Genomic DNA, 144,179 nt, shown 5'->3' with positions numbered 1-144,179 from the left:
CCCATTGTAACCACCTCACGCGGCTGGGAAATCCTCAGGCAGGAATGAGCTGTCATCGTGGAAAGTAAATCGCAACGACCGGAGAATTCCGGCCAAGTTTTCTAATTGCAACCATTTATTGCCTTTGAAAATGCGTCAAAAATTAAACTGATTCTTTTGAACACAAGAAGACTAATATGTTCATTTAAAACGTTTTTCTCTTTGTATTACCAAGAAATTGCCCACATACTCCAATACAACTAGGAAACAGGTTCTGTATGGACTTTAAAAGCTATTTCTGGTCATTTATATTAAGTTACTTATCAGGTTTGTTGCAATCGCAGTTAAGGTTTTGACTGGATGGGAAGATCCCAGAATGGAACCCTGGCTCAAAAGACTATCGAGGGGATTCTACAGCCACCCCCCCCCCCGCCCCCCCCCCCCCCCCCCCCCCCGCCCCCACTCAGACAGCGGGATTCTCCGTCCCAGCAGCCGGCCAATGGGGCTTCCCATTGTGGGCACCCCCGCGCCATTGGGAAATCTGCAGGCGTGAGTGTGTTGCTGGCGAAGCGGAGGACCCCGCCGACAGAGAATCCAGTCTCATAATTTTACTTTTGAATTATAAAACATGGAGGAACAGAGTTGTTAGACTGCTAATTAGTTTTAACAACAAGGAAAAAACATTTATTCAACATGAAAAAATTGGATTATAATACAATATTCCTTTACTCCCCTTATCTTAACAAATACAGATCTAAATATTTACTTGCATTACATAGTACATCTTAAACTTCAATGGTCTCATTGAAGGTGAGGTGTTGGCATAGTGGTATTGTCAGTGGACTAATAATCCAGAGGCCTATTGTATTGCTCTGGGGACCTGGGTTCAAATCCCATTATGGTAAAATTTGAATTCAATAAAAATCTGGAATCAAATGTCTAATGATGATCATGAAACCATTGATGGTTGTCTTAAAAATCCATCCGGTTCACTAATGTTCTTAGGGAAGGAAATCTGCTGTTCTTACCTGTCTGGCCTACATGTGACTCCAGACCCACAGCAATGTGATTGACTCTGGGATGCCCTCAGGGATGGGCTATAAATGCTGCCCCAGCGACGCTCATACCCCATGAACAAATAATTTAAAAACCCCACAAAAAGCCCTTTTTAAGCACACAAGATGATTGCGGTCAAATAACACACTATGTTCTGAATGATGTTAGTGTCTGTGGTTCTCACATGAGAGTTTCCAAACTCCACTCCCAAAAACATACCAAAAAAATCTTCTCACGTTGTAATGTTTTCCCTTGGCAGTTTGCATTCCTTTCACACCAACCCCATTAGGATTTCTTGGTCTTGACTGTTGTGCAAACTAATCACAATTGCTTTAACTTTCGATTCCCAGTCTGTACTAAAATTACATTAAATATCTAATCTACTTTAAAGTGTGCTAAGCACCAACTTAACTCTATTATTCTTCATGCCGTAGCCCTCTCTAAGCATAATAGAAACATAGCGGAACTTAGCCAACCCCACATAAACAAACACCTTGGTCCAACATGAGTCTAACTCTAGGTTTTACACTTCCGGGCACAGACACATTAAATTAAACACACCTAAAACTATATCTGTGGCAGGATTCTCCGCTATCCGGCAGGGTGGGCCGTACTGGCGCCGAGGAGTGGCGTGAACCGGAATCCTCTGCACCTTCAGGGGCTAGGCCGGCGCCGGAGTGGTTTGCGCCTACCGGCTGGCATGGAAGGGGCTTGGCACCACACCAACTGGCGCGGAAGGGCATCCGCCAACCAGCGCGAGTTGGCGCATGCGCGGAAACGCCAGCATGTGCTGGCGTCATCCCAGCACATGCGCAGTGGGGAAGGGGGGTTCATCTCCGCGGAGGTTTACTGCAGCTGACGCAGAAGAATAGAGTGCCCCCATGGCACAGGGCTGCCCATGGATAAGTGGGCCCTAATCGTGGGCCAGGCCACTGTGGGGCCCTCCCTCGGGCCAGATATCCCCGTGCCCCCCCCCAATGACTCCGCAGGCTGCCCGCAGAGCTAGGTCCCACCGGTATGGACCTGGTGTAATTTACGCCGGCGGGACTGGCCGAAAACGGGTGGCCACTAGGCCCATCGTGGGGCAGAGAAGCGCCGGGAGGCCGCTGCCAACTGCCCCCGACCAGCGCGGCATGATTCCCGCACCTGCCGAAAAACCGGCACCGGAGAATCCGCCAGCCAGCGTCGGGGCGTCGGGGCGGGATTCACGCCGCCCCCCATTGATTCTCCGGCCCGGTGGGGGGTCGGAGAATCCCACCCTTTATTTCTAAAATTTGCCAATACAAATATAAATCCCTTAAAACTATCTTTGATTTCCTAACAGGTTTCAGTGTGACTAAAAATGTTTATTTTTTGTGATAAACACATTTCTAACTGTATTAATTAAACAGCACCAATAACCAATTGTAAAAGTTTCAAGAAGTATTGAATCCAAAAATGTGTTTTCACCGTGCTGCCTGATTGCATGGAGCCATTGCTGATTTTATACTGAGGACAGGTAAAAAAGTTTGAGCAGAAACTTGAGAGAAAATGAACACTTCGCAAAATGAGAACAACTTTCGACTCAATTTGCCTTTGAAAAGCTGATTGGACTCAAAGCAGAAACTCTTGTTGGTCAAGGTTATTATTGGTTGCAAAACAGCTCATATAGAACAATGCCAACTATTCAAGGGTGCTCAAAAATTGATACAGCCTTTTTATAAATTCATTTTATGGGATGTGGGCATTCTGGCCGGCCAGCATTTATTGCCCATCCTGAATTGTCCTTGAGAAGGTGGTGATAAGATGCCTTCTTGAAACATGGTATTGCCTGTGGAGTAGGTACTCCCACAATGCTGTTAGGGAGGGACATATTTCCTAATGAAATATGCCTTTGATATAACTAACAGACTACACATTGCAAAATATTTTAAATTGATAGCCAGTCCTACAGTGGCAATGCTCATGGGTAGACAGGGGCCTAGAGCACAATTGTAAAATTAGCTTACTTCTGGTCTATTCCTTTAAGTGGAGTCCATCAATAGGTCCTTGGTTCGATTATAGGCTGCTTATTATTATTTGAAATCTTTCTAGATTGGTAGCTCTTTGTCATCTCTCCTTGTTGCTCCAGCTCATTCGTACAACTTCCCCAAGTTATTTCAAGGACAGGGAAAGAAATGGAAGGAGGTACTATTTTTTCTTTCTTTATTTCCTTGTGATTTGTTGGTATTTTAATATAAAATGTGATGGCTGAGTTGGGTGGTCTCTATTTGGCTATTATTGTGAGCCAAGGAACATTTAACTCCATTAAATGTCGGAGATGAATGCAAGTTGTTGGTATGGTAAAGGTTGTTTGCTGTTTCACTAAGATGTCTGGAGGCTTGAATAGTTGGCCAGAAATTATTTATTGGCAATCTATAACTATGTATATATTCAAGGCACCGCCATGCATGGGTGCTGTCTTCATACTGGCTCTTTCTGGATTTGTCTCCAAACAATTTACTGTCATGTGACTCACTACTCCATATCATGAGTGGTACTGTTCTCCACTCCTGCATTAACTCTTGCTCTACCTTGAGTTACAATAGTGTGCTGCTATCCCTTAAAGGCATATACAACAGTCAATATTGAGTCAAAATTGGGTGGCACAGTGACGCAATGGTTCGCACTGATGCCTCACAGCGCCAGGGACTCCGAGTTCAATTCCAACCTTGGGTGACTGTCTGTGTGGAGCTTTCACATGCTTCCCGTGTCTGTTTCGGTTTCCTCCAGGTGCCCTGGCTTTCTCCCACAGTTCAAAGATGTGCAGGTTAGGTGGATTGGGCATGCTAAAAAACTTGTCCCTCAGTGTCCAACAGTTAGGTGGGATTCTAGGGGAGTGGGCTTAGTTAGGTTGCTCTTTCAGAGAGTCGGTGCAGACTTGATGGGCCAAATGGCCTCCTCCTGCACTGCAGGGATTCTATCAATTTGTCTTTATCATTCAAAGGTAGCGGGGGAAGGGTGGAGGGTATTGGGGTGGGGGCTTTTGGGGAGGTGGACACAGAGAATGGTGGTGAGGTATAAAAGTTGGAAATACTGGGATGAAGAGATGAATGATGGCCATGAACGTACAGTGAAATAGCTGAGGCTGAGATTTGTAAGCAGTCTGCCTCGCAGCCGTGAAGCAAATTATTTTGATTGATTTCTGAAAATGCATTATTCGTTCGTTGAACTTTTGTCACTGGCTAAATAATAGACATCATTGCATGCACAATTACGTTTTGTGAACAATGGCTGCTTTGAAAGTTTCAATGAATAAATGAAAGCCGGCTATCATCTCTGTGACTCTATCTGTAACTGTAACAGCTACTCTTTCTCTCTCTCTCTCTGCCTCTCAAATGGAATATAAGCACTTGAAATGGTTTCCCTGTTAAACGTTCAATCAGAAAATATTTTAAAGATTGTGCTGAAATTTGGTTTGAAGTCATTTGGAAAAAAAAAACTATCTCGCGGTGAGAGTTATAACCTCAGGAATGACTCACTTCAAATGGTCACAATACTTGGTAAATTCACCCTCTGCATGGAAAGGTATTGTCCACGTTACTGCAAAAATCTGGGAATTACAGATTTCTGTACTATTTATCTCTCTCAGCTGACAGGTTAATAGGAATGAAGAAGCCAGGCCAGCATGTCAAAATGTAACTGATGGTACACCTTGACACGAAGCATCATTTTGTAGGTGGATTTAATCATTATCAATGAGAAATATATAGTTTTTCGAGCTTTTCGACCCTCCTGATAACTATGGCTCTATTTACTTTTTCGGATCTGTTTGGTTGCTTTGTATACATTTATAATTTAATATTATAGATTAGGGCAGCACGGTAGCACAAGTGGATAGCACTGTGGCTTCACAGCGCCAGGGTCCCAGGTTCGATTCCCTGCTGAGTCACTGTTTGTGTGGAGTCTGCACGTTCTCCCGTGTCTGCGTGGGTTTCCTCTCGGTGCTCCGGTTTCCTCCCACAGTCAAAAAACGTGCAGGTTGGGTGGACTGGCCATGCTAAATTGCCCTTAGTGTCCAAAAAGGTTAGAAGGGGTTATTGGGTTACAGGGATAGGGTGGAAGTGAGGGCTTAAGTGGGTCGGTGCAGACTCGATGGGCCGAATGGCCTCCTTCTGCACTGTATGTTCTATGTTCATATTTCCCGTATAGTTTTCAGGCGAGAAATATTAAGATTAAAGAGTACCCTTGCCTTATCCACTGAGAAATAGCTTCGTGAGAAGTGGTGGGTGAGGTGAGGATTATAAGACCAGAAGACATAGGAACAGAAGTAGGCCACTCGGCTCATCGATTCTGCTCTGCCATTCAATGAGGTCATGACTGATCTATGAGCAATAGTAACACAGCAAAATAGGGACAGCACGGTGGCGCAGTGGATAGCACTGCTGCATCACAGCACCAAGGGCCGGGGTTCTATCCCAGCCCCGGGTCACTGTCCATGTGGAGTTTGCAAATTCACCCCGTGTCTGCGTGGGTTTCAGCCCCACAACCCAAAGATGTACGGGGTAGGTGGATTGGCCATGCTAAATTGCCCCTTAATTGGAAATAAAGGATTGGGTACTCTAGATTTATTTATTTTTTAATAGGAAAATAGATGGTCAAATGCAAGTGAAGGCACAAATGCCCCAAAAATGGAAATGGGCCGGAAACCTGCTCTCTTTTGGCTTTTCCTCATGCTGGAAAGGGGACAACTAGTCAGCCACTTCCAAGAGATGAGTTGAGATTTTATATCTGTTGGTGAGACTAGAAGATTTAATCTTATTTGCAAGGCTAACCATGGCAGCTGTCAAGATTTTCCAGGTGCAGCTGCAACGATAGCCTCGGGAAGCATTCCCTGTGGGACAGCAGGAGGGCTTTATCCTAGTCTCCCAAGATCATCTTCCCAAACCTCTTTATGCAAAGCTCCTCCCAACCAGGGAATTAATCACACTTCGCTCCCTACCACCTGGGATTATAAAACTATTCCCACCCACTCTGGTAGTTGGACCTACCATTGTTCTTCAACATTCTCAGCTGAACTGGAAGCCAGGCCCGTTAATTGTGGTACAATTGGGTTAAAAGCTATTCTGCTAATACTGTATACATCGTGAGTGACCGGAGATCAGAAGCAGATTCTTCTGGAAGGATGCTTATTTATCCTTGTGCATGGTTGTATATCGTTAATAAATGTTTGAAAGTTCCTTGAGGATTTGTTTTCAGCAGGCTATGTTAAACACGGCCTGGCATTGTTTACGCTGATGTTTCATCTGTCAGTTTGACTTCTGGGCATGGAACATATCTTTGATGTTGGCACGTATATGTTGGTGTTAAAATTCCACGATGTACAAAGAAATCCAAACTTCTGGGTTTCACTTGCTCTACTAACAGCACCACCCTCTCATCATACCCGACTCCCAGCATCTCCTGGCGTTAAAGTTCATGCAAAGCAAGAAAGAGCATTTTCCATGAACAGCAAAGGGTAGGATTACGTTGCCCAGAACCCTTTAAGAACGTCTCTGGCACTGGCCATAGTGTCGGAGACTTGGGTTTGATGTCTGGAATTCAATCCAGACATTAACCCCGGATAGTCCTGCTGTCAATCACCGGCATAGGACCTGGATTGACAATGATTAACAATGGGTGCTGTATTGAAAGGGCTGAAAAACTGACTCGAAGCCAAACCTGAAGAATTAATAACCCCCCATATCCAGCATTGACATCCAGCAAGGAGACTGCACCAGCAACAGCTTGTGCAGGGTTATACACAAGCTGTTGTAGTGTAATGTCAGTGTGGGTGGAGCTGGGTTTTGGTCTGTGGCTTTTTACTTTCGCTTTGAGAAAAAAGCTGGTGTGTGTCTGTGTTTTAGTTTCGTTTTCAGAGTCGGCGCTGCATCCAGCCAAACAAGGTGTAATTTTGATCGCTTTCTTCATGAAAAAGAATGCCTTCAGAGCACTTGCTAATTTAAAAGTGATAACTGCTCTTAGTAGAGAATTTAAACCTGCTTTCTTTGTTAAAGAAAGGGCGGGATTCTCCGATCCCCCGCTGGGTTGGAGAATCGCCGGGGGGTGGCGTGAATCCCGCCCACGCCGTCCGCCAAATTCTCCGGCACCGGAGATTCGGCGGGGGCGGGAATCGCGCGGGTCAGCGGCCGCTAGCAGCTGCTCCCCCGGCGATTCACCGGCCCGCAATGGCCAAAGTCCCGCTGGTTCTTTGCCAGTCCTGCCGGCGAAGATTAGAGAAGGTCCCTTACCAGCGGGACCTGGCGGCATGGGCGGGCTCCAGGGTCCTATGGGAGGCGCGGGGCAATCTGGTCCCGGGGGGTGCTCCCAAGGTGGCCTGGCCCACGATCGGGACCCACCGATTCACGGGTGGGCCTGTGCAGTGGGGCTCTCTTTTCCTACGTGCCAGCTGTGTGGTCCTCTGCGATGGCCAACGCGTAGCTGAACCTCTCCTCCCCTCATGCGCGGGGAGGACATCAGCAGCCACTGACGCTCCTGCGCATGCGCCGACTCTCGCCGACCGACGTAGTCCCTTCGGCCCCGGCTGGCCAAAGGCCTTCCACGCCAGCCGGTGGGGCGCGAACACTCCGGCACCGGCCTAGTCCCTGAAGGTGCGGAGGATTCCGCACCTTTGGGGTGGGCCAACGCCGGAGTGGTTCACGCCACTCCTTCCCGCCGGGGCCCACCGCCACGCCGGGTACAGGAGAATCCCGCCCCAATTTTCACACAAATATTTCCACAAATTCTCATGGTCCATTAAGTGATTGAAGGAATTCTGTAGGATTTCTGAAAAAATTGCTCTGTAAAATAGAAAAATGGTGAGATAGTGGTTAAGTTGTGAGAATGTGACGCTGCTTTTAAAATCAAATAGGTTATTAAACGTAAAACAAATTCAGCGGTCATATTTAACAGACTAATCTTGTTTGGAGGGAATCACAATTCTATTTTAAATATTAAAAAGTTGCCTGTACATGATGTGTCCCTTACAGCACAGTGGGATTTCTTTCCAATGGCAAGTTGTTCTTTTGCAATGTCAGCTCCTTTTCTGAGGCTGTCCTTCAGGATTGAGGATGACTTGCTTCCAGTCCAGTTCAATGGGTTCTCCAATGGCTGGAAAGTCCAATGTGCGATCTGCAGAGATGTGGCAGCGGAAAAGGAGAGACAAACATTTATTCTTTTGTCGTCTCACTACAATCAAGGCAGGAAACGTTACTGGGTGTTTGTACAACCTGGTGGATTTAACTGAATGACAAACAGGGATGTACAAGGTGGTACACGGTACAAAAAATACACCAGTTTACTGAAGCCTTTGACTTTGATGCCTCAATTTTGTGTTACATTTATGGGAGAGTGGGTCCCTCGATGTTAAAAATATTATTATTGCTGTTATTGAACCAAACCTAACTTGAACAGAGAGTAATTTAAAAGACGGAAAAGATGAGATGACTTTCTTCATTTGAGATCAGTGGGGGTGGCTGGCGGTGTAATATAATCTGATTTGAATCATTGGGTCGGAACGGACAAGTGGCTGAAAACTAAACAATGTTCAGGTTCGACCAGGTGTGACAGAGACTGTGGGAAGATACGTCTGAGCATGAGCTTGGTATTAAAATCACAGAACGATTCCAGCACCGAAGGTGCCCATTCATCTGCACTCACCAAGTTCCACTCTCCCACTTCTAAATCCTGGGGGGTGATTTCATCCACCCCCAGGATATCTTATGCTCCAAACCATCCGCCAATTTATGGGACAACACTGCCCCAATCCCGTAGGAGATGCATCGCACATGAGGCAAATCAGTTTTCCAGCGTCGAAATGGATGAATAGGCTCAATGATTGTCTAGCTTGACCAAATTGAAGGTATATTCCTAATACACGGAATTCCTGTATTACCACCATTGATGCTTTTTCAGGAGAGGATGCAATGGAGCCAACCTTATGCCCAAATTCAGAGTGAACCTGCTGGAATAATATATCATGCCAGATTTTAGCTGGGTGGCGTTCTTGGGCACTGGAGTCTCACCGATAGCCTTGACCTTCTCCTCCAGGGGATGTAGACCGATTGTGTCTACTCAGAAAGATAGATCCGTTACTTCGGCAGATTGAAATGTGCAGTTTCCACTATGAAGACTGAGGTTCTCTCTTTAAGGTCCCTGACAGTAGAATTGAATTTATATTGCTGGATAATCATTGAGAGCCTTAGGTTACAGTGGGCGGGATTCTCTGGTGATTTCTGGTGGCACGCCCCCAGGATTCCCTGTCTCGCCAGCCGGCCAATGGGGTTTCCCATTGTGGGCAACCCCATGCCGTCAGGAAATCCCCGAGCTGCCGGTGCAATGGAGAATCCCGACAGTGGAGAATCTAGCCAGCGTTCATTCACCTGCTTGACTGGTTGGTTCAGGGTCTTGGAGCCAGGTGACTCAGGGACGTCATATTTCTTACTAAATTGTAGGTCTGAGGCCCATAAACTTTCAGAAGTATCACTCTCTGTTTCTCGCCACCTGTGATCTCATTCACATTGAAGAAATAACAAAGTCGTTTGATGTATTAACTGCTACCTTCAGCCCCCTGGTCAAACAATTCTAGTTTACCAATAGCAGGTATAATGGCTCACATTTGGGTGCCAAAATGGGTGACTATCAATTGTTCTTCGTCCTTACTGCGGGCTTTTTCTTCAATTGTCTCTTCCTCCCCCCTCGAACCTGCAGGATTACCGCCTACGACAGAGCTATTTCCCTTGATGCCAACGCGGTAGCTCGAGACAGACACGCTGGTGGCTTCTAGTGGTAACAAAAGAGTTTAAACAAAATGCTTGTACATTATAGCCACGGAACACTACGGAATAGATATTAGCTCTCCAACTTCAGGCTCCACGCAGCCCGGCCACTGCGCCCACTATGAAGACTGAAGTTCTCTCTTTAAGGTCCCTGACAGCAGAATCAAATTTATATTGCTGGAGAATCATTGAGAGCATCTATAGGCCGGGGTTTACACACACACCAAAGTCGGTCACTCTGGCCGCTCATACCGCCATCTTAAAGGGCCACGCTACCACACCAGCGATTGAAGCATGAGGCACAATCACTTCCGCCATGCCATCTCTCCGGTGCCGAGGTAACCCAGAATCTCGGCCCCGGCTTGAGGGAATGACACGGCCCATTCTGCCACCTCCAACCCCTCACAACAAGCATTGTTGAGCAGACCTCTTGCCAGGGACTGCGTTTCGGGGCACACCCCACCAGGCCCTCATCTCCCTAAACCGTCAAGATAACCGACACAACACACAGCAGTATCTCAACTAAATGAACGTCGCCCCAATGAATGAAAGTGTTCTTTCGAATGAAAGAATCTTCTTGTCCGCCTCCACCGGCCATCAAAATGTATCCCGCAATTCTTCAATGTGAGCTCTGATGACCTGCACTGCAGAGCTGAGATACTCACCCAAGACAGCATTTTCGATAGTGGTCATCATTCAGATGCTCACCATACAACTGGACCACTGCAAGCTGGGCCCCACGCCAGCCCACTCCAATCAACATGACTAAACAAAGGTTTTAGCATTTTATCTCAGCTCTTCCTCACAAATACACCAATCAGGAACTTCCAGGTAAATAGCACAAGCCACCTAGCCCAAGAAAAAGCAAATGTGAAATATGCACTTGGATGAAATGGCAGATTAAAAGGCAAGCAGAGTCGGAGTTCACAAAGATGCTCCTGAGAAATCTTTAGTCAGTTCAGTGGTCCGTAATTGCTGAATAATAACTCCATTGGTAAAACCAGATTCCCGAGTTGGCGCCTGAAAACGTAGTACCTAACTTCACTCTGAAAAAGAGAAGAAAAATTAATTCTTAATCAGATTTAAGACCAGCAGGAGCCAGGAATCGTTGCTTTTGTGACTCCAAAAGCAGAGCGCTCAAATTGAGAAGCCTGCAGCCAGTTGATCCAAACAACCGTTGTTTAAAATTCAATTCTTTCAAGGTTGGGTGTGATCGCTACTGCAGTGGGAGCCTGCCAAAACCAGCAAGAGCGAGAAAACCCTTTGTCTTCAAACAAACGCTGGCGTCATCTTGAATTTCAGCAACTTCTTAAAGTCGAACCAATACTTTAAACATTTTTAACCGTGGATCAGAAATTAATTTTTCCAGATCTCTTTGGTGTTATCAATCACATAATTGGGGGCTTCCAAGAAAAAGATTTCTAGGTACATGGGACAGGATTCTTCCTTATTGAGACGATGTACCCACGCCGGCGTCAAAACGGTGGAGTTTTACTCCTGAAAATCTTGGATTGAAAGGACCCGAATTCCCAGCCTGTAGGAGGCTAGCAGGGACCCGGAGTAAATCTCACAGCTTTTGCTGCAGATATGGGCCCCACACTTCAGGGTCAGAGGCCGTGGACGTGCATGACAGCGGCCTCCAGCAGCCACGCCCTGCTCCATGGCGGACTCGAACCGTGGAGCTGGACCCAAAAGAGAGACCCCCCAATCGGCCATGCACCCGACCCTCAAACCCCGCATAATCATTCTCCGGCCACCTATAAGGTCCCCCCCTGGCCTCTGATTGGCCCACCCCTGACCAGGGCGTTTGCGGACTGAGTCCGCAGCCGCCACACGGGTATCCCGACCGGCAATACCAGGTTAGTTCCACACCGTCGGGAACTTGGTCGGTCAGGGGCGGAGGACGTCAGAGCGGGCCTCTGCCAATGGCCCCTCACGGCGCGGTGTAGTCCCCGGTGACGGCGCATTTCGGTGCCCGGAGAATCGCCAAACCACCGCCGTTCCCGACTTCGGCGTCAAACTGAATTCTCTGCCCCTACGTCTGCCACGATTTTGCCGCAGGAGTGCGGAGAATCCAGCCCATGATAGTTTCCGGCCTGGATAAAAAGACAGAATCTGAATAAGTTAGGACACTGCTTTACTCGGTAGGTATGATAGCGGACGACCTTATGACTAGACAAGTAATCAATAAATCACCTGCTAAACTTGAAGAAGAACTAAAATTTGATGTTTATTTAACCTAAGTGGTAACAAAATCCTCAAAAGGGCTAAATTTATAAAAGTTTCAGTGACCAAGAGAACTTGTCTACTCATTCATTAATGATCTATACAGAATGGCTGAAGGATCTAAATACTAGGATTTAAAATTTGAACTTTTCAGGGACAGAATAGTTGCAGGAATAGTTGACAATATGCTCTTAGACATGTTGCAAGCAAAGGAAGAGCTAACCCACGAAAAAGCTATCTAGATTATGAGGCAGCCTGAACTCTGTCTGTAGTACATTTTAAGAGGCGAAAATATACCGTGGTACAGTGGTTAACACTCTGGCCTCACAGTGCCAGGGACCTCGGTTCAATTCCGGCCTTTGGTCACTGTCTGTGTGGGGTTTGCACTTTCTCCATGTGTCTGTGTGGGTTTCCTCTGGGTGCTCCAGTTTCCTCCCACAGTCCAAAGATGTGCAGGTTAGGTGAATTGGTCATGCTAAATTACCCCTTAGTGTCCAAAAAAGATGTATTGGTTAGGTTAAAGGCTAGGGCGAGGGAGTGAGCTTGGGTTGAGTACAATTTCAGACGGTCAGGCCAGACTCAATGGGCCGAATAGCCTTATTCCGCACTGTAGGGATTCTATGGATTCTATACAAAAGAAACCCCGCAGGCCAGTTATTTAAACAGCAAAGAAACAAGGACACTCCAGGCAAAAGGAAGCAATTTGCTAACTGACCAGCAGAGTGACCATGCCAGCGCTGTGGAGAAAAGTGGTCCTACAGGCAAGATCAATATATTGCTTAATGTAACAGAATTGGACACTTCAACACATTCAAGCGCACAGAAGATCTCAAGATGATTCATGAGGTGGAGACTGCACACCAAGTGGACACACAGCCATGCTTGTGGGTACGAACAAAGATCCTGGATGTGGACATTCTGGTCAACGGCCTTCTCATACATGCAACCCACGATACACCTATCTGGAGCAGAGGTATGAAACTCCCAGGAAAAGGCACCTTGCTGGCAATTCTGGCAAAAATGGATTAAGGAATCCAATAACTTTTTGTGGTCCACAGACAGGACTGTTCACTACTGAGCTGCAAAACCTGCATACAACTTAACCTCCGACAAACAATTTACAAGGTCAAGCAACAAGGGACTGCCTCCGAGTTTAAAAGTGAGTTCACAAAGCCCCTCACGTGACTGAGGCAACTAAAAAGCACAGACAAGATCACACTGAGGGAGGATGCTAACCTTCATGACATAAATGATTTCCCACCCACAGATGAATCAAGCTCAGCTGCAGCCCTAATGCTCTTGTTGGATGGCCTGATTTATATTATTTAGAAAACTAAAGCTTTCGCAATTTCCCAACCTCATCCTCAATTCCAAACCTCCAGTGATTCTTGGGGATGATGAAGCAGCTGGCAATTCTTTTTGTGCCAAATTTGCCACAGGCCACAGTACCTTTGAGGCATCTGCTTAAGAAAGACCACGCATGGAGCTGGGACTCACCTTGAAAGCAAGTATTTACTTGCATCAAAGCAATGCCACTCTCTGCTGACATTCTGGCCTACGAGGACCCATCCCTGTCCACCACCATAGCAATGGATGCTTCACCCACAGGCTTTGGACTGAACGCATTCCAGAAATGGCTGGATAGATGTCACCAACCAGCATGCTATACTTCCAGGGGATTTTCGACTTGGATACCGGAAGTGCCATGATAGAAATGAAAACCCTTGCAGTCATGTGGGCCCACAAGGAGTTTTCAGACTCTTTCATCAGCCTCAAGGTCACAATGGAAGCAGACCATAAGCCATTCAGCTCATTACTACATGAGAAAGAGTGAGCAAAAATGCCTCCCAGAATCCAACCGTTCCACCGACACCTCATGAGGTTTGCCTATGCGATGGTAGATGTCCAAGGTAAAAACAAAATAATGGCAGACACACTTTCCAGGGCCACAGTAGGCCTTCTGACAAAACAGCATGTCAATTTCACTGAAGGGCAGGAAGCCTAACCCCAATTGATGGTCCTCAGTGTTGCTAATCAAAAGATTGGGAAAACACATGAAAAAGCACATGTTAACTAAACACAACACCTGTTTTACATCATTGTATACATAGTTGTTAGACAGCAGGTACCAACTCTGTAAAGTAAGAGACATGGATCATTTTCGGGATGAATCTAATACAATTGGACTTCCGCAGGTATCTATAATAAATCAAAAGTTTATAACAGTTGGGCCGGAATTCTCCACCATTTGGTGGCGGCAGGATTTTCTGTTCCCGCCAGCAGTGCAACCCCACCTGTGCATTTCCCGGCGGTGTGGGGTGTCTTCAATGGGAAATCACATTGACAGCCATGGGATTAGAGAATCCCGCCACTAGCAGATGGCACGCCACCTCCCGCCTTCCAGAAACACGTGATTGAGGGGATGGAAAATCCAGCCCTTTTTGGTTTCTGAAACCAAAGAGAAAATGCTGGAAAATCTCAGCAGGTCTGGCAGCATCTGTCGGGAGAGAAAATAGCTGACGTTTCGATTCCAGGTGACCCTTTCAAAGCTAAAAGACATAGAAAGTAGGAAAGTGGGAGGAGAAGGGGAAAGCAAATGGGAGCAAGAGTAAGGAAAGGGGGGATAAGATGGTGGTGAGGGGAAATATATACAAAGAAAGACAAGAAAGAAAGAGATGTGAAAATGAAATGGGATGAATACATGCCCACGTGTCTGTCCTTGGTCTGCTGTGATGTTCCAGTGAAGCTCAACGCAAACTGGAGAAACAACATCTCATTTCCGGTTAGGGATGCTACAGCCTTCCGGTCTCAACATTGAATTCAACAACTTCAGATGATTAGCTCTACCCTACCTTAACCCTTTTGATTTCATTCTATTTCATTTTAACTGTCTTTTGCCATTTCTTTCTTTCTTGCTTTCTTATATATATTCCTCCCCCTATCTTATTCCCCTTTCCATACCTTTCCCTTTCCCCTCCCCCACATCTACATCTGTCACAGCTTACCCTCTGATGTTAGTTTCTCTGCGGTTTGGCTTTTCACACCTTTTGTTCTCTGTGGAATGCCATTAACACTCTTTTCCCTTGGTTTCTGTGGCTATGAGCAATCTGTTCCCTTGGTTTCTGTGTGTCTGACTCATCTTTCATTCTCTCACTCCACAGTATTAAAATTTCCCACTTTCTATGTCTTTTAGCTTTGACAAACGGCCATCTGGACTCAAAATGTTTGCTCTTTTCTCTCCCTACAGATGCTGCCATATCTGCTGAGAGTTTCCAGCATTTTCTCTTTGGTTTCCGATTCCAGCATCCACAGTAATTTGCTGTTGTCATTTTGGTTTCTGAGTAGTTTTGACATGCAACCCTGTACTATTGTGTTCTGGTGCTGTAATCCTCAATGGTATCCGTAATGACTGGCATATGGTACATCTTCTAGATTCTTGTTCTAAACTTCTTCAGTAAATTCTTCACGCAATCATCTGCACATTAAAACACTGCATAGTGTTGACTGGTCGCAAGGTATAGTCGCCCAGGTACATCTGAGAGAAACCACTCATAATCCCCCCCGCCAGTGCAGATCCTGCCTCAGGAGATTATGCATACCAATATGATGGCTCTTGTGCCCTCTTTCTGAAGATTAATTGGGCATGATTCTGTGCGATTTTGTAACTAAATCATAAGCCTGCTTCTGTTACAAATATTCCTCCAGCCGGGAACATTCCCATAAAATGCAAGGATTCTGTTCTGAATTTCTAGGCTACTCGACAAATGCACAAGAGACTTCCTGAATACGGGAATGGCTAATCTAATTGCCAATGATTTCTTGTGTCCAAATGAATTTGGAGGATTGATTTTCCCAAAGTAGGTTGTCGGCATGAGGGAAAATATCAGTCGGCTGGGTGGCTTGAGCATATACATGACACTGTTATGTAAGGTAAACATACTAATTCCACATGCCCCACACCTTTCATTTTTAATGGAATGTTAAACTCTATAAATCTTCAATAATTTTAAAATATTGATCTGAGGTACAAGGAGCACTGTGAATCAGCTTATTTTTAAACAGATCATTTTATTATGAATGTGGGCTTCGTTGTCTAGGCCTGTATTTGTTGCCTTCTTGAAACACTGCAATCTATGTCGTGTAGGTACACCCATAGTTCTATTAGGAAGGGAGTTCCAAGGTTTTAGAACATAGAACATACAATGCAGAAGGAGGCTATTCGGCCCATTGAGTCTATACCGACCCACTTTAGCTGTCACTTCCACCCTAGCCCCGTAACCCAATAACCCCTCCTAACATTTTTTGGACACTAAGGGCAATTTAGCATGGCCAATCCACCTAACCTGCACGTCTTTGGACTGTGGGAAGAAACTCGAGCACCTGGAGGAAACCCACGCAGACACGGGGAGAATGTGCAAACTCCGCACAGTGAGCCAACGAGAAATTGAACCTCGGACCCTGGTGCTGTGAAGCCACAATGCTAACCACTTGTGCTACCGTGCTGCTCCAACAACGTTTTGCCCCAATGTTTTGACCTAACAACAGTGAAGGAACGACAATATATTTCCAAGTCAGGATGGTGAGTGACTTGAAAGGGAACTTCCAGGCATTGGTGTTCCCATGTATCTGATGCCCTCGTTCTTCTATATGGCAGTGGTTGTGGATTTGGAAGGTGCTTACTGAGGAGCCTTCGTGAGCTCCTGCAATGCATCTTATAGATGGTACACATTGCTGCTGCTGTGTGATGGTGGTGAAGGGAGTCAATGTTTGTGGAAGGGGTGCCAGTCAATTGGGCTGCTTTGTCCTGGATGGTGTCAAGCTTCTTGATTGTTGTTGGAGCTGCGCTCATCCAGGCAAGTGGACAGCATTGACTTACACTGCTGACTTGTGCCTTGTAGGTGGTGGACAGGCTTTGGGGAGTCAGCAGGTGAGTTAGTCACCATATGATTACTAGCCTTTGACCTGCTTTTTTAGCCACAGTATTTATATGGCTAGTCCAGTTGAATTTGTGGTCAATGGTAATCCCCAAGATTTGATAGTGGGGTTTCAGTGATGGTAATGCTGTTTAATGTCAAGAGGCAATGATTTGATTCTCTGTTAATAGAGGCGGCCATTTCCTGGCACTTGTGTGACACCAATGTTACTTGCCACTTGTCAGCCCAAGCCTGGATATTGTCCAGGTATTGCTGTATTTGCCCATGGAATTCTTCAATGTCTAAGGAGTCAAGAATGGTGCTGAACATTGGGCAATCATCAGCGAACATCGCCGCATCTGACCTTATGTTGGAAGGAAGATCATTGATGAAGCAGCTGTAAATGGTTGGGCTAAGGACACTACCCTGAGGAAATCCTGCAGTGATGTCCCGAGACAGAGATGATTGACCTCCAACCACCACGACCATCTTCCTTTGTTCTAGGTATGACTCCAAGTAGTTTTCCCCCTCAATCCCATTTACTCCAGTTTTGCTCGGGCTCCTTGACGCCATACTCGATCAAACGCTGCTTTGATGTCAATGGCAGTCACTCTCACCTCACCTCTGGAGTTCAGCTCTTTTGTCCATGTCTGAAACATTGTTCGCCTCTGAAAATAATAATCGGCCAATGACTAGCATACAGCTTCCTTTTCTTTCACTATCATCAATCATGTTGAATCCATCCTTTCTCTTCTGGTGAATATTTCGCCAACAGATTGACACTGTGATCTTGAGCTTCTATTATATTCTGCTGGTATTTCCAGTGCAACTCACCGAGAATCAGCCAAATCTGCAAGATCAGCGCATTATAAGTTAAAATTATGTTCAGTACAAATTGAGTTTCTGTGATTTGTTGTGACGATCGAAAAACTAATCGTTCTCAAAGCTAGCCCTGCCATAAAATTAGCCATGTCCCCAATCAAACGAATTGCTGTTATTGGTTTTCACCAATTGGTCTCATTTTTGGGCCTTTGCTGAGGCTCTCACTGTTGACCCGGATCTTCTAAGGAGAACCAATCATTGCCAGATTACCCCCACTCAATCTTGCACCCTCCCTCAACACTGCTCCGCATTTCTTCCGGATCCTTCTGAGCCCGACTTCACTGGACATGCAGAGTGCAGCATCTCACTGAGAGTTTCATTATAGCCCCTTTTTGTCGCACCAGCTGCCGTTTGGTAAGTTTGAAAGTCCAGGGTGACTGTTGGTGAACAGGTGAGTGGACGAATGAGTGAATGAGTAGCGGGCTAGATGGCAAGATGGGTAGGTAGCTGAGGGAAGTAAGTAAGTGCACAGTCGGGTAGGGTGATTGAGATGGTGGGTGCGTGAGGTGGCAGCTGGGTGAGGTAGAACGTGGGTAGGATAACAGGTGGATGGGTCGGCAGGTGAGTAGAGTGGCATGTGGATAGGTGGCAGGCGAGTGAGGTGGCAAGCAGATGAGGTTGTTGCGGTGCATGAGCTGGGTACGTAGGAGGTGGGCGAGTGGTTGGTGGGCCAGGAGTAGTTGGGTTGGGTTAGGTCTGGTGGGGGACTGTCAGGTCTAGTCGGTGGTTATGGGGGAGGGGGTCGGTGGCAGTAGTTGAGTCAGGTCATGGTTAGTCAGGTGAGTCGGGGGTGTATTCGGGGAACGGTTAAGTGGGGGGGGGGAGTTGTTCTGGAGGGTCGAGGGGGGGGCCAGAGGGGTGGTCAGAGTGGTCAGGTGGGGGAGTCAGTGGTTAAGAGGGGTGAGGGGTTGAGGGGATTGAGGAGTCAGTCATGGTGTCAGTGTGGGTGATTGTGTGGGTGGAGAGGGGGGTGGAGGGAGGGGAGAGGCAATGGGAATGGTGCCAGTAGTATAATTGTCCAGGAAAAAGACTAGCTTTCTATCTGCCTACTATATCCAGGATAACGTTCCAGGGAAATAAGTACGAACCTCCCTGAGACTCTGACCCTAGGCTAGAGTTGGAGGTATTTGGAGGATGTCCCGGGGAGCAGGTCATTTGCCCAATAAAAGTCAAACTTCCAAGGCAATTCACATGGAGGCTAACACGTCAGGATTTCCATGAGAACCAATGTGCATCTTGGGTCAGATATTAATCTCCAATAACCGAGACGCTGGAAGATTTAGGCCATTTTTCTCCAGCATAAGGACTCTAATGTGTTTATTTTAAAAGCTTTTGAATAGAATTTTTTTTTAATTCACGAAAGAACTGATGACCTTACACAAATGTAACCAACAAATGGTTCAGTTTAGTAGTTTTAGATATTTAAAACTGGGTTACTCGCAGGTGGAGGTCTAGCTTATTTCTTTTGTGATGAACCCATTTTCGAAAGTTCAAAATCGCCGTCCATTCACGCGGGTTCGTAGCATCTTTTGGGCGGAACATTTGTGCCCCGCCACAGTGGTTCAGGGCCGTAAATTGTGGCGATCCGTTAAAGAGTCCATTGATATCGGCCGGACTGGAAAATCCCCCGAGTGGGAGGGGCTGTGTGCGGCAATGAGCAGCTGAGTTGAGATTAATGACTGCATGTGTCCAAAACAGAAACTTTACCCCCCCACTGTTTCAGACCCAAGACTGATCACAGTTTTTTTTAAAATTTAGGGTACCCAATTCAATTTTTCCAATTATGGGGCAATTCAGAGTGGCTAATCCACCTAAGCTGCACATCATTAGGTTGTGGGGGCGAAACCCACGCAAACACGGGGAGAATGTGCAAACTCCACACGGACAGTGACCCATGCCAGGAATCGAACCTGGGACCCTGGCGCTGTAAAGTCACAGTGCTAGCCCCTTGTGCTACCCTGCTGCCGACTGATCACATTTTTAACAAGACAGGAATCACCTGAATTCTGAGAGTTAAAGTTTTCATCCTTTTCGTGTGAAAATGCACTCTTCATAGAGGGCCGAAGCATCTGCTGTCCGAAATCGTTTGATTATTATTCATTTTTCCTGAAGCAACAATGGGTCTTACTAAAGAGCAATGAAACACAACGAATGCAAGGATGAGCAATACAATCTCGAAACTTCATCATATAAAATCTAGAATTTATAAGAATTCCAATAATCTATAAATAATTAGTCTGAGACGAAAATTCCTCTGTACACAGACATTTAGGGCAGAATTCTCCGCTCCCCACGTGGCGTGGGAGAATCGTGGGAGGGCCTCCCGACATTTTTTACGCCCCCCTGGCGCCCCCGCGATTCTTCCCCCCCTCGGAAAAATCGGCGTTCGCCATTTTTCACGGCGAACGGTGATTCTCCGAGCCCGATGGGTTACCCGTTTGGGGCATCCAGGGGCCCGATTGGGACGGGAGCACCGCGACTGTGCTCTGGAGAGGGCAGGCCCGCAATCGGTGCCCACCGATCGTCGGGCCTGAGTCCAAAACAGACGCACTCTTTCCCCTCCGCCACCCGGCAAGATCGAGAAAGATGGCACCGCGCATGCGCGGGTTCGCGTTGCCTGCGTGCTGATGTCGTCCGCGCATGCGCGTGTTCCTGCGCATGCACGGATGACATCCGCGAAACGCCGTTCGGGCTGTCGGCTGGGAACGACGGGGGGCCACTCCTAGCCCCCCGGGTGGGGGTGAATTTGGTGCAGGGAGCGGGCCCCGAGGCCGTCGTGAATCTCGGCCGAGTTCATGACGGCCTCCACGATTTTTGGAGCCGGCGGAGAATACCGCCCTTAGTATATAGTTCGCTCAAGTTAGTTCACATAATGCCAAGGATCTGGGTTTAATCCTGGCCCCGGGTCATTCTCCGTGTGGAGTTTACACATTCTCTCCATGTCTGCGTGGGTCTCACCCCCACAGCCCAAAAAGATGTGCAGGGTAGGTGAATTGGCTACATTAAATTACCCCTTAATTGGAAAAAAAAAAATTGGGTACTCTAAGTTTATTTTTAAAAAGTTAGTTCACAGAAGAAAAACAGGTTGTATTTCTATAGGCATTCTCCCAATCTCCCGCTGAATGTTGCCAGAGATGTAGCATAAATTAAGGCTCAAAAATAGACCTCAATTTATGTGGACAGGATCGGATTCTACTTTGATGCCACGCTGACACTTACCTTCCAGACGCCGTCAAGATCAATGTCGTAAAGTACTAAAGAACGTCTAGTCCATGTCCTCACAAGGATGTATGTTCAAGGAGAGAAATGTGATGAAATTGGAAATGAAGTTTAACAGCTGGCTTTGTACTGATCGCAGAAGATTGCTAATAAGATGTGCTCTGAAAGTGAATCTGTTTGAAACTGAATTATATTGAGGTGGAAAGGTAAGAATAATGGAGGTCAAAAGAGATTTGGGGTCCAGGTACACAAATCACAAAATAGCAGTCAGCTGTGAAACAAAATTGAGAAAATGTCAGTTGGCAATAAACAACTAATTATAGAGCTGATTTAGTGTGCTATTTACTATGTCGACAACTTTATTTTCTGCTGTAATGATCAATCATGGAACAACTCCTTGTTCAGAGGCAACAATTCTCATAATCCAGTATGATACAGAAACAAAACAAAGAAGCGTCAACCCTGGGTGCAATGTTGGACATAATGGGCCTCCTGGGCGACAATGGTCTCGGTCGTCAGTTTGGGCAACGTGACCAGGATGACTGTCGTGACCAGGAGAAATACTATACAGTGCAGAAAGAAGACCAACAACCTCCACCGGCTGCAAGGATAAGTTGACAACGGGCCCCGAGCATCAGTTCAACCTGCAACATGCCTGACCTTGGCCTCACTCACCCCCCCCCCCCCCCCCAAAACAGGTCAGCGGCTGGCACTTTGCACCCTCCCCACATCCGATCACCACGCCTGTGCCCCAGCACCCCATGGCACCCACCAATACAATACCTCCAAGTCCAGGTGCAGTGCCCACACATGCCACCTGTCATAGATCCCCCCCTGATGCATCAAACGCGTTGTCAATGTACCACCTTGCCAATGTACCCAACTAGTATCTGCCACCGACAACCCTACCACCCTGCCACTCTATAAATCTTGTCTACTTATCCACTTGCCTCACTCACACTCATTCATCAACACACGGAAAATGTTCCGAAATGTCACAAAGCCTTTCAGGGTGTTTGTGAATGAAGACTTACCAGAATTAAACAGCTAGTGCATGGTTTGGCTTCCTCCAATGATCCTGCACTAGAATGGGGTACCTTGGAGAACAGGTACACTCTGTATTGCTGAAGGGGTTCAATTCAGAAGTCCAGGACAGAAATGCAGAACTCCGGCCTTGAACAAAATAAATAGTAACGGGGTGACAGTCCGCTGGTGAGTGTGACTCCTCAGATAATTCGGCCCTTTAACGCTGTTTTTCTCTCGGCAAAAAACCTGCTGAGTATTTCCAGAACTTTCTGTTTCTATTTAAGTTAAAAATTTATGTGTGTTTCAATACAATTCCTGTTTTGTGCAGCAAATATGAATGTTGACTTGATAGAAAACAGATTAGAGCTTAAGATGATGAAATACAAGCTTGTAGTGATTTAAGATTGTGTTCAACATCTCAGTGGTTTAGATTTATCATCAATGACAGTCACAGCACATTAAAACCATTTGATTTCATAATTAAAAACAAAATAGATACATATATAATGCTTTCATCTGATGCAAAGCGGGCTCAAGCTGAGATACATTTTCTATCAGGACAAATGAGTGAAAAATTATTAAAGAAAACACTAAGTAACACTTGAGTTATCAGTAAGAGTTGTCAGTAAGATAAGGTCGGCACGGTGGCACAGTGGTTACCACTACTGCTTCATAGCGCCATGGATTTGGGTTCAATTCCTACGTTCACCCCGTGTCTGCAAGGGTTTCCTCCGATTGCTCCAACTTCCCCCCACAGTCCAAAGATGTGCAGGTTAGGTGGATTGGCCATGCTAAATTGACCCTTTGTGTCCAAAAAGGTTAGGTGCGGGTTACTGGTTTATAGGGATAGGGTGGGGATGTGGACCTAGGTAGGGTGCTCTTTCAGAGGGTTGGTGCAGACTTGATGGGCCGAATGGCCTCCTTCTGCACTGTAGTGATTCTATTCTATGTTACATCCAAAATAGATAATCTAAATGTTTAGCTCCTTATTTACTTGAATGTGAATTCATCGTCTTTTAAGATGATCCCTTCACACTCGAGTAAGTATGTACTGAAATGATCCGGAAATACTGTATTATAAATTTCCAGAGACCATAGAGCATACAGTGCAGAAGGAGGCCATTCAGCCCATCGAGTCTGCACCGACCCAATTAAGCCCTCACTTTCACCCTATCCCTGTAACCCAATAACCCCTCCTAACCTTTGTGGAGACGATAGGCAATTTAGCATGGCCAATCCACCTAACCTGCATGCCTTTGGACTGTGGGAGGAAACTGGAGCACCGGGAGGAAATCCATGCAGACACGGGGAGAACGTGTAAACTCTGCACAAACAGTAACCCAGCAGGGAGTCGAACATGGGACCCTGGCGCTGTGAAGCCACAATGCTAACCACTGTGCTACCATGCTGCCCACATTTTATGTCACTACATTTCTACAATCTGAGTTGATTAAGCTTACTGCCATTTTCTTTAACAATTTTTAAGAACAGTCAAACAACAATACGCTGAATCTGCTCTTTTGAGGCAAATTAAGAATAAACTGGTCAACCAAAGAGTTTCCCTCACAGTTCTGCTCTTCAGTTTCTAATCAGCCATCAGTTCTTGAAAAACACAGAGATTGCAAAATACAAAAAAGAACAAGGTCCATCGAATTTGCCACCCAACACCCTGGTTGCTGCATAATACAATGATAATGGAGTCGTTGACTCATCCTAGAAAGTCATTTTTCTTAATTAATTTGCAATACATCCAAACATGAGGGGAGAAAGTTCCAGCGATGGAGATCTTTGGGGACAATAGGCCCAAAGTCTTTTTTTTCCTTTCATGTTACACTTGCCACTTGACACGTCTAAAATTACTCATTTACTGCTTCTCAGAATGTTTCTTTACCTGAAAGCAACCTGTATAATTTGCATCAGGTTGAATCCATACTTAACCATTCTATCCTCTTCCAAGGCAGCTTGTTCCACTGAAATACTGTTTCCACAGATTAGTTTTGCATTTGACTTTGTTCACCATCAGCATAATGTTTATAATATACCAATATCTGTATTACCTGGCTGAAACCCTTCAGTTGTATAAGTTGTTTAAAGTTTTTATATTGTCCTCATCTCTGGAGCTCGTCTTGGTGTCATAGTTATAAACTGTGCTGTTTATGTAGGACCGAGTCAGCAGTTTGACAATGACCAGATAATCTGTATTTTTCTAGTGATGCTGATTGAGGGGTAATGCCCTGATCTTCTTCATAATGGTGCCATGGGATCATTGGCATCCACCTGAGAAGTTAGACATCTTGACTTGACATCTCGTCCGAAAGATCCAGGTTCCCCTCTGAGCCACACACCATCCTGACGTGGAACAATATTGCCGTTCATTTACTGTTGCTGGGTCAAAATCTTGGCACTTCCTCCGTAATAGTACTTTGGGTGTACTTGCAGCACATGAACTGTGGCAGCACTACCAAAGGGGATGGGTCATAAATGATTGCATTGCCATTGATGCTGCACACCCCAAGAGCATATTGAAAAATACAAAAAGTAACCACAATGAGAAAACAGTATTGATCAAATAATTGATTTAAAAATAAAATGGCTGTTTCAAGAGTATAATAAGCTTACTCACCTGCCAGTTTTCTGTCTGTACCCACTTTGCCCTGCAGCAGCTTATTCCGACCCAGCTACTTTCTGTATCCTTTCAAAAATGTAACCCACAGGTTGGTGATGGAGACAAACCAGCAAGATCATCAATAGATTAATTATTGTTAAATAATGATCAAAAAACATGGTCTTCCAGAAAATTGTAGGAGCGTTTGCCAAAGCCTGAGTATTGAGCCAGCCTTAATGTGAGATCTGTCCCTCATTGTTAGGCCTTAGCTCAATAAACAAAGCAGACACACAACCTGGTTAAGATGGCTATTTATTAACCTAAGCTTAGTTTTGCGTACACTAGAGATGGACCGACTAAACACTGATAAAAACTCATCAATTATACAATTTCCAAAAATCAGTAGCCCACCCCAGTTGGACTCGATCCAATTCCTGAAGCTGTCATGTCCAAACCTATCCAATCAAATTGCGATCAAGTTGTTTTCCCCATCCTAGCATCCTGCCGACCCTTTGTTCAGTTATAAATAGGATGGCAGAACTGGGATCCTTTTTACTCTATGGATTGTTTCAGACAGCCAGGATATCAGAAGTGGCTTCCTTTTTACTTACCAAGGATATTGGGGGCCACTGATAAAAACTTACTTACTATGTAATCTGCTGATCACATATCTCCTGTGTCTCAAAAACATGGGCAAATTAGCTAGTCTAAATCCCATCATGCATTGTGGCCTAAAATACAGGTTTAATGGTTAATAATGATTACTCGTACACTTTCTATAATTAATCTCAATCCTAAATAAACTAATCTATGTAAAACTACTCTAGTGGCATCCTAGCTATTCAGTTTTAAGAGGTCTCATCGCTGGACATCCCCTTCAGATATCAACAAAAAGTAATTTTTTAAAAAGATGGACAGAAATTCTGTCACCTAGAAATGTCACAAGATAAGAAATGTTGAGGATTGCGCACCATTTTATTTCATTGTAAAAAATGAATTGGAATACTGCAAACATCAAGAAGGTGGAGACATGTATCTGGATTTCACCACTTCAATTTGTTTAACGATTCATAGCCAATGGCTTGACATAGCATCCAAAATTGGGGCAACGCTTCAGTGACTCAGGTAGTGAGTCAGACAAGCATTTCATATTAATTAATCGCATTAACAGATTTACAGCTTCACCTATAAACTTGATTTGGAATACAAATGACTAAGAGCTCGTCCAGTCCGTGATGACGTTTTAATTGCCTTGTTCGAATTGTTTCAGGTTCAGTGGTAGCTTTGGCTCTGATCTTCGGTGCACAACAAAGCAACTGTGACCATGTAAAGATTGACATTGAGAAGAGGTGGAGGGGAGGGGGGGCAGTGTGGTGGGAGGGAGAGGGTTAGGGCAGGGTGTCAGTGGATTTCACACCGGCTTACTGCTGGAAGCTGAGGAGCACACCTGAAATAGCTAGTAGTCCCCTTCCTCAGGAACATCAGAATCCTAATGTTGCAGTGTAAGAGTCCTTCTGTTGATGCCCTTATTTCCCCTTTATTTTGTGCCGTATAATTTTGATCTATAGATGCTTAATGGACATGTATCTTTAAGTCAAGCAGTAAAGAGAATGAGGAATTCAAAAAGTTTTTCAAGCAGTAAAATTCAGACTTAGTGGCACCCGAGAGATGGGGTCGGACTTGGTTCGATGAGTTGGCTGGTGGCCAATTAATTGGCCAAAAGGCTGTATTCTGCCAGGTAACAGGTGGTGATTGGATTCTTCCCAAGAGGGATGATTTCCAGAGACTTAATGAAAGCAGGGTTGGAGACGTGGATGCTCCCTCTCTCTCTCTTTCCCTCGTGTATTCTCCAGAAAAGCTGGATATCTGCTGTATTTCTCAAATAGCTGAGAACTGAATGAATTGACAGTGAAAACTATTACAGAGTGGAAAGCAGAGACCTTGACCTGAAAGCCTGTTTTGAAGAAAGACAGCCAACTGTAAAGGCAGCCAACTGAAACAAAGATTCTTTATCCGTTCACTTATTGTTTTCACCCCTCTCCCCCTCTGTGTTTGTTTGCCGCATGCACGTGCGCGTGTCTGTGTGTAGAGGGTAGGGGCAAGTTAAAGTGGGGGTATAAGAATTAGATAATAGTTAACCAGTTGTATTTGCTGCATATTTCATTGTCATTCTTATTGTAAATGACAAGTAATTGTGTTTAAATTTACAAATCTGGTGACTGCAATCACTGGGCAATGAAGGGCCAAAGACCTCAAGTATTTTTCTAAGAATTATTAGTTAATTCAACTGTGTTGTGACATTGGGTCAAGGAGGGCTCAAATTGACCATGTGCAAGCGCAGGGTGTTGTTACAGTAGTTACGATTCCTGATTGCAGTTTTAAGGACCACATCGGCAGAGTATGAAGTATGTTGTTCAACAGTGTAGCCATTAGAAAATGATTGGTAAAATTTAGAAATGTAGGGGTGGGGTGGTGCGGTGGGGGGGGGGGGGGGGGGGTGGGGGGGTGCGTGATCTGGAGCTGGGAGCATCAGCAATGTTCCTTCAGATTCTGTACAATATCTGTCGCAGCAATACATCCCTTATCTCTACCTCCACCCACCCCCCCCATCACCCCGGACATCTGACTGTGGGACTCTGCAGGAACCCCTGCTGGGTGGCATTCCTGATCCCGAAGTCCAGCAAACTTCATCAGATGAACTACTGGGAGGCGTGGTAGCGCAGTGGTTAACACTGTTGCTTCACAGCGTCAGGGTCGCAGGTTTGATTTCCGGCTTGGGTCACTGTCTGTGCGGAGTCCGAATGTTCTCCCTGTGCCTGTGTGTGTTTCCTCCGGTTTCCTCTCGCAAGTTCCGAAAGACGTACTGTTAGGTGAATTGGACATTCTTAATTCTCCCTCAGTGTACCTGAACAGGTTCCGGAGTGTGGCGACTAGGGGATTTTCACAGTAACTTAATTGCAGTGTTAATTTAAGCCTACTTGTGACAATAATAAAGATTATTATTATTATTATTAATTGGTGTCCACGGCCTTCCTGTTAAATTCAAATGTGGCACTTATGTCAAAACCATGGAAGCTTTTTCGGTACTGGAATGGGAAACTCCTCAGCACAAAACAGCAAATGACCACCCAAATATCAAAATTGTTTATTTCCATCTATCATTCACTATTGAGATTGTGAAATTATTGTATTTGTTGAACACCTGTATTTAAACAACTGAGATTAGGTTGGCTGTATGAGAATATCTTAACATTGGCGTAAAACCTACTTGATTTTACAATTGGAAACTTGGATGCAAAGTATTTTGAAAGCTAATTGTCGGCATATAACATCAGCATTTCAGCGTGTCCCCTTACTTTATTCCAAGTTTTCCGATATAATTTAGAAACATTCCCTTCCCAATCAGCATCGGGGATACTGAGCTTTAATAGCAGTCATGATTTTGCAAAATAGGCAGCAAGGTGGTGCAGTGGGTTAGCCTTACTGTCTCGCGGCGCCGAGGTCCCAGGTTCGATCCCAGCTCTGGGTCACTGTCCGTGTGGAGTTTGCACATTCTCCCCTTGTTTGCGTGGGTTTCACCCCCACAACCCAAAGATGTGCAGGGTAGGTGGACTGGCCATGCTAAATTGCCCCTCAGTTGCAAAAAATGAATTTGGTGCTCTAAATTTAAAAATAAATGATTTTGCGCTATAAAGTTTGACCACTTTCTACAGTAGTCCTCATATTTAACCTATGAGTTAACCCTCTTCAACAGCACAAGCAAATGTTCACAGGGAGCAAAGCATGGGTATGACCATGACTCAAATGGACGCAGCTGTTAGTATCCAAGATGGTTTACCTGGGCATTTTGTAGTGTTTGGCTTTTAATTGTCACTGGGAAGTATCTAGAATTTAAAGCAATGTTGTCCGATGATGCTCCATCTGAAACTGATGAGATGGTGGAATTTGGCAAAATGTCTGTCAGGTCGAATTCAAAATTGTTAAGTCTGAGGTCATATAAATTAATTATTTAAATTAAAAAAGCAGTGATTATGGGCCAGATTTTGCAACACCCCATGCCCTCCACACCCCCTCCCCCTCCAACTGTGGCGTGCTGTGCGGTGGCAGAAGCGAGTCGCCAGCGAGTGGCGGGATATTCTGGCTCTGCTGCTGTAAATGAGTTTTCCCGTTGTTCGCACTCTGCTGGTGGTAGCAGGAGGGGGTTGGTGGGTGGTCACCAGCGGTGAGACCAGAAGATCCCACCAGTAGGGCAGCCGGAAACGTCAAACGATAGAATGGGATAAGATGATATTCATCATCTGTCGAGCAATTATTCTTCCCAATTTCTGAGATCCACACACGAGGTCAATGCTTCAAAAACTATTTTCCAGTGAGCCCCCGCATTTTAACACTCGAAAATTAGCATGATCCCGGATGCTAATAAAAACAAAAATAAAGCAGTATAGTAATGTCCAGTGTAGGGCGGAACAATGGTTAGCACTGCTGCCTCATAGCATCAGGGACCCGGGTTCGATTCCAACTTTTGGTCACTGTCTGTGTGGGCTTTGCAGATTCTCCCCGTGTCTGCGTGGGTTCCCTCCGGGTGCTCCAATTTCTTCCCACAGTCCAAACATGTGCAGGTTAGATTGCCAAATAGTGCCCAACGTTTTGGTGGGTTCGGGGGATAAGGCAGGGGAGTGGGGCGAGATAGGGTGCTCTTTCAGAGGGTCAGTGCTGACTCGATGAGTTGAATGTCCTCATTGTGCACTGCAGGGATTCTCTGGTATAATTATTAAAGTTCATTGTTCGAGATCAACATCGAATCCAACAGGTACCAGGCCCTAAGAGGTCATTGGTTGCCATGGACTACCATTGGTTAGTCCAGGGTTATGTTTGGCAAATTACCGCAGTGGTTTGATGTTGCTTTCTGCAGTATGGACAACAAGGAAACTCTTTCACTCTGGCCATCTGCCATCAGGCACATAGGAAGGGCTTACAGGCTGATAATCAACCTGGTCGGCCATATTATGAACGCACATTCTATGGCCATCAGGTCCTGGAGCGGATTTGAACCCAGACCTTTTGTCCTAGAGGTAGGGACACTATTACTGAACCAATAGACCTCTACCAACATATAATAACTCATACAAATATAACGAACGCAATTCTCCGAGCCCCACGCCAGGCCGGAGAATCGCCACAACTGCGCCATGACGCCGGCGCGCGATTCTCCGAGGTGCGGAGAAACGGCATAATTTGTGCCGCCGCGGTTGATGAGCCACGGGCCGCTGGAATCAGCAGGGCCGCCGATTCTCCGTGCCCGGATGGTCCGAGCAGCCGCGCGGAAAAAGCAGAGACTCACCGGCGCCGTTCACCCCGGTCGCTGCCAGCGGGAACTCTGCACAAACGGTCGAGTGGCAGCCTGTGGGGCTGGAAAAACGCTCCTTCACAGGGGGGGTCTCCGATGGGGTCTAGCCCGCGATCACGGCCTTCTCCCCTCCTGGGCCTACTTTGTTGCATGGCCGGCCCCTGAACCCCCACGCCATTTTGCCTAGGGGCCGGCATGCTGAAGAAGTCCCCCGCGCATGTATGGGTTGGCGCGGTGCCCATTTGGCACTGGGAAGGGAGGCTGGAGCGGCGTGAACCGCTCCAGCGCCGTGCTGGCCCCTGTGGGGGACAGAATCAGTTGACTCCACACCCGTTTCGCATCGTTGTGAAATGCGACGGCGTTCACGACGGCCGAAAACTTAGTCTCCATTTTGGAGAATCGCCTCAACATCTGTGTTTTAGAATATTTGGTGAAAATGTGGGGCGGGATTCTCCGACCCCACGCAGGGTCGGAGAATTGGCGGGAAGCGGCGTGATTTCCGCTCCCGCAGGTCTCCTAATTCTCCCGCCGGTAAAAAACCGGCGTTGTGCAAATCCCGCCGGCAGCCTGTGAAAACAGCTGGCGCCGGCGGGATTTCATTTTTTTAAAACTCACCTTTAAATCTCCGGCCCGGATGGGCCGAAGTCCCGCCGCTGGGAGGCCTTCTCCCGCCGCCGAGGTGTACACCACCTCAGAAACGGCGGACTCAGCGGCGCGAGCGGGCCCCCGGGGTCCTGGGGGGGGCGGGGGGCGATCGGACCCGGGGGGGGTGCCCCCACGGAAGCCTGGCCCGCAATCGGGGCCCCCCGCTCACTCCGCGGGGCAGTGCCGTGGGGGCACTCTTTCTCCTTCCGCGCCGCCACGGCCTCCGCCATGGCGGACGCGGAGGAGAACCCCGCATCGCGCATGCGCCGGCAGTGAGGTCAGCGGCCAGCTGCCGCTGACGTCACTGCCGGCGCATGCGCCGACCGCCGAAAGCCTTTCGGCCAGCCCCGCTACCGACTGCGCCGGGTGTTTGCGCCAGTCTACCGGTGCAAACTGCTCCGGCGCGGGGCTGGCCCCCAAAGGTGGGGAGAATTCCCCACCTTTGGAGGAGGCGCGACCCCTGAGTGGTTGGCGCCACTCCCCTACGCCGGCACCCTCCGTCACGCCGGGTAGGGGAGAATCCCGCCCGTTATGATTTCTTGTCGGATTCAGCCAAGCTGTTCATATCCTCTGTTGAAGGTAACTCAGTGAAACCCATCTCACTCTGCTTTCTGGGCCAAAATGGTCACAGATGATTCCTGCTCTACATTGTCCCCTACAAAGGTGGTGACTGTTAATTTGAGTCTGCCCCCGAGAGAAGACCAGCAGCTGTGCTCTGCTTGGTGCAAAAGCATGTTTATGAAACATAATTCATAGAATTTTCATAGAATTTACAGTGCAGAAGGAGGCCATTTGGCCCATCGAGTCTGCCCTGGCTCTTGGAAAGAGCACTCTACCCAAGGTCAACATCTCCACCCTATCCCCATAATCCAGTAACCCCACCCAACACTAAGGGCAATTTTGGACACTAAGGGCAATTTATCATGGCCAATCCACCTAACCTACACATATTTGGACTGTGGGAGGAAACCGGAGCACCCGGGGGAAACCCACGCACACACGGGGAGGATGTGCAGACTCCGCACAGACAGTGACCCAAGCTGGAATCGAACCTGGGACCCTGGAGCTGTGAAGCAGTTGTGCTATCCACAATGCTACCGTGCTGCCCACACCTTGGGTTCATCAATACCCTTGCCACTGTTTGGAGAGAAACTGAGGAAGAGGCAGAGGAAGCATAGTTCCAGATGCTGTGTGGATGGTGATGCCGGTGCAAAGCACAGTCTTGGAGTAGGGAATTTTGTGACACCATTCGCTGTTTCTTCAAATCCTAACAGTTTGGGAAATACTGCTCCATGTAATGTAGGACTACACGCATTTTCTTGTGCAACATGTACGCTCTCAACTTTTCTTTCCAGCTGCATCGACTCACTATTTCAGAGTTGCTCTGGTCTTTAGTTCCACTTCACCCTTTGTCTCACCCAGTGCTACAACATTTTTTTTCCTTCTGTTCAAGTGTCAAGGACTGCAAACTTCAACAACTCTTGGATACCGAAACCGCTCAGGATCTTTCCTCACCTTAATTTTTCTTTGGTCCTATCCATGCACGCCAGCAATAACCTCTTCCCCCCATCACCCCTCCCCCCCTTCCAGTCTTCACCTCCTTCATGTTTACACATTTACACTGCTTCCTTTGACATTCCGCTGAAAAGTTAGCGCGAACAACAAAGCTCCATCAATCTAAAGCTTGGCACAACCTTGAATGTTTATCCTAACGACTGCTCCTATACGTTTGATGTGGAGATGCCGGCGTTAGACTCGGGTGAGCACAGTAAGAAGTCTGACAACACCAGGTTAAAGTCCAACAGGTTTGATTGGAATTCCTTCCTCAAGGAGCAGTGCTCCGAAAGCTAGTGATTCCAATCAAACCTGTTGGACTTTAACCTGGTGTTGTCAGACTTATTACTGTGTCCATACTTTTGGACAGCAGGTAGTGGCAATTACAGCACCCAGCTTTTGTTCACTCTCCTTGTCCCTTTTGCCTTGCCCTCTCATCCATTCTGTCATTTAATCTTTCCTGCCTTCCATTCCATCACCAACATTCTCTTTTTCTCTTTCACCTCCTTTCCCTGCCTCCACTTGATTACTACCGGCAACATCTGTCACTTTTGCCAGTTCTGACGAAAGGTCATGGACCTGAAATGTCAAATCAGTCTTATTCCCCACAGGAGCTTCCTGATCTGCTGAATATTTCTAGAATTTTCTCCTATTTCAGATTCCCAGAATCCGCAGGACTTGTTTTTTGTACACGACAGATAAACAGATTGTTTTGGTTGTTGAGGCATGTAGAACATTGGGAGAAAGGGGACGAGCCCAGTTTCAAACTTGAGCAAAACACTTTCGAAAAACCTCTTCTCTTGTCTGCTTTCATTCTCTCACATTCTGTTGACCAAATCTCGTTCAGAAATCAACCTTTGTATCCCTTTTGATTTCTACCTTGTTTGTTCTCTTTCCATCTTGTTTTCCTTTCAGTCTGAACAACCTTCTCACCCTTATAGTTTTTTTTAAATTTAGAGTACCCAATTTTTAAAAAATTTTTTTGCAATTAAGGGGCATTTTAGTGTGGCCCTTCCACCTACCCTGCACATCTTTGGGTTGTGAGGGTCAGACCCATGCAGACTCAGGGAAAATGTGCAAATTGCACACCAACAGTGTCCCGGGGCCGGGATCGAACCCGGGTCATTGGAGCCGTCAGACAGCTGTGCTAACCACTGCACCACCGTTCCGCCCTCTAAACTCATAGTTTGAGCAAAAAGGGGTAAACCTTTTAGAACTGAGGTGAGGAGAAATGTTTTCACTCAGAGAGTGGTGAATTCACTGCCACAAAATGTAGTTGAGGTGAAAACATTATGTAATTTCCGCTGAAAAGTTAGCGCGAACAACAAAGCTCCATCAATCTAAAGCTTGGCACAACCTTGAATGTTTATCCTAACGACTGCTCCTATACGTTTGATGTGGAGATGCCGGTGTTAGACTCGGGTGAGCACAGTAAGAAGTCTGACAACACCAGGTTAAAGTCCAACAGGTTTGATTGGAATCATTAGCTTTCGGAGCACTGCTCCTTCCTCAAGGAGCAGTGCTCCGAAAGCTAGTGATTCCAATCAAACCTGTTGGACTTTAACCTGGTGTTGTCAGACTTATTACTGTGTCCATACTTTTGGACAGCAGGTTGTGGCAATTGCTGCTTTTGTTCACTCTCCTTGTCCCTTTTGCCTTGCCCCCTCATCCATTCTGTCATTTAATCTTTCCTGCCTTCCATTCCATCACCAACATTCTCTTTTTCTCTTTCACCTCCTTTCCCTGCCTCCACTTGATTAATACCGGCAACATCTGTCACTTTTGCCAGTTCTGACGAAAGATCATGGACCTGAAATGTCAAATCTGCTGAATATTTCCAGAATATTTTACTATTTCAGACTCCCAGAATCCTCAGTACTTGTTTTTTGTACACGACAGATAAACAGATTGTTTTGGTTGTTGAGGCATGTAGAACATGGGGACAAAGGGGACGAGCCCAATTTCAAACTGCAGCAAAACACTTTCAAAAAACCTCTTCTCTTGTCTGCTTTCATTCTCTCACATTCTGTTGACCATATCTCGTTCAGAAATCAACCTTTGTATCCCTTTTGATTTCTACCTTGTTTGTTCTCTTTCCATCTTGTTTTCCTTTCAGCCTGAACAACCTTCTCGCCCTTATAGTTTTTTTTAAATTTAGAGTACCCAATTCTTTTTTTTTCAATTAAGGGGCATTTTAGTGTGGCCATTCCACCTACCCTGCACATCTTTGGGTTGTGAGGGTCAGACCCATGCAGACTCAGGGAAAATGTGCAAATTGCACACCGACAGTGTCTCGGGGCCGGGATCGAACCCGGGTCATTGGAGCCGTCAGACAGCTGTGCGAACCACTGCACCACCGTTCCACCCTCTAACCTCATAGTTTGAGGAAAAAGGGGTAAACCTTTTAGAACTGAGGTGAGGAGAAATGTTTTCACTCAGAGAGTGGTGAATTCACTGCCACAAAATGTAGTTGAGGTGAAAACGTTATGTAATTTCAAGAAGGATTTAGATATAGCTCTTTGGGCTAAAGGGATCAATGGATATGGGGGTGAGGAAGGCAGGATCAGGGTATTGAACTCAATGATCTGCCATGATCATAATGAATGACAGAGCAAGCTCAAAGGACCGAATGGCCTTATCCTTTTCTATTTTCTATGTATGCACGAAACCGAAGCTTGTTACACAACAGCGCAAGATTGCATGTTGCGCAGAGTACTTGACCACACAAGATATATGTTATTCCTTGTGCTAAATGGAGAAATTCTCACAACTGAAGGAGAGTAGAATTGTTATAGGATGCTTTTCTAAATGTAACGTATTTCTAATATTTCATGAAGCAATCTGCAGTATTGTATTTCAAACCTGAGTCAATACATAGAGGGAAGCTTTCTGGAAGAGATGGTGCTTGAAAAGTTGTTGTAATTTCTCCTCTCAGAATTTAGCAATTGGAAAATTAGAAAAAGTAGACAGTAAGATCAATGTGTAATTATATTTATTCCTAATTGTATTTACAAGTTGGAAAATGGGGAGCATGAAAGATGGTTATTCAACTGCCATATTCATGATGACCTTATTTTACCTCATCAATGATAATTAATTATTGTCCAGTATTATAACACGCAGCGCGGTATTTCATTTGTGGAGCAATGCTTCTTTACCTGTAACAATCAAACTCCAAGTGACATGTATTGAACAGCACCGGACATACTGCTTCCCTCCCGTTGTGATATCGAGAATAAAAGAGAAATACCACTGCATCTTTCTCCTAATCTTATGCCTAATTACTGAGCTGATGAAGGAATTGTGACATTCTGATAAATCTACAGAACTGTAAGGGTTTATGTTATGTCCAAATCAACCACTAGAGGGAGCTAGATGCAGAACTAAATAAGCCACCAATGCGAAGACTTCTGGGAGAGAGGTTGAGGGGAAGGCTAGAAGACAGACTGTAAGAAATATAAGTGTGAGTGAGAGCAGATCATAGTTATTGTATTAGTGTAGTGATTAGTAGTAGATGAGTATAGATAGTATGTGTATTATCAACTGTTTATTATATAGGAGTAAGTGTCAAATCCAATTAAGTAGTGTAAATAAATCTTTAGCTTTGTTCAATATAAAAACAAGTTGTGGTCTTTGTGAACACAACGCCAACCATCCTTGGATTGGAACCACAAAGAACACCACAGAATGTTGCAAGCAGGCCCCTGATTAGGTCCTCTCGTGTGTCCTGGGTTAGCTGATTCAGGCCTTGACAGTTGATGGGATTCTCCAATAGGGTTCACTAGACTGGGATAAGGTGGGTTAAGCTGGATGGTCAAGGGATGAACAACATCTAATCTGCTAATATGGCACTGGCATGATTACAAAATTCAGTAGAAGGCTGGATTGCGCAATCCCCAAAAGCTCTCATCGGAGATTAAGGGCTGTAAAATGAAAATGTAAACAAAGGCTGTTCGCTAGCAAGATCGGATTGGAGCTGGGAAGCTGAAAATAATCACCACACATGAAGACACTCAGATTGAAAATGTTCACTGCTTCACAGAGCACTGAAAAAAACCCCAAATCAATCAGCATTGCAACTGTGATCAACAAAACGAAAGACTTGTTTTCAAGAATGAAACAAGAGTTTCATAACATCCAAAGCTACTTGGCTAACTGGCAGCTTAGCGTGACAAGGCACAGTGGGATGCTGAGAAGCTTTGTTTCGCTGCCATCTTAATATTGACTTAAAGCCTTGACACTGAATACAGTGGATCAAAGAAACTTGGTTATATTCAGAATGGGGCATATCATGGACTGCTTCTCATCAGCTGGATGTAGTGGAGGATGGACGGTTAGGTGGCTCAACATGGTGGAATTAAAGGAGGCTGACTGTATTAATAAAGAATTATGTATGTGTACATGCCCTTATTTTCATTGGAAATTAGTTTACCCAAATTTTGGAGGCATGGGAATTCACAACATACACTCAACTGTCCAGACCCACGTGGATGACACAAGAAAATTGGGTACCCTCCTCATTTGAGTGACTGTGATGTTCGCTAATGGGCTACAGTTTTAGCAGTGCCAGCAAGTTCTGCAGCAGCATGAGGCCCCAGCAGCGTTGTTTTCAGATCACGTGGCACAGATTCTCTCTTTTCTTACCGAAAGGCCACATGTTTAAGGGAAGCTGCACAATAGGACTTCCCAAAAGAAAGTTATTGGAAATTAAACCCCATGGCAGGAAAATAAGATCAATAATGCTGAATACATTGCTGGAGGCCTTAATGGTGCAGGTGGGTACGACGAGAGTTGCTATGGTCCCATAGGGCACGAGGATATCCTCAACGAACACCCTCAAAAGAGAGTGGGAGCAAGTAGCATCTGCAAATGCCACAATCAAATTTGATTATGGTTATTTATTTGTTAGATTAACACCATTTTGGTCAGTTAGATTATTATAGAATGGTATTGGGACCAATTGTAGAACCCCCCCCGAAAGGGCGTCAACATAGCTGGAAGTAAATTATGGCTCAGACATGTTAATGGCTAGTATGTGAACCCACATTCAGCACCTGCCCTTTAACATTTTCTTTGTGTCAAAAGGGCTTTGCTTTCCGGCAAGTTCTAAATGTCCAATGAGTGAACCTACGACCCCTCCTTCTTTTGAGGCGAGTGAGATGAAAGTGATTTAATTGTGATACAAACTGTAAGCTGACACAGGACAGCTATCAGAAACCCGAAGCATCATCGACGAGTGGAAAGAAATACCGCAACACCACACAAAAGGCAGACAAGCCTAGAATGGGAGGGAGTGACTGCAGACAGAGGGGAGGAAACAAAATCTGACCAACCTGATTAGATTTCAAGAAGTATTTGTTAGCTAGGTTTTCAAAGGTACATACAAGTGCGACAAGCCTCCATTTTATCATTTATTTTTCATGTGCTCACCATCTGTTGCTTTTTTTTTGCTTTTCTTTTGATTTACTTCAGTTACGGCCTCCAAAGAAAATGAGGTATTGTGTCTCATCATTTGATACACCTTGTCCCCGTGACATTAAGCAATGTAGCTCTTTTGTAATTACTTTACTTAGGAAGGTTTAATCATATTTCTTTCAGGATTTTTTTTTCTCGTACCACAATAAACTGTTGATTAAAGGTGGATTGCCCCTGACAAAGTCCAATGTATAGATTAGTCATTTGGCGATCCCTCATGAAAATTGACCTGAACCAATAACTGGCAACTGGTTAAAATATACATTGCAGTGAATAGATGGATATAAACATTAACTCATATAATGGGGAATCAAATTTTTAATTACGTCTCTTAACTAGAATGCTGGAATCAGCGTCAAGCAATAACATTGAAACCATTGTGGCCCATCCAGCAAGTCGAACATACGAAGAGTTGCCGACGAATATTTCTCAGTTAAAATTAAAACTAAACCATCACGAGGAGGAAAACTGTGTGAAGAGGTCATTGCGGAATTTTAAGAGGGAAATACTTTTCAGTCTGAGTCCTACTAGCTGCCTCTATTGTCTGTGCTACAAGTCACTATGCTCCAAAATTCTAAAAAGCATTTCTGAGACTCCTTGTAAATGTTCTATTCATCAGTCCCACATATTTTAAGAATCAATAGTCATGAAGGAATCATTATGTTTGACAAAACAATATATCAGCTGTAATTACAGAGTGGTGATATCTGCATTTACTTTTTGGATTAGTCCAGGTTTAAATGATTTCTGGAGATTTCCAAATTGTGATTAAAGTATTAATAACATATGGAGAGAATCGAACTGAAAGTGAGCTTTAAACACGAGTAAGAATGTTAAGTACCAATCAGATTGTATATAAGAGCAGGGGTTAGCCATACGCCTATCAAAGTTGTTCAACCATGCAAAAAGAGAACGACTGATCCTTGGCCTAAATTCAACTTTCCCGCCTAATCCCCATGTCCCTTGATTCCTTTAGAATTAAATAATTTCTCAATCTCAGTTTTGTATTATAGAGCTGTGTTGATATCAAATATTAAATTTTGTTTCATTTGCTCGACTAGTATATAGAAATCATTGAAACAAAGAAATAACTTAAGATCATTACCGGGGCCGCACATTGACGCAATGGTTAGCAATGCGGCCTCAGGACGAGACCCCATTTCTATCCCGGTCCTGGGTCACCATCTGTGTAGAGATTAGACATTCCACCCATATCTGCATGAGTCTCACCCCCACAACTCGAAGATGTGCAGGTTTAGTGGATTGGTCATGCTCTTAATTGGAAAAATTAAAAAATATATTAAAAAGATGGCTGCCAGAGGTCATCTGAGTTTCCTGAAAATAGGTAGACTTCTGGAAGCTTCCAATTCGAATTACAGATGAACATGTCAAGACAACCTTCCTGGCGAATTCCATACCTACTAATGTCAAGGATACTCCAAGAACACAAAAATCATTAAAGCAAGACTCTGGACTCAAAGCCTGATCCAGTAACCAAAGTAAGGTATTTGCAAGATGGCGTCGAAGTGTCGCAACTCCCTGTGAGCTCTCCCAATCAGATCCTCTTTTTAAAAGCAAATTACTGTAGATGCTGGAATCTGAAATGAATGAGTAAATGCTGGAAAATCTCAGCAGGTCTGGCAGCATCTGTAGGGAGAAAAAAGAGCGAACGTTTCGCGTCCAATAACTCTTTGTCAATGCTAACAGACAGAGAAAGTGGGAAATATTTATACTGTGGAGTGAGAATGAAAGATGAGTCATAGCCACAGAAACCCAGGGAAACCAGGTGCTAATGGCCATAGAAACCAAGACGAAAGAGTGCTACTGGGAGTCCCCAGAGAGAACAAAAGATGTGAAAGGCCAAATAGCAGAGAAACTAACATTAGTGGGTGAACTGTGACAGATGTGGGGGGAGGGGAAGGGGGGAGCAAAGAAGAGAAAGGGTAAGGAAAGGTGGATTAGATTTGGGGATTAAATATATATTAAGAAAGTCAAGAAAGAAAGAAATGATAAAAGACAGTTAAAAATGAAATGGGATGAAAACAAATGGGTTGAGGTGGGGTAGAGGTAATCATCTGAAGTTGTTGAATTCGATGTTGAGACCGGAAGATGAGATAAGATGTTGTTCCTCCAGTTCGCGTTGTGACCTCCGGGTAGGCACGCTACAGCCTTCTGGTCTCAGGATCAAATTCAACAACTTCAAATCATTAGCCCTACCCCACCTCGACCCATTTGTTTTCATCCCATTTAATTTTAACTGTCTTTTACCATTTCTTTCTTTCCTGTCTTTCTTTTTATTTTATAAATTTAGAGAACCCAATTCGTGTTTTCTAATTAAGGGGCAATTTAGCGTGGCCAATCCACCTAGCTTGCACATTTTTGGGTTGTGGGGTGAAACCCACGCAAACACGGAAGAGAATGCGCAAACTCCAGCAATCGAACCTGGGACCCTGGAGCTGTGAAGCAACTGTGCTAACCACTCTGCTACCGTGCTGCCTTTATTACCCGAAGCATAGAGTTTAAGAGCAGGGAGGTTATGCTGGAACTGAATAAAACATTGGTTAGGCCACAGCGAGAGTATTGTGATAGCACTGCAAAGTGTGCAGAGGAGATTTACCAGGATGTTGCCTGGGCTGGAGATCGGATAGACTTGGATTATTTTCCTTGGAGCAGAAGAGACAAAGGAGGCAGAGTAGGGGGGCTGGGAGGGGGGGGGGGGGGGGGGTGGAGTGGGGGGGGGGGGGGACATGATTGGGATGCATAAAATTATGAGGAGCATAGATTTGAGGTAAGGAACAGGGGGTTTTGAGGGTATATGAGGAAAAATCGTTTTACCCAGAGGGTGGTGGGGGTTTGAAATTCAATGCCTGAAAGGATGGTGGAGGCAAAGACCCTCATAACATTTAAGAAGTATTTTGATGCATTCCCAGGCCATGCAAGGCTATGGAACATGGAATTAGAGTAATAGGTTGGTTTTATTTGATCGACACAAACACAATGGGCCTTTTCTGTGCAACATGATTCTTTTTTTTAAATTTAAGGTTAAGGGAATTGAGAGACAGAGCGGGAAAGTGAAATTGAGGTAGATTTGCCACAATGTTATTTAATGGGGGAACAGATTCAAGGGGGCGAGTGGCTGCCTCCTGGGCTTGGCATAGAATAACTGGCTCTTAATATCGATTGCAAGACGCATCGAATCAGTTGTTCTTCTTTTATAAATTTAGAGCACCCAATTATCTTTTCCCAATTAAGAGGCAATTGAGCATTACCATGCACACCTCTGGTTTGTGGGGATGAGACCCACGCAGGCACGGGGAAAATGTGTAAACTCAACACGACCCAGTAACCCAGGACCGTGATCGAACCCTGATCCTCAGCGCCCTGAGGCAGCAGTGCTAACCACTGCACCACCATGCTTCCCCTATTCTATATGATTCTATTACTCTCTGACTCTATATAAATCCTACAGTTACCAGAATAGGTCAAAGGCGAGGGATCCTGTGGCGAGTAACACACCTCTTAACCGTCCAATGCTTGTATATCATCTATAAAGCACAAGTCAGGAATATTCCCCACTTGTTTGGATAAGTGCAGCTCCAACAACACTCAAGAAGGATGATACCATCCTGGATAAAGCAGTCCACTTGATTGCTACCCGTTCTACAGGCATTCATCCCTTCCACCACCTCTGAACAGTGGCAACAGTGTGTATCATCTACAAGGTGCACAGCAGGAACTCACCAGGTGTTGACCTACCAGCCTGCTCTGCCTGTTATCCAGGTGATGGGCCAATTTCAGGAGGGGGGATTCCGAAGGACTGGCAACCTCCAGTGTCCCCCTGGTAGGAGGCCCCAAGATGGTATCCACGCTTCCTCCCCCCTTGGGATGCTCGCTGGCCCGCGAACTGTTCCATGGGATGGAGTGGCAGGTGTCTTCTGCCACCTTGGATAATCAGATATCCCTCCTCTACTCCACAGCATCCAGCATTCTATCGATGCCCGCATCCAGGAATGTTATTACATTCCATTAGTCTCCTTGATTGTCTGCTGGGCCTGCGCGCTAACCTTTTGTGACTCATGCACAAGGACAGCTAAATCCCTTTGCTCCCCACTTGCCTGGATGAAGACAGCTCCAACAACACTCAAGAAGCTTAGCCCTATCTAGTACAAAGCAACCCATTTGATTGCCATCCCATCCATAAACCTTCACTCCTTCCACTGCCGATCAACAGTGGCAACAGTGTGTACCATCTACAATTCGCCAGGGTTTCTCAGGCAGCACCTTCCAAACCCATGACCACTACCATCTAGAAAGACAAGAGCAGCAGATACCTGGGAACCTCAGCACTTGGAAGTTTCCCTCCAAGACACTCACCACCCTGACTTGGAAATATATTGCCGTTCCTTCACTGCCACTGGGTCAAAATCTTGGATAATCTTCCCGAATAGCACAGTGGGCATATCTACACCACATGGATTGCAGTGGTTCAAGAAGGCAGCTCACTGCCACCTTCCCATGGGCAATTAGGGATCGGCAACAAATGCTGGCCTAGCCAGCAAAACCCGCATCCTGTAAATTCATTTAAAAAAAAGAATGCCATACCAGGCTATCCCACCACCCCCCTCCCCCCAACTCAAAACACCCCCTTGTAGCCCTGAAACTTTGATGGACCAGAGGCTGCTGATTCATCACTTCAACCTTAGGATGCAAAGGGGCACGTGTAACACAAGACTACATGAGACCTGTATACCTGTTTGCAACCATGGATGGCCTCCACCCCCGGGGCTCATTCGGCTGATTGCCCACTCAGTGCTCGCCCGCGCAGAAGCTCATTGACCTTTTATGGCACTGGATCCAGGTTTTCCGGACAAGGACATGGCCACTGACCTCCGCGACCACTTCGGTACAAGCTTTCTTGCTGACGTGGGGGTGACCTTCTCCTCCCATCTCACAGCATCAGTACTGCCTGGCTGCCTCCACCAAGGAAGTCATCTGGGAAACTGGGCGCTTGCTGAGTGCCCAAACCTCCCTCCTGTGTGCTTTGGCCTCCTGCTGCTGCTATTGCTCTTGCCAACATTCTTCTGTGCCTGATGGAGGCCGCTTTTGAAATTCACAGAAGGCATATTGGACACCACACGAGGTGTCTCCCTGCCCCTGCCAGGCCCACTCCACCAATTCAGCCTCAACTCATGAATTTCAAGTGGATTCAGGTACGAATGGGATTCACGGCCGCTTCTAGTTCTTCCTGCTGAACGTGCATGCCGTGACATTAGAGAAATGTTTTGTATACAAAGAATTACTGTCATGTTACAATTAACCACTAGATGGAGCTAAATGCAGTACTATATAAAGCACTGACTCTCACACTACTGAGAGAGAGAGAGAAGATTGGAGTAGAGTGCATAGAAGAGATCGAGAGAGGGTAGAGTACAGTTAGAGTTAGAGTGTCAAGAACAGTGTCGGCAGAGTGTAGATTACTATGATTATTGTTTACTATAGGAGTAAGTGGATGAGTTTAGTAGTGTAAATAAATGTTAGCTTTGTTACTGAACTTAGCTTCTGTGGTCTTTGTGAACACTACGACATCCATCGTGAAAACAGCATCACAAAGAACACAACACATGCCAAGGGTGATATTTTACCTATCGGCTTTTGTTTATACATATGTGCCTGTAAAGGAGAGAAGAAAGGTACCCTATTATTTCAAAATGCCAAAACCTGGGTCTCTGGCACTGGGAGGCAACAGTGCTAACCACAGCCAAAATAAAGTTAGATTGGGCAGCTATGAAATTGAGACTAATCCTGAACAAAGCCAAGATATAGAAACAACGAATGAGTTAAGTTTTGTAGAAATAGTAAAAAAGGCTTTGAACCCATTTCACCAAGGGATTACATGAGAAAATGAAATGAAAATCGCTTATTGGCTTCAATGAAGTTACTGTGAAAAGCCCCTAGTCTCCACATTCCGGCGCCTGTCCGGGGAGGCTGGTACGGGAATCGAACCATGCTGCTGGCCTGCTTTAAAAGCCAGCGATTTAGCTCAGTGAGCTAAACCAGCCCCTGGTTTAATCAATTAATCACTTAATCAATAGGTATCAGGATTGGACTATCAATGTAGAATGAAACAAGACCACAAGAGCTGGAACATTCAAGAATGCATAATTTTAGAGGGTATTTCATTTTTCAGTCAGAATACAGGAAGTTAAGGAACAAGCAAGGCATTGCAATGATTATCTAACTTCAAAAAGATGTATTTGAGATATAGGCACAACGGGCAGGATTATATGGAACTTGCAAGAACAGGAAACATGGCGTGACAGAATAAGATGGGAGCTGAAATCTTGATGTCCTGACACTAGGTTGAGATACAGAGATTAAGTCAGCAAAGGGTTTGTGGCGTGTCAAGTCTCAGGTCGTCCTGTGGCAGGTTCCCAATTGCAATACATTTGCATGCCATGAATTTTCACTCATGTAAAACTTATTAAAATCACATCATTCCTTTAAGGTAAAGTCAGTGGCGCAAGCGAATCTGGTGGCACCAGGTTCAAATTCATTAAAGCTGGTATGCAACAGTCAGCTTTGTGCGGTTGTGTCTGAGGTCAGAGGTTTGCCTTGTTGAGCTCTGCGAGATGAGGGAGGGGAGCAAGAGCATGGCAGCTTGCGTGGAGGTTCGGTACCGGTAAGGGTGAGTCAGTGGTAAGGGGCAGGGGTTTTGCGAGCAGTCGGGGAACAGAAGAGTGTAAGAAGATAGGGCCTGGTGTCTTGTGTGAGGTGGGGTTTGGCGGGCAGTCAGTCAAGCTAAGAAAATGAGGGGCCTATAGGGCGGTGTCAATATTGTATGTTTGTGGTCATCACAGTGTGTTGGCTGGCAGAGTCATGTCCTCCAAAGTGGCAGGTATAACACTGGAACTAACATGATCAATCAATAAAAAGTGATCATTTATTTTACAACAAAGTAATGTTCCTGACTCTCTGTAATCATCAATGTGTGCCAACCAGGAGATGTGCCAGTACATTGCGTTCTCTGGTAAGATAGACTCAGCAAATAACAATGATGCACAAACGGATAAAGTGAAAATAATATATTGTTAAATATTTACAAGTGAAATTTACATTTGAAAAACACCAGAGCCACCTTTTTGCACTCAATAAATAATAATAATCTTTATTAGTGTCACAAGTAGGCTTACATTAATACTGCAATGAAGTTACTGTGAAAATCTCTGAGTCTCCACATTCCGGTGCTTGTTCGGGTATACTGAGGGAGAATTCAGATTGTCCACTGCACCTAATAAGTACGTATTCGGGACTTGTGGGAGGAAACCGGAGCATCCGGGAGAAAACCCACGCATACATGGGGAGAATGTGCAGATTCCACACAGAGGGTGGCCCAAGCCGGGAATCGAACCCGGGTCCCTGGTGCTGTGAAGCAACAGTGCTAACCACTATGCTACCTTGCTGCCATCTCATGTTAATGACACTAAAGTTGGGCTGGAAATTTGTGGCTATGATGAGAGCCTCCCTGATTGTTCAGGAGGTTGTTTTCTAGCCTGCCCATACCGTGCCAGTGACTGCAAGTTTCGCCACTACAAAGCTTTCCCTGCTGTGTGATTGCAAGACGGATATTTCAATTTTAGTTCGGATTGCATGTGAACGGCTCCTCCTCCCCTGTGTCCTGCCACCGCTGGCTGAAGGAACGGTCGCTTGAAACCGACTCATTCTGTTCAAGCCCACATTGCAGCCGCTACGCAGACAGGCTTTATTGGCTCATAGTGACCTTTGGTTCACTGCCAAGGAGGAGCTGTTCTCTGCAGCTGCTGATCAATTAGATTAGCCGGCATCTCCAGTGGTCCTGGCAGTGCATAGATTGCAGCATTGGGTGCGGCCAGAACTGCAGCCAATTCCAACAAGAACGTATCTAGAAGCAAGGTTTGTCCTTGGAATTTGGCGGTGAGGGTTTAACCATCTGAGAGAGGGGGATGGGTGAGTTGGGAGTGGTGGGTTTTGGAAATCAGGTGGATAAGAAGGAAACGGTGTAGTATCTTCAGGGGGTGCCCCTGATACACAAAGGGCACCACTCAGACATAGTCACCCTTCTTCTTTCCTACCCTTTGAAAACTTGTATTAAAAAACAGCTTTCCCATTTCCACCCACTTACCCTTGTGATTTTGGGCAATGGCAGCATATTATTGGGATTAATTGGCATTTTAACAAGCTCAATTACCCCTTAATTATTTTCTTAAAACATGGCGGGCTTGCAAGCTCACCTTCTCCCTGGAACGACGGAGGTTGAGGGGCGACCGGATGGAGGTCGACAAAATTATGAGGGGCATAGGCATAGTGAATAGTCAGAGACTTTCCCAGAGTAGAGGGGTCAATTACTAGGGGGCATAGGTTTAAGGTGCGAGGAGCAAGGTTTAGAGGAGATGTACGAGGCAGGTTTTTAACACAAAGGGTAGTGGGTGCCTGGAACTCGCTGCCGGAGGAGGTGGTGTAAGCAGGGACGACAGTGTCGTTGAAGGGGCATCATCACAAATACATGAATAGGATGGGAATAGAGGGATACAGACCCCGGAAGTGTAGAGGATTTTAGTTTAGACGGGCAGCATGGTCGGCGCAGGCTTGGAGGGCCGAAGGGCCTATTCCTGTGCTGTACTTTTCTTTGTTCTTTGTACTGTGTTATAAGGATGAATTTGGGTGGGAAGGCACCTGCCCTATATTACCTGCACTCCCCACCAAAACACACCTGATCGGGGAACATAAAATCCAGCCCAATGTCCCAGCAAAACTGTATCGTGTACCATATTAAAAAATCCATGATTGGGGGCCGAAGCTCCGAGTATTCTAATTTTGCTACTGTTTGAAATTCTTTGTTCTTTCACCAAATAATTGTGGGTGTCAAGTCCATTCTTTTTTCCTTCTTTAAAATCAGATGCTAAAATTCCCCTGAGTAAAAAGCTGAACTTCCTTCACATTCGATTGAGGCACAACTTTCGACGTAAAGATTGCTATTGGGGATTCATTGTTCAAGAAAAATTAGATTCCAACGCTTCTCCTAAGAAAATATCTAAAGAATGGTAACTTAATTCAGAAAAGTATGGATTGAAATGAGAAGAAATGCTGAAGACAGCAGGAAGGGACACCGTGATGAATCACTTAAGGATAAATGAGAAGGCAATGTTCCCTTGTATGCTTCAAGCTTTAAGCAAGATGGAGAGTTTACCAAGAAAATTGAAGATATATTAATGCCGGGAAAACATTATGTGAGTGACAAATAATGGGGGATACGCACATACAAGAAAAGATTGTTAAAGGAGAGTGAGGACGCTTATAAGCCCATCAGGAAAATAATACTTGCAAAGAAGAATTCAGAATAATTTAAACCAGACAGGTATGGAATTAGAGGGGAAAGGACCATAATTGAATCCCGATGAGACAGTTTACAAAATACCAATTATTGCTGAAAAGAGAGACATTGTTGAAACTTTTTGTTTTGCTCTGATCGAGACAAACACAAGAATACCAAATTTCAAACAATCACAACAATATATGCCACTGGAGATGAGGGGGATAATAGGTTGGTAAGTTGACTCTGATTGGCCAAGGCATGCCCTCAAGCGAGAAATAAAGTATCTGCTGGGTAACACAAAAAAAGCACAAAACTAGTTATGGAAATCTAGTTGCATATGAATGGCCTAGCTCCGGCTTTTTGTGTAGACGGGAATGTGCTATCAGCCAAACAACGGCATCAAAGTAAATTACTTTGGATGCCATAATTTGAAATAAAAACAGAAAATACTGGGTAATCTCAGCAGGTCTGACAACATCTGTGGAGAGAGAAGGGAGCTAATGTGTGAGTCTGGATTACTCTTTGCAAAAGCTTTGAATCTTTGTCAGAGCATTAGCTCCCATCTTCCTCGACAGATGCTGTCAAATCTGCTGAGATTGACCAGCATTTTCTGTTTTTGACCACCTCAGGGAAGCAGCTTTATTTGAAGGGCTTGGCTGAGCTCAGAGAAAGAGAGGGAAGTCTTTTTTGGGAACAAAGGGGGAGAGAGGGCAACCCATCTGGTCGGGAAACCTGCAAGCAACCATGGAACAAATCATGCGAAAAACTACAGAGAGAGAAAGCTTTGACAAAGGATTCTGAAAGAGAAGTGCCTAACAGAAGAACGATTGCTTCCCAAATCAAAGTGCTGCCTTTGCCTGAATGTATAAGTAGAAAGAGAGCTGAATTCTAATGCTGAGAGTTGTTTAATGGGAATTTGTGCATTAAAGTTAAGAATTTGGATGTAATCAGTTACGGTAGAACTGTGAGGTTTTGCAGTTTAAATCTTGTATTCTTTTCTTTTCTTGCAACAAAATTTTTTTTGAAACATAACAAAGCCCAATTTCGTATATTATCACTCCCGGAATGACTCTTTCTTTTCTGCACAATCTTAAAGCTGAAAAACATTACGCATCTTGTTCGGTATCTTAATCTTTGTTAAGGTCTGACTGGGCATCAGTAACAGTATACAGGAATGTGAAGTTGAGGTTAAAGTTAGATCAGTTTTGATCTTATTGAATGACGGAACAGGCTGAAGGGGCCGAGTGGCCTACTACTGTTCGTGTCGTGGGGGCGAATGTCGTGAATGTTGTCGTGGGGGCGAATCATTTTTGAGGGGTGAACATTGTCGGACGAGAGGGCTGAACATTGTCGGGAAAGGGGGTGAACTGTTGCAAAGAACAGTGAATATTGTTGGGAGTGCAATGGTGCTGGAAGCTTTGACACTTCAGCTGATTTATTCTGATCTGTGGACCTAAGCAGGCTTTGCATCTGCTGGGAAAAGCTCTAAGCAAATCCATGTAAAAATCAGGTTAAGTATAGGGCAGTTTCCCCCAGTCTCCGTGGTTCTGGCCACCTGTTCATAGGGATTCGGGGAGAAATCCTGCGAAAAAAACAGCATTTGGATATTTTGACATCCTGTCTAAGTACTGTGCATATTGGGAATTACTCGGCGTCCTAAGCCACATAGGCAACTGAAGTTGAGTTTTCACATATCAGGAGATTTTGAAAATAAAATCGTCAAGCTGGCACAGTGGTTAGCACAGCTGGCTCAACTTCCCGTGACAGTGATGTGCTGAGTGGACGCATATCAGGTAGCTCTCCTCCACACCAGAAGCAAATAGGCTCTTTCAGGCGAATTTTGCCTAAGAATTAGAACGCAACTCAACCTCAACTGAGAAAAGAAAGGAATAGAAGAAGAATGCCAGCGAACGGGAGCTTGAGGGGTCGATGGGGCGGCGGAAGCTGTGGAAAAGGCCACGAGTAGCAGGTGCAAGAGAGAGGAAGGTCGCGACCCGAGCATCAGCCTCCCCCTCACCACCTGGAGATGGATGGAAAGCATTCCTCATGAAGGAACTGACCGCAATGAAAGAGGCGATAAGTGCCAAAAGTCAGATGGCGGTCAAGGTGGCGGTGACAGAGGCGATGGTCACCATGCAAAAAGCGATTGGTGGGTTGGGAAAGAAGGTGGAAGCACAAGAATAAACAATCCACAAATTGGAGAAAGCATCGACAGACCCAGAACGACAGGATCATCGCCCTGGAGGCAGAAGTCAAAAGGTTGGTTGCGGCCCAAGGGAGCTGAAAAAGGGAAGTCGAGGACCAAGAAAACAGGTCCCAATGCCAGAACATTTGAATATTGGGCCTGCCAGAGGGCATTGAGGACAAGGGCCCGACGAGCTACGTCGCCCAAATGCTGGGGAACCTAGTCGGGAGAGACAGCTTCCCCAAGCCCCCCCCCCCAGAAATCGACAGAGCACACGGGCCGAAACCCAAGGCAGGGGAACAACCGAGGCTGGTCACCTCGAAGCTACACTGATACCAGGATTGGGAGAGGATCCTACAGTGTATGAGACAAATCAAGGTGAGTACCTGAGAAGTACACAAAATCTGGGCATATCAGACATTGGGGCAGACTTGGCAAATCGCAGGGCCGAATTGAATCAGGCGAAATCAGCACTGTACAGGAATGGGGTAAGATCGGAATGCTGTTACCTGCCAGGCTATGGACTATGTTCCACAACAAAGAGCATTACTTTCACACCCCGGCGGAGGCGGCCAAACTTGTGCAGTCAAACGGCCTGGACAAGAGGCAGGCGAGGCAGCGATGAAGGCAGATCGAAGAAGGGAAGAGAAAGAGGAAGAGACGTCTTGGACACATGATATGTTTTCCCAGGACTGTACTGCCTCACTCTGATCAGAAAGAATGGGTCACAGGGAAGGGCGAGGACAGGGTAATGCACGTGCAGTGAGGCATAGGCAGAGGGAGCGGGCAGACAGCAGGCATAAGATAGGCGTAAGATCAGCCCCAGGGTGGAGGCTAACACACTAGCAGGAATAGCTAGCACAGAAAGAAAGGCAGCCAGGGGGGCCATAGCACACCTCCCAACACAGAGAAAGAATTTGGCTGAGGAGGTGAACACAGAGACATCGAGGGGAAATGTATAGGGGGAGACAAGGAGGTGCTGACACAGGGAGGCGGGGTGTGATGACATGTGTAAGCAATCATGTCAGTAGTGATAAATTATGACCTCCAACCTGCAGGTGGCAGTAGAGAACAACCACATGACACTGTTACCTCATACTCGTAAATAGCAGGCAAATTAATCGTTTGACAGATTCTTAACCGACTTGATGTTAAAGCTTCAGACATGTAACGTTTCAACTTTGCAAGCGTTGACGGTCTGCGATCAAATCGTGTTCGGGATTAACAATGACAAAGTTCAGGAAAGATCGTTGAGGCAGAATGAACTCCAGCTTGATGATGCCATTAAAATTTGACATGCCGGTGCACTAATTTCAGAGCAGATTAGCACTCTAAGCCTAAAGAATTTTGACGCTAAGATCGGAGATGCAGCCGAAGCCATTAATGTTGTAACACACACAGAGGCAAAACGTGGTGCCAGCAACAGCGGCCATTTTGAATAAACAACCGAAACCACCTTTGGTGATGTGGCAACAAACATTTGCAAAGGCAATGTCCAGCATTTGGAAAAGTCTGCTCTAAATGCAAAGGTAAGAATCACTTTGCAAAACAATGTTTCTCACATAAAAAATCGGAAATACCAAAATCAATCAACGTGATTGATCAGACAAATCTTAAAGACACAGTTTTTTTTATAGATAAGGGGCTGGATTCTCCGCAGCCCCGCGCCGAAATCGCATTTGGCGTGGGGGCGGAGAATCAACTTTCGAGCCAAAATATGGCCCGGCGCCAGTCCGGCGATTCTCCACGACCTGAGAATCGGCGTTTTCGCGGAATACTCTGCGCGGTTGGGGGGCCATTGCCAGACGCCCGCCCAGAAATCCTCTGCTCCCAGCCAGCTAAGTTCCCGATGATGTGGTTCTAACCACCTATTGCCATTCGGGAACCTCATGTGGCGGCTGCAGACTCAGTCTGTGGCCGCCCTGGTTGGGGGGGGCGAGGGATCGGGCACTCGGGAGGGCCTTATGAGTGGCCAGGAGACAGGTTGGGCCAGTCAGATCTTCAGCCATGCGGCTGATTGGTGGGGGGGGGGGGGGAGTGCTACATCTTGCAGCTGCCTCCGTGGTCCGAGTCTGCCATGGCGCTCGGCACGGCCGCCGCCGCGCACATGCGCGGACTCGAAACCGGAAGTGCAGGGGCCCATATCCGCAGCTAAAGCTGTGTGAATCCCACTGGGTCCCTGCTAGCTCCGTGCAGGGCATTCAATTGGCTCAAACGTTCTTCAGGAATCTTCTGAGTGATATGCCAGCATTTTTTACACCGGCGTGGGGACATAGCCCATAATATCTTGTGAAGATATGCCTTATTACGACATGAAAGCAGACAAGGTGGCAAAGCAAATTTGCAGTAATAGCAATGTTAATACAAGTGTTCAAAGAAATAACTGGACAGTATCTCTGATGATTAATAAAACATTAATCAATGTGAACCTTGACACGGGAGCGAGAGCCAATCTTATAAGTTTATCGGATATGCAAGAAATGAAAATTAAACCGCACATTTTAAATCAAACGGCACTTTTGAAGGATTACAACGGCAAAAGAATTAATACGCTGGGAGTATGCGAACGAGAGGTCAATGCAAAGAATAAGGTGCATTAAGTGAAGTTTTCCATTGTAGTGGCTGAGTGTGAAGCATGTGAAGCACTCAAATTGGTAAAGAGAGTATACAGTGCTGACTGTGCAATAACCACGCAAAGTGCATTCATCATCATCACCGAGAAAGGGCAAGTTCTAAGAAGAACAGGAGAGCCTTGCTATTTTGGAACCACCGGATAATGTTGAAAGCAATCCCAAGACAACTGAACAAATGCTACCTCAGCATGCAGAAACAGAAAAAGCTGAAGATGTACAAAACACAGAAATACAGCAAGAACCATCTTCAACAACAGTTGAAAATCAAGCGAACTCACTAGTTCAACCAGAGCTTAGAAAGTGAGCAAGACACAGAAGAAATCCAGACAGATTAAATTTGTGATGGACTGTAAACATGTAAATAATAAAGTTGTATGCATATCATATATTTTGTATCTGAAATTTAAATAGTGTAAGTAAATATTATACATGCCCAAAGGAAAGGGGATGTGATGATATGCATAAGCATTCATGTAAATAGTAATAGATATGACCTCCAACCAGAAGGTGGCAGTAGAAAACAACCATGTGACACTGTTATCTCAGGTAGTCTGCAAATAGTCGTCGTAGTGGATAGTCACATTTGTAGTAGCTCTTAGATAATTTATAATTGTTGATAGATTTTGGATAATTTTCTTATGGTTATCTAACCCACGTTATTGCTTAACAATAAACATTTAACTAGTCATGAACTAGATGTTCTCTAGTGCTCTTATGACAACCAGTCAAGCACCAGAATGTAACGGCGGGGAGGTGGGGAAGGGGGAGGTACATAAAGGGAGTAAAGGGTTGGTTTTCAGATTGGCTTCGACAGGTAAGGTGCAGGCTGAGAGAACAAGATGGCACCGCAAGCAGCTACTTTGGAATAGACAAAATGATCACGGCATTTGTGTGGTGTAGAAAGAACCCAAAGATCCCCACGTCGACACTGCAAAGGAGGAACAATATCGGTGGTCTGGCCCGACCGAACCTGCAATATGACCACTGGGCAGCCACAGCTGAGAGGGTGAGGGGATGGTAACGAGAACCCAACATGGAATGAGTGAGGCTGGTGGCGACAAAGGAATAACTCTCCGAGCCCTCGCATTGCAATGCTCCCAATCTCCCCCCCCCCGGCAAAATACAAATCCTGCCCAGTGGTGGTAGCCACATTGAGAACATGTTAAACTGTTATAACTGGAAAATGGCAATTAAAATATTTTTTAAAAGCACTACTGCCTCACAGTGTCAGGGACCCCAGGTTCGATTGCAGCCTCAGGCAACTATGTGGAGTTTGCACATTCTCCCCGTGTCTGCGTGGGTTTTCTCTGGATGCTCTGGTTTCTTCCCACGTTCCAAAGATATGCAGGTTAGGTGGATTGACCAGCCTAAATTGCCCCTTAGTGTCCAAAGATGTGTAAGTTAGGTGGTGATATGGGGATAGGGTCAGGGAGTGGGCCTAGGTAGGATGGTCTTACGGAGGGTTGGTGCAGACTCTATGGGCTGAATGGCCTCCTTCTGCACTGTAGGGATTCTATGAAGAGGGCAGATTCATGTGAGCTTCCTGATTTCTAAGGTTGTATGTCCCCCACCGGATGTAAAGCTGCCTGTATTTGGTGGTTAGATCCTCCTTTGGTGTCAGAGAAGCTAACAAAGGTGCTGAAGAAGGTTAAGAAGGAAAAGATGAAATTCAATTTCACAAAGGCAAAAGAACATCAATTCAAACTAGTGAAAGGTAAATTTAGATTGGCTGATTAGCCTTCATGTGAAACTATCTTTTAATCTTGAGATCATGATGAAATCACGAGGACTCAGATGGAAGCTTCTGTGTGAATAGTGATGCAGAAAATTGAAGGGAAATAGAACAATTTTAAAATGTAATCAATAGTTTGAAGTGTGAGATGACAACTAGATTATAACACTCTTTTGAGTTCATGTTTGCTGTTAAGAGTGACAAGGTGGAACTTAAAGAAAAGTTCTCTGCTTCCGACGCAACCATCTACTTTATAATACTTCATTATTTCTTGCCTTTTGCTTTCCTTGGAAAAAAGGAAATCTGGGTAGTTTTGACTGAATAGTAGTGCATAATGGGCAATATCGCATTGGTAGCCCTCTTATTGAATTTGGCCATTGGGATGTGGCTATCTTTGACAAAGATATCATTTATTGCCCATCCCTATCTGAGAAGGTAGCAGTAAACCACGTCCTCAAACCACTGCATTCCATGTGGTGTAGGTACACCCACAGTGCAGTTAAGGCAGGAGTTCCACAATTTGGACTCAACACTGACAGTGGCACAGTGGTTAGCACTGCTGTATCACAGCACCAGTGACCCGGGTTCGATTCTGGCTTTGGGTGACTGTCTGTGTGGAATTGTGCACTCTCCCTGTGTCTGCGTGGGTTTCCTCCAGGTGCTCCGATTCCTCCCACAGTCCAAGGAAGTGGGGTTACGGGGAGGGTGGAGGTGTGGGCTTGGGTAGGGTGCTCTTTCCAAGGGCCGGTGCAGACTTGATGGACCGAGTGGGCTCCTTCTGCACTGTAAATTCTATGATTCTACATGGTAGCACCTGACCAGCTCTTGTTGTCACATTATATATGTTGCTGGTCCATTTAAAGTTCTGGTCAATGGTGGTTGCCAGGATCTTGATAATGGGGGATTCAGCAATGGCGATGCCATTGCATTTTAAGAGATGATAGACTGTCCTTTGGTGGAGATGGTCACACAAGTCCTCCCATTTAAATTACTGCAAATGCATGGGAGCACAACATTTTAAAGGGCCCAATCTACTTGAACCAACCACACACCACAAAACAAAAGGAGGTGCATTGGTAATGAAACAGTCCTGTCAGAACACAAACAGCATCGGGGAGTAGTATTGGTGAGTAAGCACCGCTCGGTAGAACTGTTGATGGCACCTTCCATTACTTTGCTGATTATCAAGGATAGACTGAAGGGGCGGTAATTGGTTAGATTGGATTTTTCCTCCATTTTGTGGACAAGAAATGCCAGGGCAGTTTTCCGCAATGTCAGCAAGTTGCCCGTGTAACTGTACTGGAACATCTAGACCAGAGGTGCTGCTAACTCCAGAGCATGATTCTTCTGTACTTACCATTGGGAGGCTGTCAGGGCCACAGACTTGGCTTTACCCAATCTCCCCTCCCCTAGCCATTTCTTGATATCACAAGGGATGAATTGGATTTGCCAAAATCTGGAATCTGTGATACTCGAGACCTGGGGAAGAGTCTAAGATAGTTCATCCGCTCCAAAGTGGCAAGAATAACATTGTTTAACCTGTGATCTTCACAAAGTATTATGCAACCCATTTCCTGGTTTCATCTTTCATTAATTAATATGTTGAGTTCAAGGAATTCTGATAAGAGAAAGATGGAATAGAAAATCCTTGGAAAATGTTTGAAGAAACTTAAATTTTATTGATCAATTTCTACGTTTGTTTAATCTCATTCATTTTATGCTTTGATCAGCAAAAAACTTCCTGTCACCTTTATTTTTCTACGAATTGTGGTGACTGTTTCCTATTAACTGACATACTTTTGATCGTGTTCAGAGCTCAGTGATGCATTGTTCCAATTAAAGAATCCAGCTGAACACCTGAAACATCTAAAGCGCAGATGCTGCAATTTAAAACTTCCACACCTACCCCCTTCCACACCATCTGATGGCTACATATCCCTTTCCCCAGTTAGATTAATAGAATCCCTACAGTGTAGAAGAAGGCCATTCGGCCCATTGAATGTACACCAACCCTCTGAAAGAGCACCCTAACTGGGCCCATTCGCCCACCCTATCCTTGTAAAGCCATAACCCCACTTAACCTTTGGACACTACAGGTAATGTAGCATGACCAATCAGCCTAACCCGCACATCTTTGGACTGTGGAAGGAAATCAGAGCATCCGGAGGAAACCCATGCAGACTGAAGGAGAAACTGTTCGCAGGCATCCATATCTGGAGTATTTTGTGCAGTTTTGGTCTTCTTATCTAAGAAAGGATATACTTGTCATAGAAGGCGCTGTGAGGCAGCTGTGCTAACCACTGTGCCACCCTGCCATCCTGTTCTATTTCAAATTTCAATAAGAACACATTGAATTCATCAAGTTATTTTTCTTTTAAATTTCATAAACATACCATACATTTCCTTCCATTCATTGAGAAAAAGCAAAGCTATAACAGTACAACACCCAGACTTTTGCAGGATCTCCACTATAAAATGATGGATTGATTGCTGTGTAAATTGATCCAGTGATATTCTGCACAGATCTGGTTTACAAAGTGCTTCCTGGTAAAAGGGGGAAAAAAAGAACAAAATGACTGCATTATCTCAGAAGGCTGGTTGTGCATTCAGGAGGGAACCCGTGACACGCGGTGAAACCGAAAGTTGCCTTAAATTTGGTGCTGTGTTAGAGTGAGCCAGCACCTGATAGCTGCACGTTAATGCAACTGTTCTGCACTCTCAGTCTGGGAGTTATAATGCATGCTTTCTGAGAATTCAAAGTTGCCAACCCTCAGGACTCAGTAACTTCATGCAGTGTTAATGTAAGCCTACTTGTGCCACTAATAAGGATTAGTATTATTCTCCTCTTGCACATGTCACAGGTGGTTAACTGAATTGTCCAACAGTTTTCATTGTGTCTTCAGTGAGGTTCTGAAACAACAACACTCGTCTTCTGATCATTATGTGCTGGGCTGTTACATGGGTTAAAACTGCAGCTACGTGCCATTTTCCTGCATTGGAGAATTATATGCAACCGCTGACACTATGATGATGAAAGCCTATTGTCATCATTTGACATTTAAGTGACTTTTAAAAGGTGTAGATGTTTATGTCGATTTTAACAATGTGAGTTTCATCTTCATGTGTTTGTGCTTGCGTGATGGATTGGAATTATATATTGATTTCTAATCTCAAAGTTGAAATAGATCTGATTTTGTGTAACAGAGGCATTTTAACTTTATTAGAGTGGTCTATTTTGTTTGGCACCAAAAATAACTCACTGTGGGTAATAATACAGAATGACCATTGGTCATGATTCAATGGCAAGCTTTAATAAAATAACTTTCGATCTGCTAAATGTCTCTCACATTGTATAGCAAACCAAGAGAGAATTTGGAATTGAAAAAAATCCACCTATTTTGTATTTCTATCGCTTAACAACCAAAAAGTAATTTCTTTGAAAATCTGCAATTTAAACTCTATTATTTACTGCAGATTATGACTGCAATGGATACAGAAGATTGATAAATTTGCATTGTGACATTCATTTAGTGCAATCTAATGTCATTCATTACTTTATAACCAACTGTTCTCCTCTGTGTATCATCAATGAAGTGCACACTGTCTTTTCATGATTCATGTTATGATGGTCTTTCCTGATTTAATTTAGTCCTTCACAGCAGGTGAATTGTTCTTTCGTATTCGGCAAAGAAATGTCGAGTTCCGCTTTGCAAAATCGAGTTCAGTATGGTGAGTGATTCAAGCACGCAGTAACTTTTAAAGTTCCTCGACATGATTATATGGAAATTGCTTTGACAGTCTCGATTTTTGGAATAATACGTACAGTGAAAGTTACATTGTTCCTTCATGGCTGACGCCATTTCAGGAGAACATCTTATACATACCTTGCTAATCATCAACTGCCAAAGCATTATTTTCATTTGGTGTTGTGTTCGCAATGATTCTACCCTTAGGAAGATAGACAATCTCATTAGCCTTGAATGTGTAGGAGTGCAGAGAGCATGCAGAATTGACATTTCAAAGTCTGCATGTAACTAATGATGAAAAGATTGTTCCAATTCATACAACAAAACATCCACAGCCACAAACTTAAAATTAACTTTTCATTCAGTAACTTTGTCAAATGTTGCTGTTTCAATGTCAGCAGAATTAACTGGGTGGCTCGATGGTTAGCACTGCTGCGTCCCAGCGCCAGTGACCCGCATTCAATTCCAGCCTTGGGTGACTATCTGCATGGAGTTTGCAATTTCTCCCCATGTCTGCATGTGTTTCCTTTGGGTGCTCCGGTTTCCTACCGCAGTCCAAAGATATGCAGGCTAGGTGGATTGGCCTGATAAACTGCCCCTTAGTGCCTGAAGATGTGCAGGTTAGGTGGGGTTTTGGGATAGGACAAGGCTTAGGTAGGGTGCTCTTTCAGAGAGCTAGTACAGAATCAATGGGCTGAATGGCCTCCTTCTACACTATAGGAATTCTATGATTCTATGACAGCATATCATGCCTATACAGGACCATGGTGAGACCATGGGCGGAATTCTCAGATCCTCCGGGGCCGACGTGAAACCCGCCCCCGCTGCGTCCCGAATTCTCCTCCCCCCGAGATTCGGCGGGGGCGGGAATTGCACCGCGCCAGTCGGCGGGCCCCCCCTGGCGATTCTCCGGCCCGCGATGGGCCGAAGTCCCGTCACTGACAGGCCTTTCCCGCCGACATGGTTTAAACCACCTCTAGTACCAGCGGGTATGGCGGCGCGGGTGGGCTCCGGGGTCTTGGGGGAGGGGGGGTGGCGCGGGGCGATCTGACCCCAGGGGGTGCCCCCACGGTGGCCCGGCCTGCGATCGGGGTCCACCATTCAGCGGGCGGGTCTGTGCGGTGGGGGCACTCTTTTTCTTTCACCCCGCCGTGGTCTTCACCATGGCGGAGGCGGAAGAGACCCCCTCCCCTGCGCATGCGTCGGTATGACATCAGCAGCCACTGACGCACCGGCGCATGCGCGAACTTCCGCCAGCCGGCGAAGGCCTTTCGGCCCCGGCTGGCGGGGCGTCAAAGGCCATTCGCGCCGGCCAGCGGAGCGGGAGTCACTCCAGCGCGGGCCTAGTCCCTAAAGGTGCGGAGAATTCCGCACCTTTGGGGAGGCCCAACGCCGGAGTGGTTCATGCCACTCCGTCCCGCCGGGACCCCCCGCCCCGCCGGGTAGGGAAGTATCCCGGCCCATATCTGGAGTATTTTGTGCAGTTTTGGTCTCCTTATCTAAGAAAGGATATACTTGTCGTAGAAGGGGTGCTTCGGACGCTGAAACTGGGGTTTGCGGGACTGTCCAATGTTGAGAGATTGGTTCGATTGGACCTGCATTCATTGGAACTTACAAGGATGAGAGGACATTGGATTAAAACATATAAAATTCTAACAAGGCAAACAAGATGCAAGGAGGCAGTTTTCCCCAGTTGTGGCATCTAGAACCAGGAGACACAGTCACAGGATGTGGGGTAGGCCGTTTCGGACAGAGACGAGTAAACATTTGATCACTTAAAGGGTAGTGAGGCTGTGGAATTTTCCACCACAGGTGGCAGTGGAGACCTGGTTATATTTGAGAAGGGAATAGATGATTATTTGGATCTTAATGGAATCAAGCATAGTGGGGAGAAAGTGGGAATATGATACTGAGTTGGAGGACCAACCGTGATCATATTGATTGGCGGAGCAGACTCGAAAGACAATGGCCTACTCCTGTTCCGAGTTTCTATGGTTTCTGTGTTTTAAACAACCTGTGAAAATTACTTGTGCAAATCATGTGACATTTGGCACTTGGTCTGCAGACAGTATCAAAACTGGCGAATACCTAATTAAATATGGATATGGTTGAAGATATCTCACAGCCATTTGTGAAATTTACCCATCCCAGTGTTTAAGAGTGGACAACATCGAAAAACTATGGAGTTTCCAGACTGCCAGCCTCAATATTTCCTTCCAAACAAAAGAAAAAAAATTAAAACTGAATTATCATTATCGACTTTCCATTGAATCACGATGGTTTCTCCCATCCAAACTGGACAGGGTGAATCTCACAGGTGTTAATACAGTGGTCAAGATATTGAAGCAGATTTCAGAGACAGTACCTCAGGAGCCAGCCGACTCATCAAAACCATTAGTCAGCAGTCAGTCTGAGAACCAGACATGGAAACTAACTAACTAATCAAGTGGTCAATGTATTCAACCTGTTCCAGTTTCAAAGTTCACCTGAGAACAAACCTCCTAGATATTTGACTACAAGAAATCTCTCAACCTGCTGTGAACACTTCACTTGACTCAGCCACTTGACTTGCCTGGGGCTGGTTTAGCACACTGGGCTAAGTCGCTGGATTTTAAAGCAGACCAAGGCTGGCCAGCAGCATGGTTCAATTCCCATACCAGCATGGTTCAATTCCCGTACCGGCCTCCCCGAACAAGCGCTGGAATGTGGTGACGAGGCGCTTTTCACATTAACTTCATTGAAGCCTACTTGTGACAATAAGTGATTTTCATTTCATTTCATCACTTCATTGAATCCATTCAAGAAACCACAGGCACAACACATGGAAGACCAGAAATTGTAAATCAGAGAGTGTAATAACTGTAATCCATAAAATACACTATATTCAATCACATCCTATCTTTGTGTGTGTACATGGGTGAGAACAAGTGTGCGGCATTGTGTGTGTGATCTGGGCTAAGTGTGAGAGAATAGATAACCTTGATTTTAAGCTCATATAAACTTGCTGCTGAATACTTTAATTGATGTATGCTCCAAGGTTAAGAAAAAGCACGGGCGCGATTCTCCGAGGCCGCGCCGGTTGGGAGAATAGCGGGCCGCGCCAGTTTTTCACGCGACGCCGGTCCGACGCGCTCCCGCGATTCTCCCAAACGACGAAATTGGTTCCGTCATGTTCCACGCGGCAAAACCCGGAGAATCGCTCGAGGCACCCAAAATGGAGATTCTCCGGAACCCCCGCTATTCTCCGGCCCGGATGGGCCGAAGTCCCGACGGCGTGACCCCAGTTCATGCCGTCGCCGTCCACACCTGCTTTTTATAGTCGTCAGCCAGTCGTGCTGTCGTGAGGGGGGGAGAGGGAGCAAGTAGTGGGAGGGGGGCATAGGGAGCGAGTAGTGGGGAGGTGGGAGAGGGAGTAGTGGTAGGGGGGGAAAGGGAGTAGTGGGAGGGGGGCGAGGGAGTAGTGGGGGGAGAGGGAGTAGTGGGAGGGGGAGAAGGAGTAGTGGGAGGGGGAGAGGGAGTAGTGGGAGGGGGGAGAGGGAGTAGTGGGAGGGGGAGGGGAGGAGGGAGAGGGAGTAGTGGGAGGGGGTGAGGGAGTAGTGGGAGGGGGAGAGGGAGTAATGGGAGAGGGAGTAGTGGGAGGGGGAGAGGGAGTACTGGGAGGGGGAGAGGTAGTAGTGGGAGGGGGAGAGGGAGTAGTGGGAGAGGGAGAGGAAGTAGTGGGAGGGGGAGAGAGAGTAGTGGGAGAGGGAGTAGTGGGGGGGAGAGGGAGTAGTGGGAGGGGGGAGAGGGAGTAGTGGGAGGGGGAGAGGGAGTAGTGGGAGAGGGAGAGGAAGTAGTGGGAAGGGGAGAGAGAGTAGTGGGAGAGGGAGTAGTGGGGGGGGGAGAGGGAGTAGTGGGAGGGAGGGGGGAGATGGAGTGAGTGGAGTGGGTGGTCCACCCCCAGATGCAACATGTCAGCCGCCCTGCCATGGCAGGACGGTGACGAGGACACAGCCGCTGGTTACCCTGTGGCTGATGGGCACAGCCCACTGACGCATCGGTGAGGAGGATGTTGTTAACTGACCGTTGGACGCAGAAAGTGATCAGGGATTAGGCTGGCCGCGTGTCAGCAGCGCGACCAGGCCACCGGGACACACAGGTAATCCGTGGCAGGCGGCTGCCGAGGTGTCGAATAACCTCCGTCTAACATGTCGTTTCTCTGCCCCCCACCACCCTTCTGTAAGTGACCATGTATTCGACCCGAACGGCGATGTTCACCACAGTGGTTGGGGCTGCTGCACTGCAGTTGGCCATCCAGCAGCGTCCACAGCGACATCCCACAGTGGATGCAGGGCAGCTGCAGCAGCAGAGGGAATGGCTGCGGAGTGGCCCGTCGTCGCCGTACAGGCCGCAGGCACTCATGGCCGGTATGTCCAGGGGGATGCAGAGGGGAACATTGACCCCCAAACGCTGAGGAAGGCACAGGATGTGGGCACTGATGTCGAGCAGCATGGGGGGTGGGGGGGTGGGGGGTGGGGAGGAGGAGGAGACACTGATGGTGGAGCCAGAGAGCCACAGGCGACAATCGAGGCCTAGGGTGTACCGTGACAGGATATCTTTCGAGGCACTGCCGGACATCACCTGCAGGAGGTGACTCTGGTTCAGCAGGGAGACGATCGCACATATCTGCCACCTCTTGGCGCATCTCGCCCCACGTGGAATGGGAGGAGGACACGTAATTAGGGGCAGCGGGTAGCATGGTGGTTAGCATAAATGCTTCACAGCTCCAGGGTCCCAGGTTCGGTTCCCAGCTGGGTCATTGTCTGTGCGGAGTCTGCACATCCTCCCCCTGTGTGCGTGGGTTTTCTCCGGGTGCTCCGGTTTCCTCCCACAGTCCAAAGATGTGCGGGTTAGGTGGATTGGCCATGCTAAATTGCCCGTAGTGTCCTAATAAAAGTAAGGTTAAGGGGGGGGTTGTTGGGTTACGGGTATAGGGTGGATACGTGGGTTTGAGTAGGGTGATCATGGCTCGGCACAACATTGAGGGCCGAAGGGCCTGTTCTGTGCTGTACTGTTCTATGTAATACCGGTTGCCGTCAAGGTGACGGTGGCACTTAACTTCTATGCTACCGGTTCCTTCCAGTCTCCGAGTGGGGACCTATCCGGGATATCACAGGCATCGGTCCACAGGTGCATCCGGGATGTGACCGACGCCCTGTTCGCCATCGCTGATCGCTACATAACCTTCCCCGAGGACCGAGCAAATCAAGAAGCACGAGCCCGTGGATTTGCCAAGGTGGCCGGGATACCGATGGTCCAGGGAGTGATTGATGGTGTTCCCGTCCCCATGCGCTCGCCTGCAGGCAACAGGGAAGTGTTCACTAACAGGAAGGGCACATACTCGATGAACATCCAGATGGTATGCGACCCCCACATGAGGATCATGCACGTGAGCGTAAAGTTCCCAGGGAGTCTGCATGATGCCTACATTCTGGCCCAGTCATTCATCCCAGCAATGTTTGAGGGATGGCCCCCCTGGCTGAGGGGCTGGTTGCTGGGCGACAGGGGTTATCCACTGAGGTCTTGGCTGATGACACCCATACGGAGGCCTCAGACCAACGAGGCCCATGCAGCAACCAGGGGTGTGGTGGAGCGCTGCTTCGGCCTGTTGAAAATGAGATTCAGGTGCCTGGACCGCTCCGGAGGGGCCCTGCAGTACCAGCCCGACAGGGTCGCTCGCATTGTTGTGGTCTGCTGTGCGCTGCACAACATCGCAATGCAGAGGGGAGATGCCGTGGTGGAGGAGACGGAGGGAGAAGCCACTGACAGTGGTGCCAACGCTGAGGAGGAGGAGGAGGTTGAGGAGGAGGAGGTGGAGGATGTTGCCGTGCAGCAGGGTGGTGCGTCGGGCGCAGCACACAGACATGACCCGGGTGCTGGTAATGTCCAGGAGGCTGCACGACAGCACCGGCGAGGACAGCGGGCACGCGACGCGTTGGTGGCTGCAAGATTCACACATCGCATGCGACGGCACCGCTGAACACTGCCACTACCACCTGCCTCACCAGTCATGCAGACGGACAGCACACAACTCCCACCCCCCCCCCCCCACCCCCGCACCCCCGATCCGCGTACACCGCTCCACTTCAAGATCACCCTTACCACTGCGGCACACGACATTGATGGCTATGTCAGCGCGTGTGATCAGTGCCATGTTGAATGACGACGGCCCGCTCTGCGATGAGCTGTGAGCTCAGAATCGTTAGACAAAGTCTGACCCATGGCAATAGCTGAACCATCCATCTCGGTGGTCACTGAGCTTGTCAGGGACACTCCATCACGTGCCCGCATGCGGTAGCTGGAGCGGAGTGCCGAGGATTACAGTGTCCAACTGTGGGAGGGGGGTCGAAAGGACTGCACACCCGGCACCGAAGTTTCACCGCTCATCAACCCCAGCGACACTCGGTCACCGTCACGATCCCCGTGGCAACGGAAAAATCACACAGTCTTCCACGTTAGGTGGAACAGTGAGTTTAATGGTGAATATTATGTACAGATGTCCTAGCCCCTACAACTAAACTGTGCCCTGCACCCTTGCCAACTTACTCTGTGTCCCTCTTCATTGCCTTACGGGCCCTACCACTACGTCTAAGTGAATCCCCAGATGGTACAGCAGGAGTGGAGGCGGACTGCTGAGAATCACGGTCCTGGGGCGACCCGGCCTTGATGGGCCAGGCTGCTCCGCGGGCGTTTCGGATGACGTGGTGCCACCCTGCTCTGCCCGCTGCCCACCCGATGCACCAGGGATGGGACGGGGGGAGGCCGAGCGTTCAGAGACGTCCCGTGATGGAGTTAATGGGATGGCCCCCAGAACCTCGTCCTCCCTCGGGGAGCCCAGTGGCCCCCGAGCCTCACTGTGGGACGGAGGTGCGAGCAGGGAGGTGCCCCGTCGCCCCACCGACACCTGGCGCTGCCAGGCCTGGAGGCCTACAACAGTATCGACCAGGGTCCGAACGTTCGCTGAGACGGAGTCTGGGGAGTGAGACATTCCCGCCAGGGACTGTGCGACCTCAACCTGTGAGTGCGCGACGCCATCCAGCACGTATGTCAGGCGGTCGATGCTCTCCGCGACTGACTGCTGGGACTAAGCCATGGCCTGCTGGGGCTGGGCCACGACCTGGTGAGACTCGGCCATGGCCCATAGCACCAGCAATGTCATGTTGGCTTTGGCGCATTGCTGCCTGTGAGAGGGCAGCCCTCTCCTGGGCCATGAATGACACATGCACATGAAGCCCAACACCTTGCAGAACCTGACCATGGCCGATAATGTTTCACCCATTGCCTCGACCGCGGACGCCACCCGTGCGGTGTCGGCCTGGGTGGCTGCCATGAGCGGCACCACTCCCTGCTCCTGGACGCGGTTTGACTCCTCTAACTGCGTCTGCAGCTGCTGGAAGACGGCTCTCATCCCGTCATTGTATCCCTGGGTTTCAAAATGCATCGGCTGTCCAGGTGGGCCGAGTAAATCCAGGAACCCGGGAAACGTCTGGGCGGCAGCTGGATGCTGGGCCTGGGCTGCCCTCCGACCGTCCAGCCCCTTGGCTGCTTCGACCTCCACCTGCTGTACCGGCTCAGCTGTGTGGTGCACACCAGACCGTGACCCAGCAGCCTCATCACTTAATTGTCCAACCGAGGTGAGTGTCTCTGGGATGGTGGTGTGGGAGACAGCAGTGCCGCAAGCTCTAGATCCTCGTCCGTCAGAAATTCAGGATGGTCCTGGTCCCAGTCATGTCCCAGCGCAGGGCGCACGCGGACCATGTGCGGTTCAGCGTCAGGTGAGTCCGTTGACTGCGTCGCCGTCCTCTGTGCGTCTGGGTCCATTTACCCCGTCCTGTCCTGTCTCACGGCCTGACCTTCGGGCAACGCACAGCCATGAAAGTCGTCACTGTCCATCCTCTGTACGTCCCGCTCGAGAGTCCCGGATGTGGTGGATGGCACTCCTGGGCGACCTCCTGCCACCCTCTGGTGTGCGACCCTGCGTGCGGTGGTCATCGCGGATGGTCGGCTGTGTGTGGCAGCAGACGGCCCTGGACGTTTGTCAGCACATCCTAGGGAACAGAATGATACGGGGTTAGTTAGACACGCTCGACCGGGCGTAGGATGGTCCAGTGTGGGCAGAGTGTGAGGGGACAGAGGATGGGTGGTCCAGTGGGTAGAGTGTGAGGGGACAGAGGATGGGGGTCCCGTGGGCAGAGTGTGAGGGGACAGAGGATGGGAGGTCCAGTGGGTAGAGTGTGGGGGGACAGAGGATGGGGCGGTCCAGTGGGCAGTGTGTGAAGGGAGAGAGGATGGGGGGTCCAGTGGGAAGAGTGTGAGGGGACAGAGGATGGGCTGGGGGGTGGGGGGGTTGTCATGCAGGGTTGTCTCACTTGCTTCTGCACCTCCAACCTCGCATTGCGTGACCTCCCGGGTGGCAGATCCCCCAGCAAGGTCCAGTGCCCTCTGCTCGAATACTGTCAGGGGGTGCATAACGGGTGACGCCCCTCCGGTTCTGTTGCGCTCCCGGCTGTTGTGAGCAGTCTTGTCCTGTTGGGGGGGGGGGAGGGGGGTGGGCATAGATAGGTCATCACGATTCGGCAGGTATCATCAGGGCGTTCAGATATTGGCACAGGGTGGGGGGAAAGTTGCAGCCACACCATGGCATCTCTCCAGGGGGTTGCAGTGCTCATGTGGGTCTGTGACAACGTTGTTAACCACCCTCCACTCACTCTCGCCCCCCTCTCCCCCACGTGCCCGCCGGGGGTGGGGTGGGGTTGATGAGGGACATGGGGGGGGGAGGGGGCGGTTGTGACCCGGGGGCACCCTCGTGGCACTCACCCTGGCAGCCCTGGTGAGGTTGTGGAGCTTCTTTCGACACTGCTACCCGGGCCAAGGGGTCTGCCCCACAGCACTGACTGCCGTGCCCACCTCACGCCCGGCCCGTCGCACGGCGCTGGAAGGGTGGCGATACCCTTGTCTTAGACAGAGGATGCCCCTGCGCTGCTCCACCTCATCGAGGAGGGTCTCCAGGTCCGTATCACGGAACCTCAGTGCGGCCCTCCGTGGCTCCGACATTTCCCTCCCTCCTTTCTCTGCGTGGATCGGGCCCTTTTACGACGCAGAGCAGCGTCATTCGGGCGTTGTGCGCTGACGATGTGCATTCTACATCACGCCCCCCCGTGTTCCGCACGGCCCCGATGCTAGCCCATTCCCGGGGCCAGAATAGGTCGCGATCGGGGCCGTTTCGCGCTGTCATTGAACTCAACAGAGTTCACGACGGCTACCTCGATGCGGCGTGGCATCGGAGAATCGCGCTCCACATCTCTTTCCATGCAAATACAAAATTATTACATGCAGTAAAAGGAAAGCACATAAAATTGCTAAGAGATACTGGCTAACAGCTTACACAAGTGGTGGACAATAACATACATATATCATGACTCCTATCGTGAATGTAAAGTGAGTAATGTTGAAAGTCTTTAGTCCAAAAGTAATTTATAAACACGTATTTAGTTCCAACCCCTCTTCTGGCGGCCAACACTTGTGTTGAAGCTGGTTTTATGTTTGGGAATCCAATTTGCTGACAAGCTGCGTTCATGCTGACTCTGCAGTTATTTCTGACATGTTTGGTGTTGAACTCTGGAATATCATTCAGTACAACATAGACATATGCAACATCGAAGCAGAAGGAGGCCATTCAGCCCATCGAGTCTGCACCAATCCACTTAAGCCCTCACTTCCACCCTATCCCCATAACCCAATGACCCCCACCTCACCTTTGTTTGGGCACTAAGGGCAATTTAGCATGGCCAATCCACCTAACCTGTATGTCTTTGGAGTGTGCAGCAATACTAACCACTGTGCCACCGTGCTGCCCTGGTCATAGTTTTTATGGCCAATCCATCCAACCTGCACATCTTTGGACTGTGGGAGGAAACCAGAGCACCCGGAGGAAACCCATGCAGACACGGGGAGAACATGCAGACTCTGCACAGACAGTGACCCAGCGGGGAATCGAACCTGGGACACTGGAGCTGTGAGGCAGCAGTGCAAAACCACTGTGCCACTGTGTCGCAACTAGTTCTATATTTAAGGCATGAAGAGAGTCAGCACTCACTCACGCCAGAGGAACACGCAGTTCTGTGAAAAAAAACACCTCTTGTCTGTTTCTACTAGTGCATGGTTGAACCACATTCACCCTGGCCGCCTACGATCGATTAAACTGGAATAATTTAATAATAGGGACATCATCAAGCCCTTTAATTATCTTACCGAGCTTTATCGGGTCACCTATAAGCTATCTGTTCTTAAGCCTGTCTCAGAAGCTGAGGTATTTGTAAAGCTAGGCATCATCCTGAGTTCTCCATTGGACCTATTCCGAGGCCATTATATCATCCATCATGCGAGGAGTAAAGCTGAGCACAGTAATCCTGACATAATCTGAAACTGATTTGTTCAGTGACAAAATAGAATCAATGTGCTCAATGATTCTTGTATTACTCCTCACCATTCCCTTATATTTGCCTTCTGGCAGCACCATGATTGTTCCATCCATTCTTTTTACAATAAGCATGACTTTGGATTGGATTTTCTAGCACCCTGCCGGTTGTGTTTTTGATGGTGGCGGGATAAGGGGCATGTAAAATATGAGGGATGGCAAACCCAACACCATACCACCTACTCCAATCTGTTCATCATAATAGTGTAGGTGGGCAGGTGCCAAAATCAGTGACCTGCCCGCCATTTTAAGATAAATAGTTAAGCATCAATTGAGCTGTTGCCAAGCCAATTAATTTGAATAAAACCCTGCACACATCATAATACAGTTGATATTGGCAGGCGATGGGAGGGAGCTTTTTTTCAAGCAAATTTCTTAAAAGGTCGGAAGGAAGGGGCTGGACCTTTGGGACGTGCCAAGTGTGCATGGGGGCACTCTGTCTGGCTTCCAAATCCCGTCACCAGCTCATATACCAACACAACCCCTCTCCTCCTTCAGTTACCCAATCCTTCCCTGTTCCAAACCCCAGGCTTACCTTTGTCCGTGGGCCTGGACGCAGTTCCATCCATACCCCCTACAGAGTTGTGGCGCTAGCTGAGATTGCTGGAGCTATCGGTCAATCAGATTTGCCCTCAGCTCTCAAAGGTGGGACTTGAATGGCATACATCCCACACTCGCCTTGTTCAATCTGCCCACAGCGTGCTACTGCTGCGGAACGACCTTGTTTAATATGGGTCAGCTGCCACTTGACATTTCTTTTGGGGTGTAGACGAGCAAGACACCCCTCTCCCCCACAGCCCCCATAAAATTCAGTCCACTGTGCCTTGCTAGGCTGGACAAAGTGATATTTCAATTTTCTCTATCTGTTGCATGGGAGAGAAACCAGCGTTTTGCTGACATGACATAAGGGCAAGAAGGTGGTGGGCCTAAGTGACATTCATGACAAGGGAAGCAAAAGGAAGAGATATTCCTGACTCTGAATATGGTTGACGACAAAGGTGGAACACAAAGACCTTGCAGGAACAAAATGGTAAGACACTAGAGTCACCAAAAAGCAGAGGAAAAATTGCAAAAGACAGTGAGATGCAGAGAGGATAGGTGTGTACCTGAGGCATAAAACAACAAAGGAAATGTTGGAGTTATCGAGTTACCAGGGAAACGGCAGACTGTCAGGAGCATAAACTCAACCTTACAGGATGGTGTGGAGAATTTCAGAAATATGAGGGCAGCACAAAAGATTAGAAACGGGGTGACTGGAAAGGAGGAGTCATCTAGCAAACATTAAATCAGAAAAGGGAGAAAAAAAGCGGAAAGCTGTTAAGCTGGGTATTTCAATGTGGACTGACTGGGATCAACTGCTTTTTATTTTCAACAACAAATGGCTTATTGTATAACTCATTGTGATGTCTGTATGATGTAACTTCTACAGATTATGAAAACTTAAAAGTAACAACGTGGACATATCAAAAGACATATCAAAAGAAACATTTTTACAAGTGGGTCAGCTTTATTTATTTTGTCAACTTAGTTCTTTCACCACTTCAAGTGGAGAATGGAGCTGTTGAGCAAATAAAATAACTTTCTCCCAATGCAGTGTGAGAGAACATACTGAATCATTTCTTCTAAAATATGGTTAGCTTCATCCCGATTTTCTCGTTTATATTCCCTGCTGTCTGATTGCTCTTAGTTGAGCACAAGCTTCCACTTGCAATGGTTTCAACCTGTTTGAACAATATTCCACTTAGTCTCTTATTTACTAAAGGTCTTCCCTTCCATGGCTGGAAAAATGTTTCAAGTCAAAGACATTATTTGCCACAAAGTACTTATTTCAATCTACGATTCCCTTATTGTTATCACTGACCTCAAATAATGGGTAAAAGTGCAGAGCAACAACAGGCGAGGAAGCAATATTAGCAACGAGAGAAATAAAAAGAAGCGAATGAAGGAAGGCGAAGCAATAATTATGTTTATTTGAATGCTTTCATGTTGCTGTTTCTCAATGCAGCAGGGAAAGGAACTCACTCAGGATTACTTGAGAGGTTGAGTTCTCCATGCCTTCAATCTTCCCTCCAGCAACAAGATGACATTTCAAGATCTGTTAACATTAATGGCAAACACAAACTGACATTTGGTGTGAAATGGAAGAGAATAATTGTTGTGCCACCAGATGCTGGTGATATTCATGTAATTAAGCTGGTATTTTATTCCATCTTCCTTATTTTTGCCTTGGCTGACTGAGACAACCACTGGATATTTGGGTATTCTCTGTGTGCTGTCCTTCATGTCAAAAATGCCAACTGCACACTTAGTCAGGATCATACCAGGAGTCATAGAACATAGAACAGTACAGCACAGAACAGGCCCTTCGGCCCTCGATGTTGTGCCGAGCAATGATCACCCTACTTAAACCCACGTAACCCGTATACCCGTAACCCAACAATCCCCCCATTAACCTTACACTACGGGCAATTTTAGCATGGCCAATCCACCTAACCCGCACATCTTTGGACTGTGTACTGGAAAGTGCAAGAGCCCAAATTTAAAGGATTTTGCAGAAAGTACTTCCTCGATCACACACAGCGTTGTGGGAATTGACAATTTTTTTTGGCAGTCTTCCAAGCTTTTTGCAGCCAGATCCTCAAAATAAAGTATAAACTTTGGTGTTTGCATGTTACTACTTGGAGAGTGTTACGTTTAACAAAAAAAATATATTTTACAGGGTTCAGATACGGCTCAGGGATGACGTGACAATGTTTTCAATACTTCCCCACAAAAGATTGAATTACATTAAATTGGAGATTGGATAAATAAGTATGGCTCGAATGAATCAGATAAGATTCCAGGTTGAGTGAAAAAAAGATAATAGGATAGCAAAAGCCTATTCAGACAGACCAAGTAATTAAACAGAAAGACTTGCATCGATAAGGCGCATTATCGCATCTTTCAACGACATCTCAAACTTCATCACCTGAATCCTCTTGAGGTCCAATTGGCAATTTCAGTCTTTTTCACTCAGCAAGATTCCACAAACAGCATGGCTATATTTCTTTTTGGTTTCAGGTGGTGGAGCATGTTGGCTCGGATACAGGAACGAATTTCCACCTGGCAGAAACAGGTGGTGGTGCTCTGAAAATCGTGGGCAAAGATCTACGGCCCCATTGCCACTGTCGCTGAAGCCGTGACCACATTCACCGTGGTCAAATCATTGGACCTGCTGTGGAGTCAGGCTGCACATGAACGTGCAAAATTCAAGGGCAGTGAAACAAAAATTGCCCGATTCTTTAAACCTTCCTCGAACGCCATGATGGCTGAATCCTTGAATTATTTGTAATTATTTTGGCCGCGATTTGCTGACCGCGTTGCACCAAGCACACAGATCGGGGCAGGCTGGGTGAACAGTGGGAGAGGGCAAAGTCGAGATTTTTGCCGACGCAAACTATTTTGCAATTCACCTAGCTTGCTCCCGATGGCGAGCTCCGTATCTCGCCCAAAAATGGTGAGAATAACAACAAGCCTCATTTCTAATGTTTTCAATCTCATCAGTGAGATTGAAGTCAAATGCAGTGGCCTCCTGGGAATTACCCAATTACCCAGCGAGAATTCATGTGGGTTTTGAATATTACTCGTTTTTTAAAACGTGAAGCTGGCGCAATGGCTTCTGAGGGGAAGTGAAGAGGTGAGTAGCCATTTCTATTTTCTGGCATTCAGCTCAAGGGCACCGGAGCTGCTGTCCCAATGCTTGGAATGGGGGTGGGGGCCCCTCAGTGGGGTTGGCTTGGTCAAGGGGCTGAAGCATTCTAAGATGGGGGTCGCCGGTGGGGGAGGAGCTTTGCATCTGTGAGGTCTACAAGCCATCTTTAAATATTGTGGAGACCCATAACAGGGACAATCACACCTGCAGCCTGTCTGTCCTCCCAAACTCTTCCAGACCAGAGCCCTGCTGCAGATCCTCTCCTGAAAGACAATTTCACTCCCTTTGACTGTGAGCAGTCTCTGGCTTCACAGCTGAAGGTTATTTCAAATGAGGAATTAGCCTTGTTAGTTGTGAGAATACTTTATGCTCCTGAACTCTCAAGTGTCTCCTCAAAGGCACAGGTGTCAGAGGCCGGTTAGTGCACTGCATGTCAAGCAAGCTTTGATGCCTGAACAAGGGTGCCTGTACTCTAGGAGCATCAGCACCTTAGAGATAGCTGCCAACAATCAAACACGAAAGAGCAGGGCTTCACCACTGAGGACCCTCTTGTATCAAAGGGTAAGTGAGTGAATGAGCGGAGGGTACTTGAGTACGGCCTCCCTACTGCTCCCAGTAGAGGTATTGGGTCTAGGGGCTCCTGATCTTTCCAGGCGTGAGTATGCAGAGCAAGGTTTGCCAATACAACTGGCTCACTGGATGGCACACGGAGAGACGGCGGATGGTATAGTAAGGGTGTGGGGAAACTTGGGGGATTTGAGGGTCCTGGGATGGAAGCCCTGATGGATTGCTCATCTCTCCTTCTTCAATTCATTCCAGAAAAACTATGTTTGCTGGTGTGGATCCCGCTTTCCTTGTGGCTTCCAAAGCACAGGTGGCCACTGTACACCCTGAAGTCCTGGCCGTCCGTCAGGCTGAGGAGGGAGCCAGGAAGTGCAGGCCAACAATGACCAAAGTATACACACGTCATTGATCATTCAATGAGCTGGCGGATATCATGTGCCGCAGAAGACTCCTTCTCCTCCATGGCCAAGCTCAGCATGGTGGTGAAATGCTGGAGGATGAGGGGGGGGGGAGCAGTTTTGGGAACGTGAGGGGCAGCTGATGGGACTGATGCCAGGAGAGAGGTGGTAATTTGCCCCTGCAGCTCACTGGAGATCGTCTGGCATTGGACAGCGGTCCTCCTGGTCATGCTGTCCTCCCTGACAACCTCAGCCACTGCCTCCCAGGTTGCATTGCTCACAATGTTGCTGGTCCTCTGACCACCTCAGGGTGGTCCGGCATCTACAGCGTCAAGCAGCCTTGTGAGGTCACGAGGAGCAAGTCTGCGTGCGACCATGCTAGTATGTTGACTGGGAGTGCAAGTTGAGGCAGCATTTAAAAGCAGCTCCCCCTTGTTAGCGGCGAGCAGCTGAGGCGCAAGTCAGGTGAATCAGACGATGAGGGAGCTAATAATGTCGAGAATCTCACGGGGGCTCGTTTTGGGCACTAAGTACCATTGAATATGGAACATGATCTCACCAACGTGGCCATCGCAGAACTCTCCGCCAAACGGGCCCAAAATTCGACTTTAACTTTGGTCCACTGAATCGCACGATTATCTCTGATTATTTGCAGCTGTAAAGTAAATAGGCCACAACATCTGAGCCCACATAAGTAGCTGAGGTACTTTAAGCAAGCATTTAAACTTGCATATCTCCTCTGAACCTTTTGCAAGACCATTGTATCACCCACCGATGGCGGGATGAAAGTGGGCACAGTTCTCTAGGTCATGTCTGACCAATGGCCTGTGTCAGGACAAAACAATAACGATTGATTTATATTGAATGTTTTTCATCACACAACCCAATACTTTGGCTTTATTTTACAGCTCTATATTGGAATAAACATCCATTGATTTGTGCAGTAACATATATCCTTCTGCCCTTAGGAGTTAACCAAGGCAGGAGAGGTCCATGCCAGGCAGCTTAACTAGCAAGTTTCCCTGTCTGGGGTGGTGGCATGTGAAGTGGAGTGGGAGGGTGTTTCCTCCTTTACATACCCCTGCAGGATGCCCTCCCACATGGCGATAGGGTGGCACAGTGGTTAGCACTGCTGCCTCACAGCTCCAGGGACAGGGGTTCAATTTCGGCCTGGGTGACTGCCTCTGTGGAGTTTGCACTTTCTCCCTGTATCTACGTGGGTTTGCTCTGGGTGCTCCACTTTCCTCCCACAGTCCAAAGATGTGCAGGTTAGGTTGATTGGCCATGATAGAAAGTGCCCCTTAGTGTCAAACTTGTGCAGGTTAGGTGGGGTTACAGGGAGCGGATTCTCTCTTGGAGAGTCAGTGCAGACGCGATGGGCTGAATGGCCTCCTTCTGCACTGTAGGAATTCTATGGCCTTTCAAAACCCATCGTCCCACCCCCTTCACTCTCCTCACCTGCCCTTGCCAGCATGCACCAGCATGCACCTGGCAGGCCTCCAAAAGCTTACCTAAATTTCAATCGAATGCCACAAGCCTCTGTCCCGAAGTGCTGGAGAGCTGCCAGGGCTAGTATGTCTCTGAGATGGGGTTTCCCAATCCAGAAGGGCTGAAGTCCCACCTCCAGCCTATTAATTACCAATTGGACATTGTGACTGCGAGAAAGGTGGTCCGACCACCCTCCCCACCTCGCCAGCATTTTAGCCAGTTGCCACATCGTATAATTCAACCCAGGCAAACACTTAGTGACAATAATCCTGGATAAAGTTAATTAATCGTTTGAAAGTATGGGGTAATAAATGAAAGTCATCAAAAATTTGTTGAAGGCAATTGTGTTTGAGTAACTTGATGGAGTGTTTGATGAAGTGATAGAGAGCGTACTGTTGATGTATATATTGCATCAAAAGGCGTTTGCCAAAGTGCCACATTACAAACTTGTTGTCAAAGTTAAAGCCTCTGGATTAAAAGGAAGTGGGGAATATGGATATAAAACAAGTGAAGGGAAGAAAGCAGAAAGCAGTGGAATTTTTTTTTTAGACTGAGAGTAATATTCAGCGTGCCTAGGTGTCTTGATTTTATTCGTTCTTTTACAGGATGTGGGTGTTGCTGGTGAGGCCAGCATTTAATCCTTTGAGAAGGTGGTGGTGAGCTGTCTCCGTGAGCCGCTACAGTCAATGTTGGTGTCAGACCATTCTTCTTTTTCATGTATATTAATGAATTTGGTGCACAGGGCACAATCTAAGTTTGTCAATGACACAAGATTTTAAATGCAATAAACAGTGAGGAAGGTAGTGACGTACTTCAGACGCAGACAGACTGATAAAATGGACAAACACATCAAATTGAGCACAGAGAAATCCTAAATGATGCATTTTGTTAGGTTTTGGATATGGGCCGGGATTCTCCCCTACCCGGCGGGGCGGGGGGTCCCGGCGTGTCGGAGTGGCGTGAACCACTCTGGCGTCAGGCATACCTAAAGGTGCGGAAGTCCCCACACCTGTAAAGACCAAGCCCTCACATTGAGGGGCTAGGCCCGCGCCCGAGTGGTTCCCACTCCGTCGGCTGGCGTGAACGGCCTTTGGCGCCATGCCAGCCGGGGCCGAAAGGACTTCGCCAACCGGCGTAAGTGTCAGCAGCTGCTGACGTCAGACCGGCGCATGCGCAGGGGAGGGGGTCTCTTGTGCCTCCGCCATGGTGAAGGCCATGGCGGAGGCGGAAGTAAAAGAGTGCCCCCACAGCACAGGCCTGTCCGGCAATCGGTGTGGCCCAATCGCGTGGGGGAACCCCCCCAGGGTCAGTTCTCCCCTGTGCACCCCCCCGCCCAGGACCCCAGAGCCCGCTCGCGCCGCCAATCCCGCCGGTCAGGTAAGTGGTTTAAACCACGCCGGCGGGAGAGGCCTGTTAGCGGCGGGACTTCGGCGCGATTCCCACCCCTGCCAAATCTCGGAGGCGGAGAATTCGGGATACGGCGGGGTTGACGCTGGCCCCGGGCAATTCTCCAATTCTCCACCCCTGTTTTTAATAAATTAAGGCAATGTGAACTAAATAATACAATTTAAAAATGGGTGTCAGATTGAAAGATCTGCGGGGTGGGGGGAGGTGGTGGGTACATATACCCATAGTTCAGAATATGATAGGACAAGTTAAGGAGGCTTTTAACAAAGCAGAAAGGATCCTTGACTTTACTAATGGAGGAACAGTGTATACAAGCAAGGAAGTTATGCTTTACCTTTATAATGTATTGGTTAGACCTCAGATGGAGTATTGCATTCAATTCTGGGGCATGTTTTAGGACAGATGTTGAGATCTTAGACTGTCAAGGATTTGATTTAGGCAATGAAAGAGTTAAACATTTAACTCAGATAAAAACACAACGACAGGTCCTTTGCAGAAGAGTAGAGTAAGAGAATATAATTTCACAGTCTTTAGGAGAGGCTTTTTCCAGACAGGGAATCCAGCAACCAGGCTGGTAACATTGTGGTTATGTTTCAGCAAAAAGTATTTTTTTTTTGCATCTCGAGTATTGACAAAGTGGTAAAATGAATAATAAGCATGGTATTCAAAGGCAAAAGCTTTTCCTTCACTTACAATTATAGATAAACAAGCCAGCCAGACCTGCAAAGCAGTCAGACATTCATAGTTGTAAGGGAGTCAAGATCTGATAGTTTTCCACTTAGGCTGAGACAAAGGCAGAATAAAATTACACTTTATACTTTTGATTGTGAGTATAAAAGTCTAACTGTTATTTGTTTGACTATTTTACTTTTTATTCTTTAACTGGATTTGAAGTTTGCATTTACTATACTTAGATGATGTTGTTTATCTTGCATTTACACTCTGTCATATTCAAAATATTATGAGAATTTAATCCAAGATTTGAGTTTATTATAAAATATTAAGTAACTATTATGAAAAATTGTAGACTCATTCTGTACAGCTCAAGAATCTGAACTCTTCCAGGACTCTATAACAATTAATTCTAAGCTCTGGGAGAGGTAAAACTCTTTAAGAGAGACATTTCTCTTTAAGAGAGACATTGCTATAATGTACCTTTAAAGTGTATGTTTTTCTTCTGATATTTCTTTGTTTAGTCACGATACTCCTCGGAGGCAGGAAATTTTATCTGAAGACGTAGTGTACAGTTAGCATTGGTAACTTAAGCTTGTGTGATGATTTAACATCTATTTTAGTTGATAATTTCATAGAATCATAGAATCATGGAATTTACAGTGCAGAAGGAGGCCATTCGGCCCATTGAGTCTGCACCAGCCCTTGGAAGGAGCACCCTACCCAAGCCCACACGTCCACCCTATCTCCGTAACCCAGTAACCCCATCCAACCTTTTTGGACACTAAGGGCAATTTAGCATGGCCAATCCACCTGACTGTGGGAGGAAATGGGAGTACCCGGAGGAAACCCACCCAGACATGGGGAGAAAGTGCAAACTGACAATAAGTTCAACTGAATAAATTTATCTTGCTGAGAGTGAAGATAGCAGCACACTAACAGGGGGCAGTACCGAAGAGGTATACTAAAATGGTAATGAAAGACATTAGTTATGTGGAAAAACTATAGAGGTTGGGGCTGTTCTCCTTAGAGCTGTGGAGGTCAATAAGAGATTTGACAGAGGTGTTCAAAATCATGAAAACCTTTATTAGGTCAATTATAAAGAGAATTGTTTCAAACTGGTAGAAGGCTTGATAACAGAAAATGGAGCTTTAAGGTGATTGGCAAAAGAGCCAGAGGTGATATGAGGAAACATTTATTTTTACGCAGTGAGTTGTTGTGATGTGGAAGGGTAGTGTCGGCAAATTCAATCGTAAGGTTCAAAGAGAATTGTTTAAATACTTAATAGTAATAAAAAAACAAGGGCACAGGGAGACTGTAGGAAATTAATCTATTAATCGGTCCCCTTGTAATTAGATTAAGGTTTTGCGATGTACAATTTGCACATTTGAATCCAACCATGAATCAATTTACCAATACTTATCTTAATAAAGTTATATTTCGAGGTTTTAAGGTGGACCATGATGAGAGAAAAATGGCGGGGGGGGGCTAGGTATGGTGCGCTTTCGGAAGGTTGGTGCAGGCTCAGTGGACTGAATGCCTCCTTTTACACCATAGGGAGTCTATGGATTCTATCGGTGGATTCTATGCGTCTTCAGTTGTCAAATCAGAAGATGTTTTATTTGACAATGGACGTAATATATAATAAGACTACTGATATTGAAGTTCTAGGCTGAATAGATATTAATTAAGAAATATAGTATAGAAGGTGAAGTTTAAATACTTAACTAACTCAGTTCTCTCCAACTCACAAATGACATGATTTACATACAGACTTTAGGGAAGCCAAGAGTGCTCACTCCTTCAAATGCACGCTTGTTCCGAAGAGACACCATACAGAGATTATGTCTGTTCTTTCTGATAAGGAAGCCCACCAACGACTCTACTTCCTCAGAAGACTAAGTAAATTTGGCATGTCAGCTATGATTCTCACAAGCTTTTACAGATGCGCCATTGAAAGCATTCTTTCTGGTTGTATCACAACTTGGTATGATTCCTGCTCTTCCCAAGACCACAGGAAACTACAAAAGGTCACGAATGTAGCCCAGTCCATCACACTAATCAGCCTCCCATCCATTGACTTTGTCTACAATTCCCGCTGCCTCGGAAAGGCAGCCAGCATAATTAAGGACCCCACGCACTCCGGACATACTCTCTTCCACCTTCTTCCGTCAGGAAAAAGATACAAAAAGTTTGAGGTCACATACCAACCGACTCAAGAACAGCTTCTTCCCTACTGCCATCAGACTTTTGAATGGACCTACCTCGTATTAAGTTGACCTTTTCTCTACATCCTAGTTCTGACTGTTACATTACATTCTGTGTACAGTATGCGTTGTCTGTATAGCATGCAAGAAACAATACTTTTTACTGTACACTCATACATTTGACAATAATAAATCAAATCAAAAAATCAAAAATGATACCGGCTGGCAAAAATGTCATTTTGCATTTCTACTTCTAACCCCAATTACCTCATCACAAATCAGATCTGTTGTAATTTTGTAGTTGGTCAAGTTTATTGCTGGATCATTATAATTGGAGTTTAATGACCATACATTGTGTATCCAAAAGAAATATGCATCTTTCACAGAGTTTATTCCGATCTCACTGCGCACAACTGTCTATTTTCGGTCTCATATTAACATGGTCAAGTTCAGAGCCCCGCTGGACTAGCACACAATATCTGGTTTGAAGCTGTTCCAAAGGCAAAATTTTACAACAGCAAGTCGGTGCTTTTAAACTTACAGAATTGTGAAATAACCCAACCTTAATAGCTACTTAATTAATTACTGATTCTTCAATTACAACTTATTCAAGCTGCAATATTTGGTCAATCAGCTGTAACTGGCTGATTGTTAATTGTACAGTAATTAGTACAAAGTGACACCTTGATCTTTTTAATGTTTCTTTCTCTTCAAGTACTGTCCTTCTCTTCTTCAAATCTTCAAACCTTACCCCTTTTTATCCAAAAACAGAGCAAGTTTCCTTGCAGACACTGATGACAAGCAGCTTTACCTCACCGCTACATCTCCCGACCCCTCCACTCTCCCTGAACTATCAGACTCCTTGACCGACAACCAGTATGGGAAGAGCAGAGATGTCTCCAATTAAAGAATAACCTTCTGTTCCTGGTACCAAATCCTTTTCCCCACCACCCACCTCCTCCTTCCTGGAAACTGCTTGAGCTGAGCCAAGCTCTTAACAACCTTGATGCCATGTTTTATCCCGAGATGGGATTCTGACTATATATGTAAGCTGCCACTAAGACCGCCAATTTCAACCACCATGGCTTTGCCACACCTCAGCTCACCGCTCCTCAAACCCTCATCCATGTCTTTGTTACCTCGCCACTGCAATATTTTAAAAGCATTCCTGGCTGACTTAATTCTTTGTAATCCTCATAACCTTTGTCATGTTGTGTAGACTGGCCAAAGTGAATGATGTACGACAGAACATCTTGTTTAAATAATTTATGATGAAACAACTGCGTGATAAAGATAACTAGAATAAATGAAATAACAAACTACTAACACTAACTATTATAGAGCTACTGCAAAAGACATCTATCCACCAACATGACTTACTCCCAACTTCCCAGTTCCAAGGTCATGTGGTGGATTTACACTATCACCTGGTGGTTGGAAGTTGTGCATAATATTATTGTTGTGCAGAATTGCTTTATGCATATCATCACAATCTTCAGGTCATCCAAATCTCTGGCACATGCACCAAGTTCCATTCAGCCATCATCCCTGTGCTCGCTGACCTACATCATCTCGATCTTCAATTCTCACCCTTATTTTTGAATCTTTCCATGGCCCTGCCCCTCTCTATCTCTGTCATTTGCTCCAGTCCCACAACTTTCTTTGATATCTGCGCTCCTCTAATTCTGGCCTTTTGCATATCCCTGATTTTAATGAATTCGGAGAGCAATGACAGCCATAGCTTTTGCTACCAAGGTCCTCAGATCTGGAATTCCTTCACTGAGCCTCCCTGGCTGTCTAGTTATCATTCCTGCTGCAAGATGCTCCTTGAAACACATGTCAGTGACCAAGCTTTTAGTCATTTGCCCTAAAATCTCATTATGTGATTCAGTTTCAACTTTTTGCTTTATAATGCTCCAGTGACGTGTCTTGGGAAGTTTTAGTTACATCAATGGTGCTATTTAAACGTTGTTACAAGGGATAAATTAGATAGTTTCACCAAAGAACTAACACAAGCACAATGGACTAAATGGCTCCTGAGCTGTATCATTTTGTGATTCAATATAACCAAACTATTTAAGAAGAAGAGGAACAGGCTCATAATAGATTTCCTACAGAGTGGGGGGGGGGGGGGGGGGGGGGGGGGGGGTTGCAGGATGAAATCATTCGTGACAGTGCACTGGTGGGACGAGAGCACAAAAACCTGTTGGAGATTCCAGTTGGATGTTGAATGCATAAAGCAGTGAATCGGGCGTATCAAAATGAGGCCGCAAAATAAATTGCATTGCCAAAAATAATGGTTCTCAGGAGCAAAAGACAAGCAAGCAGTATAATGCAAAAAGATAGAGAAGCCTGGAGGATAAATGAAAGTCAGCGAGAGTTCATATTTCTAACGTTGAGAGATTGCCTGAGTGGTCAATTGTACTCTGGGGAAATCAAAACATCTAGACGATTGAGACTGATGCAAATATTAGTCATTAGCACATTATATTGAAGGAACTTGACAAGTTAAATACTCTATGGACCTCGGTACTATTGACAGTGTGCAATCAAGCATTACCAATAAGGAGGGGAAAAAAAAGCAAACCAAAAATATATAGGAGGGAAAAGCTTCTGTCAAAGCCAAAATAGTCAAGTTTCCTTGTTTTTTCTTTGTATCTCAAACCTCTAATATGAAAGAGCAGAACGTATTATTGTTAATATAAGGATTATAAATCAACTTGTATTACATAACAAACCAAATACAGAAGTGTGCATGAACAAAAAGATCATAAATTACACCTGCATATGTTGACGTATGATTAGAAATGTAGGGCCCAACACAACCAAAATATTTCAAGTGTCATTTTGGGCAGGTTGGGCAGGGTGTTTCCTGTCAGCCTTTTAGGTGAGACCCACACTGGTATTCACCTGCACTTAATTAATTTTTGAGCCTTCTGGTGTTTCCCCCAGTCTAACGCACACTTAGAAATGTTTTCACAGTCAGGAGCTGAGCTCATTAGCGAGGCTGGCTCCTCAGAGATCGGGCGCCGTTTTAAAAAGGTGCCTCAACCTTAAAGTGAGCTTAAGGAGCCCCCACAAACCCCACCACGGGCAATGTCACCCCCCTGCAGGTATGAGCATAACCCCCCCCAAGTGAGGACACCCTGCTATGGGGTCACTGAGGGGCCCCCATTTTCAGGCCTTCCACCCCTCCTTTTGACTCCCCCTTTTCAGGGCTCCTCCCCTTCACCCCCCCAACCCTGTATGAGTTCCCTTCGTGCCCCCCCTTAACCCTCACCCTTCATACACCCCTCAGCCTTCTTTCAGGGGCATGTCCCCGCTCAGAACCTGACCTTGGAAGTGCCAACCTGGCAGCTGGACACCCTGAATTTACCCACCTGGCACCCATACAGTGCCCATGGAACTTTGGCAGTGTCAACTGGGCACCATGGCTGGGCCAGGACGGCACTGTCAAGGTACCCAGTAGGCATTACTGAGGTGCCTGGGTTCCAGGGGAAATGCCAAGCTATTGCCCTGCCCCCAATGCTTCAATGGCCCCCAAGACTGCCAAGTGGCCATCATGACTGATCTCCGCTCATGGAGAACAATACTAATAGGTGTGTGGTTGAGGCCTAGCAGGTGTGGTCAGTGACACCCAGGTGCCAGATGAATGTGGCATCAAGATGACCATGGATATTTAAATGAGCCTAATGGCTTATTTAAATATCATTATCTGGATCAAGCCCACCGAGAGCGTGATCCAGATCATGCTGGGTGCCTCGAGTCAGATGATTCGTGATTGGCTCAACGTCCTGCGTGAAGCCCGTATTGGGCCTCTCCCACAATTCACCCGCCGGGAGCGAGGTAGTGGCAGAATCATGCCCCTCATTTTTTTTTGCGACTCGAAATTTAGTTCTCTGTTGGTTGTGGATGAAAATCAGAGGACTCCTACAAACATATTTGTGTGAGTGCGATTGAATCTCCTGGCTCTACCCACTCTAGTTCCTCCAGTACAGTTTTTTTAAAAATAAATTTAGAATATCCAATTCATTTTTTCCAATTAAGGGGCAATTTAACGTGGCCAATCCACCTAACCTGCACATCTTTGGGTTGTGGGGGCGAAACCCACACAGACACGGGGAGAATGTGCAAACTCCTCACAGACAGTGACCCAGGGCCGGGATTCGAACCCGGGTCCTCAGCGCCGTAGGCAGCAATGCTAACCACTGTGCCACCGTGCCGTCCCCTCCAGTACAGTTAACCTCTCCCCCGTTCTCACTCTCCCTTTCACATCTTTCAAGCTCGAACTGCCCTGTTTTTTCTCTCAATAACGTGTTGTCCTGCTTGCTGTCTGTGTGCAGCTGTGGTGGCACAAAAAACAGTCTGGGCACATTAAAATCAAATTCACATCATTCTAAGGAGCCATGGGAGGTTGATGAGTAATGTAATAAGTGAGCCATAGATATTTATTCTGAGGTTTTTTGGCATGCTTGCCTTACACGCGAGTACATGCAATACAATGTACATGTTTGGGTAATATACTCCAATTGTCATTCCTCGATTACAGAGCCATCTCACAATGGAAGAAAGCAGGTCAGCCAAGCAGAATGACGTGTTGAAAAACCATTCCAACATTCATCTCTAAGATCTCCAAAAATAAAAGTAACAAAATTCTAGATAATAATTAAAAGGGCTGCTCAGCATCATGTATGAGTTTATCGAGCAGCATGTTCCTATTGATAATTTTACCTTTAGAGAAACCACCGCAGGATCACTCAGACTTGCCATTCATTGCAATCTCTAAGCCTCAGGATTCAAGGACCGAGCTATGACATGGGCCTGGACTTCTGCCATCACGGTGGGTAGTTTGAATCAGAAAATTTCTCGGATCAAAGAACAAAGAGCAAAGAAAATTACAGCACAGGAACAGGCTCTTCAGCCCTCCAAGCCTGTGACGACCATGTTGCCCATCTAAACTAAAATCTTCTACACTTCCTGGGTCTGTATCCCTCTATTCCGAACCTATTCATGTATTTGTCTAGATGCCTCTGAAATGTCACCATCGTCCGTGCTTCCACCGCCTCCTCCGAAGAGGTTTTGCCATGAGGGACCTTGTCAAAGGCCTTACTGAAGTCCATATAGACAATATCCACTGCCCTACCTGCATCAATCATCTTTGTGACCTCTTCGAAAAACTCTATGAAGTTAGTGAGACACGGCGTCCCCTTCACAAAACCATGCTGCCTCTCACTAATACGTCAATTTGCTTCCAAATGGGAGTAGATCCTGTCTCGAAGAATTCTCTCCAGTAATTTCCCTTGTTGCTCGTTTTACTGGAGTGTGATTAACACGCCTCCGTTTAAAGGCCGTGTTCTTAACACTACTATGGCTCTGTATGTGTAATTATGCTCGGAGTCGCCAGGTGTCATATTGAGACATCGTCACAAGTATATCAAGGTCAGGTTCAAAGTAATAAATCCATACACCGATTAGTAAGTCCAAACGATTGGTGTTTATTATAACAAATATAATAAATACTCATGCATACGCTAAAGAGACTAACTTACTTCTAATAATAAACAACTAAATACTTATCTAGACAGGAACAGGCAAGGTCAGGGAGCAAGGCCTTCGTCCCGTTCTTGGTCTGTAACTTTCTGATCGGCAAAGTTGTCAAGAGCTAGCAAGGTCTGGATCACGTAGCGATCGTTGTGTTGGCACTTACAGTTCGATGGCTGATGCTCAACGGCCGGTGATGAAACTGGAGTCAGGATGCGATGCAACAGATCTGGGCCGGAGTCTGGAAGCAACAGACCGAGTCATGTGCTTGACCTTCTTTTTATAGGTCCCAGGAGGTTCAGGCCCCCTTGGGGTGGTTCCCTCATCTATTGGGTCTTTCCCAATCGATATCTTTCAAACTCCCCAATCCTAGGGTCGTTTCTTGATGTTTGGGGCGGTCCCTACGGCTCTTTGTTTTGGTTGCTTTGGCGCCATTCTGTCTGGGCGCCTATGGAAAAGTATCCATCGATACTTAAATGTTTCTATTGTACCTGGGCCTGGGCCGGGATCACCTCATTAATATGCAGATCTGTTTCCCATTTGCACCTTTGGCTGAAACTCTGCAACTCTTTGGAAACTGGTTTCTGTACGTGCAAAATGCAAAACAGTCTTTTGCAAGCTGTGTGTCCTCACTATGACTGTTTTTCCCTGTGTTCCTTGCGGTTCTCCATTTTGTAGCCCAGTGTCCATCTTAGATGGCTACACCCTACCACTGACGTAAGGCTCACCGGCCTGTAGTTCCCTGAATTATCCTTGCTACCCTTCTTAAACAAAGGAACAACATTGGCTATTCTCCAGGCCTCCGGGACATCACCTGAAGACAGTGAGGATCCAAAGGTTTCTGTCAAGGCCTCAGCAATTTCCTTTCTAGCCTCCTTCAGTATTCTGGGGTAGATCTCATCAGGCCCTGGGGACTTATCTACATTAATATTGTTCAAGATGCCCAGCACCTCGTCTTTTTGGATCTCAATGTGACCCAGGCTATCTACACACCCTTCTCCAGACTCAGCATCCACCAATTCCTTCTCTTTGGTGAATACTGATGCACAGTATTCATTTAGTACCTCGCCCATTTCCTCTGGCTCCACACATATATTCCCTCGTCTGTCTTTCAGTGGGCCAACCCTTTCCCTAGCTACCCTCTTGCTTGGATCGCCTGGCCTGCCACCCATGGTGCAATTTTGGAGGTGGAATAGAACTGGATCCGCCGCCCCCCGGATACAAATGGGTGGCGGGCATGGTGCGGCTGTGTGCAGAGGCAGGTTGGCTGGTTCCATGGAACTTCATTCCAGTTGTATAAAAGTCTCTTTGATTCCCTCGCCCTCACCCTACGGCCATCATCAGCCCCACCTTCGCACACTCCCCATGATCCCTCATCGCCACCATGCCAACCCATATGCCCCACCAAAACTACAATGGCCCCTCATAACCTTTGGGAAACTGAAAGAATTATACTATTTTAGTTGCAAAATGTCCTTTATCAAAACAAGATACCAAGTGGGGGAAGATAGAACTGAGATTAGCAAATGTGATCCAGACAGGATGAGGAGTACAAATGATCTGCTGGGACACGGAGCAGGCTCAGGGCAAGATATGGGAGGTCTTACATGCATGAGAATAATACCTGATGTCTGTACTCATGAGAAATGAGCAACTGAAGTCTGGGACATCTGTTCTGCACACGACTGTAAGCAGCAAGGTTAGAAGTAAATAATGGTATATGTACATGACCAACTTTTTTAAAAATAATCTTTATTGACGCAAGTAGGCATATATTAACACTGCAATGAAGTTACTGTGAAAAACCCCTAGTTACCACATTCCAGCACCTGTTCGGGTACAGAGGGAGAATTCAGAATGTCCAATTCACCTAACAGCACATCTTTCAGGACCTGTGGGAGGAAACCGGAGCACCCGGAGGAAACCCATGCAGGCACGGTGAGAACATGCAGACTCCGCACAGAGAAGTGACCCAAGCCGGGAATTGAACCTGAGTCCCTGGCGCTGTGAAGCCATAGGGCTAACCACTATGCTACCGTGCTGCCCAACTGCGTGTAAAAAAGGTTAATCTTTAGAGTTTGGTCATGGACTGACGGAGACTGTCTCTCCCGCATGTTTGAATAAATGCTCGAAGCCTAATCCTGAGTCTGTCTGGTGGTCTTTACCAACCATGGTCCTTACATGTCCATTCACATATTATACACTATGTACAGAATTAGTGAACCCCAAAGTGACAATGGCAGGTGTGGAACTGCTCATGAAAAAAAAAACACAAATCTTTTTTTAAAATAAAACTGTCCCTACTGTGCTATAAATGTGTCAATCAAACAGACTATCAATAACAGAGGCTTCAAACACTTCATACCCTTTAGTTTTCTTCAAATAAACATTGAGATATTGACAAAAGAGATCACAGAAAGAATTATCCAGTATAACCACTTAAAGTTGTCAATCAAACAAAGTGAACAGTTCTCTCCAGTTGTCACAACAGAATCCCTTTAATTGGCCTGGGCGTTCAGCTAAGCTTGCATAATGAGGATAGGTAGAGCGATGCCTGTCGCTGCAATGGATGTTGTTCCAATAATTTTTTTTTAAATTTTAGAGTACCCAATTCATTTTTTCCAATTAAGGGGCAATTCAGCATGGCCAATCCACCTACACTGCACATCTTGGGTTGTGGGGGCGAAACCCACGCAAACACGGGGAGACTGTGCAAACTCCGCATGGATAGTGACCCAGAGCCGGAATCGAACCTGGGACCTCGGCGCCGTGAGGCAGGAGGGCTAACCCACTGTGCCACCGTGCTGCCCGCTGTTCCAATTCTGTGAAAATCTGGGAGTTAAACACTCAAATTTAGGAAATTAATAATTAAAATAGGGTAACTTGGAGTGCTTAAAATAACTCTTATTTACTATTCATGTTTTTCCACAGCAAATGATTTGCACAGAGTGAAAGGTTTAGGCTATGGACAACTCTGAGATGATTGTTAGGCTCCCGTAAGGATTTTAAATATGCAGCTCTTTGAGAAGAGAGGGAAAGTGAAAAGGACTGAGAGGAGAAGACAAGAAACTCTATTTCATTCTCAACTCGAAACAAAGATTACATTATTGTCAGAAACTGGAGAATTTATAATGGGGAACAAAGAAATGAGGACACAAATAGCCTACCAGAAATGTTGGGGAACACAGGGTTTCGTGAGAGGAAGGAACTGAAGGAAATCAGTATTAGAAGTGTTGCTATATTTATTTGGTTATAAATATGGCAGTCAATATGGTCGCCTTCCTCAATCCTGATTATGTTTGCTTTAGAGTCGCCAGGTATCTTTCGATACCGCCACAAGGTTCAAACCTGAATACTGATCAAAGAGCCAATACACCAATTAGTTAGTTCAAAGTCAATACTATTTATTTACACACAAAGTAATATCTACTCATGCACAACGTACTACAAACTAAACTATCTCTAACGCTAACGCCTATACTTAACTTTGGGTGCCCACTCAGTCAGAGGAACAATGGCCGTTGTTCGGATCTGAGGTTGTTGGGTTCGAAGAGGTAGAGGAGAACAGCTAAGGTCATTCATCTGGTGGCGAGCATTGACATTGAACTTACTTGCTTCTGGTGTAGCTGGTGGCAGGGTCTCTCCGCTTTGAGAGCCAATTCCAAGAGAACGATTCTCTCTCGGGGGTTTCATCTTATACCCGAAGGGACTTCGCACGCTTTTGGGCGGGCCTTGAACTTGGCCCCAATTAATTGGGGCGTATCTTGATCACTCGTATTGATCTTGCCCAATAATGGGGTGGGTGCCCTGATGGCTGGGCGTGTCCGAGGTGGCCGTTGGCCTTGCTTTGTTTACGCTTTCGGTTTGAGGAACTGGTGCCAGGATGTCTGGAGCTAGATAAGTTGCTTGAGTGTCTTTCTTTGTTCTTGGAGATGGGCCATCAATATGTTAATTGACCTGTAGTTTCAGTTTCGTCTGGGAGCTGCCTTCTCCAATATGCATGCAGGCTCTGTGTCTGCTTGCTTTCTTAACATTGTCCATATTTCCCTACAGTCATTGCAATCATCCATTTTGCATTCTGGAAGTGACCATCCCAGATGGCTACAGAAGGGAAATGGTGTTGGGGAACCTGATGAGAATAAAGGCTGATAAAGCCTCAGGACGTGATAATCTACATCCAGGAGTACTTGAGGAAGCGGGCCTAGAAATAATGGATGTATTGGTGGTCATCTTCCAAGATTCTATAGAATCTGGGACAGTTCCTACAGATTGGACGGGAACTAATTTCCACTACTTAAAAAGGGTGGTAGAGAGAAAACAGAGACCAGTCAGCCTTATGTCACTAATGGGGAAAATGCTAGAATCCATTATAAAAGATCTAATAGCAGAGCACTGGGAAAAGGTGGTGGAATCGGACAGTGTCAGCATGGATTTATGAAAGGGAAATCATGCTTCACAAATCTACTGGGATTCTTTGAGGATGCAACTTAGTACAATTGATGAGGGGGAGCCAGTTGGTGCGGTTTATTTGGACTTGCAGAAGGCTTTTGACAAGATCCCACCAAAGAGATTAGCATGAAAAATTAAAGGGGGTAATGCATTGAGATGGATAGAAAAATGGTTGGCAAGAAGGAAACAAAGGATAGGAATAAAGGGGTCTTTTTCCAAGTGGATAACCCCACAGTTACTCACATTATATTACAGCTGTCACGCATTTGTCCACTCAGTCAATGCCTTGTAGGCCACCGCAAGGATTAGTGCTCAGGCCTCAGTTATTCACAATGTATATTAATGATTCAGATGAGGCAACTAAATGTAATATCTCCAGATTTGCAGATGACACAAAGCTGGGTGGGAGGGTGAGCTGTGAGGAGGATGCAGAGATCCTTCAGTGTGATTTGGACAAGTTGAGTGTGTGGGTAAATGAATGGCAGATACAGTATAATGTGGATAGACAAAAGAAAAATCACGCTTGACAAATTTATCTACTTTGGTAGGAATGCAGATTATTATCTTAATGGCTATAGCTTGAGCTGGGAATGTGCAATGAAACCTAGGTATTTGTGTACATAAGTCGCTGAAAGTAAGCAGCAGGTGGTGAAGAATGGTATGTTATCATTTATTGCAAGAGGATTTGAGTACAGGAGCAGGGATGTTTTACTGCAATTATACAGGGCCTTGGTGAAGCCACGACTGGAATACTGTGTGCAGTTCTGGTCTCCTTATCTGAGGAAGATATTCATGCTATGGAGGGAGTGCAGAGAAGGTTCCCCAGACTGATTCCAGGGATGGTGGACCTGACGTACGAGGAGAGATTGAGTCACTTAGGATTATATTCGCTGTATTTTCGAAGAATGAGTGGGGATCTCATAGAATCCTAAAATATTCTAACAGGAATAGACAGGGTAAATACAGGAAGCATGTTCCTAATGGCGGGGGAGTCCAGAACCAGGGGTCACAAGCTAAGGATATGGGGTAAAGCATGTAGGACTGAGGTGAGGAGAAATGAATTTTACCCAGAGAATGGTGAGACTGTGGAATTCTCTACCACGGAAAGAAGTTGAGGCCAAAGCATTGCATGTTTTTAAGAAGAGGTCAGACATTGCTCTTGAGGCTAAAGGAAACAAAGGATATGGGGGGGGGGGGAAACAGGTGATGGAGTTGGATGATCAGCCATGATCATAATGAATGGTGCAGCAAGCTTGAAGGGCAGAATGGCCTTCTCCTATTCCTATTTTCTATGTTTCTACCACAAAAGTAAATGGGACGATGAGGTAACTGGAGGAGCAATGAAACTGTGACACGCAGCTTAGTTTTTCGAATCTTGATGATTGCAGGAGGACAGAGTTTGTGGGAGGCAAGAATTTCTGTAGTTTGGAGGTGCTGACTGGTTATAACATGACCAAATAGTGAACTTTAACACAAGCCGTATGTTATAACCTAAAAGGAGGTCTTTGGATCAGAACCATACGGTTTCCCATAACCTCGCTGGAATGTGAACTGCCCCTTTAAGGGGGCGGGGCTTCATCTCAACAGGGAGAGCCCCAATTCACTACAAAACCCCGGCCTGGGCGCAGGTCAGGGAAGGAGACCTTTAGGAGACTGGAGCAGTTTGGATCTGTGTCGTAATAAACTATGTTCATTTCTACCTCGCATCTCAGTATCCTGCTTACCGTGGATCCAACACTGGTGACGGGGATTCAGTGGAGATGCCAGCAGCCTCAGGAGTACCTCCTACCTACTGCTGAAATGCCGCATATAGGGAAGCTAGAGCCATTTAACACAGGGACAGATGATTGGGGACAATATGTTGAACGCATGCAATTTTTGTGAAGACGAATGCGATTATCGGCAATGAGAGACAAATTGTAGTATTGCTAATTGCTTGCGGAGGGCCTATCTACAGTGTGGCAAAAAGCCTGACTCATCCAGATACCCAGTCATGCGCTGCCCTGCTGGCCTTATTGAGGGAGCATAACGACCTGAAACTGATGCTCATTGTACGTCGCTTCCAGTTCCACAGTTACTCCGGCCCTAGCCGAGTCAGTGAATGACCTCCTGGCCTGCCTTCAAAGATTGGCAGAGATATGCAAATTCAGGGCAACAATAAATGAGATGCTCCAGGACCCCTTAGTGTGTGAACTCCGCGGTGCGGCCACGCAGAAGAAATTACTAGTTGAGGCCCACTTGGACCTGCAACACACGGTGTAAATGGCCACCTCCAGAGAAAGCACCAAACAAATGGTCCAGGAAATCCAGGCAATGGCGGTGCTCAGTTTGAAATGCCAAGGCGAGTGTCAATCACACTCTGCTAGAACTGAGGAAGCTGGACCCTGGCAGTGGTCCACCAACAGAAGGAACACAGGCCACCATAACAGAGGCCGGGAGCACCCCAAGGCATTGTCTCCCGAACATTGAGGAACAGGAATACAACCACTGACTTGGGGGGGGGGGGGGGGGGTCTGCAACAGGCTGCAGGGACCAGGAGAATGGGAGGCCCCATGAGGATCTACCCGTGACCTGCCGGATGCGACCACCAATCACACATGATAGGGCTCATTATGCCATGAGTCTAATCGCCATGTGGACCACCTCCAAAGCCGTGAGCCAGATACTCCAGCCGTTTATTTAGAGGTTCCAGCACCACCGTCTTTGCCCCTGCCACCGCCACCTCTGCCCCCGACTCCGCCAACTGTCAAGGATCCCAGGGTCTTTGAGGATACATGGATGCCAGACGAGGAACCGCCTAGCTCCAACTCTGAATTCGAGATGGGCATTTCGCCACCACTAGAAGCACCCATGTCGGCTCACGTGGCCGCACCCTCAACACCGCCACTGCCCCATTCCTCATCACACAAACGCTGCTCCTCAGTCCGGTATACGCCTCCTTGCGCTGCACAGACTGCGACTGAACGCCATCCACAGGCAAAACGGTCATGAGGCCCAGTGCGCTTGCTCATGTATGTGGACATTACTCCGGACTTGGAGGGAGCAGGGGAGGGAGTGTCATAACCCCAATGGATTTCTTAGGATTAGGACCATACGGTTTTGCATGACCTCCCTGGAATAAGAACTGCCCCTCTAAGGGGGCGGGTCATCCCCTTAACAGGGAAAGTTCCAAATCACATAAAAATGTTTGCAGGTTGGGGAAGGAGATCCTTAGGGGAGGAGTTTGGATTTGTATCATATTAAACTTTGTTCGTTAATTACTACCTCTCGCCTTTGCCTCCTGCTTACTGTGGATTGGCTAGAATGGAAAGCAGCTTTCTTGAGCACAGACACAAAGTTAGATTTAAATTTATTGTCACGTGTAATGAGAATCATCAAAAAGTATTGTCCTGCATACAGTTCAGGCAGATCGCTCCACACATGCAAACATAGAACATATGATAAATACATGAGGATGCGTATGAAAATAGATGAACATAGACAGTGGGTGAAGTGTATGCCCGATATATAGTGCTCAACTGTAGAGAAGGTGCATAGGAAGATCAGTTCAGTCCATCAGATTAGTTCAGATCCTAAGAGGGTCATTGAGGTGCCTGATAACAGTAGGGAAGAAGCTGATTGGTGCGTGTTCTCAGATTTTTGTACCTTCTGCCTGATGGAAGAGGTTGGCAGAGAGAATAACACAGGTGGGAGGGATCTTTGCTTCTGCTGCCCGCTTTCCCAAGGCAGCAGGAGGTGTAGACAGAGTCAATGGATGGGAGGCGGGCCCCCGCATCATGGACTGGGCCGTGTTCACGGCTCTCTGCAGTTTCTTATGGTCTTGGGCCGAGCAGCTGCCATAACAAGCTGTAGTACAGAAAGGAGGTATGCAAGTTTCTCTCCAACATTTCTAACAAAAATATTAAGTTAATTTACTGCTGTTATAATGCATTGGGCTTTTAATGTCAAAACCACAGCATTCTTTAATTTCCTCACTGGATTGATCTTAATTCTTATCTTTTAAATTTAGATCAAATACTGAGTGCTGAAAGCAGGGCACAACTGTTTCTATTTAATGGACACAACTGTAAAATTTCTTGAAAGGAAATCTTGTCAAGTGAAAGTCTCCAGCTCAAACAGCAGCCACATGGCCCATTTTATTCAATCTCTTTGTACTATATTTAAATCATTCTTTGTGCTTGCTGTAATGAAAAACAAATTGTTCTGGAACAGATGAGCAGAGTTACTGAGTGAAGTGAGGCCATCAAACCTATTGATCATACATTGTTTTAAAAAAGCATTCTAATTTTTGACTGGGAATGATTAAATCAGTCAAAGGTTCCAATCAAATCATTTGCAATTGAGCAACATAATGGACCATTTTAGTTGACAGATGAAAGAAAGTGAGCTGAAAGTGCTGAAACTGCATACTCACCTTAAACATATAAAAATATAGCTTTGTGATATTTGCCTGGTAACTTTGTGCCCCATCTCTTGTATATTTCCCAAAGAACTGATGATTTCTTGCCGGGATATAATTCGACAGATGTTATTTGCCCTCTGGTGTTGTGCCCAAGTGGTATTAATTATACAGTGGCATGTAAGAATTTTTTAAAAATTAGTGAAGTGTCCCAGCCACTCTTGGTCCTCATGTAACGTCTATGAATTCGCATTCCCAGCAGGAGTTTTATGGTAATTGGCAGAAGCAGTTTTAGCACCTCTACTGCCATCTGGCTAACCTTAGCTAACTCTAAACCAAGGATCAAACCTGCAGCCCTCATACCGTGTACATGCAATTATTCACCACATAACTCTGTTTAACCATCAGCACACTGTTTCCATTATTAAACAGTGGACAGTTATAATCTAAATTCTACTGCCTGCTCTTGTTTCCTTTTCCCACCGTGTCCTATGCTTGCTATTTTCATGCCTTTCTCTTTGTATTTAATTTGACTCGTTTCAACTCTTGTTTCCTGGTACATGCCTTTTTCAATGCATCTCTCTTCAGTAAATTTGACTAGTTTGTCAGGGTTTCATTTCTATATCTCCAACTTTTGCTTTGTTTCTTCCTGCTCTTTTCCGTAATGTTCCTCAGATGTTCCGACGATTAGCAACATTTCCCAAACCTCTTTGGGATCTTAGTTGCGATTTAGTTGGCAGAATGCTTGCCGCTACGTCACAAAGATTCCGGCTTCTCCTCCCATTGTAGCGTTTGAGCACATACATTAAGGCCGTTGCTCAGTGCAAGACTGGGATTGCAGCACTACTAGAGGCGCAGCCTTTTGGAAGAGATTTCAAATCGAGGCGCTGTCTGCCCTATGATGCTACTTTGAGGAAGAGTTGGAGAGTTACCCCTGCTGTCTTGACCAATATTTATCCCTCAATCCAAAATAGACTATCTGGTAATCACTGTAATGTTCTTGTCGGAAGGTCTGATTTATATTACAAGAACGCTTGTGGCTGAAGCTATAAACAATTTATTAACATTAACTGTGGATAAACTATATGCAAAACAACAGATGAATAACAGTATTAACATGCACAAGCAACCTCTCTCTCCAGCTCCTTGCGGCCAGTCTGAGGGGTCACCTGACTCTAACATTCACTTGTACACTAATGTGACTCCTAGTGGTCAGTCGGTGAATTACAACACAACCATGATATCACTACAATCACCACATCGCTGTTTGTGGAAATTCTCTGTGCACAAATCTATTCGAGATTGTTACAATAATTCTAATTGACTTTTGTAAACCTTCAAAGCAAAAGTCAGCAGAATCGACAGCTCAGCTCTCGCAAGGACAGCTAGCTTCAATAGCCAGATTGGGAACAGAAGATAGTTATATTGGGTTATATTAGTAGCAGACAGGAAAAATAGACAATATCAAGAAGTTCCCACAAGGGTGTAGGTGAAAGTGATTGTTCATGTGCAACACCAAATCGAAAATTTACAAAAAGCAATAAATATCTTACACTTTTTGTAAATAATAGCTGGTTGCTTGTTGAACTATTTCTCCCTCTATTTGCCTGAATAAACAATCGTAAACCTGTTCTGAGATTTCTGAGAATCGTTTGTTTATAGAAGTTAGCGATAACAGGCTGTAAAGCACCTTGAGACACCAGATGGTCTTGATAATCACAACAGAAGTGCAAGCCTTTTTCTTTACTCCCTTTGGCTTCTATACTGAACCAGTGCTTGATTTTTGGCAGCAGCCTTCAATAGGAAAATTTAAGTTTCATAATTTTTCCTTTCAGGTCAGCTGAATGTACTAATATTTCTCCTTTAAAGTTCAGTGTTCTGTTTCCTGAACCACAAGACATTTCTTACTTTTGTATGCATTAAAGATTTTGTCAGTTGCTTGACCTGGAGATTTTCATTTAGTGTTCCAAAAGTCAAGCCCATTTTTTTCCATTTTCTTCTTGAGTTTGTTGGCTTTCAGTTACCCTTGTCTTCTTATTGTACAAATAGATTGGTCCTGTTATAAAATGAATATTCAATGGGTGCTAGTATCTAAGGAACTGTGTTGCAGACACGCACACCTTGTCCTGAGTAGTCTAATACACTACAAGAGTGACTACACTTCAAAAACATTTCATTGGCTGTTAAGGCAATTAGTTGTAGGGCAGCATAGTGGTTAGCACTACCACCTCAGCGCGCCGGGGACCTGGGTTCGATTCCGGCCTTGGGTGATTGTCTCTTTGGAGTTTGCACGTTCTCCCAATGTCTGTGTGCGTTTCCTCCAGCTGCTGGGGTTTCCTCCCTCAGTGCAAAGATGTGCAGGTTAGGTAGACTGGACATGATCAATGTGCAGGGTGACGGGGATAGGGCAGGGGAGTGGGTCTCCGTAGTGTACTATTTCACAGGGTTGGTGCAGAATCAATGGGCTGTGTGCCTTCCTTCTGCATGTTAGGGATTTGATGGAAAGCACTTTGGGATGTTCTGCGGTTATGCAAGTTGGCAAAGAGATGGAAGTCTCACTACTTTCTCTCAAATTCAAAACCCCAAATTGCAGTAAGACATTGCCATTAGATCTCATTGAATGATCTCCCTTTTATTGGGACTATTTGAAAATCAAGAATTTGCAAAAAAAACTCGGGTCAGTCATCAATTTAGACCCTTCAACATAACTGATCAGTTTAAATTATGCTGAAAACATTTCTTACCCTCTTCACTAGAAGCATCCAAATTTTTACAATCATAAAGATATACCAACACTTTTACCCAGAGAAGAAATTCTTTGGCTGCCAAACACATTCAAACAAGAACAGGGAAACATTTACAAATGAGATATTAAAGGAAAATTTTGGGATGTTAATTGGCTTGCCATTCACCTTGTATAAATAATGTGGTGTGTCAAAGCAAATACTTCACAGAATTATATCAGTTGAGCTGAAATCCCCAGAAATCATGCTGAATCTGCAAATTCTTTGGCTCCAACTATATGGAGGGCTGGATTCCCGATCCCCTAGCTGCATATTTCTCAGCAGCGGGAGGCAGCGCTGTTCGCTGGCAACAGGATCCTTTGTTCCTGCCCTATAAATGGGAATTCCGCAAACACAAAAAGCAAGCCAAATTTAATCCAACCAATTGCTGCCCCATCAGTCTACCCTCAATCGTCAACAAAGTGATATCAAGCAGCATTTAAGTAACCTGCTCACCAATGTTTAATTTGTGATCTGCCAGGATCACTCGGCTCCTGGCCTCATATCAAACATGGACAATTGAGTTGAATTCCAGAGGTAAGTTGAGAGGACTTCCCTTGACCTCCTTCTGTAGTAAGTAATTCACCTAATGGCTTCCCAAACCTGTCCACAACCTACAAGGAACAACTCAAGCATGCGATGGAACACTTGCGACTTCTTTGTGTGAGTGCAGCTCCAACGCTCCAGAAGCTTGACACTAGGCAAGACAAAGCAACCAGCTGAATCAGCACCCTGATCGATACACATAACTGAAATCCTTCATCCCTGGTATCATTCTTCTAAGCCTTCTCTTCAACCTCTCAAAAATATTCACACCCTTCCAATAGCATGGGGTCTAGAATTGGACACAGAACTACAAAGGTTCATCAAAATGTCCTTGCTTTTGTATTCAGCGCCTATATTTATAAAGCCTACAATCTCATAAGCCTTTTTAACCACTCCCAATGATTTGTGTATATTTACCCTGATTATTTCTGTACCGCACACCCTTTAGAATAGTACTCTTTATTTTATATTATCCCTCCTCATTCTTATCAAAGACATCACTTTATTTAATTTCATCAGTTGCATATCCACCCATTCCACCAGCCTATCTATGTCCTTTTGAAAACAATTGCCATTCTCCTCCCAGGTTGCAATACTTCTAAAATTTGTGTCATCTGCAATTTTTGAAATTGCATCCAATTCACCTAATTTTAGCTTATTAATATTAGATTTAGATTTTTGTTGAGGTAATTGAGATGGTTGAAGAGTGTAAAGCAATTGATGTGGTGGAAATGGTTTTCCAAAATATATTCGCCGAGGTACAGTGAAAAGAAAGGTTCTGAGTACAGTCCATTGTTCCACAGATGAAAAAACATAGGACATACGATAAATACACAATGTAAATACGTAGACATAGAAACTATTGGGTGAAGCATACGGAGTGTGTCGTACTACACAGTAGAGAAGGTGCATGGAGAGATCAGTTCAGTCCGTAAGAGGACCATTCAGGAGTCTTGTAGCAGCGAGGAAGAAGCTGTTTTTGAATCTGTTAGTGCAGGTTCCCAGACTTTTGTATTTTCTGCCTGGTGGAAGAGGTTAGAAGAGAGAATAACCCAGGTCAGAGGGGTCTTTGATTATGCTGCCCACTTTCCCAAGGCAGCAGGAGGTATAGACAGAGTAAATGGATAGGAGGTGGGTTCGCGTGGTGGACTGGGCTGTGTTCACGATTCTCTGTAGTTTCTTATAGATCAAGAGCAGTGATCCTTGCACTAACTCTTCGGGAATCAACTGCGTACCTTCCTCCAGTCTGGAAAACAACCATTCACCACCACTCTGTCTTCTGTGATCCAACAATAAAAATATGTATGCTGCCACTTTTACTCTTATTCAGTGGGCTTTGATTCACGCTGACACACAATAGCTGCCTATTATGTGGCTCTTTATCAAATGTATTTTGGAAATCGTTGTCCATCACATCAACTGCTTTACCTTCATCAACCTTCGCAATTACCTCATCAAAAAACTTAATCAACTGAGCTGACCTTGCCAGCAATGCTCAGACGCTGAGAACAAATAAATTTACAAAAGAATTCTGAAAGGTGGCACGGTGACATTATAGAGGTAAACAAGGAATTTCATGGAAAAAGTAATCCTGTATCAATCCATCCAGTTCCAGCTTGACAATGGGAGACAATCTTCGTGTTCCAAAATTTGAGCTGAGGACTGGGCATGAGGAAGTACTTTTTTACAGATAGCGTGGTCATTAGTTGGAGCATGTTGACAAGGAATATGATTGGGCCTCGGACACGGGATTCGTTTAAGATGCAGTTAATCACCACAGAGGAAGATAGGGTTGATGTTTCAGAAGAATTAGAGGAAATGTGCTGGAAGACTTTATTCATATATCTTTGGACAAAAAGTGAATAACCCAAAGTAAATTTAGTTCTTTTTTCATTTGTGTGAGTGTTAATTTTCTGTGACGTAGTTGTGTAGTGCAGTGGATTATGTCCCTGACTCTAATGCAGAAATCAGAGTTCAAGTCCCACTCCAGGATCTGATGGTCAAGGAATGTGAGTTCATATTGTAGCCAAACAGGTTGAGTATCAACCTGCATATTCTATCAACATATGCCAATGGCAAGTGGAAAGAATGGGAGAGATCCCTGGCCAGCCACATGATGAAAAGAAAATTGGAACCTTACCATAACTATTCATATCACCAGTCTACAACATGCATGTTGCCACAGCAACGTGGACTTTCTGTTTGAACTGTAACATACACATGGGCCTCAGCTAGGCTTTCAACAAAATCCAACTTGACAGCCTGATCAGTAAACTAAAAGCTCAGTCTCCTTCAGGGGACCGATTGGCTGGACAGCCAGTGTGGATCACAGTTGGGCAAAAGGCAGGAGGTTCGATTCCGGTTCCAGCTGGATTGGATTCAGAATCTGCCTCCTTGCCCTGCCCTTCATGGAGGTGGTGGAACTGTGGGTGGCGACTGCCTTCAAGCAGAGAATTGAAGAAGTCGTTTGCATGAATTTTAGCGGCAGACCTTGTGTTAGTATAAAAAATAATCCCTTTCACCAGCCCATAATGTGGTTTATGCAATCTTCTGGCCATATTTTCAGGACTGAAAATGTGCTTGGAGATTGAGGGATGGGGGCTGTTGCAAGAATCCTGCACCATGTGGAGAATGTAAGTAAACCATTTGAATTGGTTACAAGCTCGTGGTATGAAAAGTGATCTGCTTTTAACATAAAAGGTTGGGTGGGGTTACTGGGTTACGGGGATAGGGTGGAGGTGTGGGCTTAAGTAGGGTGCTCTTTCCAAGAGCCGGTGCAGACCCGATGGGCCAAATGGCCTCCTTCTGCACTGTAAATTCTATGATTCTATGAACATAACTGGGGTTTCAGCACACCAGAAACTGTTTCAGTGCCATTGCCAAAAATGTAGATTTAATTAAAACACCTTTACTTTTTTTTTTGCAGTTTTCTTTATTTAAATCTTTCATTCCTTTTCTCTCTTTGTCCCTTAAAAATAATCATAGTAATAATCACAAGGTGATTTTTGATTTGAAACATGGAGTGAAACGCATTGGGAATTTTTTGACTGTGTTTGAAAATGAGACATGGCTGACAGTGAATTGACAACCCATTTTACATCTCTTCCCCCATCCCTATTAATTTCATTGGAAATAAAAACCAGGAGAGACGTAAAGCGATTGCCAACTCATTATTACCAATCTTACAATATCGCACAAAGTCAAATTCCTCAGACTCAGCTTTGGACCCGGAACTCATTAAAATCGAAAAGCGATAGAATACGTTTTTGTGTGTCTAAAATGAATAATAAATAGCTGCCTGTCTGCTTCAGTAACCATTTGCATAAGAATTGTTTTACTAACTTGTTCTGAAATTGTTCTTCAAGTAAATTCAGCTGCTTGCACAAAGGCCTCTTTCAAATCTTGAACATGGTTTTATTTTATTATCAATATTTAAATGGACATTATGGAAAAATGGAAGAGGTCAGAAATGATTTTGGGTGGTTAACATGTTCTTCATTCTTCCACCATATGTTTGTCAGGCCCTGGAAATGCATTTTGTCCTCTCTCATCTTCATTTCTTTGTTCACACTATTGTTATGATTAAGTGAGGAGAGTTGGAATGGCTCCTCTCTTTCTCCACTCCTCAGTTGTGATATGTTTGCCAATTCAGTGAGTGATTAACTGTTTAGGCGCTGTGACTGTAGAAGACACAAACAGACAGGTATTGCAGGGTTGTTTGAAAAGGAACTTAACTCAAAAATAATAAAAGGCTTCAACATTTGCAAGCACACACACTGGCAATCCGTCTGGTTCCTGGGCATTTCAACGGTGTAGACGGGTGATTGATCTGATCTTCTGGAGACAGCAGCTACTTGGAGGAGTTATTTGAATCTCTCTCTGCGGCACAAGGATAGTGAGAAACAGCAGACAGAGTTCAAGCTCATAGAAATAGGTAGAGAGAGAAAAAAGTCCACATTGGGGTCTTGCCACTGTGGCATCTTTTCTTCTTCCATCTCTGGTCTGGAGAAAACAGTTCCTTTTCCACAGAAAGTGTTAGCTGGCTTGTCACATGGTCCTCCTTCCACAACTGGCTAGTGACCCAAATATGGTCCTGCTTATTTTCTGTGGGGAGTCAAGAAGCCCTTAAGATCACTTCAGAAAGAAAATTATAGCAAGTGACCATCTTACTCTAGCATGTCAATGAGACCAGCCTCACAGCCTCCTCTTGCTTCTTCCACAAGCCTATTCAGCTACAGCAGTTACCTAAACTCAATATGATACAATTATTGACATTCTACTCTGTCTCTTGCAGGACAAGGTTGTTCACAATAGAAGGGAGCAAAGTCATAATGGTGGGGGATAGACACGCCTTCGTTCCCTTAAATTTACAGAGGAAATAGTACTGTCTAGTATGTGACAAAGCCCATAACTTCCAGAATTGGCGAAAGAAACTTTGAATGATGGCAATTATGCCCCTTCTCAACTCGCAACTCATCCTCGTTCTGCTACACACCACAAAGCACAAAGTACAAGCTACTAATGGTGTCCACAGGGACCTCTTGCTTAACACCAACCGCTGCCTTTCTGATTCTGTGCATTCCGATAGACAAGAACTCTGCATGGCCAGCCAGAGGAACCTGGGAAGGAAGATAGAGAGCTGTACCAGATCTCTGAGGAAGACACCAACACTTGATCTGGCAGTCAGAGTTACTAATTCAGATACTGGCACTGCACGCACTGGAGAGTCCAATATAGAGTCGGGATCTGTGCGTAGTAAGCCACAGGCATGAATGGGCTGTATCCCAGCCATGGGAAGAGATCGCTGATCTGCCAGTTCTCAGGAGAATGAGGTCGGTGATGGGGTCTGCTATAAGGGACTTACTAAAGGGCTTAGACGGGCCACCATACAGGAAAATGCTGATTGATACGCACACCAAAATACTCGATGCCTTGGCAGGCCTTGCAGATACTTTCCAGTCATTGTCAAGAAGCATGGAGGACTCTGGCTCCCATGTTGCACAAAGCTTGGAGCCCAACCTTTCCATCCTAGAAATGGTGGTTAACTCCATAGCAGCACCAGCAGAAATGACATCATTGTCTCAGCATCCATTGCAACACAGTTGGAAGACACAAACTGCTCAGTGGTGCAGTCGAAGTTCAAACTTACGTCAAGAGATCTAAGGTTACTGCCATGTAGTCTTAGATGGCGGCTCGCATGGGATGCCATGCACATATGTGGCTCGCCTTCCTACTCTTGGGTTGGTTCGAAATATAGGCTCGGGATTTCCCGCAACCCCCCCCCCACTCCCGTGGCATGTTTCCCACCGGCAGCGGCGGCTCACCATTGGCCACTGGCGGGATCTACCAGTCCCGTTGATGTCTATGGCATTTCACATGTCTCGCCCATCCTGATGGCAGGTAACTCACAATGGGCAGTGGGGATGGCGGGGGGTGGGGGGGGGGACTGGAAGATCTCACCGGCGGGAAGTACTAGAAAACCCCGCCAAAGATCGTAACAATTAGGAGGAGCATCAGGCTATTGAGAGCTGCAAGCTGACTCATCTCCTCTCATTTCTCTGAGGAAGCACTTTGCCCATGTTTGCTGCATTCTCTGACCATTTAAGCCGAAGGGGCAAAGTAACCCATGGGCCAAAAGGACCTGTCCCACAGGCCCAGTGCAATGCACCCTCCAAACTCACTGTATTAAGGGAAACTACATAGAACTACAGATAAAAATATTCGAGCATTTAAAAATGCCAAGTGCCTATTTATTCATACATTTTACTGCACATTTGTGATTTAATGGACCAGGGATTAGGGAGGAGGGGCAGCAAGGAAACACTTGCTGCAAATGTCGGAGGGATTGTTAGGAAGGAGATGTGGTGAGGCCCTCGAAAATATTGGTGTTGATGATTGAAGAATCTTCTGGTTCTTAATCTAGCTCTGTATATAGAATATAGAACAGTACAGCACAGAACAGGCCCTTCGGCCCTCGATGTTGTGCCGAGCAATGATCACCCTACTCAAACCCACGTATCCAACCTATACCCGTAACCCAACAACCCCCCCCTTAACCTTACTTTTTAGGACACTACGGGCAATTTAGCATGGCCAATCCACCTAACCCGCACATCTTTGGACTGTGGGAGGAAACCGGAGCACCCGGAGGAAACCCACGCACACACGGGGAGGACATGCAGACTCCGCACAGACAGTGACCCAGCCGGGAATCGAACCTGGGACCCTGGAGCTGTGAAGCATTTATGCTAACCACCATGCTACCGTGCTGCCCCTAAGAACAGGAGCCTGCACACTGTAGAGAACTGGGAAGGAAATTCATATTTTACACAGCCTTGACACAGTCTGTCACTATGTTATCATTATTGCATTCCGACAACCAGGTAGTGAAGGAGGAGTCCAGAAGTCATATTTATTCGCAAAGTGAGATGTTGCAAGCCTATAAATCCTAACTCTAAAACTCACTCTCAGTCTAAATAAGTGCTTCTTTGTATGTGTGCAAGTTGTTTCACGCTAGCAAGGTCAATCCTTAAGGGATGATTTGATTTACAGAGAGTTGAAATAAATCATTGGTTTGAACCAATGATATCACCATTACGATGAACAGGCTAATTGAAACAAGGGTTTGTATCATTGGCACAATATTGATTATTGAATGAAAACAAAGAAGCAATTTATTAAAATTGTGGAAATGAAACATCACAAAGATTTTACTTTATTTACAGCATAAAGCAAGATTACTTATTAAGATGACTTCAACAAAACACATTCAAATTTGATTGAATTATGTAATTCAACATGTCATCATCTTTGTAACAAAGTGGGTACTACTTGGAGTTGGCAGTCAGTATTGGTGTGTTTGTTTAACAAGTATACATTGTAGACTTGTATAAACTGAGCTGATGTAAAGCAGCAGCTGAACATGAATGCAGGGATACATGAGTGCAGCCCTAAGTGTTAGAGTGATGAATATCGCACTTTAGAACCAATCGTGGTCTTAGAACCATTTGTCACCTTTTGAAACTGGACAGAAGCATGAAAGAAAGACAAGGGAACATTTGTTGTTTTTTCTCTTTTAGCGATTCTGCAGTTGAGTAAAAACAAGCTTAAATCCAGACATCATGTCATTTTGATGCATGGCCCCCTTTTGCTATTTTAGCAAGAAAATAATGAAGGTCCCGAAATTCCAACAGCAAGATATCATGAGGTTGAGGTACTGAGCTTTCCTTAGATTGTGCAGTCTCTTTGGAAATGTGGATCTCCCTGTGTTCATTCCCCTTCCATTGGGCTAGGATGGCACTGTGATCCTTGATCCCAACCCCTGCTACCTTCTACCAATAAATGTGCCTTCCCTCATAAGGATGAGCAAATGTTCCTAAATTGCCACAATCATCCTTTAATGATTCTTGCCCCTGCATAACCCTGGTATGTTAAAATGCTATAAGAAAGGAGTCATCATGGTCGAATGTGTGGGCTGATCTTTCAGGCCCTGACACGGGTCCGAAATGTGAACGTGGGTGTCCTCTTTGTTCATTCCACTTTCAGTTGGCGAGGGTGGGGCTGTGATCCCTTCACACAACCTTTGTCAACTATTTGGCTGAGAAGCGCTAATTATGATGCCAGCAATGTTCACCAGGATGGGGAAAGGGAAGAACAGTAATCCCATCTGCCTCCTCAGTAATCCCAATTGTACATTTTGAAGAGCTTGTTAAAGGGGGAGGCTGAAATCTTTGCAGTGACGCGCAGGTTACTTCCACTGTCCGTTGCCAACTAGCTGAAGGAAAGTGAGTACTGGGTGAGGAGCCTTTCGTGGCCTCTCCAGGGAATTATCCTGCCCTGGAAGATGGTCAGCCAGTCAGAGAGCGGCTGACCTTAGAGAAAGAGGTACTCTTGGCAGCTTTTGAGTGCTCGGGATTGGATTGGATTTTGTTTATTGTCACGTGCACCGAGGCACAGTGAAAATTAATTTTCTACGAGCATCTCAACAGATCATTAAGTGCATGAAAATAAAGGAAAATAAAATAAAATACATAATAAGACAACACAAGGTACACAATGTAACTGCATAACACCGGCATCGGGTGAAGCATACGGGGATGTAGTGTTAATCAGGTCAGTCCACAAGAGGGTCATTTAGGAGTCTGGTAACAGTGGGGAAGAAGCAGTTTTCGAGTCTGTTCGTGCGTGTTTTCATATCTTTGTATCTCCTGCCCGAAGGAAGAAGTTGGAAGAGTAAGTAAGCCAGGTGGGAGGGGTCTTTGATTATGCTGCCTGCTTTCTCCAGGCAGCGGGAGGTGTAGATGGAGTCAATGGATGGGAGGCAGGTTCGTGTGATGGACTGGGTAGTGTTCACGACTCTCTGAAGTTTCTTGCGATCTTGGGCCAAGCAGATGCCATACCAGGCTGTGATGCAGCCCAATAGGATGCTTTCTATGGTGTATCTGTAAAAGTTGGTCAGAGTTAATGTGGACATGCCTAATTTCTATAGTTTGCTGAGGAAGTATGGGCCCTGTTGTGCTTTCCAGGTAGTCAGAGTTACATTGTGTTGAAATCATTTTAAATACTGACACTGAAGATGACATTGGATCTCACTGCAACTCCGAACCAGGTAGAGTGGATAGTCAGTGCTCAGACATTGAATAAGGTCCTCACCCTCCCCAAAATTGCAGGAGTAGTAGAGAAATGGGTAAGCAATGCCAATCACAGAAAGGTAGCAACCTGTCAAACAGGAAGGTTATAGTTGGCAAAGCGGGCATCATTGTCAGACATTTGGCCCAGTGGCAATGAGGAGCAAAATCCTCTGTGAGACGGGTGCAATCTCTATTAGAGGGGTGTATGGGAAAGGAGAGCTAGTTGGAAGGCAAAGATGGCCACCTCGACTCCTGAGAAGACATTGCCTGGAGATGAGCAAGGCGTTGTGCCACAGGACACTGTGACTCCCTGATCAACCACTGTGCAGGCCATCAGGTTTTTGAAGATGTGATTTCAGTGCGAGGTGACACCTAGCTTCCAAAACCTTCCTACAAGACCCTCGATCATTGTGGTGGTCTGCTCTTTTACCCATAATATATAACCATGGGAGGGGCAGCACGGTAGCGCAGTAGTTAACACTGCTGCCTCACGGCGCCAAGGACACAGGTCGATCCCGTCCCCGGGTCACTGTCCATGTGGAGTTTGCACATTCTCTCTGTGTCTGCGTGGGCTTCATCCCCACAACGTAAAAAGATGTGCAGGGTAGGTGAATTAGCCATGCAAAATTGACCCTTAATTGGAAAAAAACGAATTAGAAACTCAAAATTTATTTTTTTTAAAAACATGATCGTAGTGAGGCTCTGGAAGCAGACCGTTTATGCGGATGCACAGCGAGATCCAATGTTATCTTCAATGTCAGTAATTGAAATGATTTCAACACAATGTAACCCAACCTGGAATAAATGATGGCTTCAGGAATATCTGCACCTGTCTGCACTGACAGAGAGGCTGCCAGACCAGTGAGTATATCCAAAGTAGACGCTTTGTAACTGACTTCCAGACCGTATGTAACAATTCGGAAAGGACAGCGATGCCAAAATCCAACTGACACAATCTCTTCTGTCCTCTCCTGGATGGACGGGCATTCAGATCCAAATCAGAACTCAAATGGCAGAGCTAAATTCCAAAGCCTTCTCAAGAGTCACAAACCATTTGATAACCTTGAGACAACAGCAGGTTTGCTCCGAAGAGGTTTATGATGCTACAACATCATAGGATGGTACAGTGGTTAGCACTGCTGCCTCACAGCACCATGGACCAAGGTTCGATTTCAACCTTGGCTGGCTGTCTGTGCGGAGTTTGCACTTTCTCCCCGTCTCTGCGTGGGTTTCCTCCGGGTGCTCCGGTTTCCTCCCACAGTCCAAAGATGCGCAAGTTAGGTGGATTGGCCATGCTAATATTGCCAAAAAGTTACGGGGAAAGGAGAGGGGGATTGGGCCTTGATGGGGTGCTCTATCAGAGCAAGGGCAGGTGAAGACTCGGTGGGCCAAATGGCCTCCTTTTGCACTGTAGGGATTCTATGATTCTATGCACATAACCAAGCAAAGTCCATATCCTTGGCCCTCTGGTATCACTTCAGTGCAGCACCAAGTGAGAGTTAAGAACAGTACTGAAAAGCTACAAGGGTCGGTCTAGTGCTTTTAAAAAAAAAGACACATTTGTCATAAATATATAGAACATAGAACATAGAACAGTACAGCACAGAACAGGCCCTTCGGCCCTCAATGTTGTGCCGAGCCATGATCACCCTACTCAAACCCATGTATCCGCCTTGTACCCGTAACCCAACAACCCCCCCTTAACCTTACTTTTATTAGGACACTACGGGCAATTTAGCATGGCCAATCCACCTAACCCGCACATCTTTGGACGGTGGGAGGAAACCGGAGCACCCGGAGGAAACCCACGCACACAGGGGGAGGACGTGCAGACTCCACACAGACAATGACCCAGCCGGGAATCGAACCTGGGACCCTGGAGCTGTGAAGCATTTATGCTAACCACCATGCTACCCTGCTGCCTATATGCTTGCAATAAAATAATTTGATGAGAAAAAGTTCCGTATTCTGAGGTCGACCATTATTTGTCTTTTTGTGTGTGTTTGAGGTCAGTATTCTGTGCATTCATAATGAACTGTGCCTTTCCTAACAATGTTTCTTCTGACACATTGCTGAGCGAGTAATCCGCAAACTCTGAGGAAGGTGAACAATTTATTTTCTCTTTTGGAGCGACTTTCTCTTTCAGAGTGTCCCTATATGCAAACCAGTCTTATTTCCTTCTCTTCTTTTCCCCCTACTCGACATCAGCATGGTAGCACAGTAGTTAGCACTGTTGCTTCACAGTACCAGAGTCCCAGGTTCGATTACCATGGGTCACTGTCTGTGCAGAGTCTCCACGTGTCTGCGTGGGTTTCCTCCGGGTACTCCGGTGTCCTCCCACATGTCCTGAAAGACGTGCTTGTTAGGTGGATTGGACTTTCTGAATTCTCCTCCGTGTACCCAAACAGACGCCTGAGTGTGATAACTAGGGGATTTTCATAATAACTTTATTGCAATGTTGATGTGAGCCTACTTGTGACAACAATAACGACTATTATTATTGTTATGCCCATCGTTCTGAAGTATGCTGACATGTTCAGAGCGAACACAATGGGAACGGTGCCCGACAGAAGATAGATAAGGAATACATGTCCGTGAAACTACAGAAAGACAGATTGCAAAATTTTACCCTTGTGCCATAGCTGAGTTCAGATCTTTTTCCAGGTTACTTCAGCCAAAGTTGGTATTTCAGTTAAGGTTTGTACACATTCAAAACATGTATCAAATGCACCCTGGTTTGGCAATTTGCTGTTTTTTAACCACAGCTTTATCTTAAGTGTGATTCTGGTGGAACTGGAATAATTTGTAGAACTGCAGGTTTTTTCCCTAATTATCCTGTCATTTCCAGACATACACCACTGGTGATTGCCACCTTTGCAAGCATGCAGATCCATCAGAATTCACTGTGAGCCGACATTCCTCCGTGAAGTATGATGCAAAGATTCCGACAGCCTGTAATCCCCATTACAATCGGAAATTGACGAGATCTTTCACTCCAGCGTTGACGGTCTTGCTTTAAAAATCCTTGAAAAATTACACCTTGTTGAATGAAGCGTGACTGGGTTTTTACGTGACGCACCCCATATATCATTACTGCTAAACATCCAGTCAAACTCTGAGAAGGTTGTTTATATTTGTGCAATGGCAATTTTTTCCGTAATGATGAAAAAGAGTTCTACGGGTGCATTTAGTGGGGTGTTTCCCGGCACTTGCAGCATCGAGAAGGACCCGCTATTCAACGGGACTCTGCTTCTTTTTCGTGCCTTGGCGAGGAACGCTTCACCGAGGCCAGACTTAAACCCATCTCCCGAACCCCCACCGCAAGGCTCCAGACTCTCCCAATGTCCCAACTTACCGATTGGGGGTCCTCGTGCCTCCCCACACCCCACCTGACAAGGTCAGGGCACCATCGGGCCCGAACTAACGGTATTGGCAAGATGTCACCCAAGTACCTTTCCACTTCCAGCCTGGTACCCTGGCAGTGTCTACCCTGGTATTGTCAGGATGGCACTGCCAGGGTGCCCTTGTGGTATCAGCAGTGTGAGTGTACCACCCTGCCCAGAGCCCAACCACCGGCGGGCCCCAATCGCCAAGTAGACCCCTCCCCCCACCAAATGCCGTGACACCTGATCCACGTTTTTGGACACCAGTACAAAGCGGAGTCCGGTCGAGGTCTCCGAGGTGAGGCCATTTGATCCCACACCTTGATCCCACTCCCAGGCACAGACCTATTCCAGTGAGGGCAAGATCCAGATCGCGACGCCTCGCGAGACGATTTACCCGAGTCGTGCACGATGAGGCCATAAGATTGCGTCCTACTTTTTTTTTTCCAAAGCTTCATTTCTTAAAGTCTGAAACAGGAGCAGAGAAAGCAGGAAAAATTCAGCAGGTCATGTAGCACCCGTAGGGAGAGAAAATAGAGCCAATGCCTCGAGTCCGCATGCTGCCCCCTCAGAAAGCAGACTCGAGCCTTTGGTTCTGTTTTATCTCCCTACAGATTCTACCAGGCCTGCTGAAAATTTCCAAACTTCTCTGTTTATGTTTCACATTCCAGCACCTGCAGTATTTTGCTAATTTTTTAAAAAGTCTTTCTTTATTTTACTTTCCACACTGATGCAGCATGCATTTATTTTAATGTCCGAAAATGTAAATTAGAAATGAAAGATTTAAATTCCGGCTTACGGTCTGTGAAACTCCAATTTGATTGGTTGCACCTCTACTTGTTCACATTGCTGCTTGAACTCCTTGACTTGGTGCCAGAGTTGAATTGCTGTCAATTGTAGGTTGTTTTTTTCTCTGTTGACAGCGGCCAACAGTCATGCTTCATTGCTGAGCGCAAAATCTGGGGCAATAGTTCTTTCCCTTCTGTCCAGTAGCATAGCAACCATTATCAGTGGCTGACCTGAAGAACATCGCTGGCTTGTCCTTTTTACATGTCTTGCAAAAGATTTTTTTTTTGAATAACAGCAAATATTCTTTGAGGAGCAATTCTTCATAGTCACATCAACTAATCATTTTTTTTTGTCAGCCTTTTAAGTATGTAACATTCGTAAAACAATATCGCAGCTGCAGAATTTATCTCACGGGTTATTATAAGCTCTATTGTCAAGAGTCTTGTCTAAATATAATCTCCAAACACTCTTCCTGGGACATTTCTGTCACTTGCATATCACTTTTGCCCCAATGTGGTGTTAGTTGATGAGAGTTTTATTCTGTTCTTGCACACAGGCTGAAAAGCTACGATGTAATTATGCTCAACTGTCATCTATATCTAATATGAGTCGGTAAATCTTTGGCGAAGCCTCAATACGTTGTCCTTGGATTTCTACCTTCTATTCACACAAACAGATTCCTTCCCACCAGGAGCATTGTATGTCTCACGTTAGGTCAGGTCATAATCTCTGTTGATATTATGTTCTTTTCTGCTGCCGACCTTTCTGAACAACCTATATCTAATATGAGTCGGTAAATCTTTGGCGAAGCCTCAATACGTTGTCCTTGGATTTCTACCTTCTATTCACACAAACAGATTCCTTCCCACCAGGAGCATTGTATGTCTCATGTTAGGTCAGGTCATAATCTCTGTTGATATTATGTTCTTTTCTGCTGCCGACCTTTCTGAACAATCTTGAGCAGGCTTTCTCAAATTGCGGATCGCGACCCGTGGGCGGGTGTCGGGAGAGTCGCGGAGTGATTGGTCGCAACGTTCCCAATGGTGGGAAAAAAGTGCCCAACGGCCATGACCGGCTTTCAGAATGCCGGCCGTTCCGTGCATGCAGGCCCCCTCAGGCTGATCTGGCAGTGTGCAGGCTCAAGATCTGAGGCCCTCACGCTCTTGTCTCTGTTCACCCAATCGGCCATTGCGCTACCCTTCCACAGCAGTCCCGTCTCGTGCTGGGTCCACCTCAGCCACGCTCTGCTCTTAGATGCGCAGCTCCACTCACCACAGCTCCAGTACGTATTCCTCATAAGCCAGAGAGTGGCGCGGAGCATAACGGGGCAGACCACCTCCTCCTGGTGTCTGCCGCTGTCCCAGTACCGAATTTCTGAAGAACAAAAAAAGAATGCCACCCGTGACAGGCTGTTCAGTTGAGAATGGCAGCCACAACCAAGTTTTAAATACAAACGATGGGGTCTTCCTGCGAGAAGTGGCAGCAGAGAGAAGGTTACGTGCCAGGCCCATAAACTGACATCACCGGCCCTGTAGGTCGGTGCTTTGGCTGCAAAATAACAGGAAGAGATTCCTCCATTTTGCAGCTGTGAGCAAGCAAGCAACAGGACTTTGAAGAATTGAAGATGAATGGTTTTGTTATAAGGAAAAGAGGTTAGAGATGCAAACAGGCCAGGATCTCACAACAGAATCTGCTGGAGACAGCTGCACAGGAGAGTCCATGGCAGGATAAAGTAATACTGATATAAGCTGTATACAGAGCTCCAGGGCATCTGGTGAACAAGTCATTAAGAAGAAACGGAAACAAAGCAGTAGAAAGATGATTTCTTGAGATATGGCTTAGTTAAGAATGGCACAGTGGCATGGAGGTTAGTACTGCTGCCTCTCAGCGCCAGGGACCCTCGGGTAACTGTGTGGAGTTTGCACATTCTCCCCGTGGGTTTTCTCCGGGTGCTCCAGTTTCCTCCCACAGTCCAAAGATGTGCCGATTAGGTGGTTTGGCCATGCTAAATTGTCCCTTAGTGCTCAAAGGTTGGGTGGGGTTGTGGGTTTAAGGGGGAGTGACCCTGGGTGGGGTGCTCTTTCGGAGGGTTGGAGCACACTCGGTGGGTTGGGTGGCCTCCTTCTGCACTGTGGGGATTCTGTGAATTGTGCCATTGCAAATCAGGATGCAAAGTCCATGGGCTGGATTCTTCATTCCTGCGGCTAGGTGCTGATGCCAACGGAGGATCCACAATGGAAAAATCGTCACCACACCTGAGCCGATTCCACTATCGGTGAGGGGCTAGCACCGGTGCTGTGTGAAACACCCGCAGAACACCCAAACAATGGTGGGCGAATCACTGGGTCTGTGCTGGACACGTGCAGGGTTGACAAGCTGTAGCCGCGCGTACACTTACACCCCCCCACACACATCACGATGGAAAATATGGCGCTAGTTGAGCTGGACCGCGTAACCGTCCACTCCGACCCCACAGCCCACCTCGCGGCCACCCCCCCCCCCCCCCCCCCCCCCCCCCACTATTCCCTGCAGCCCTGGCAGAAGCCCCCGGGTCAGCGGCATGGCTCTCGGCGGAGTATGGCGGTGCTGGACACTATCCGTACGCCCTCCCTCTCTCCGCAGCCACCATGCCAGGCTCACGACCATTGAGGCCACACCGTGGACAGCACCGTGGGAACACAACCCATCAGAGGCGGAGCATCGCGGATGGGCCCGATAATGAGATGCAAACACGGTTGCAATGAACCGATTTGGAGAGGGCGGAGCATCACGATCCGGCACCAAACCTGCGTCTGACGCGATTTCGGCGTCGGGAGCTATTCACTGCCCGATCGGCGTTCCCGATTTCAGAGTCAGGCAACGGAAAATCCCGCCCATGCGTGTTAAATGCAGGGAGGTACTGACAAATGAGTTTGAAACTCTGAAAACTTCAAGTCATTTAAAGATTGCATTTGAAGTCTCAGCATGGTGCGTTTGAGGATAAACCTCTTGATTTTTTTTTTAAAGGATACAGCAAGAACTTAAATTATCAGCGGAATTCCTTTGCAGAAATGTAACATTGAATGGCAAAGCAAGTGAGATCGTGAGGACCAAGCAGGTTGAAGCGTTGCATTAAAGATCAGCAAAAATGGCGTGTTGTGAATGTCGGCCGGCGTGGGTCCCAAAGATCAGCCCGTTGGTAAAAGTGGGTCCCGGGACAAAAACGTTTGAAAAATACTGATCTAGACCCTGGATTATTATTTTTGTCCACAAATTCTTAAAGTTTTTTATTCTTACAGATTACAACATTGGCTGCACTTCAAAAGTATTTCATGGGTTATAAAGTTTTTGGGAATGTCCTGCGGCTGCAGAAAGGTGTGGTATAAGTGCGATGTAATAAAAGCAGACACAAAATGTTAACTTTGTCCACACAGGCTGCCAGACCTACTGAGCTTTTCCAGCATTTTCTGTCAATGTAACTGCAAGTCTTTCTTTCTCTCCCTCCTTCTTTCTCTCCTTCTCTCTCTCCTTCTTTCTTTCAAATTTCCACAGTTTTTTCAAATCTCCTGCGATTATTTGATTAGAAATTAGGGGAAAACCTGGACAAATTACATTTTTAATGAATCTTCGATTGAAATTATGATAGAAGATTGGGGATTCCCTTCTAACAATTCTCTTTGGGTATTTTAACTGTGTCCTAATCAAAGGTTTGTATAGGTTTCCAGTGATGTCTTATTTGCATGTCTTCATGTTCTATTTAGTAAACTTTGGATTCACAAAGTTTTTCATTTGTCCCTCCACCTTTGAAGATTTGATTATCTGGTCATTAAGTCTCACATTTTCCAATTCTTTAACATTTTTACTATTCAAGTTATCTTTACCTTATCCTCACTCCCACAATTTCCCTCAATTTCTCAATGTTAAATATTATCCAACATCCTGGGCTGGATTCTCCGACCCCCGGCCGGGTTAGAGAATCGGCGGGGGGGCGGCGTGAATCCAGCCCCCGTCGGCCGCCGAATTCTCTGGCACCGGATATTCTATCGGTGGGCGTCCCCCCGGCGATTCTCTAGCCCGCGATGGGTCGAAGTCCTGCTGCTGTAATGCCTCTCCGGCCGGCGTGAATCAAACCACCTCCCTTACTGGCGGGACTGGCGGCGGGGGCAGGCTCCGGGTCCTGGCAGGAGGCACGGGGCGATCTGGCCCCGGGAGGTGCCCCCACGGTGGCCTGGCCCGCGATTGGGGCCCAGCGATCCGCGGGCGGGCCTGTGCCGTCCGGGCACTCTATTCCTCCTTCCGCGTCAGCCATAGCCTCCGCGATGGCCGATGTGGAAGTGACCCCCTCCCCTGCACATGCGTGGGGATGATGTCAGCAGCCGCTGATGCTCCGGCAAATGCGTGGACTTCCGCTGGCTGGCCGAAGTCCCTTCGGCCCCGGCTGGCGTGGCGCCAAAGGCCTTCCATGCCAGCCGGCAGTTCGGGAACCACTCCGGCGCGGGCCTAGCCCCTCAACGTGAGGGCTTGGCCCCTAAAGGTATGTAGAAATCCGCAACTTTGGGGCGGCCCGACGCTGGAGTGGTTCACGCCACTCCATCCCGCCGGGAGCCCCCGCCCCGCTGGGTAGGGGAGAATCCAGCCCCCTATCTCTGATTTATTAGGCTGTTTCTGGCTTCCTGCATTGTGACAAATCGTCTGCAATCATGGGCGCTATTCAACTACAGCATTGCTCCCGGCGGGGATCTGGCCACGCTGGTTAAATTGTGGGAAAGGCTAAAATCAGGATCCAAGCCAGGTGCGAACCATTTTCCGATGACGAGTTTGGGATATTGCCCAAAAAATGGCAAGCATATCATTAATCCTCACTTGCATTCACTTCAATATCATCAGCGAGATTGAAATCGAACGCAGTGATCTCCCAGTAACTACCCAGCTCCCTAGTGGGAAATTACATGGGCGTCGTTTAATGCTCATTTTCAAAAACCTGAAGATCTTCTCATGGCCAAAGGGTGAGTGTGTGGGTCAGGGAAGAGCACCTGGGCATGGTCTCCCGAATGTTCCCAGCAGAGATCTGGGATCGAGGGGCTGCTGATGTGGCCGGGGTTGAGTGTGCAGAGCAAGGTTTGCCAGCCCAACTAGCTCGCTGGATGGCACTCTGAGAGAAAGCAAAACAGTCATGGTAAGGGTGGGGTTCGGGACCGGGATTTGTGGGTTTGTGGGCCTCGGGATGGAAGTCTGGACGGATTGTTGGTCTCTCTCCTTATCCAATTACTTCCAAATTTAAAAATGCTAGCTGATGTGAATCCTGCAGAGGCTGCCATCATGTTTCTGGTGGTAGCCTAGGCAGGCAGGTGTCGGAGAAGGCAGCAGCAGCGATGAAGTAGGGTAGAGGTGGCATACCATGTGCAGGGGACCACCGGACACCCTGAAGACCCAACCAGCCATCAGGCCGAGGATGAACATGGATGGGGACACTGGCGCCAGCCCAAGTTGTACAGGCATCATTGGTCTTTCAATGAGATGATGGACAGCATGTGATGCAGGAGACTCGTTCTGAACAAAGAGACATTGCGGCGCCTCTGTTATGCCCTCACAGACATGGAACCCCGTGGAAGCGGAGGAGAACATCCGCTTCCGGTGGCCAAGAGGTTCACCACAGCCCAGAACCTTTATTCAAACAACTCATTCCAGGGCTCAAGCGGGGACATGTGTGGCATCTTTCAACCTTTATCCTGCAGGTACATCTGGGAGGTCACAGATGCCCTGTATGCCCGGGCATCCAACTCCATCACCTTTGAGATGGACCAGGCTTACCAAGATGCAAGTGACTCAGAGGCCTCCAGCTGCTCCTCCATCCCATGGAGACCCCCAGGGCTCCACGGATACCATCAGGGTAGAGCAAGTGCTGCAGGCCAACCCAGGGCTTGCTACCAAGGAGACTACAGCAGTCTATAGTTCTCCCTTCCTGACACCAGCGCATCACAAGGGCAGTGGGCAGACACCGTTGTAGTGCCAGGTTGTGGAGGACGCAGCAGACCACCACAAAGTGGGAGGGCAGCAGGGTAGCATGGTGGTTAGCATAAATGCTTCACAGCTCCAGGGTCCCAGGTTCGATTCCCCCCAGGGCCAGATCACCCTGCGCACCCCCCCCCCCCCCAGACCCTGGGGCCCGCCCGCGCCGCCTGGTCCCGCCGGTAAGGTAGGTGGTTTGATCCCCGCCGGGGGACCGGCATGACAGCGGCGGGACTTCGGCCCATCGCGGGCTGGAGAATCGCCCGGGGGGGGGGCGTGATTCCCGCCCCCGCCAAATCTCTGGTGCCGGAGACTTCGGGACATGGCGGGGGCGGGATTGATGCCGGCCCCCGGCGATTCTCCGACCTGGCGGTGGGGGTCGGAGAATCCCGCCCTTGTTCAGTGAGAGGGTAGGATCATTTTGTCCGAGTTAAATCTCTCACTTGAGACAGGTTATCTGGGTGACGGGGCAGTAGAGCCTCACCTCAGTGGCACAGGCAGTCTCCCTGTTGGTGACTGCTCTCTCCTCGGTTAACCCTGTGATCTCCAGGGCCCGTTCCGCATAGGGGGTGAAGACCCGGATCCCTGGCACTCTGCCAACTGTCAACTGTCATGGCCCTTTCCCTCTTATCATGGGCAATCTGCTGCGGGAACAAAGAGAGGGCATTGTAAACCACATGAATATTGGGTTAGGTGGGTCTATAGCAGGTGGCATGTGTGGGCGCTACACCTGGAGAAGAAGGGGTTGTGCTGGTGGGTGCCAGGGTGTGCTGATGAATAAGTGTGAAGATTGGTGTGGGGAGGGTGCGAGGTGTCAGCCAGTGATCTGTGTTGGGGGGGGGGGGGGATTTGGCAATTTGATGGGTGGCAGGTCAAATCGCTGCCAGGAAAGATGTGATAGCTTACCCTTGCAGCTCAGTGGAGGCTTTTGGTCTTCTTCCCATACTGGGCGGCAATCCTACTGGTCATGCTGGCCACCCTGACAGCTGCTGGCACTGCCCCCCAGGTGGCATTACTGACCATGCTGCTGGACCTCCGACCCCCTCAGTGAAACAGGATGTCCCGTCTCTGATCAACTACATCGAGAAGTTTGGCCAGGTCGGCACTCCAAAGCAAGGAGCAGGTCTGCTGCCATGCTTGTGCGGTGACTGCCATTACCTTTTTACCCTTAATGTGAACCACAAGCTGTTTCTTATATTGATCAAATGACCACACAATCAGTATGTGAGCTCAAAACCACAGTTTATTAATAACACAAGACAATGTGTTTAGCACACTGGGCTAAATCGCTGGCTTTGAAAGCAGACCAAGGCAGGCCAGCAGCACGGTTCGATTGCCGTAACAGCCTCCCCGAACAGGCACCGGAATGTGGCGACTAGGGGCTTTTCACAGTAACTTCATTGAAGCCTACTCGTGACAATAAGCGATTTTCATTTTTTTGTATCTCATGCAATAATACACGTGGCTCCGTACTAAACTACACCTAATGACTAAGATGACCTTTACTTAACTTCGAGTGACCAGCACTGGGCGAGATAAAGCCTTTATCCGGGTCTTCGTGGTCGGTTGGAAATTGTTGAGTTCCTCTCAGCTGGGTTCATCCTTCAGGAAATGGTCGCGGGTCCTTGAACTTGGTTGTTCTGCTACAGTTGGTCGCGTCCCAAAAGAGACAGATCTCTAGTGAGCAGGGCTTTTTATCCTTTGTCTCTTTCGCGCCCTTTTGGGTGGTCCTGACTCCAGGTCCAATGGATCGATAGGGTTTCGATCCCGTCATCGATCTTAGCCAATTAGGGTGCGGATACCTCGATGGCTGGGCGGGTCCTCGCTATCATTGTCCCATGCACGGAGGCCTTTCCAAATAAGGGGGCTGGCGCCGGTTAGTCTGCTATAGTTGATGGTCCTTAATGCGAATGCTATTGTCTTGGGGAAAATGGTAATTGATTCTTAATGGATGCAAGTTTCAGTCAAGTCTGGTTTCTTTGCACAATACACAAAGGCTGCATACCTGTCTGTGTCCCAAATTGACCACAATTCCCATGGTCCACTGCAGGTGGCCACTTCACATGGCTTCACTGGGACTGAGTGGTGGGGGAGCATTTAAAAATGTTCAAAAGCCCCGTTGTTCACAGCGAGATGCTGAGGCATGAGTCAGGCAAATCAAATGGTGACACAGGCAGTAATGGCGAGATTCACGTGGGGGCTTATTTTCGGCACTAAGTTCCGCCGAGTTCGGCTGCCATCTCGCCAACGCGGCCGTCAAGAAATACCCCTCCAAATGCGCCAAAAATGACACTTAAAAATGTTTCTGTTGAATCACGCCCCACATTTTGTATTTTGTGACATTGTCAAATTTCAACATGGGGTTCAATGTAATCAAATCAAGATAATAGTTATTGGGGAGGTTACAGGAGTCATTGTAGCACTGGCTCTTGGGAGGTAAGGAGATAGTGAAGGGAGATTGTGAGGTGAGAATGAGGAAGACTTTGCACTCATCTGAAGAACTGGTTCTGGTCTCTGTCAATCTTGAGTCATGCATAACATAAATCCTCTAACTTATCCACTAAGTAGTGGCATATATTTCATGTAAGTATATAGACATAAATTATAAATAGCAACAAACATAATTCTTGGTCATCATTTTCAATTTCTTAATTAAGTTGAGTATTCATGGTTTGTCGTTCCTTTGATGATTAAAATTAGTGTCACTTGGTGGAAGTAAGGTAGTTAATCAACCCTTGGTTGGTCTGTTGCTGCAGACACTCCAAACAATGGAAACTAATAGAAAAGCCCCAGCATTTTTACATAAAGTCACAATATCTTCAAAAGGTTTGCAATAACAATTGCACCGTCAAGAAAATATTATTTGCCCTGTGACACAATATTTAAATTAATTCTATGTGGGTTCAGCAAGAAACAATTATAAAAATATTTTTCTCAATACTAACCAGCTTGGTGACTGGAAGTGCATTAAAAATTAATTGCAGTTGTACTTCAATCCAAATTGGCACATTTTCTGAGGCTTAATTCTCACTCGATCAATCCTACGTCAACCACTGGTAAGCTTCTTGTCGCTGGTTTTCAACTTCTGTAGGCAGGGAGCAGATGATGCAGGAAAAAAACATTGATATTCTGTGTAAACGTCTTGGATTGATGAAGCAAATTCATACACCACGCGACTGATTCAATGCCAGTTTTCCAATAATCGCAAAAGCAGATGTAAAATTATCACATTATGCTTGCAAAAAAATTGAAGGATAGCCGAAAAAATCACGCTGAAGGACCATTTTGGAGAGAAACTTATCAGAACAAATTTCTTTCAGTGCTTCAGTTGGTCACGAAAGGCCAGGGCAGAACCTTGACAAACTTGTCAATAAATTGACTGAAGATGGGGGCACATTTTGAAGTCCTTCAATCATTAATATACTCTGAAAACAAGTAGTCATAATGAATGCCAAAGAGAGGTTTCATAGAATAATAGAATCATAGAATTTACAGTGCAGGAGGAGGCAATTTGGCCCATCGAGTCTACACCGGCCCCTGAAAGGTTACCCTACCTAAGTCCAGACCTCCATCCTAACCCGTAACCCAGCAACCCCACCTAACTTTTGGTCGCTACAGGCAATTTGGCCTGACCAATTCCACCCAACCTGCGCATGTTTGGGCTGTGGGAGAAAACCGGTGCAACTAGAGGAAACTCACGCAGACACGCGGAGAACGTGCAGACTCTGCACAGACAGTGACCCAAGCCGGGAATCGAACCTGGGTCCCTGGCGCTGTGGAGCAATAGTACTAACCACTGTGCTACCGAGCCGCTCCTCAAATTGTGCACATGGCAGCTTTTAGGGAATGCTTTACTTTGTACATTGCAGTTGTACATTGAGATGTTGACTAGCTCTTTAATTATACACAGTATGAAAGGAGTTGAAAGTAATGGCCTTTTTAATTTAGGGGCTGGTTTAGCTCACTGGGCTAAATCGCACGGTTCAATTCCCGTACCAGCCTCCCCGGACAGGCGCCGGAATGTGGTGACTAGGGGCTTTTCACAGTAACTTCATTGAAGCCTACTTGTGACAATAAGCGATTTTCATTTTCATTCATTTTTCAATTTGCCCATCAGTTGTGTGCTCAATTCACATCTGGGCAGTATGATAGCTGCTATTGATGAAAATAGAGAAGTGCTATTTAAATTGCTCATCATGCACCTATCTGGTGAAACACAGGACTGTCAAATTTCAAATCACAAAAATTTCTGACAAAAAGGGGTGAAGACTTGGTTGGCAAGTCAACTGTGGTTGGGCAGGGCATTGCCATGGAGAAAGCAATTGGGAACTATAGGCTCCCCAATTCCTGGGCAATTCAAAATTGATGCAAGGCATGAACATATTCCTTTTATTTGTAGAGGTTCCTGCACAGGAATGTATGCCATTTCTGGCAAGCATAAATGTGCTATGTCACAAGATTGATTGATTATCTTAAATTGGTTGTTAGTGGAGCTATTAGTATACTCAGGATTGTTGTTTGTTAATGCAGAACTTGAGTATTGTTGAAGCAGAGCAATGTTGCCAAAGCATTTTGTCTTCCACTTATCAGAACAAAGGGAATAAGAATTTATACTACATGAGAAAAGAGAGTGCTTATTGGTAATGGTGTTTCCATGGAAAATGCAGCAGAGGACAGTTAACTGCCAAGCATGTGTTCAAATTCAAACTCGGATTGGCCAAGGCATTGCCAAGGTCCAACACTGGTTAAGGCATTTCCATGTGGAATGAACAAGGGAATGGCTGTCCTCCAAGACGTTGTTTAATTGAAAATAGTCAACTAATGTGTACACAGGGCCCTATGTCCGGTAAATATACTGTACATCGTAATGATTGGCTGAGTGGATTGAACAGCATCTTTCTTTGATTATAAAGTGATCATTGGATCTCTCATGAATGAATCTGGGGAATTAATATTGAAAAATAAGGAAATGGCGAATGAACAGAACAGATATTTTGTCATTTTCTTCAGTGTAGAGGATATAAATAATCTCTCAGCAATAAGTATGAATCAAGAGGTTAACGGATGGAAGGAACGTAAAACAATTGCAATAACCAGAGAAAGTATACTGAGAAAAATATTAGAACTAAAAGCTTTCAAGTCCCAAGGTCCTGATAGCCTTCATCCTTGGGTTGGGAAAGAAGTGGCTGCTGAAATAATAGTTGCATTGATTTTAATTTTCCAAAATTTCTCAAATTCTTGGAAGGTCTAATCAGTTTGGAGAGCAGCAAATGTGACTCCTCTATTCAACAAAGGAGGGAGACAGAAAGCAGGAAACTATAAGTCAGTTAGCTTAACGTCTGTCACTGGGAAATGTTGGAATGTTCTTCAGGAAGTTATAATGGGGCAATTAGAAAATCTCAGTGCAATCTGGCAGAGTCAACATGATTTGTGAAAGGGAAATCTTGTTTACTAATTTATTGGAACTCTTTGAGGAAGTAACAAGCAATGTGGATCAAGGGAAACCCGTGAATATGTTGTACTTAGATGTCAAGAAGGCATTTGACAAGGTACCGCATCAAAGGTTACTATTTGAATTAAGAGCTCATGGCATCAGTGATAACATAACAGTATGGACAGAGGATTAGTTAGCTAACAGGAGAAAAGAGTTGACATAAGTGGGTCATTTTTGAGTTGGAAAGGTATGACGAGCGGAGCACCATAGCAATCAATGTTGGGGCCTCAACTATTTACAATTTATATGAATGCCAGGGTGGAAGAAGGGGCTGGATGCATGGTTGCTAAATTTGCTGTTAGCACAAAGATAGGTAGGGAAGTTTGTGATAAAGTGGACAGAAGTATCCTGCACAGGAAAATAGATAGATAAATGAGTGAACAAACAGTTTCAGATAGAATATAGTGTCGGAAAATGTGAACGTGGCCACTTTGGCAGAAAGATTAGGAAAGCAGTGTATTATTGCAGAGAGAGATTGCAGAACTCTGAGGTACAGAGGGATCTGGGTCCCCTGGTCTATGAATCACAAAAACTACTCTGCAGGTACAGTAAGTGATTAGGAAGGCAAATGAATTATTGCAACAACAGTAAAAGTAAAGATGCTTTGCTACAGATGTATTTGGCACTTGGTTTAGCTCAGTTGGCTGGACAGCTGGTTCATCATGCAGAGTGAAGCCAGCAGCGCGGGTTCAATGCCTGTACCAGCTGAGGTTAGTAATGAAGGCCCATCTCCTCAATCTTGCTCCTCACCTGAGGTGTGGAGACCCTCAGGTGAAATCACCACCACTCATGTTTCTGCAGATAAGTTTTGGGCTGGGGGCACATAAAATCGAGTCTCACCCTACTACCTCCCACCCAGCCCTTTAATATAGAGGCAGGGGTGTGCTAATTTAAAAGTGTTTTTTTGACCTGTGATTGGTTTTGTTTGATTGGTGATAAAGGGGGTATTAGTTAGGAGTTAAACTGTTCCATTTTATTGTTAAGCATTGTTTACCTGGTAATTGTGAGCTATGTTTCTGTGATCGTACAGTAGTTTAATACTAGGTCAATAATAAAGTTTGTTTCAACGTATCATACCCCTATTTGTGCGTGGAAACACTCCTGGACTGATGATTCCTATCCTCACAGTTTTACAAATTTTTAAAAAGTGATTGGGACTCCTGTTCGGTATCCTACCAAATGTTGAGGTCTAGTCAGGATCGTGATACCTCTAATAAAAACATACCAAACACATATTGGCGGATGGTCACAAATGATTGTTTTTTTTTATTGATGACAACAGACTATGCATTTGTTTACAGGAGAACTTTACATACACATGCTCTATGCAGATTAACACTGATCAAATTATTTAATAATATGTTGCCTTTCATTACTTTTTGTGATGATTGTAAGTTAAAGGTCCAGGATTTAAAGGGTTAACTTGGGACTGATTACCATACTGTCTGCACAGTGAAGTAAGAGAACACATGATTCACACCTCGGCGCAATGTCATTTTGGACACAGCTGTGTGTAGAGCCAAGCATGGAGTCAGCTCCGAGCTTAGTGGTTTAGGTCATTGAACTGGTAAACCACAAACCGAGAGCAATGCGGCTCCCCAATGTCTGCACAATAGTGTTGATGCCTTCAGTGAAGCCCTTTTGTAAGCGGGCCATGCTCTGCAGCGCCTCGTCAATGTCCACCTGCATCTGGGGCACAATCCTCAATGACCGGGTCATACTCTGGAACACCTCAGCCATTCCCACCTGTGACTGGGACACGCTCCGCAGCACCCCGGCAAGTAACGCCTGTGTCAGGGACACAGCCCCAGTGACTCAGACATTCTGCTGAGGTGCTCAGCCATGCCCTGCACTGACTGGGCCACGCCTTGGACACCACCTCTCATGCTGCTGACATTGTGCACCAGGCTGTCCACTGTGGTCACCACCCTAGCAGTGTTGGCCTCGATGCCAGTCATTGCCAGCGTTATCTCCTGCGCCTTCAGCCTTTGGGACACCTCCAATCGGCTGTGGACCAGTAACACACTGATATCCCCACTCTGAATCTCACCTTATCGATTGCATTAAGGCCTCACCTTATCGATTGCATCAACTCCGGGTAAACTTGCACCAGAGGCTCAGCATCTGACTGAGACTCAGCTGGGTCCTGGGATCCAGCAGAACTCTGACTGTTGTCTTGACTGGATGTTCCTGCCTCCACTTGATGTGCACCTGCAATGTGTGGTTCTGACCAGATTGTGCTCAGAAGTCTGTCCTCTATTTTCATCCACCAAGGTGTGTGTCTCTGCACTGGTGGAGGGTGAGGATGACAGTAGTGACTCCTCTGCGGTGTTCTCATACGGATGGGGGCTGGGTGGAGGGGGTGAGGCGGTAGGGAGGGGGTGTTCCATCCCGGTTGGGTCAGCAGATTCGGAAGGTGAGCCTGTGGGAGAATAGACCTGTGGACAGTGAGAGAGAAGGATCGAGCTTTAACAACTCACATGTGACAGATCATCTGGGTGGAGGCAAGTGGATTTTTACTCTGCGGCACAGACCAATCCTGTTGGTGACCAATCTGTTCTCGGTCATCCCCGCACCTCCAGGGCCATTACCTCGTAAGGGGTGTGGAGTCTGATGTCTGCTCCCTGCCGCCAATCTGGGCCCTCTCACGTCTATTGTGGGCCAGCTTCTCCTGCGGGCACATCGAGAGAGAATTGTATGGTTGGGGGAGAGGGGGCATGGGGGAGGGGATACAGGGCATGGTGCTGGACAGGGGTGGTACCAGGTGCATGGTCATCGGGGAGGCCGAGAGAGACAGGCGGCATCAGTGCCAGGGGGCAAATGCCAACTCAACAGTGCAACCTGATGGAGGTCATTTAGCGTCTTGCGGCACTTGGTGACAGTCCTACTGGTCACACTCCTCGTGCTGACGGTCACTGCTACTTCCTCTCAGGTGGCAGTGGCTGACCCTCCAGGCCCCTTGAGGGAACAGGGCATCCAGTCTGGACACTACCATGTCTAACAGTCGGCCAGGTCATCAAGTCATAGAATCATGCAACACAGAAAAGACCCTTCGGCCCATTAAGTCTGTGCCAGTCCAAACCAACCACTTAACCATTCTAATCCTATTTTCCAGCATTTGGCTCAAAGCCTTTAAACCCCTCAGATCACAAGTGCACATCTAAATACCATTAAAATGTTATCAATGTGTCCGCCTCCACCATCCTTTCAGGCAGTGAATTCCAAACTCCCACCACCCTCTTGGTAAAAATACTTTTTCTCACTTCCCTTCTCAACCTCTTGCTCCTTACTTTACATCTATGCCCCCTGGTCATTGACCCCTCTACCAAGGGGAAAAGTTTGTTCCTGTCTACTCTTATCTATGCCCCTCATAATTTTATACATCTCAATCATGTTCCCTCAGTCTCCTCTGATCCAAGGAAAACAACCCAACTCTATCCAATCTCTCTTCATAACTAAGACTCTCCAGCCCAGGCAACATCCTGTCAAATCTCCTCTGCACCCCTTTCCAGTGTTATCTAGCACACCCTCCTGTTATATGCATTTCAGGTCGGCATCTCCGAAGCGTGGAGCTGGTCTCCTGGGTGGCATGGCTGCGAGCTGTGTGGGGTTTGCTCTGTGGGATTGGTTTAAGTGCTGCTCCCCCTCGCTAGCGGGGAGCTGCCGGCCGCAGTCCCAGCGAATCAGCCGACGGGACAAGTCATTCGCGGGGTGAAGCCCCATTAAATTCACCGATTAATGTTAGTTACCGGTGATGGCCTCGCCGAGTCGGCTGACGGGAAACTCGCGGCATTACCCGCTCGCTACCCCACTTAGAACGAATTTGGTTAGATTGCGTCCATAGTTCCAAGTGAGGATGATCTGTGGCTTGAAGGGAAACTTGCAGGGGTAGTGTTTCCATGTGTCTGCTATCCTGTCATTCCAGTGGTGCAGATAGTGGGCTTGGAAAGTGATGGCAAAGGAACCGTGGCAAGTTGCTGCAGCACTACTCGTGGTTGGTACACACTGTTGCTGTTATGCGCTGGTAGCAGAGGGAATGAAGGTTTAAGGCGGTGGTTTGGCTGATTTGAGGAAATTTGCATTGCCTGCAGCAAAGTACGAGGCCATAATGCAGATCACCGAGAGCAGATTGGCATTCAAGGTTGCTGGAATATATCCACCCACACTGCCATCTCCCCATTAAATACTCCAGTAAAAACCATCACCTAATGCACACAGAAGGGTCCCTCTCCTGTGCTGTTTTGCAGCTATTTGTTTTGCTGTCCAATGAACTTATTTTCAATTAGTTGCCACCTGGCGATGGCTGTGAAATGATACCTCAACCATTTGTTATTGCTGTAGTGTATAGTAGCAGCTTGTGCCAGATGGCAAGGAATATAATTTACTGCGAAAAGGCTTTGCACAGCATATTTTAGCCACTCAAAATCTGCAGCGAATCTTCCACAGATGTAACTGCTTCAGCCGCGCCAATGATCATCAGAATTTCCCTGTTGACGGTACACGTTCTCCTTTATTTCCGAAGTGGTTGACTTGCCCCTATCGGGGAATGAAAAGAGAGAAAAATGTACGAAAACAATTAAACTGTTCCGATTTGTCTGTTTTGACCCCCATGTATTTCTTTTTCAGGGTCTTCGCATCGTTCCCATCAATTTATTAGTCTTAATTTAGAGGAGATACTAAATTACAAATTTTGAGAAGAAAAAAAAGTTGAATCCGCCTGATAAATAACAAAGAAGGGATAAGAATTTAGTGAACCTGGTTTAAATGTTGAAACGGGGCAAATGATCCCAATCCGGATGGAGTAACATTGATTCCGTGAGAATATTTGAAAAAAATCAATGGGATTTCAATGGGGTTGAGTTAATTATTTCAATTGTCAGATCCATTGATTCATTAAAACTCTGTTATCATGCAGTAGGCCAGATTTATTTCATTGTTTTTTTCATTGTGTAGGAATATGAGAGTGTAAGGGATCACTAAATTTAGAGAACAGCGTTCAGACACACTTTGCATCTATCTACCTTCAGCCATCATTTTCCTCCAGAACTCGCCGGTATTGAATATCTGAAGTTCAGTCAACCTTTCCTTATTTTTCGACATTTCACTTCGTTCAAGCTGAAAACTGCACTCTTCAGTTCCTGGCCTTATTAAAATTTCTGAGTGTTTACAAATATTTCCTGGCTTTTGAGCAAGGCTTGAATTGTTTTCTTTATGAAGTCACTTTCTGAATGGGTAGGAGAGAAATTTCATCTGCAGTGGGGCTTTCGAAGAACTTTTACGAGTTATTCTTGTTACGTTGTCAAGTCTTCCAAAAAAGGGTTCATCATTGTCCTCTTAAAAATGCAAGATAAGGGCAGCACGGTGGCACAGTGGTTAGCATTGCTGCCTCACGGCGCCGAGGTCCCAGGTTCGATCCCGGCTCTGGGTTACTGTCTGTGTGGAGTTTGCTCATTCTCCCCGTGTTTGCGTGGGTTTCTCCCTCCGCAACCCAAAGGTGCTCAGGGTAGGTAGATTGGCCCTGTTAAAATTGCCCATTAATTGGAAAAAAATGAATTGGGTACTCTAAATTTATTAGAAAAAAATGGCGAGATATAGTTGATTAGAAAGCAATTAATTTGGAATCTACACCATGAAACAAAACAAGACACAGCGACAAAATGAGACTAAATTTCACCCAGTGACTTTGAAAGCCGCAAGGGTCAATATAAATGAAGGTAAATTATGAAGAAAGAGGAAAATAAATTAACACATTTTTTGAAGGATACAAGTAGATTTAACATCATGTGGCTCATGGTGAGCTGGAGGATGCAGTATTTTACAATGAAGTGGCGATCAAACCACTTCTGACAAAAAGTGTATTTTTGTCCGGGGTTTAGTTGAGTGACTTCAAACACAGTTGCTCCACATGGGGGAGTTTATTAGCCAGATGGAAGCAAACCCATACAGCAAATTCAAACCAACAGACTTGCACAAGTTTCATCCGTCCCAGGCTTGTGAAAGGGGCAGAACAAGCATACAAAATTTGGTGTGATCACTTCTGGTGGTATTTTAATTTCAGGGGTCAAATTCTTAAGATCCCGAAGGTTTCTTCTATCTTTCATCCAGATATATATATAAACATGAAAAAAAATGTTCTGTTTAAATTGGAGTGATGAAAAACGCCATGGTAAAGGACAGTTAAAATATTAACCAGCCAATCAATCCGGTCCATTTGATACATAATGGGCGGGATTCTCCTGTCCCCCAGCCACGTGTTTCTCGGCAGCCCTCAGTTCGCTGGTGGCGGGATTCAATCTTCCCGCCGTTGTCAATGGGATTCCCCAGGTAACCACCCCATGCCGGCTGGAGAAACGAATCGCAATGACCGAGGGATTCTGGCCAATGTGTATTCAAAGGTAATTTACAAAGGTTTGTTTTCGTTTTTTTTCCTTATTTGTTCTACTCAAGGAATAGATCAAAGAATGGAAATATACAACAATGGTGCATTGCCGTCGCCTATCTGCTTTGTTTATCTTCTTGTGAAAATATATTTGCCTGATAATTGCCCACCAAGGATCGGAGGCATCAGGGCCCTGACTCCGCCAACTCCAGGCTGCACCCCTCAGGCCCTGCCTCATGGTATCCCAGGTTGCCACATGTACCCAACAACCGGAGGGATAGAATGGCCTCTCAGTCCCCTGTGAAGGACCCCATGTGTGCCTTCGAGGAAGCTCTCTCATACGGAAGACTGACACAAAACCATGCAACAATGGGAACAGAACCATTCAAAAGTTAATTGCTTGGACAGAAGATCTTGAATTTTTTAATAAGATAGCTCTCCAGGCAAGGTAATCGAGTTACTATTTAAAACTGTAATTTTTTTGGTAATATATTGAGCAAGAGAGAAGTCAGATGATGGAACCAAGCTTTTTGTGGGCTTTTAAAGCAGAACTTGAGGTGCTTGAGGCAGAACATCAGAAGACGTTGAGTGAAGATGTTAGGAAAGAGTAAGTGAAAATGCAATGATTTTTCAGCCTACTGCCTGGACTGCTCTTCAGCTTTCAGGCAGGGGGTTCTGATGGGGGGGGCTCTGATGGGGGTCTCTGATGAGGGGTCTGATTGAGTTGGGATGGGGGCTCTGATGGGGGGTCTTTGTTGGGGGTCACTCGTGGGGGTCTCTGTGGTGGTCTGGTTGGGGTCTCTGTTGGAGGTCTCTGGGGACCTGGTGAGGTCTGATGGGGATTGGGGATAGGCTGATGGGAGACTGGGGGGCTGGGATGTGTGGTCTGGCAGCGAGGCAGGATTTGGATTTGATGGGGAGAGGGGCCTTGCGATGGACTTGGGCGACACCTCCATTGTGCACTAACCCCACTAACCAGCGTGGGGTCCAGCATGTCAGGGCCACACTTGATCATACCTGCACCAATCCATGTGAATGGCGGCTAAGAGGCCTGGAGCATCACGGGGGTCTGGAGAACTGGGTTTCCAGCCGGTTAGTCAAATGCAAATGAGTCATTTGCATCTTCATGTCAGCAAGGGGTATGTAGCTTGCTGCTGCTGCCGCCGGAGGTCCAGAGCTCGCCAATCTCATTTTTAGGCCAGAGCTCGATTCTCTGCCAGATCGAAAAAACGGCTACCGGGGAGGGGGGGGGGGGGGGGGGGGGGGGGGGCAATATCTAATTCCAACCTTTTTTTTAAATGCCTGAAGCCTGCAGGGAGACGGAGGCAATGTTATGCTGGAGACGGGGGTAGGTAGAAACCGTCAAAAATGGTCTGCATTTTGTCACTAAGACTGAAGTGAGACTGTAGTCAGGAGAAAGAAAGTGATTGGACTTCATGGAATTCAATCCTGGATGTCAGTGGGGCAAGGATAGAGTGAGGACAAGGTTGGGCGTTGAGGTAATTGTGGAGAATGTGCATGTTGGGTGTTGTATATTTTATGTATTTAATTTTCCTCAAAGCAATAGAGATAGTCTTACAACACCAGGTTTAAGTCCAACAGGTTTATTTTGAATCACTATCTTTTGGAGCATAGCCCCTCCCTCAGATGAGTGAAGAGGTGGGTTCCACAACCACATATATAGACAAAGTCAATGATGCAAGACGGTACTTTGAATGTGAGTATTTGCAGGGAATTAAGTCTTTACAGGTCCAGACAGAGCAACTGGAGAGAGGGATCATCACAGGTTAAAGAGGTAAGTATTGTCTCAAGCCAGGACAGTTGGTAGGATTTCGCAAGCCCAGGCCAGATGGTGGGGGTTGAATGTAATGAGACATGAATCCAAGGTCCCCGTTGTGGCCATCCTCATGCATGCGGAACTTGGCTATCAGTTTCTTCTCAGAGATTCTGCGTTGTCACGTGTCCTGAAGGTCGCCTTGGAGAACGCTTACCCGAAGATTAGAGGCTGAATACTCTTGACTGCTGAAGTGTTCCCCGACTGGAAGGGAACATTCCTGCTTGGTGATTGTTGCGCAATGTCCGTTCATCCAATGTTGCAGCTTCTGCATGGTATTGCTAATGTACCATGCCTCGGGACACCCTTTCCTGCAACGTATGAGGTTGACAACGTTGGCCGAGTCGCACGTCCAATGCCGGCATCTCCGCATCAATACAGATATGACACTAGTTTCTAAGCTTTTCCTAAAGCAAAAACTTTATTACCAAGCAGTTTACACAATGTTTTAAAATGTCGACACTAAACTTCTAAAAGCTTCCGTATCCCTGTTTATTTTACTCTGAACTAATCAAAAACAGAACAATTGAATATTATACTGTGCTTTTGGGAACAATTGCATTTGGGGACCAGGCAACACTTTTTTTAAATTCATGGGACATGAGCATCACTGGCTGAGCCAGTCTTTATTGCCCATCTCTGATGGCCCTTGAACAACATGGCTTGCTAAGCCATTTGAGAAGTAACCATATCATTGGAGTCACATGTTGGCCAGACCAGATAATGATGACGGATCTCCTTCCCTGTAAGGAGTGGATCAGATGAGTTTTTGCAACCATGGTTTCACAGTCACCATCAGACTTTTTATTTCAGATTTTGCAAGGTATTCATTCAGTTGCTAATCAGAAGTTCCAGAATCTTGGGGTCCTAGATTTAAACCCTGGACTGATTATAGGAAGTGTAAAACAAGCCAGATTTTATTTAGTATCCTTGGAAGGGGATGAGTAAAGGATCTGACTATTGAGAGGAAGAGAGTAGAGGCGATGGGCATAAGGAGTTAGTCTCTTCAGATAATCAATACTCAATGTATTTCAATAAGCGTAATTTGTAAGGAGAACCACGTTATGAGCAGTATTTAATGGCCTCTACCGTTTTACAGACAGCATTTATTTCCCCCACCATTGCAAGTTTGGCAACAAGAGGTAGGGGGCTGCATTTAATTCGGTAGGATGGAGATGGGTGGGTACTTCACCGCTTTCTTGCCTTCAATCCAATTAGTTTTGTGATAGGAAGGCCATGTATGACCTTCCAATTCTGCCACCAATTGAGACCAATCAATGCCCATTTAAGGGCCTCATCCAGCCGCCTCTGGTTTAGCCCAATGGTGATGGAGAGGCTCACGCATGGCTTGCAGACTCACGAAGGATCCTTCGTTCAAAGGCTTAGTGTCTGATCGGAATGCTCAACATCGGGAAAGGGGAGTGTCAGGTCAGAGCTACCAAAACTCCCTCCCCTCCTCAATGTCCCTCCAACCTACAGCACCCCTCTTGCCATTACTCACCTGTGGTTTGGGATCCAGAAGACTAGACCTTGGGTGGTGTCATACTTGCAACCCCCATCGCCTCCCTCGTGTTGCTGCTGTTCAATAGGGCTAACCTTTAGGAGTGTGGGCATCATTGGCTAAGTCAGCATTTATTGTTCCTTGAGGAGATGGTGGTGAGCTGCTTTCTTGAAATGCTGCAGTCCAAATTTTGGAAGAACACCCACAGTGCTGTTATGAAGGGAATTCCAGAATTTTAATCCAGCAACAATGAAGGAATGACAATATAATTCCATATCAGGGTGGGGTTGGCTTGGAAGGGAACATGCAAGTGGCGCTGCTCCCATCCATCTGCTGCCCTTGTCCCTCCAGGTGTTAGAGGTTGCGAGTTTGGAAGGTGCTGTGGATGGAAATTTGGCCAGTTATGCCAGTGTATTTCACAGATGGTACAAACTGCTGCCTCTGTGCATTGATGGGGGAGAGAGCAAATATTTGAGGTGTTTAATAGGGTGTAAGTCAAGTGGGTTGCTCTGCCCTCAACTTCCCTGAAGTATCAAGCTCCTTATGCATTGAGGGAGATCCACGCATCCAGGAGAGGCAGCACGGTAGCATGGTGGTTAGCATAAATGCTTCACAGCTCCAGGGTCCCAGGTTCGATTCCCGGCTGGGTCACTGTCTGTGCGGAGTCTGCACGTCCTCCCCGTGTGTACGTGGGTTTCCTCCGGGTGCTCCGGTTTTCTCCCACAGTCCAAAGATGTGCGGGTTAGGTGGATTGGCCATGCTAAATTACCCGTAGTGTCCTAAAAAATATAAGGTTAAGGGGGGGTTGTTGGGTTACGGGTATCGGGTGGATACGTGGGTTTGAGTAGGGTGATCATTGCTCGGCACAACATCGAGGGCCGAAGGGCCTGTTCTGTGCTGTACTGTTCTATGTTCTATGTTCTATGAAAGCAGAAGGTTATTCCACCATGCACCTGACTTATGCCTTGGGAGTCAGGGGGTGAGTTACTCACCACAGAAGTCAAAGTCTCCAATTTGCTCTGATAGCCATGGTGCTTATATGGCTGGCCCAATTCATCTGCTGGTCAATGGTAAACCCAGAATGTTGATAGTCGGGGATTCAGCATTGGTAATGCCTCTGAATCTCAAAGGGTGATGGTTAAATTCTATCTTGTTGAAGATGATCATTGATTGCCACTTACATAGCACAAATTATAGAACCCTTTCAGTGCAGAAGTAGGCCATTCAGCCCATCGAGTCCACATCAACCCTCTGAAAGAGCACTTTAACAAGGCCCACTCCCCCACTCTATCCTTCTATCCCCATACCTAACCTTTGGACACTATGGACAATTTGGCATGACCAATCCACCTAACCTGCACATCTTTGGACTGTAAGAGGAAACCGGAGTACCCGGGGGAAACCCAAAAAGACACGGGGAGAACATGCAAATGCCACACAGATAGTTATCTGAGGCTGGAATTGAACCCGGGTCCCTGGCGTAGTGAGACAACGGTGCTGAACACTGTGTCACTGTGCCACCCATTGTTACTTATCACTGAGCCGCTCAAGCCTGAATGGTCCAGGTCTTGCTGCATATGGGCATGGACTGCTTTGTCATCTGAGGGGTGACAAATGCTGCTGAGCATTGCGCAGACATCAGCGAACATCCCCAATTCCGACCTTATTATGGAGGGAAAGATTAGCCGGCAGCTCTCGGCAGGTGGGATTTCTGCCTCCAGATTCCTGGAACCCAGTTCAGTTTAGTGCCTGAGTGACACTTAATACTTAATCAGGTGGGCTTTCACAAAGAATAGGCAACGTGGGGCTCTCACTGGTCCTCCAGCCGGCAGGCTAGACTGCACACCCCCGCCACCCTCCTGCCAACCTTGGGCAAGAGGAAATCAGTAATTTTTTTGTCAACTGTACCAAACTAAACTGTTATTTTTAAAGATTACACGAGAGGAATACACTGAAGGAGCATGTTCCAGCCCTGATCTGAGCCAGCATGACAGGTATCTACAGAAATAATTTGCTCATTATTGGAAAGCTTAAGGAGCCATATGGTTGCCATGGAGCCGATCTTAATCTCTTGCACATCAAATGTGAAGTAAATTCCAGGGTGTGGATGACTTTCACAAGTTGTTGAAAGGGATTAATGATCGGTAAATGCACTAAAGCCAAAAATCGCAACAATTCAGCACCACGGCACCTGCATTACCTTGACAAATGCAAACGAATTGGCTGGCTCTAAAAGCATAATTGGCAGAGCTGATGGATCCAAGTTTTAATTAAAAAACTGAAACTGCGTCACAGGAGTAAAATGGGGGACCAAATCTTACGAACTATAGAAGAGGAGAGTGAATATGCAGGTTCAGAAATAGCCAAATTTGATTAATATCCCTCCTGCAATTCTTATGCTGATTACTTCCTCTGGTGCCATGAAGGCTACAACAATCAGAAAAGTACTGCTTCACAAAAAACTGAAGAGCCACTGCATATTTGGGGAAAAGTCTACTGTGATGGAGAATATTCCGTGGGAAATAACTGCTGAATAACTCAAGAAATCTGTTAAAATTGAGAACACAGCCGAGTGCTCAGGACTTAAGACTGACGCTGAAATCTATTATTCAGCATTGGCAGGAAGGGTATTAAAGTCAGGAAATGAAAGGGCGATGTGGGTAATGACTAATTCAAGGATATGATCAGAGATGGCCTTATCTCTAATTGAACTAACGAGACAGCGTGAGGTGACAAGGTCAAGGGGATGGCTGTGAATATGGGACAGGGAGTTTATATCGGCAGAGAGATTGAGGGGCAGAAGTGGCAGAGTGCTATTATCACTGAACTGGTGATCCAGAGATGCAGGGCAATCATCTGGGTACCCGGGTTCAAATCCCACCATGGCAGATGGTGAAATTTGAACTCTGAAATTAAAAATCTCGTGATAACCATGAAACTATTGTCAATTGTTATAAAAATCCATCAGGTTCACTAATGTCCTTTAGGGAAGGAAATCTGCCATCCTCTCCTGATCTGGTCCACATGTGACTCCAGACTCACAACAATGCAGTTAACTCTTAAATGCCCTCTGAAATGCCGTACCAGCCTCCCCGGCCAGGCGCCGGAATGTGGCGACTAGGGGCCTTTCACCGTAACTTCATTTGAAGCCTACTCGTGACAATAAGCGATTTTCATTTCATTTCAAATGGCCAAGCAAGCCACTCAGTTGAAGGGCAATTGGGATGGACAATAAATGGTGGCCCAGCCAGTCACACCCACAACCCATGAATAAATAAAAGAAAAAAGCTGGCAGTGAACTCAGAGAAGAGAGAAAATGATGAGTTGAGATGGAGTTTGAAATCGCTGAGGGTAAGATTTCAGTCAGTGCAGAGGTTGAGAGAGGTGATAATGATTTTATCATACTTGGGATGGACGCTACAGAATGATGATTTTGAAAGCGAGGTGAGAGTGGGGGAACATGGTAAAATGCTGATGGGGGGGGGGGGGGAGTGTCAGAGGAGCAGAGAGTCAGGTCAAGAATTGCGAGGGCTTCCATTCTCTCAATATGTGGCTGGTGCGCATCCAGAAAACAATCTTCATGCATTACTCCTGAGAAACTGCCTTGATGTTTTCATCATGTGGCAGTCCGCATCTAAATACCTGGACTCTTTACACCCCAAAACAGAGTTACCAGCTGGCTGTTCAAGGCCAAAAGGCATTCATTTAAAATGCAGCAGATAATGCCTCTCAGAAACCCAAAGAGTTAGACCCAAGAGCGATATAATAATATAGCACTGGCAGGTGTGTCACTGAATCAGCCGTCAGTGTGCTGAAGATGCATTTTCAGTGCCTGGATAGATCTGAAGCCACTTTTTGATACACATCCCAGAATAGTCATGGTGTGTTGCTGCCTTCAGAATCGCACGATAGTGAGGTTTATACCTGCAGGAGGGACAAGGGGCAGAGCATCGAGCCCGCTCGCATGACTTTGAGAAGGAGGAGTAAGACATGGCGGAGGGGGAGGAGGATGGGCATGAATTGGACATGACGGAAGGTAATGAGGACAAATGCAATACTAGTGCACCCATTGAACAATCACTCAAAGCCACTTTTGCCTTCTTCCACCACCAATTACATAAACAGAGAGCAGTTCCACAAATAACCTTGGCACAGACGGGAAACCTGAACCAAACATCACATCAGAATCTTACAGAACTGCTCCATTCCCCAGGATCTGACTGTCATCGGCCTTTGCACAGTCCCTAATTGCTTGATGTCAATTCATGCTTTCTTAATAATGATTGTACAATTGAAAAAGCTGTTCATTTTCCTGTTCTGATTGCTGTGATGCTCTTGGCCAATGTATTCTAGGTTTTGGAGAACCTAAGGGTAAGACTATCCCACCTGCAGGAACAGCCTCAGCTATTGGGCCGTAAGGCAGTAACAGGCACTGACTGGAGATGAGGAGAGAACATGGACAGAAGTGGAAACCCTTTGAACATTCCCCACATCAGTATACTCTTTCACCAAAATTCCTCCCTTCCCCATGCACAATTCCCTGCTAGCAATGAGCTGGCGAGCACTTTACTGCAGATTTCTGGGACAATAAAAGGCTAAGGCCGGAGTAACAGTCATTCCATTAGAGATGACATTTGGAATGTGAAAATTATTGGGAGAAGGCCTGCAGTAATTGCTGTGTTTAATTCTCCATGGCCGTTCTTTCCACGGACAGATACATCACTGTTAAGGTCTGTAGCATTATGTAGTTCATGCTTGAGACACACTCTTTCAATCCCTCAGTGTGCATGCCCCATGCAACTGGAATGGTTGTCAATACATTAAACATCCACTGCTGTTGCTCCAGACGTCTCTTGGTTATTGATGGCCCCTGAGGGACAGCATCTGCATCCAACTAAACAGAACAGTGGAGGACTCCTACACCTTCCAATGTGGACTTTCCATTGCCACCCATTTCTCTGCTTCTTTGTGCTTGGGTTATCAGATCAATACGCAGTGATCTGTTTCCATGGGTCCACTGAATGTGACTGACCTGAACTGGTGCAGGGCCTGCATGAGTCATGTGATAATGCACATTCAGAGAAGATAATCTCCACGCTGACATCGTGGCCATCATTCGTTAGCTGGACCACCTCCAGTTGATTGCATGCAAGCCTTGCGGGAGATTAAAGACAGAAATTAGAACTGTCATTATAATTACTGGATATGCAGAAACACTTTAAAGTCAATTTTTGCCACACTTGCAAGCATTTCCTATCCCCTGCTGGGTGGTCTTCGTGTCCATGCTGGGTTTTCAGCTGTCTATGCTGAAGCCAGCTCCAAAGATATCAGGGTGCTATCTTTAATGGGCACCACAATCAGTACTGTAGCCTAACGCCTCCCACCCCCCATCATACAGGAACTGGATCTCTCCATGCCCCCACCCCCTACCATCAATCCTTGCCGCCTTATCACCCCACATTCATTGCCGGCAAACCCCCTCCCCACATAGTTTGAAAGGTTTAGGATCAGGGGTGCAATTAAACCAGCATAAAAAGCTTGGGCTAATGGAAGGTTATTTTGACAAAAGAGATTCCCTGTCGAGTTACTTAGATTTCAACTTGGTAAGATTATGCCATTACTGGATTGAGCGAAGTTATCAGGCATTTTACAGAAGAAAGCAGGTCAGTGCAGGTGTGAGCTGAATGAAGCTGTGTCCAGAAGTGAAGCAGTTTTGCTCTCACTGCCGTTCAGTTAAAAGAGATGAACAGTCTTTAAAGCAGTGCAGACTTGTCTGAGGACAAGGGGAAGCTGAAAACAAGCTGAGAAGCATCTTCTCAAGAAATACAACCAGAGTTTCTGCATGGTTCTGACAGGAGACAGATCTTTTCTTTAAAGCAGGGTCAAGAGGTCTCTCTCTCTCTCAAAGAACATTTGCTGTGTGCCATTGGTAGTAAAAGTGGATTGAGAGTTGATATGATTGTGTTTCTTGTTGTTTAAGTGAGAATAAAGATAACAATTAAGGATACTCACTGTTTTGAGTAACATTGTTCAAGGGGTAATTGAATGTTATTTTCTGGTATGCTGGTAAAGATTTTAATACAGCATGAGTAATAAAGTTTGTTTTAATATTCTATGCCCCTATTTCTTTGTGTAATCACTCTTGGAGTGAGGTATCCTTTCTTCAGTGTCTTGCAAAATTAAAAATAAAATATTGAGGTTTCTGTCCAGTATCCTAGCCACTGTTGGGATCTGGTCTGGAATCGTAACATAGGAATAATTCAATTAATTCCCCAATCATTGCGAGTACTGGTTAATAGTGTTTGTTTATTTACTAAATTTTGCTTCTGGTTAAAATAGATGTCAAAGGCTTTATGAATCAAATCAACATCCGTGGTTAACTACTGCACAACGTGCCTTATGAGACTGTCATCTTCTATTGGACATTTTTTTTAAATAAATTTAGATTACCCAATTATTTTTTTCCAATTAAGGGGCAATTTAGCGTGTCCAATCCACCTACTCTGCACATTTTGGGTTGTGGGGGCGAAACCCACGCAGACACGGGGAGAATGTGCAAACTCCACACGGACAGTGACCCAGAGCCGGGATCGAACCTGGGACCTCGGCTCCGTGAGGCGGTTGTGCTAACCACTAGGCCACCGTGCTGCCCTTCTATTGGACATACATAAAGAAAGGAACGGACGTGAAGCTTTGGCTCTTTGTGAACACTGACACTGCTCTGTGTCGGAGAAAATGGCGTTTCCATAACTTCCACTGCAAGCCTCTCTGGAGACCATCGAGACAGTTAAACAGGTGGGGCAAGGGCAGGGACAGCTCATCAGGTACAGTCATTGTAATCCCTCTCCAATGTGCCTCCTTTGTTCACTGCAATTGCCTGAGAAGCTTTCAAACGTTTCTTCATTCTGTGGTTCCTTCGATAACATTGATGTGTATTTTGTATTGATGTTTCCACTGTTGCCAAATGTCCCTAGATAGGTCATTCTACCCTAGACTCCAGCTGTGGTTCCTGGACAAACTGTAGACATACTCTGGTATCTACTGAACACTTGTTTATTAGTGCTACATCTAAACAGAGTAGGCACCTAGCTCCCAGGCATGATTCCAAGTTCTTTCTTGAGAGTCCAACACATGACTTACTGTATGGTGTCAATGATACACCATCATCTACATCATAAATTGGCATATCCCGTCTGCTAACCCTTTGTACTCTACAAGTACATCATCGTTGATGAGGGCAGGTAGGCGCCTGTCGCAAGTATCAGCCGCTGTTGGCTGTGCTGCAGGGAGAGTGGTGGGGTGCCAAAGGGAGGGTGCCAGGGTATACCTGGTGGTCTGCATATGCAGTAGAGGGCACAATTGCTGCTGGTAAAATGCCAGAGGTGGAGGCAAGAGGTCTTTAATTAGTCATGTAATTATGCCATGGTGGTAGGAAGGGGTGATAAATACTCCATCCTCGCCCTGGTTCTCAATTTTCTGCCTCCCCTGATCGCCTGCCTCATCCTAACTCCCATCCTGCTCCTTCAGGTTAGATGAAAATGAAATGAAAATGAAAATGGCTTATTGTCACGAGTAGGCTTCAATAAAGTTACTGTGAAAAGCCCCTAGTCGCCACATTCCGGCGCCAGTCCGGGGAGGCTGGTACGGGAATCGAACTGTACTGCTGGCCTGCTTGGTCTGCTTTAAAAGCCAGCGATTTAGCCTGGTGAGCTAAACCAGCCCCAGCTAAACCAGATGATTAGGGAGGTTGTTGCATGGGGAGTAGCATGCTGTCTGTTTGAGTGATGGGGTACAGGACAGCATTTACCCAGTGTTTGGGCCAGGTATTAAGTTGCCTTCCATTTCCTCAGTAAGTATACAAGTCTTGTATATCGGGCCCCTTTGTGGAGATATTCTCAATGGATTCTGGGCAGAAGGGATTCAAGTCATCCAAAAATCCCATGACTTCTGCAATGTCCTGATGCACACCTCCCAATATACCCCCCATATCTGACGATCCAGAGACCATTGGGTTTTTTGACTTCGATATCTTGAGGGGAGAATGTTTTCCAAGTGGCAGATTGCAAGTTAAAGCGTTACTTCTATTAAATTTGAAATGTGTAATCATCTTGGCTGTATGATATCCCTTTAAAAAAAGCTTTCTTGGATGAGCATTTCAACAATGTAACGACTGCCAATCAAAATGTAACTATTTTCCTTCAGTGAAGTCGTGAAATACAAGTTGTGTACTATTCATGACAGAAAAACAACCATCAATGCTGCATCTGCAAATAATCTTTTCATGCTTCGCAAACACCATACTTGGCACTTCACCAAGAAATTTGGTGAGAGGCATTTATTCAATCTGCAGTGAGAAAACCTGAAGGGACATGCCTCAATGTAGATGTGATAATTCTAGAATTTGACCAGACTCCCAACATGATCCTTCATGACCAATGCAGAACTCAAGCCAGATCTCTAGACCAAATCATGACTTTTCAGGTCAATTTTTCGCATTTGACTTGATAGTTACTCACACTTTGATGCTGCACTCATCCATAATTTATGAATTATGTATGGATTATGAAATATAAATCCAAATGGACACTTTGCGGTGAAACAAAATGGAGTTGAGAGGTCAAGTGACCTTTTCTTTCCTGCCAATGGACATGGGTCTGTAAAGCCCCTGAGCGAATCTTCAAGTCTGTCAAAGGTCATTAAAATGCGAACAACCTTTCTGGACGTATCTCTGATAAGTCGTGAAAAAGCAAACAACCCTTCTTATGGTTAATGGCTGCAATTCTTCAACTAATGGTGAAAAAAATGGTTTCTCAAGACTAATTGCAGACTCCTAAATTCCAAACAGCAAATCCAGAAAATGGGTAGGAAAAGTGTTTTTTTTTATCATAATAGAGTGTGATTGGGTAATACTCAAACTCTATCGTTAGACAATAGCCTAGCCAGCAGAAGTTAGTTAGCAATAGCCTAGCCGGCAGAAGTTAGTTAGGACGACAATGCTTGTTAGGACGAGTTGCTTTGAGCACATGGCTGAAACTAAGTTTCTGATAAGGAGATTTAAAAAGGCATATTTTGGGGGGAGAGTTTAGCGACATTTAGGCCAGCAAGAAGAAAGGACCCTGCCTCAGAAATACATGAAGGCAGAGACTCAGGTTGGTTTTGGACTCCCTACTTGAGGAGCTGGACCAGGGCTTCGCTGTAGTGCTTCGATACTGTAGCTTAACTGGAGTGGAACAAGAGAAATCGGCTACTCTGAACAATGAACAATATGTGCAAGAGCAAATCCATCTTTTTTTTTTTTCTTTTTTTTAAATAAATTTAGAGTACCCAATTATTTTTTCCAATTAAGGGGTAATTTAGAGTGGCCAATCTACCTATTCTGCACATCTTTGGGTTGGGGGGTGGGGGGAAACTGACACCGGGGGGGGGCGCCCTCAGCGGTGGCCAGGCCCGCGATCGGGGGCCACTGATTGGCAGCCTATCGTGGACCTACCTTTCTCTGTGCTGGCCCGCTGTGTCGCTCCGTCATGCCGGCAGCACCCGCGCCGAGGTGGGCTGCTGCACGCATGCGTGGACCCGCTTGCGGGCGTCGTGCGCATGCGCGACCACGCGGTCTGGACAGCAGGGTGGGACATACGCCGGGGGTCCTGCTAGCCCCCTGGAAATCAGAGAATCACCCTGACTTTTGAGGAAAAAGTCCGAACATCCGAATGATTCTCGCCCGTTTTCCGGCGGGCGTGTGGACTTAGTCCCCGAATGGGAGCATCCCAGCCCACATCTTTACTTGAATGTGTGTTGGTCAGTATGAGTATGCAAATGGGTGCAGTTGTGAATACATTTCGGTGTTGAATAATAAACATTTAGCTTTATTCTAAAACTGATGAGAAAACCTGTCGTTTATCTGTTCCTGCCGACTGCAGCCTTCGGGTTAAAACGCCTTTCTGAAACAAGCAGTCTTTTGCCAGCCAAGAGATGGAAAAAGGGAACCATCCCTATCGTCAGTCCCCTAAGTAACAATAAAATGAATGAAGTTGCACTTGGCAAATGTGCCCCAGGAAGACAGTGACATATATGGGCAATTAAATTGCATTTGTATACTTTAGATGATTTGAAATAAGCAAAGTATTCATACATTTCAAAGAAAAAACTTAAGGATTCCTCATATACTGACTTTAACTCTTTTGGTGCCTCTTCTCGAAAAGAGTGTCGCCAATTTAAACAAGCCTGACCAGACTGGGGCCCTATCTCAGTGTTGCACTGGTAAATGGGATGCGAACATTGGAGCACGAGTTGGTCATTTGGTCCCTCTGTCGTTCAACTGGATCATGCACTGATCTTGTATCTCAAGGCCACTTTCTACACTATCCACACATTCCATGATATCTTTATGATATAGCAATCTATCGATCTCAGTCTTGAACAAACTCAATTACTGAGCCTCCACAGCACTCGGGGTTGAAAATTCCAAAGATTCACCAACCTTTGAGGGAAGAAATTCCTCCTCAGTCCTGAATGGTCTACCTCGTATTTGGAGATTTTTCCCCCTGGTTCTGTACTCCCCAGACAAGGGAGAAGACATCTTTCCTGTGTCTATCCTTTCAAGTCCTGTCAATGTTTTGAATGCTTCAGTGATATCACCACTCATTATTCTAGACTGCAGGGAATACAGACCAATATTATAGATAGAATTTACAGTGCAGAAGGAGGCCATTCGACCCTTGGAAAGAGCACTCGACTTAAGCCCACGTCTCCACCCTATCCCCGTAACCCAGTAATTCCACCTAACCTTTTGGACACTAAGGGGCAATGTAGCAAGGCCAATCCACCTAATCTGCAAATATTTCCAGGATTCTCCGGCTCCAAGGAGTGGCATGAACCACTCCGGCGTCGGGCGGCCTGGAAGGTGCGGAATCCTCCGCACCTTCGGGGGCTAGGCCGGGGCTGGAGTGGTTGGCGCCATGCCAACCGGCGCCGAAGGGCCTCCGCCGGCCGGCGCGAGTTGGCGCAAGCGCAGGAGCGCCAGCATGTTCCCAGAACATGCAGGCCATGGCGGAGCTTTACACGACAGGCCTGCCCGCAGATTGGTAGGCCCCGATTGCGGTCCAGGCCACTGTGGGGGCCCCTCCTTGGGTCCGGATCCCCCCCGCCCATCCTCCCCGAGGACTCAGCAGGCCGCCCTCAGAGCCAGGTCCCGCCGGTACTGACCTGGTCAATTCCACGCTGGCGGGACTGGGCGAAAACAGGCGGCCGCTCGACCCTCGGGGACCGGAGAATCGCCAAGGAAGGCCACTGCCAACGACTCCCGACCGGCGCAGCATGATCCCCGCCCCTGCCAAAAAACTGGTGCTGGAGAATTCACCTTCCTGGATTCTCCTGTTGTGACGTGAAAGGTGGGTAAATGTACCCTGACTGACATTGACCAGTTTGCAGTAACCCTTTTTAACTCAGGTGCGTTACGTGGTGGGATAGACAAAGGAGCCAAGAGTCAGGTGAAGGTCCAACACAACTTTCTAGAATATTTTGTTACGGAAAATAATATTTACCAAACTCTTTATAAATAAACAGTCTCAAATCTACATTAGCTATATCTATTTCTGACACGTGCTTCCGAGGATTCACTCCACCCTATTAATGGATTCCTGTCTCTATATTTGAATTTCTTGTCTGAAGAACTGGAATACCCGTTCAATAAGGTTGGGACAAGCTGTTCCTCAGTCTTTGAGAGTGGGCCGATGTTTCAGTATCTTGGTCATCCATTTAAGCTTGCCTTCTCGACTGGGGCTGGTTCTGGTCTTCGAGGTGTCTCGTCGGGGTGGCTATTTGGGAGACGTTGTTGAAGAAGGTGCAACGGTAGAGAGAGAGCTGGGTTGCTAGGTTGTGATTTTATACTCCTCTTCCGCCGTTTTCAAAGATTCTGTGGCCTGTGTCCAATACTAGTCCAATCGGCCGGGGGCAGGAAGATCCAATGAGGTGGCTGCACTCCATATTTGGAGGTCGCAAAACAGGCTTTTGAACCTTCAACTATCAAGCGTATCCTTTTCACGCAATGCCTCTGGCCTCCAAATGAGCCGCCAAGTCTGTGCAGAATTCTATCAAAGCAAGTTCTCTGGAGGTGTACACAATGGTTCGTTCTGAAACAATGTGGCCATTAGCACCTGGCCAGTGATTAGTGGGATACCACAAGAGTCAGTGCACAGCACTGGCTAGGCAGTTCCAGGCCTGTCTGGTTTCGATGGGAAGCTGATTGGCTAAGGCGTGGCTGCATTAATACAGTCTTCTCCAGCTCTGCAGATTACAAATCGCTGGGTCTGGCTATGTTTAAACTTGGCTTTCACATTTGGAGTTTTTATCCATGTTCATGAAAAGAAAATATCAATATTTCTGTAATAGAACATAGAACAGTACAGCACAGAACAGGCCCTTCGGCCCTCGATGTTGTGCCGAGCAATGATCACCCTACTTAAACCCACGTAACCCGTATACCCGTAACCCAACAATCCCCCCATTAACCTTACACTACGGGCAATTTAGCATGGCCAATCCACCTAACCCGCACATCTTTGGACTGTGGGAGGAAACCGGAGCACCCGGAGGAAACCCACGCACACACGGGGAGGACGTGCAGACTCCACACAGACAGTGATCCAGCCGGGAATATTCCTGGAGGTCATGGATCACCTGACCACAGTCCTCACAATTCATGGGTGGGATTATCCGACCGCCCCCGCCGGCCCGGAGAATCGGCGGGGGGCGGCGTGAATACCGCCCCCGCCGGCTGCCAAATTCTCCGGCGCTGGGGTTTTGGCGGAGGCGGGAGTCGCGCCGCCCCCCGGCGATCTCCGGCCCACAATGAGCTGAGCGGCCACCCGTTTTAGGCCTGTCCCACCGGCGTAAATTAGGCCTGGTACTTGCTGGCGGGACCTGCCGGCCTCCGGGGTCCTCGGGGGGAATCTGGCCCCGGGGGTGTCCCCACGGTGGCCTGGCCTACAATCGGGGCCCACCGATCCGTGGGTGGGCCTGTGCCATGGGGGCACTCTTTCTCTCCGCACCAGCCATGGCGGAGGTCCACAGCAGCTAGTGCGGAGAGAAAGAGTGCCCCCATGGCACAGGCCTGCCCACGGATCGGTGGGATGACGGCAGCACACGTTGGCGCTCCCGCACATGTGCCAACTGCGGAGGCCCTTCGGTGCCGGTTGGCACTACGCCAACCCCGCCGCCGCCGGCCTAGCCCCCGAAGGTGCGGAGGATTCCGCACCTTTCGGACGGCCCGACGTCGGAGTGGTTAACGCCTGCCCCATCGGTAGGAGAGAATCTCGCTCCACATTTCCAGCAGGTTTTGTGCCATCAGTAAACTTGGAAATATTACATTTGGTCCCCACTTTCAAATCATTGATAAATATTGTGAACAGCCAGGGGCTGTGCACTGACTCTTGTCACAGCCTGCCAACCTGAGATACAAAAACAAAATGTTGAGCAACACTATGCATTAAACCTTAATTGTGGCAGAGTTGGAAGATTAGAGAAGAGAAAAGGTGAGAACTTAATTCTGAGATTATGAAACATGATTTTGAACTGCAGATAATCTAATAAACTACTGACAGTGTCTATTCACAACACGGCCATTTCCTAATGATAACAGGGAGTATCGTTCCATGTGCAATCATTCACTGTCAGCGCATTAAACAGTTTTGAAATGTAGTCATTCAAAATTCACACCTCTGACTATGTGCCAGGATTTAGTCGATGTAGCGCAAACGGCAGATCATAAATAAGTCAGTTCTGTGTAGTCGTTATTCCATCCAAATTACAAATCGCAAAACCTTGCTACAGTTGCCCACTCAGTTCAAATGCGCAATGGTTTCCATTCTACCTCAGTCCCTAGCAAGCTGTTCGTAAAGGCAAAGGCATCTTTAAAACAAAGTTCTGTCTTGCCCGGAGGGGGTTGCAAATACAATTACCTGCTACCACACATACAGGCTACCCAATGCTACAGAGTTGAACTTCGAGGACTCTGTGCCTGGAGGAATCTTTGTGAGTGTCAGTCTTCTTGATGGATATCATTATTATGTCTTAGAAGAGTTCAGCAAAACACAAAAAAACAGAGATATACCCTTCCAGAGTAACAAAAAAAGTGCTGCTGGAAATAGTCTAGTCATTTTCAGATTTCTTTCGCATGT

Source organism: Scyliorhinus canicula, chromosome 14 (assembly GCF_902713615.1).
Source record: "Scyliorhinus canicula chromosome 14, sScyCan1.1, whole genome shotgun sequence".
NCBI classification, from domain to species: domain Eukaryota; kingdom Metazoa; phylum Chordata; class Chondrichthyes; order Carcharhiniformes; family Scyliorhinidae; genus Scyliorhinus; species Scyliorhinus canicula.
The sequence above is the reverse complement of the archived record's forward strand: the minus strand, read 5'-3'. Positions refer to the sequence as shown.